This window comes from Borostomias antarcticus (genome assembly GCF_949987555.1).
Source record: "Borostomias antarcticus genome assembly, chromosome: 8".
Taxonomy (NCBI): Eukaryota; Metazoa; Chordata; class Actinopteri; order Stomiiformes; family Stomiidae; genus Borostomias; species Borostomias antarcticus.
The window spans coordinates 21927725-22070295 of NC_140241.1; the positions used below are offsets into that span (position 1 = coordinate 21927725).

Consider the following 142571-nt stretch of genomic DNA (forward strand, 5'->3'; position numbering starts at 1 on the left):
GATTCTGAAGCAGTCAGGGGAAAGTGGTGTTCGGATGCCTGGTTTTATTTTAGATGAATTACGGAGTGTACGAAACAGTGCAGCGAAATAAAATTGATGACTCAGGTCGTCGCCATGCTAGGAAAGCAGGGTTGAGGTCAGGTCTGGTCAGGCAGCGTTCCCGCCCAGACCGCCCTCAATGGAGTCTCCTATTGGCTTATTTTTTGAATTTTAATTTACAGATGTTTAGTCCTCTTTTGTCCTCATAGACCACATTTTATGTTATTGTTTTTTGTTTTTGTTTTTTTGCAATGTAGTTAAAAGTCTAAAAGTATGATTAGTTTTCTCTCCCAGAGCTCTTGGAGTGTGAGTGTGAATGCAGCGCTGACAGACTTTTGCTTTGAACAGCCTCTCTTGACGCTGACATCACGCTAGAAGCATCCATTCCGCCGGGTTAGGACAAGTGGCAACAAGATCTCGACACAGATATCAGCCGACGGAAACCCTAGATTTAACATTCGCACACAATGCACTTCTGTGGTGCCTGTCTGCTTCACCACCACCACCTCAGAGAGAGAGAGAGAGGGGGCTCGGTCCGTTCCACTGCCTGATATATCGCCAAAATGATTACATCAAAAATCATGATTTAAAGTCAAGGTAAGGAGGTCAGGTCGCTCCCGTTTCAGAACGTTCCTGTCTAAACTTGAAAGGAGAAGCAGCTTAGGGCTTGGCATGCAAGGGGACTCCCTGTTGAAACCCCCTCTGTGTTTTCCCACAGGCCTTAGATAGCTGCGTGCGGATTAGAGAGATACAGAATACCTACGACTCGTGAGAGAACATGTCTTCTGAAAGTAGGGCTGGGCGATATTGACGAAAACATACATTGCAGCGATGCAATTTTTTGCGATATATATTGTAATATATTTTGTTTGTTTAAAACAGAAATAAGCAAACTTGTAAACATACAGGACTATGTCCTATATGAGGTTAGAACTAAACAGTGATCCTCGCGTCTGCTTACACCGGTAGCCAAGTGTCTTGACTGCGTTCCAAAACGCCTACTAATAATGCGTCTCTTAGTTTTTGACAGTCATCAAAATGAAAAAGTTGAGCAAAAAGTTTGTAGCATGACATGTTTTGAGTTAACATGGCAGGGGAAAAAAGAGAAAAACATGGCAGGCCCTTGCTATGTGACTATTGCGCATGTGCACATTGCGATGGCCATGCATAAATGATATATTGTGCAGCCCTATCTGACAGTCCTTCTGTTCTCCCACAGGAGAACATGTTCTAATTGAGCCGTGGGACCGCCGAAGAGACCGTGACCCCAGCTTCTCCTCCTCCTCCTCCTCGCGACGAGCCACCGCCTCCCTCCGGAGCGACTATTGGCGCCTGCCTGTCCGCCAGGGCTACGCCTCCCCGGCCGGCCAACAAACCCCGGCTGTTCCCCGCAGCCGACGCCCTCCTCACTCCCCTGCCCCGCCCCCAGCTCCCCGCCGACATGTCCATCGCCCTCAAGCAGGTGTTCAACAAGGACAGGACCTTCCGGCCCAAGCGCAAGTTCGACCCGGGGACGCAGCGCTTCGAGCTGCACAAGAAGGCCCAGGCGTCGCTGAACTCGGGCGTGGACCTCCGTGCCGCCGTGCTGCTCCCGCACGGCGAGGACCTCAACGACTGGGTGGCGGTGCACGTGGTGGACTTCTTCAACCGCATCAACCTCATCTACGGCACCGTGTGCGAGTTCTGCACGGAGAAGAGCTGCCCCGTGATGTCGGGCGGCCCCAGGTACGAGTACCGCTGGCAGGACGACCACAAGTACAAGAAGCCCACGGCGCTGCCGGCGCCCAAGTACATGAGCCTGCTGATGGACTGGATCGAGGTCCAGATCAACAACGAGGACATCTTTCCCACCTGCGTAGGTGAGTTACAATCAGGGAGCCGGGAATCTCGGGAATTTCCACCCAATAATGTAACTAAGATAGTTATCTGTCTATCTGTCTGTCTGTCTGTCTGTCTGATGAAAGGAACGGTAATCTGTAGCAGTGTTACAACTCTCCCCTGTAGCATAGATGTATCAGAAGGAGGCCTGTGCTGTAGTATTACATTTTCATGTTCTTTTAGAACAAGGTTTCAATGTTTTGTTCCCGACGTAAAGTTCTAAAACTGCAGTTTTCATGTCCAATCTTATGGAAAACTCACGGCGATACGGTCTAAAACTAGTACCTGTTCACTACTACTGCGCACATGGGTTAATAAATACAGCACTCTACTCCGAGTCAGAGGAGGACAGTAGGACTTGTTCTCACTTCTCTGTCTCAGTGAGTCAAACAGGCTGGACCAATCAGGAAGCTCTCTTAGAGGAGCAGTGGCGGAGTCAGTGGCGGAGTCAGTGGCGGAGTCAGTGGCGGAGTCAGTGGCAGAGTCAGTGGCAGAGTCACAACAGTGGTAGAGTCTTTCATCATCAGCTGGTGAAATCTATTATTATTATTTATCTATTACAGCTCTGGTCACAAGATCACAAACCCACAAAGTTGTTTACACGCCACGCGCACGCCCGAGAGATCTGTTTACAAACAACCTGCCGCCGTGGCTTTGTTTTCCAGGCCGCTTTCGGCTGACGAAACACCACGGTGCCACCGCTGCACTAGTCCCACGGGGGAACAGGGACAAAGGCAGGATTAGATCCTCTGTTTAGCGGAGTGAGACAGAGAACCGGCTGGCGTGACGCGCCGTACGGAGGCCCTTTATGTGGCGGCGCTGATGTGCGGTGCGCTGAGGCTCCAGGGTCATCAGGTCGTGATGGGGGGGGGGGGGTCATGGCTGCATGTCACTGGATAGAAACACTATCGGCGCCCAGTCGGTGAATTATGCAGTGATACCAGATCCCTGTAGGCAACGACCGGCTTACTTTAGCCATCTCTCTCTCTCAGAGAAACCAGAGAGCAGCTGGTCTCTCTCTGAAGGAGCACCTGAGACACAGACGACCGTCAGCACTCTCCGTCTCTGTCTCTCTCTCTCTCTCTCTCTCTCTCTCTCTCTCTCTCTCTCTCTCTCTCTTGGTCTCTCTCTCTGTCTCTCTCTTTGTCTTTCTGTCCCTCTCTCTCTTGGTCTCTCTCTCTCTGTCTCTTCCTCTCTGTCTATCTCACTCTCTTGGTCTCTCTCTCTCTCTGTCTCTCTCTCTCTCTCTCTCTCTCTCTCTCTCTCTCTCTTTTAGGTTCCTGTGTGCCATCAGCTAGACATGAATTATTCATCCCTTGGCATGTCCCCCCCCCTCCTACACGTGATGTGGGAGGAGCCTATGTTTGATTGAACATCCAGGAACAATGAGCAGTCACAGGGCTAAAAGTTGAACAACGCCGTTATCATCCCCAACAGCCAGGGCATTGTCCTGGAGGCATCGTGTCGGGAGGATTACGGACCTTGAAATACCTGTTATTAAGCAGGAGACCTGCCTGTGTTCGCGTGTCAGTCCACCAGGTGTGTGTGTGTGTGTGTGTGTGTGTGTGTCAGTCTGCGTGTTTGGGTGACATCGGTCCAGGTTATTGGGTCAGTGAAGGGGAGGAGAGAGGGGGGGATTAAACCTCTTAGAATAGTCAGCAGGAAGAGATTAACATAAACCTGGATTGTTCATGGATCACTGGGGGCTTCCAGATCGTTCCTTTCCCTCCGGGATTAGGGTACCCAGGCAGATCATGCTCCGGCAGTCGCTCGCTACGTCCGCAGGTCACCCCGGTCACCCCAGGTCAACTCAGGTCACCCCAGCGGCCTGTTAAAGCAGGTGAACACATCTCTCTCGTTGACCCCTCTTTTTAACAAGGGAAGTTGACTGAGAATGTACAGTATGCTCTTCTGCAGCTACAGCCTTGGGGTGGGGGGGGGGGGCACATGGATACATATGGGGGGAGCGTCACAGGGGTAGAGGGACACACACACACACACACACACACTGTTCATACAAAGCTGGGCACAGCACAACGCTGCCACATGGTCACACAACTTCTACCACCTCCACAAAGGGAGCACAACCCCCCCCAGTGTCTGACGGGAACCTGTGTCTGGTCAGCGTTCTTTGTCTCGGTCACAGAGGAGGGTGTCAGTGTCAGATCGAGGCTAGGGGTCACCCTTGATGATGCAGGTAACCACCACCCCCGACGCTGACCTCTGCCCTCCGGGTTTAAAGGTAGTGCCTCGGGGAACGAGACATTAGGTCCCCCCCCGGCTGTGTCTGACACGAGCCAGACAGATGACGCTATCTGATCCGACAGGGACAAGGAGTTACGGATGTGTCACTTTTTGACAAACAGCCTGTCGGTGTAACTCTGACGAATCTGAATGGCTGCAGAGTCGGGCCAGTAGTTTTGTCGAGACACTTCCCTACATTTGGCGGTAACGGGATATTTTACCGGGATCTTAGATTACAGCCAGAATAATCTGGTTTTACCAGAACAGGCAGACTGACTGTGGCGTCGGGAGGGCCGAGCTCAAACAGACCAACCCAGAGATTGATCCGGCGGTTCAGCTTCTTGTGTGTGTGTGTGTCAGTCACCTGTGTGTGTGTGTGTGTGTGTGTGTGTGTGTGTGTGTCAGTCACCTGTGTGTGTGTGTGTTTGTGTTTTGTTAGAGCAAGCGCGTGAGTGTCAGCATAGCCTACCTTTCTCGGTGGACGGTACAGGGAGTACATGCTAAAGAGACCTGTCTCTCAGGGGTGTGAGGAGAACTGACTGGTCCCTGGGCCGGTTCTGGGTCAGTTCTGGGTCAGTTCTGGCTCTGCTGCCCGTAGCTGAGTGGCACTCTTGGGGTTCTGAGCTCGGCAGGACAGGCCCAGACCGGAGGCCTTCGTGCTCGCGTTGGTAAACAGGATTACAGAGGGCTCAGCCGAACACACACAAGTGTTCACCGTGCCTGTAATCTGCACTCTACCCCTCACTCGGTTCGGAACCAGCTGTAGACCTGGATTAGATCTCCTATCATCAGGATAGGCTCAGACGGAACTGGGACTAGCTGCTCCATTGGAACGGAAGCTCACAGAGCAGCAAGACGGAAACACACTGGTCCCTTCGATCCTGGAACGAATCTCCCTAGAGGATCAGTTAAACACACGGGCGGGCGCCGGGTCAAAGTTCACGCCACAGGAAAGAGCCGCGTCGCCTCAGCTCCGTCCGTGTCACACGGTCTGTGGCGGCGGGGGTATTTCCTGACCCCAGGATGTGACTTCCTGAGTCCTACCATCTGCAGTACCCCCAGGGTGACCCCTCCGTGACCCTTTAAGATCTTTGCCAGACGCGTTCGCTGTCTGCTCATCTCTTTTAAGAGGATCGGTGGCCGTCTTTAGTTTACATATCAAGAAAATAGTATTTTCGCTGTGATGCCGAAAAGCCGATACTGTAAACATGCCGTGTGGGGATATTTCACCATCTCAGACAAAGATATGCGCTATGCAACTTGTAAAACTTGTTTAAGTGACATTTCAAGAGGAGGTACTACAGCCAAGGATTTTAACACATCAGATCTTACTGGCCATTTGAAAAGCAGGCATCATTTCTTCGTTTCCCTGGCACAAAAGGGGGAATAAAAATAAAATAAAATAAACATCGGCCATCGGCATCGGCCATCGGCCAGATTGTTATTTTAAACATCGGCATCGGTATCGGCCCAGAATTTTGCAATCAGTGCATCCCTAACCGTAACCATCCGCAGAATTCAGTGAAACATACCTGACGCTTCACTCATGTCTTAATTTGTCGCCACGTTTTTTTCGCGGGTGTGTGTGTGTCCATGGAGCTGCCCTGGGCTGTGGCTAGCTCTGTTGAGATGACCCAGAGCGTCATAGCGAGCAGACATACTAGAGGCGTAGCTCCCATCAACAGGGCACCATTCAGTTGGTCAGGAAAAGCAAATATAAATCTGGCGTATCCCGCGAGGACCCCGTTCATTTTTAGCGAATTGCTGGGTTGACCAGTGAACTGGGAGAGAGGACACAGGGCTTTTCATGTCCTTCCAAAACCTCCCGGTCTCTTCACAGAAGCCGAACACAGTGAATAGACGTGCCGGTCTATTCTCTCCATCTCTCCGCTCGGACGGACCCAGCAATGGGCTAATAATGGCTACCCAGACGCTCTGGCCTCTTATTATCCAGTTAGGAACATACTCATTACCCCCGGCTGTGTGTGTGTGTGTGTGTGTTGTGTGTGTGTGTGTGTGTGTGTGTGTGTGGATGCCCTCACTCTGACAGAGGCCAGGACGTGAACCCTTGGAGCCAGCGTAGCAACAGCAGCACACTAGCCCAGAGCAGCGTTTCTCTGCTACCGTAGCTCACTGTCACAACAACAACAAAAATACTTCCTCATCAGTGGCCATTCGGAAACGTTTGCCGACTGTACATTCATTATTAACGTTTATATGTGAAAAGGCACATATTTTCCTGGCTTATAAAGAGTAGGATATCATCAGTGAAATTGTGGATTTTACAGATATCTAATGATCTTACAAAAAATGTGAGTTGAAGATTGAGTGTATTCTGTGTTGGATCCCTATATTAGATACAGGCTCAGATATCTCTGTATGACTCAGGGCTCGTCATCACGTGAAGCTGATCCCGTACAACTTCTGCCGTCACTGTCCTGTACTGGCAACCGTCACGTGATTGGCTCTCCCTGTGCTCTCCTGCCATGTGATTGGCTCTCTCTGAGCCCTTCTGGCAGCCCTCACGTGACTGGCTCTCCCCGTGCCCTTCTGGCACGTGATTGGCTGTTTCTGTGCTCTTCTGGCACATGATTGGCTCTCTCTGTGCTCTTCTGGCAGCCCTCACGTGACTGGCTCTCCCCGTGCCCTTCTGGGACGTGATTGGCTGTCTCTGTGCTCTTCTTGCACGTGACTGGCTCTCTCTGTTTTCTTCTGGCACGTGATTGGCTCCCTCTGTGCTCTTCTCGCACATGATTGGCTCTCTCTCCTGTGCTCTCCTGGAACTCCTCCTCACACGGACCATCTGTCGTGTTGCTGCCGCTCCAGACTAAGAGGATTCTCCTGCTGTCCGTCCAAGGCTGGCACACAAGCCGGGACGCGCGCCACCAAAGACGGCCAACCTCCCCTCCCTGCTTCTAACCTCAACCCGCGGTCCAGTCTGTGTTCTGTACCGCTATATTTAGAGAACCTGGTCACAGTTTTTCTGCTAGGTATCGTGCTACGTTGTCGTGGGCAGGTGGGTGGACTGGTCTCACTGGTCCTGCTGGTCCTATTCATCCTGCTGGCCTGTCGTCTTCACGCTATAGAAATGTACTGAGTTTCTCCCTAATGTGTGGCAATACATGTTCTCTTTCTCTCTCTCTCTCTCTCTCTACAACTCTCTCTGTCTCTCTCTCTACAACTCTCTCTGTCTCTCTCTCTATCTCTCTCTCTCCCTCTCTCTATCCATCTCTCTCCATCTCTCTCTGTCTCTCTCTCTCCATCTCTCTCTCTCTCTCTCTCTCTCACCTTGAGCCGGTCTGAGGTGGTGGGTCAGTATTGTATGTCAGATAACCTCTGTGCCTGCAGACAGTATGTCTCTCTCCCTCCATCTCTCTCTCTCTCTCTCTCTCTCTCTCTCTCTCCTCCCCACCACGGTGGTACTTCCTGTCCTCTCCCACGGGTCCTGTCGGGTCTCGCCCCCCGGCCCGGCCTCTTACTGATGGATCACCTACGCACACACACACACACATACACACACACACACGTAATCACACACTGATCTCCTGTACTTGGATCAGTGATCATCTTTCGGGTGAAATCAAGGTCATAGAAGGGATGTCTAGTGTAGCTCTGCTCAGAGGGGTCCTGACTGGGTTAACCAGGCTTCAGTCAGCGAGACCGAGGGAGGGTTGGCAATATCTGGACAGTCCTGTTGAACTGAATGGGATGGTAGTTGCACGCTTGATCGGCAAAAACAACAGGAGTTGGAGGGAGGAGGAGGAGAGGAAGAGAAAGGAGAATAAAGTTGGAGGAAGGGAGGAGAGATCTGGAGGAGAGGAGGACACTAACTATGAGTGGAGGGAGGAGAGGTAGGAGGAGAAGGAGGAGGGATGAGAGGAGAGAGGGTTGGGAGGGAAGGAGAGGGGGGAGAGAGGGTTGGGAGAGGAGGAGGAAGGAGAGGTGAGAGGTGGGAGGGTTGGGGGGTTGGGAGAGGAGGAGGGAGGGGAGGTGGGAGGAGCGCTAGGAGGGAGGGGAGGGGAGGGCAGCCGCAGGGTTGCAGGTCTTTCTTTCACTTTGATCCCCTCCTTTCTTCACTTCTTCACAGCTCTGCCCCCCTCCCCTTCTCTCCCCTGCTTCCTGGCTGGAAGGAAGTTCTCAGCTCCGCCTCCTCCCCCCTTCAGTACCCCTCTAGTCCCTCCCCCTCTCTCCTCCCCCCTCCATCAACACCTCCCTGCTGTCTCCCCTCTTTCTCTCTCCTCTCCACTGTCCCTCAAGCCCCTTCACATTCTTCTATCAACCCCCTCCCTCTGCTCTCCTACCCCCCCCCCAATACACACACACACACACACACACACACACACACACACACTCATATACACACTCACAATCTAACACACTCACTCATAATCTCATATACACTCTCACAATCTAACACACACTCACTCATAATCTCATATACACTCTCACAATCTAACACGCACTGCACAAGCACACACTCTCACTCACTCACAATCTCATGCCCACTCACACGCTCATGCACACACACTTGCGCACACACACACACGCACACACACCGGGGGCACGCGGATCTCGGCGTGAGGCAAGACGGCAGCTCACAGCCGAGGTCAGGAACATCCTCAGCGGCTAGGGGGGGTGGGGGGGTGGGGGGGGGGTGGCGCTCGTGCCTCATGATGTGACGCTGGCCTCGGGGGAGACTCGGACGGGGGTTACGTCAGCGCATTCATACTTTATGGGGCCGCGGTCTGCAGCAGGCTCGCGGCCACGCTCCGGAATTGTTATGGTTCTGCCACGTGTGTTATGATGACGCATCGTCCGGAGTCTGTGTATGAGGCCTTTTGTTTGGCTGGCTTGGGCCAGCTGTGCATCTGTGGGTCTGGTGGTGGCCTGATGTGGCCACAGACCATAATAATCACCCTGCTGTACCCCTGGTCTGTGTCAGTTGACCTGTAATTGGGTCGCTGATATGTTATTTCTCCACAGCCCACAACAACACAGGAGCCTGGACGATGAGGGGGTACTGAGTTGGGGCTGGCGCACACTAGACTGTTCTGTTGTATCTGGGGGGGGGGGTAGGAGACTAGGTGTGTGCTATTGTGTGTGCCCTAGCTGTCTGTCTCTGTGTGTGTCTGCATGTCTGTCTACCTGTCTGTCTACCTGTCTGTCTGCCTGTCTGTCTGTCTGCCTGTCTGCCAATTTCTCAATGGATCTACCTCAGTTATGAGTGAGTAGTATGTAGTCAGTAGTATGAGCTATTGTGTGTGCCGTAGCTGTCTGTGTGTGTGTGTGTGTGTGTGTGTGTGTGTGTGTGTGTGTGTGTGTGTGTCTGTCTACTGGTTGGTCTGCTTGTTGCTCTGTCTGCCTGCCTGTCTGCCTGTCTATCTGTCTGTCTGCCTGTCTGCCTGTCTTGTCTGCCTGTCTGTCTGTCGGCCTGTCTGCCTGCCTGTCTGTCTGTCTGTCTGCCTGTCTGTCTGTCTGTCTGTCTGCCTGCCTGCCAAACTCTCAATGGATCTACCTCAGTCATGACGAGTCTCTGCTTCAGTAGCTCCACCCCCTTCACCCAGCCTGTTAGCAGCGGAGGACGAGGACAGAGGATGAGGACAGAGGATGAGGACAGAGTGGTTTCTAATCCCCCGGGGGCCTCTGAGGCCTTCTGAGCTGCTTATCCAGTATTAGGACCGTGAGTAACGGATGGATGATGTCACGAGTGAGCGCGGTTTACCAGTGCGTCCCTAAAACCTCCCCAAACCCAACCTAGCCACGGAGGGTAGACTGGTCGGGGCATCGGTCGGGCGACACAGCTAATTGGTCGGTGGTGTAAGCGCCCGCTAGCCAGTGAGGTGGTCGAGGGTGATGGCGGCGGGCGGAGGGCGATGGCGTGGGCGGATGAGCGGTCCTGGCGGGCGGATGAGCGCTCCTGGCAGAGAGAGAGGAGAGGGTTGAGGCGCTAGAGGGAGTGGAGGAGGATCGGGGTGGATGACATCATGACAGCCTCAGCTCAGCCTGGTTCTGCCTGTATGCACACGTGAACACACACACACTCATGCCCTCACACACATATACACAAGCGCACACACACACACACACACATACACTCACACACACTCACACACACACAGACACACACACACACACCTGCAGCTGAGCTCTCTGCTGCCACCTGCCTGTCAGAAAAGGACAGGGCAGAACAAGGACTCGTAACTCTCACATCAGGAACAGAATAACCTTGATTCCAGATATACGTGGCACAATGAAAAAACTCTGACTTATTTCCAAACTACAAAGCCGCGGTGTCCGGGCTTTGCCAGGTGGGCTGTTCCGGTATGTAATGAATGTTCATGTCTCTACAGGCTGTGGGATTGGGCCACTGGGTGGTACTGTGGCCTGTTTTCCTGGTGGGGGGGGGGGGGGGGGGTGACACTGTATGTAGTGACATACAGGTGCATCCCAAAAATTTGAATATTGTGAAAATGTTCATTATTTTCCGTAATTTCATTCAAAAAGTGAAACTGTCATGTATTATAGATCCATTACACAAAGTGAAATATTTCAAGCCTTTTTTGTTTGAATCTTTATGATTGTACAGTATGTTCAGTATGTTCATTTATACACTTAATACTTGGTGAGGGCTCCTTTTGCACAAATTACTGCATCAATATGGAGCGTGGCATGGAGGCAATCAGCCTGGAAATATTTCACTACATGTGTAATGAATCTATAATATATGAAATTTGCACTTTTTGAATTAAATTAAAATAATGAACTTTTTCACAATATTCTAATTTTCTGAGATGCACCTGTATATTCCTCAGAGGTGAACGATTGCGTAGTTATAGAGTTCTGCTGAGGTAGAAGTGCAGTCTCTTGTTATGGTCACTCTTCAAGCACAACAGCGTTCGGTCACGTGATCCTCGACCCTCTACCATGAGCTGCTGTAGCCGAGCGGCGTGCGAACACGGGCGCCATCCCTCCCCACGCAGCGTGGCTGCTAAGCTCTGCGGCAGCGTTCCCAAACACGCTCCGGTACTGAGCTGCTGGTTCACACACGTGACGTCTGTCCTCTCTCGGCTGGGCGGGGACGGGAGGTTTGAGTTGTGATGATGTTCTGATGATGCAGCGATGACAGGCAGGTAGCTAGCCCGGTGGTTAGGGCGTCTGACCAAAGGTCGTCGAAAGGTCGCCGGTTCTGGACGCTAACAAGTAGCCTGAAATTCTACCACGCCGCTTCAATCGTCGCCTACCGTTGTGTGCTAAATCCCCAACGCTAGCTCAAAAACATGGTTAGTGGCTTTGGCTAAAAGCAGTAATAAGTTCTGTGACAGAAATGTTTGGATGATAATAATGTTCATTTATACACCATTTTTCATACAAAGCAACGTAACGCTGAGAACATGGGGAGGTTTGACAGCATGGAACCCAGCCTGATTCAGGCCTGAGCCTCACACACACACACACACACACACACACACACACACACACACACACACACACACACACAGATGCTCCGTGTTCCGGGCCATGCATTAGCAAGCACACTGCCCTGTGTTTGACACCAAGATGTCGGAAGACATCAGGCTATGGCCACTCACTTATCACACCGAGAGGACTGGGTCAGTGCATGGCCACTATGTCATCTGGAACCTATGGCGATTATTATTTATGAGCCAGAATTTAACCAATCTCTCTCTCTCTCTCTCTCTCTCGTTCTCTCTCCCCCACTCGTCACCTCTCTCTCTCTCTCCTTCTTTCTGCCCCTCTCTCCTTCACTCCCCCCTCTCTCTTTCTCCCCCAACGACCCCCCCCCCCTCTCTCTCTCTCTCCCTCCCTCCCTCTTTCTCCCCCAACCACTCTCCCCTCTCTCTCTCTCTCTCTCTCTCTCTCTCTCTCTCTCTCTCTCCCTCCCTCTTTCTCCCCCAACCACCCCCCCCTCTCTCTCTCTCTCTCTCTCTCCCTCCCTCTTTCTCCCCCAACCACTCGCCCCCCCCTCTCTCTCTCTCTCTCCCCCCCCATCTTTCTCTCCCACCAACCCCCTCAGGGATCCCCTTCCCCAAGAACTTCATCCAGATCTGTAAGAAGATCCTGTGTCGGCTCTTCAGGGTCTTTGTCCACGTCTACATCCATCACTTCGACCGGATCATTCTCATGGGAGCCGAGGCGCACGTCAACACCTGCTACAAGCACTTTTACTTCTTCGGCACCGAGCTCAACCTCATCGACCGCAAGGAGCTGGAGCCTCTGGTGAGTACGGGGGAACCGGTCACGGGGCCCCGGGGCCTCCCCACGCCACACTGCACCTCAGCAGAGGAGAGAGCGTCGCCACATGCCCTGTATCTGATATCACCTCCGGCGGCCATATTGCCGGGTCGTATTATATTGCAGGTGTTATTGTCAGAAGGCTGCCGGAGACGTAGGTCGCTGAAGGAGAATTTACAATTTGTGGTCGTGATGAAACGGACGGTAAAAGCTTTTCGGGTCTTCACATCTTGGAACGTGAGTCGCGAGAGGCCACGGCGCATCGGAGCAGCTTCGGAGCAGATCTGTTAGATCTGTAGTCAGCTGCCTCGGGGCTTCTGGGAGTTTATGAGTCCGCAAGTGTCACCTGTGGGTTGCTGTGAGGAAATAACGTCTTAGAGAAAAAAAAAGATAGGGGCGTAGGCACGTAGCTCCGCCCATTTAATTCTAGGGAAAGACCGGCGGGAGGAATCTGACGCTCCGGGTCCCACGTCGACGCCCGTACAACCACACCTACACACACAACCCCGTATCCCACCACCCATCTGCATAGGAATGCCCCGTTCTACGTCTCACAATGAAAATACCGCCGGTGATCACGACAGACGCGCCACAGTTAAACGCTACAGAGAGATATTCAGTCCTCCCTCCAACTCATACACACACACCCCCCCCGGCACCCCCACACACCCCCCCGCCGCGATGAACGCCACGACACAACGGGGGTTCTGTCAACGGAACAGCGGACAAACAACGCCGGTGACGAGGAAGCGCGGTAGGGGGGTGGGAGGGGGAAGAACAAGCCTGGCAAACAAGCGCGCTCACAAAGGCTCCATTCTCCGGATTATCATAAGAGATCCCCATGACCGGGCTCGGTAAATGTCACCGCCGACGCGAACCTCGCCGGGACTACCCGGGCCTCGGAGGTCCAGTGGAAGGATCGGCGTGACGCACCGACCGCGTCGGTGGAACTCTACTGTGCGTTCGCCCGGAGCGACGAAACATAAACAAAACGGGCGTTCGCCCGACGAAACACGAACAAACAAAACGTATTTCCGCCGAGGCCGTGTGAGTCGCCATCAAAGCCTGTTTTTGTTTTCCGTGACGGTGAAAGATAATTCGGAATGTACTGTAGCCTTCGTGGTGCGATTTTTGGTGTCCTTTCACTCCTTTCATGTGCCCCTCCACACTGGTCAGAACAAGGACAGACTTTAGGAACAGGTCAGAACAAGGACAGACTTTAGGAACAGGTCAGAACAAGGACAGACTTTAGGAACAGGTCAGAACAAGGACAGAGTTTAGGAATGGGTCAGAACAGACTGGCGTTGGGGCTGGATGATTATAGGCTGAGGGGATGGATGATAATAGGATGAAGACATGCATGTATGGGCTGTAGGATGAGGCTGGAGGGAGGGATGACAGCAGACAGACCCGGTCTAGTCTCTAGTCTACAGATGGACCCCGGTGGCTTCCTGCTGCCTGAGGATTTACTGAATACCACAAATACTGAATACCACAAATACTGACTCTCACTGGCTCAGTTAGGGGAGAGAGAGAGAGAGAGGGAGAGATAGAGAGTTAGAGGGATGAGGAGAGAGAGAGACGGAGAGAGAGGGATGAGGAGGAGAGAGGGATGGAGGAGGAGGAGGAGGAGAGAGATGGATGAGGAGAGAGAGAGACAGAGAGGGAGGGACGAGGAGGAGACAGAGATGGAGAGGCAAAGAGAGGAATAAGGAGGAGGAGGAGGAGAGAGACAGAGTGAGGGATGAGGAGGAGGAGAGGAGACAGAGAGATGGATGAGGAGGAGAGAGACAGAGGGATGAGGAGGAGAGAGGGAGAAGGAGGAGGAGAAAGAGAGGGATGAGGAGGTAAGAGAGATAGAGAGATGGATGAGGAGGAGATACAGAGAGAGATGGATGAGGAGGAAGAGGAGAGAAAGGGATGAGGAGGAGAGACAGAGAGAGGGGGATGAGGAGAGACAGAGAGATGGATGGATGGATGAGGAGGAGAGACAGAGAGAGGGATAAGGAGAGGAGAGAGAGACAGAGAGGGATGAGGAGGAGGAGAGAGACAGAGAGGGGATGAAGAGGAGGGTAATCTGGACAGAGTGGTTCAGTCGAGGGAAGTATGTAGCAGGATCAAGCCTCATACAGAACCCACCAGGATAGAATCTACCGGAGAAGTCACAGTGCATCGTGGGAGAAGGGGCTTGTTAATGCTATCATGGCTGTGTGACCCAGATATTGTTGATGGTGGAGGTGTTGTTGGGGTTTAGCGTTTTACTGTCCCCATTGAGCTCGATAATGGCTGAACATCTGCCCACATCTCAACAGCTGTCAGAACACCGCCCAGCTGCTAATGCACTGCTCACGTGACTCTAGAATGCAGTCCACCTCCGTCAACCGGAGTGCGTCGACACTAGCAGACTGACTCCAACACACTTGATTTATTTAGAAAATGCACCAACGCAGGTCCTACTGTATGCTTGTTAGTGGAATAAACAGTTGCTGCTTCTTCTTCTCATTCCCAAGTTCTAAACCTAAATCTCTGTCTGTCTGTGTCGCTGTCAGCCCCAGTTCTAAATGTCTGTGTCTGTGTTCCGTGTTCCAGAAAGAGATGACTTCCAAGATGTGTCACTGATCAAACACTGGAACTCGCCGAGGAGCTGACACCTTGTTTACACTCGGTTACCACGGAGACACTGATCCCCGACTAGCAGAAAAGAGGCGGGATGACATCATCAGTGTGATTCCGACAGCCCGCTGAGAACACACTGATCTGGATGACTTACATAGGACTAAATGGACCTACCAAGAACGCGAACGCATGGAGTACCTCGTGTGTCCACCAGAGGTCTCTCCAGTGTAAGAGTAAACAGAAACGTTACAGTCATAGTAATTAACCAGTTCTGTATTTTAGACTCTTGGAGCAGATTGTGCAATATGCTGCTCGAGGTTATTACACTGATGCAGTATGATGTGGACATTTACAGACGTTTATCTGGTGTTGGTTATAGTTTTATTGAATCTCCAATAATACTTGAGACACAGCGCCTGCGTGTCTGTAGTACCTGCCTTTATGGTCAGTTATGAAATGAACAGGTGAAATCACATCACGTGTTACTGTAATTGATGTACCCTTGCTTGTGATCATTTTTGACATGGAGACTGCCAAATAGTTTGGTTGATTTTATAAAGACAGTATATTTGTAGATAGTTTGAACCATAGGATTTGCAATATAACATGGATTGGACTAACAACCACCAGGCTTGGACCATTAATGTGGTGACATCTGAGGTCACTTTTTTTTTATTGCAATGATGTATATTAAATCACATTTGAATAAGTTGATTACACTTTCATCTTTGTTAACAAACTACTCTAAAGTAGAGGGAATGCGAGGAAACAATGTCACAGCTTAAATATCAAGTTTCAAGCAAACGTGACATTATGTGATACAAATGATGTGACAGGAAGTGGATGTGTTGGTGTACAGAATGTTAAGCGGAATCCCTGTGTTCTGTTTCCTCACCTGGTCCCACAATGTCTCATGCTCAGATGATCTAAGAAGTGAGTTTCTCTTACAAGATAACCGGAATACGTATTTGAATGTCTGGACCCCAGGCTACGTGAACCCAGCTGGCAACAATCCACTTCTGAAACAATCAACATACAGTCAGTCCACAGATCGGACCGTTACATCCGCCAACAAGCACACCTTCAGATGCTGAGCTGTCCATCCGAACGAGACTCCTGTGAACTAAACACTGATACTTTTCTATCACTCTTTTATTGGGAAGGGGATTCAGAACTACCTTAATCGTCCTTATATAACAAATGAGTTGTTTGTTTTTGTCGAATGATATGATACAAACTAAGATATTCAGCTGTTCATAATTTAATGTAAACATCACATGTATAGCAATAAAGTCTATTTTGATTCCTTTAATTAAAATGTCTTGTCATTTTCACAGGCTCATTTACTCCATGGTTAAGAAGGGTAGGGATCTGGATAGAGAGAGAGAGAGAGAGAGAGGGAGAGAGAGAGAGAGAGAGAGATGGGTTCGTTGAGAGAAACACATTTGATTAGTCTGAGCTCATTGTAAGTGTGCACTCTGTGTGATTAGGCTGCTTTGATAAGAAGCCACCATGCTAACCCTCCTCTCAGTCACTTTCTCCAATGAATTCTCCACTCACGCCTAATCTAATCTCTAATCTAATCTCAGATTATTTGAGTATATAAAGATTAACAGACCTCTATCTTCTAATTTATTGTGTGTTAGAGGGGCCAGCACTGTCACTCTCTTTGGCTGTGGACAAACCTACAGTAGCAGAGGAATGCGTTTGTAACCCGTCTCTCCACACGAGGAGATTCAGCATATCTAACGGAGGGGGGGAGAGAGGTTGAGAAGCCGGTCAGGGGGTTGATGGGAGTTGGAGTTCCTCTCCGCCGGCGCCATGGGAGAGAAGGAGACCAGTCCTCCAGTGTGCGTCCAGATCCTGTCCATGATCGGCCTGGTGTGTTTCGGCCTCTTCTGCATCGTCAAGGGCGTGTCCTTCGGCCTGTTCAACTGGTGGTACATCCTGGGGGGCTCCTGCATCGTGGCGGCCGGCTTCGCCGCCTTCCGCGTCTACGAGGTGTGCGTGGTCATGGCCCAGAGAGAGATCGCTGAGGGAGAGCCCTGCGGCCCGGGGCCCTGAGAAAGACAAGCTCCAGGCCTGGGGGAGAGAGACGAACACCAGGGAGAGACACCAGGGGAGGCAGGCCTCCCCCTGTAGCAAGGGCCTCTGAATACTGACCACTGACTCTGACAACCATGACACTTTGAGACAACCAACTCACCGAAACTGACTGAGAACTACAGTAGGGGATTGGTTTGTGGGACGTTTCCAACTCACTGCTTTGTTTAATGTCTTTTTCATTATTATGTAGTTAATCTACGAATATTCATGGATTGTTAGGATATCGAGCTTTAACATATAGGCTAGTCTAGCATTATTCCAGATGTGTTTGTCGTGTCATGTGAATTATCTAGGCGGACGTCTGTTCTTTGCCAGTTTAGAGAGTAATTCAGCATGTCAGAAACTGTTCAGAGGAGATTTACATGATGAGATTCTGGCTGAATCTCCACGCCATTTGGAAGAACGTCATCACAAGAACCATCCCATAACACAAGATCTATTTTCTCTACAGACGTTTTATGAGTTTACAGGTACACCTTTAAGTACTGGTTTAATACATTCATGAGGAGTATTTACATTTGAACCGGTTGTTATTATTGCAGGATTGAGACGTTAAAGGCAGTGAAAGCAGTTCTGGTTAGGGCTGGATTAAAAAAATCGATTCTGACATTTGATTCATGAATCCCAAAATCGATCTTTTATTTAATGAATGAATCAATAAATGAAGGAATGAATAGTTCATTAATTCATTCAATGATTCATTCATTTTTGGAAATCAGTATCGATACCCAGCCCTAGTATTGATGTGTTGCATAACTTGGCAGTCATGTAATTAAGGTTACAGCAACAAACAAAAAACAGGTTTTAGTAACACTAACCGAATCGATATTGAATCGAATTGAATTGTGATAATCGATTCTGAACCTTGTGAATCGGAATCGAATCGATTCTTGAAATTCGAATCGATACCCAGCCCTAGTTCTGGCAATCAGAGATGGGCTCTATGCGAACCGTCTTGTAACAGCATCGGACAATCGTCAGATCATTTGTATTATTAAACAACATTCATACATCAAGGTGAAAGTCTTGACAGTCAGTTTACGATTGTACACATGTTTTTCTGCGCGTAATAATTTGGAGTACACAATATGTGCAACATGCCAGTCTGTGAATCCCCTGATGAGGATTGCTGAAACCACTTAACGCAGTGACCCGCGTTCACAACACCATGGATGGATCTCTCCTTCCGGAACGTTCCATCCAGATCACCCTGCCTCCTCCGCAGAACAGTCGATGCCGGCGTAGGTGAACTTCTCATACAGGGTGGTGTTGACGTACGTCTACAGACAGAACCAGGGACAGAGCAGTGATTGGTGACGATTCGGGGCTGTGGACTGAGGTTGAAGATGAGGGGGAAGACGGACGGAAGATGAAAATGAAGACGAGGGAGGGGCTCACCTTCCTCTCCTCCAGCATCCTGTCCAGAGAGACCAGGATCTGGGCGAAGGAGGGTCTCTCGTAGGGCCTCTCTCTCCAGCACTGCCTCATCAGGTCATACCTGTACTCGGGGGGAGGAGGGGGGGGGGGGCGAGAAAGAGAGGGGGGGTTAGGATGTACAGCACCGCAGGCATGGTATGGTTCATAGTCACGGTACAGTTAGGAGGCGTTCTGTATTTGATACTCCCACCGACTCTGAACTAATACTGTAGGCTTTTTAAGATGAAGGTGAACGTTGAAAGGTGAAAGGTGAAGGTGAACCTTTAAGAACCTTGAGGTGAACCTTTAAGATGATCACCATCAACCACACACATCAACCACCAACACATCGCCATGTCTGCATATTCCAATATACGGATATAATCATGGCTTATAGAGGCTTGAGAGCAGCAGTGGGTGGGGAGGTGGCTCAGTGTGTGTGTGTGTGTGTAGGGGGGTCAGTGTGTGTGTGTGTGTGTGTGTGTGTGTGTAGGGGGGTCAGTGTGTGTGTGAACACTTACACCTCGTCGTCACAGTTGAGGGGTTTCTCCAGCCTGTAGCTCTGAGGAAGTTTCTCGTAGAGCTCAGCACAGGTCATCCCACAGTATGGCGTGCCACCTGCACAATTCACACACACACACACACACACACACATGTACACACTGTCATTAGAGTGGACCTACTGGCCGTGTTATTACAATAAAAACAATCTGCTATGGAGGATTTCTATCAACAACCTTTAGGAATCATAATATTTGAAATGCAGTTATGGACAACATGGTGAGCTTTAGCCTAGCCTAATAGCTTAAAGCCTCTTCTTTTATGCCTGTTTAAGGCCCAATGCCAATTCTCTGCCTAGATTAACTTGTTTACTATAAATACAGTAAAGTCCTCTTGCTTGGATACATACCTAAGCTGACAATCTCCCAGAGAAGCACACCATAGGACCACCTGTGAGAAACAGAGCATGAGCTTAAAATAATCCAGGTTATATTGGAATAAAACTTTATTGTCCTCCCAAGGATAGAAATGTGTCTTTGGCTCTCCATTACTGTACATGAAAACAGTCACATTCAGCCACACCCACCTGCTACAATCGCTGCATATTAACTGAAGTGACAAAGTATTATTAGGCTATAGGGTTTAAAGACTACTCACACATCACTGTTGGTGGTGTAGACACTGTAGTTGAGAGATTCTATGGCCATCCATCTGACCGGCAATCGTCCCTGTGGGCGGCACATAGTAAAGACACACAATGACGGACAACAACTCTGGAACAACACAACTCTGAGGCCACCGGCGACTCCGAAGCACTCTAATACGGACATGTCTCGACTCTCAGATTCACACGGCAAATTCCCCTTGTCTGCCTCAACTCCCAAAGCTTACAATACCACTCTGTAGTAGTAGGCTACACAAACACACTCACGCAGACTTACCATTGTCTTCTTCACATACACTTCCTGCCCCCTGGAAAGACCGAAGTCCGCTATTTTAGCCACAAAGTTCTCCCCCACCAGAATGTTTCTGGCTGCCAGGTCTCTGTGAATAAACTGGAGATGACAAAGTTTAAACTTATCTATTCTATTCAGTTTTGTCACACACACACACACACACACACACACACACACACACACACACACACACACACACACACACACACTCACTCACTCACGCACACACAGGTCTGAGTCTGTGCCTGTTGCATGAAATGTGCTATACCAAATAAACTTGACACGCACACACACACACACACACACACACTTTCTCTCTCAACAGGATATGGAACTGAACGGATTCTCCAGACCCCCCTCCTCCCCTCACCTGTTTCTGGCTCAGGTAATCCATGCCGCGCGCTACGTCTGCGGCAAAATGCAGTAGCTGCTGGGAGGTGAGCGTGGAGGCCGTGCTGTTAGCGATGGCGAAGGCGGGGTCTGTCTCTAGCACTCGGCTCTTCCTCAGGAAGTCCAACAGGTTGCCGTGAGGCGCGTATTCTATTGCCAAGTACAGGTAACCTGGAGACACAGGGAAGAACAGTACAGCAGGTCAACGAGGGGAACTCGTCCTTTGTTCATGAGACACTGTGAGACACCGTGAGACGTTGTTCGGTAGCCCATGGATGAAGAGATGCTAGGATGGTTGTCATGGTACCTCTGTGTTCGCAGGCCCCCAGCAGGTTGATGATGTTGGGATGTTGGCCCAGTTTACACAACACCTCCAGCTCCCCCGCAAAGTCTCTGTGGTCGTCTTTAGAGGCGTACTCTGCAGGGCACACAGATCTCAGTCACTACCGATCACAGTATGTTATCAGTTTGCAGTTTGGACAGTTGTTTACAATGTTTTTAGCTAGTGGGTTGGGTTAAGTGCCTTGCTCAAGGGCACAATGGTAGGCAATGGCAGTCAAGTGGCCTGGCCGGGTCTAGATGGTCTGGGCTACCTACCCAGCCTACCACTGGGCTACCTACCTACCACCCCAATCAGTAGGTTATCAGTAGGCCATACCAAGTCAGGCCACTAGGGCAGTATTTCAATAGCTGAACAACTTCCTGTTACTAAACAATTGTTTTGATGTCTTCCAGTCAGGATTTCGACCACACCACAGCACAGAGACTGCTCTTGTTAAGGTCTTCAATGACATCCATACAAACACAGACAATGGCAGAATTTCAGTCTTGGCATTACTGGATCTCAGCGCTGCATTCGACACGGTTGACCACAACATATTACTAGGCCGACTGGAAAACTGGTTGGGAATTTCTGGCACAGTGCTAGACTGGTTTGAATCCTACTTGAAGGACAAGGACTACTTCGTGCCTATAGGCAATTACAAATCGGAGCAGACAAAAATGACCTGTGGAGTTCACCAAGGCTCCATTCTGGGGCCTCTCCTGTTCAACATTTACATGCTTCCACTAGCTCAAATTGTGGAAAACAACAAAATATGTTACCACAGTTACGCAGACCACCCACAAATTGATATCACCATATCACCAGGGGACTATAATCCCATACAAGCGCTGGGTAAGTGCCTTGAACAAATAAACGATTGGATGTGCCAGAACCTTCTTCAACTAAACAAAAATAAAACTAAGTAATTGTCTTTGGAGCCAAAGAAGAACGATTAAAAGTCAGTGCTCAGCTCCAATCAGTAATGCTAACAACCACAAACGAAGCCATGTGTAGTCATGGACTCAGACCTGACTCTCAACAGTCACATTAAGACAATTACAAAGCCAGCCTACTATCACTTGAAGAATATATCAAGGATTAAAGGAATTATGTCTCAGCAGGATTTGTCCATGCGTTTATCTTCAGTAGACTTGACTTAACGGTGTGTTAACAGGTCTCTCTAAAAAATCGATCAGACAGCTGCAGCTGATTCAGAACGCTGCTGCTCGAGTACTCACTAAGACTGAGAAAGTCGATCACATCACTCCAGTTCTGAGGTCTTTACACTGGCTAACTGTCTGTCAAAGAATTGACTTTAAAATACTGCTGTTGATTTACAAAGCACTGAATGGTTAAGGGCCAAAATATATTTCTGATCTGCTGCTACGTTATGAACCATCCAGACCTCTCAGGTTTTTATGCTCCACATATCTGGAACAAACTTCCAGAAAACTGCAGGTCTGCTGCAACTCTCAGTTCTTTTAAATCAAGACTGAATACTTTTTTGCCGCTGCTTTTTATTAAATAAAAGAATTATTCATTCATACACTGCACTAACTTTTATTCCTGTATTTTATTTTTCCTGCATTTTGTTTTAAATGTCCTTTTTTGCATTTTGTTTTATATCACCTTTCATATGTTTCTTGCACTTTGTGTTGATGCTTTTAATATCTCATGTAAAGCACTTTTAATTGCCTTGTTGCTGAAATGTGCTCTACAAATAAACTTGCCTTGCCTTGCCTAGGGTGGACTGTGAAGTGAGACTGAGATCTGGGCATTAAGGATACAGCCTCCACTAATCCTGCGTATTTCACTGACATCATAAGAACATGTAGTAACTCTTTGTTTTGAGAGGCCCCATAGAGATGATCTGTTGACACTCATCTAATGTTGAACAATGTAATGTCAATAAACATCTGCATATTATCTGATCTTAACTATACACTCACCCTAACCCTACCCTAACCTTAACCAGGTGTTTCCTGTTGAAGTTGATAGTTTGTTGATAGCATATGTGACCGCCAATGGAGGTTTGGTCCTGATGTCTGCCAATGTCATTTCAGCTCAGTCTAATGTCTGCCAAGGTCATTTCAATCTTTCTTTTTTTTTTTTTTTTTTTTTTTTACAGATTATGAAAGTGTAAATTGTAAGCTTTCAAATGATGTGCCATGCATTGAAATCTGCAAATATTTGAAGAAGATACTGTATGCTTCTGTGAATGTTGGTACACCTGAAATAACTAAGCAGAGAAAAAGGGCTTCAAAGATTCAGAGCTGTTCACACTTCGCACAGGACATGGATTTTGACGACAAAATCTGACAAATTTAGTGAAACTAAAACTGGTGTTTGTTATATTGTGTAGGTTCTTCACAGCTTCAATTTTCGTAATATGAAAAAAAAAAGGAAAACAGGGAAATAAAATAGTATTTTGCTCTCTACCGCATTCTGAGGACTCCAGACACCAGGAGCAAACCTCCAGCTCAACCACATGTAGTGGTTGAGCATCCTTATTTTGCAGAGACTGTTTGGGGAAATCCCAAATATCGCCTCTAGACCTTGGGGAACCTTGGGGAAACCCTCTCTGGTCTGGGGGTAGATTTTTGAGTTCCACTGTTCGATCTCCACCTCGACCCACCCATTACACCTAGACTATCCAATCCAATCCAATCTAACTTTATTTATAGAGCACATTTAAAACAACAAGAGTTGACCAAAGTGCAGTTCAATCAATACAAAAAACACAGCAGACAACACAATAGGACAATAGAAGCATAATGAAAGATAATAAAAAAGAGCTACTCTGATACTTAGTATTAAAACGGCAGGGAAAACAAATGTGTTTTTAGGCGGGACTCAACAGGGGCCCTCAAGATAAAGTAAACGCAAACATTACTGACCTTTCATCCGCTTGATGGCGGCGTCCATCCTCAGACCGTCCTTCTTGATGCGAGCCTTGAGCACCTGGCCGAAGTTGCCCTCTCCGATGACGTCCTGGAACTTGATGTCGCTCCACTCCAGGGCGGGGTAGGCCAGGGTGGGCTCGGGGTTCTTCGGCTTCTTGGGCAGGTTGAGAGAGCCCGAACTGAACTGGACCACCGGCTCCTCTCTCTACCGGACATCAGAAGAGAAGCGTTACAGTTTGCTTTAGTTCAGAAGACTGGTCATTTTAAGGGCCATTGCTTCAACAAAAGCTATATTATAAGTAATGATAATGATAATAATATTAATACATTTTATTTATACAGCGCCTTTCATGATGCTCAAAGCACAAAGTAAATGCTAACGGAGGACTTATATTATGTATATTGATGTGTTTATTGTTTTGATGTGTTGCTCGTCTGTCTAACTAAAGGCTGAACGGATCATGGATGGAGAGCTGTGCCCGGGAGATGAGCCCGACCCAAACCCACCACGATGTTCTGGAAGGCCTGCACCATCCTCCTCTGAAAGGTGGCCCTCTTCAGCTGCAGCACGATGCAGAAGGCCAGCAGGATGGTGACGCAGGTCATCCCCGCCGAGCCCAGGATGGCGAAGAACAGCATGCTGCTGTCACCGCCGAACGCACTCAGCCCTGCGAAGAGCAGGGAGAGGGGAGGGAGAGGGGGGAGAGGGAGGAGAGGGAGGAGAGGGGGGGAGGGAGAGAGTCAAAGGGAGAGGAGAGAGGGAAGGAGGGATGGGAGAGAGAGGAGGAGGGAGAGAGGAGGGGAGAGGAGGGAGGGGAGACAGGAGAGAGAGAGGGAGGAGAGGGGAGGGGGAGGAGGGAGAGAGAGGGAGGAGAGGGGGGAAGGAGAGTCACAGTGAGAGGAGAGGAGAGGGAAGGAGGGGTGGGAGAGAGAGAATGAGAGAAGGGGAGAGGAGGGAGAGGAGAGGGGAGAGGGGGGAGGGAGAGAGACACAGGGAGAGGAGAGGGAAGGAGGGATGGGAGAGAGAGGAGGAGAGAGGAGGGGAGAAAGGAGAGAGAGAGGGAGGAGAGGGGAGGGGGAGGAGGGAGAGAGAGGAGGGAGAGAGAGGGAGGAGAGTCACAGGGAGAGGAGAGGGAAGGAGGGATGGGAGAGAGAGAAGGAGAGAAGGGGAGAGGACGGAGAGAGGAGGGAGAGGAGAAAGGAGAAATAGAGGGAGGGATGAAGGAGGGAGGAGAAAGAGGGAGGGGGAGGAGAGAGGCAGGGATACAGACGAAGGGATAGGAGGAACGACGGAGAGAGATTGAGGGAAGGATTAAAGAGGGAGGAGAGAGAGAGAGGGAATCGAAAAAGAGAATGTATTGGCAACTGTTTGACATGCTGGTTGTGAAATCTCCATATCCTACCATACCAGTGGTTGTGTCACATGGGGCGAGTTGTCAGCACCGGGTAGACAGAGTGATTGAATGGCTCTCCGGAGCTCAATCAGAATGTGAAACTTGTATAATCAGTGGGGGCCGGGTGGTTAAACTGCATTGCGTGATGGGTAACGTAGTCATGTTGGCTTACGAGAGCTCTCCTGCAGAGTCCTGATGGTGATCTGAGGTTTCTCTAGACCTTCTCCCACGTTGTTCCTGGACCAGACCTCCACCAGGTAGGGGGTGTCTGGACGCAGGCCCCTCAGTTGGAAGTGCATGGTCTGGGGCTGGGACTGGGCCTGGGCACGGGGTTGGGACTGGGTCTGGGCCTGGGGCTTGGGCTGCTGCTGGTCCTGCTGGACAGTGATCTCAGCTAGCTGGCTGTAGTCGGCCAGGGCTGTGTCCTGGAACCGGATCAGCACCTGAGGGACCCGGTTGTTAAATACGGTACAGTGAGCCTCCAGGACCTTTAGCGATGAAGCTTGAAGAGATTATTTACACCCGAGTCACAATGACATGAACGTTCTCATTGTTCAGAACACCCAACCACTTGGAACAGTCACAACCACAGGAATGTCGTCTCATTTATGGAAAACCTTGTAACGTATGGTAACAAGAAGAAGAAGAAGAAGAAGAAGGAGAAGAAGAAGAAGAAGAAGAAGAAGAAGAAGAAGAAGAAGAAGAAGAAGGAGAAGCTCTTAACTATAGTATATACGCATTGCAAGATGTCATGTAAAGATCCCAGATAGCAAGCGGATCTGGCCCATATACAGGCCAGATCTGGCCCTTGTGGCTTAGTTCCGGTCCATATATGGCCCAGAATTATTACACATCCGCTTGCTATCTGGGATATCCATGTGCTGTATGAATAAATGAACGAATGAGGGAGCTGACCTTGGAGATGGAGTTCCCCTCGGCCAGAGACCAGGTGATGATGGCGGACGTGTCGCTGACGTTGCAGCTCATGATGTTGGACGGCGCCGGCGGCAGCTCTGGAACGGACAGGACAGAGGAAGAGGATGAAACAGGTATGTTAGTGTGTGTGTGTGTGTGTGTGTGTGAGTGAGGAGGGGGGGGGGCATAGTGTACCAGAGCTTTGACGCCTAAATCGCTTGAGTTGTTGTTTTATGTCCAATACAGTAGTATTTTAGCTATACTACTGTGTTTTTACCTATTTTATTTTAGATTGCTACTCTTGCACTTTGCCTTCAGCACTAGATTATGCTCTTAGTCACTTGTGTTAGAAAGGAGATGCACTTGTGAGTTCTGGCAAGTAGTAGTACACTGGTTTTTCCTACGTTAAATGCAATTATTGTAAGTAGCTTTGGATAAAAGCGTCAGCTAAATGACTGTAATGTAATGTAATGTAGTATTTACAATCACATCTCATGGTGAGGTGCGTCCTCTTAAACGACCAAGGACCACATTGGAAATAAGTGTTTTTAATACTTTAATATGCTATCCTCTGGGCAATACTTGCATCGTTGATGTATGTATTCAGTTTTACCCAAAATAAAAATCAATCAATCAAATCAAGTTCTGCTCCTTCGTTTCTCTTACCGTCGCTGAGGGTCCACGCCGACACGGGAAGGCTGTGCTGGCCCACGGACATCGTCATCATCCTCACCCGGCACTCGTACTTGTGCCTGGGCCTCAGGTCGGTCAGCAGCAGGCTGCTGGAGTTGGCCGGGAGGTAGTAGGTCTTGATGTTCCCAGGCTCCGACATCTGCACGCACTTCACCTGGTAACTCCAGTCCTCTTTGGAGGGCCTCCCCACCACGTCCCAGGAGAGGTTGAGCGCGGTCCGGCTTACGGGGACCAGCCTGACCCCGGAGGGGAGGGGCAGATCTGGAGGGGGGGGGGGGGGGAGGGAGGGATGAAGTCATACGGACCCTGGGATCCTAGCAGAGGTCAGCTGATTTACCGAGGAGCCCCCAAAGGCAAACACAGCCTTTGCTCCTCTCTTGAACTCGCCCGCGTCTTTGTTCTCAGCCATGAGCCTCAGCTCCAAGCCTATCGGGTTTCCGTGCGAACCGTCCCACGCCCATTTATAATGTTAGGATCGCAAGGGGAACCTCTCTCCCCTGTCTGACTGAGTGATGGGCGGGAGGAAGGGGACCCTTACCTAGCATCTGGGTGGAGAAGACGGCCTCGGGACCCGGGTAGCCGGACCCCCCGGGGCCGCGCCGACTCAGCTCCACGAACATGGCGTACTGGGTCATGGGGGTCAGGTTCTCCAGTTTCACCACCGGACCAATCGCTGAGAAGAGACACGAACCGAGCGGAACCAAAAGACCAATCAGGGACATACGTAGAGAGGACCAAAGCACTAACAGACGCGAGGAAGGCCACATTACATCAGTCTCATGCTTACTGTACAAGTCAGCTTCACAGCGTAGTGGAGCGATGGTGACAAAATGTTTGACAGTGATGCAAACAACAGTTGACAGTTGAAAAAAATAATAATCTGGAACTAATTACAGTACATAATAGCTTCCAACGCACGATAGCAGTCGTCATGGAAATAACATAATTGTTCAGTACAGTCATAATTATTTCAAGTTAAAAAAAAAACATTTACTGAAACTGTATCTTGTTTATGGAACACATTGTATATCCCTGTACACCCTAGACTCTAGAATATGGAATATGGATTACTGTAAGAATCGGGTGTGAAGGACCAGTTTAATACCTTCAACTGTCTCCCATTCAGATGTGTTGACCTGCTTGTAGAAGACTTTGACGGCGGTCACCGGTCCGTCCCCAGTGTAAGGCTCCTGGTTCACCAGCACGGTCAGATGGTATGGACCACTCCCATTCAACATGGGGGGGCTCTGAGGCTTAGGGGGCACTGAGGGAGAGAGAGAGAAAGACTGATACAGTTATAGAAGAGGAGAGGAGAGAATAGAGGGAAGAGAGAAGAGAAGAGAGAAGAGAGGAGAAGAGAAGAGAGGAGAAGAGAGGAGAGGAGAAGAGAGGAGAGGAGAGGAGAGAAGAGGAGAGGAGAGGAGAGGAGAGGAGAGGAGAGGAGAGGAGAGGAGAGGAGAGGAGAGGAGAGGAGAGAAGAGAAGAGAAGAGAAGAGAAGAGAAGAGAAGAGAAGAGAAGAGAAGAGAAGAGAAGAGAAGAGAAGAGAAGAGAAGAGGAGTGAAGAGCAGAGAAGAGAAGAGAAGAGAAGAGAAGAGAAGAGAAGAGAAGAGAAGAGAAGAGAAGAGAAGAGAAGAGAAGAGAAGAGAAGAGAAGAGAAGAGAAGAGAAGAGAAGAGGAGTGAAGAGAAGAGCAGAGGAGAGAAGAGAAGAGAAGAGAAGAGAAGAGGAGAGAAGAGAAGAGAAGAGAAGAGAAGAGAAGAGAAGAGAAGAGAAGAGAAGAGAAGAGAAGAGAAGAGAAGAGAAGAGAAGAGAAGAGAAGAGAACTTGCTTCTCGTATTTGTCTGTGTTCACCTTTTACATTGATCATGAATTCCTTCTCTGCCTCCCCGGCCTTGGTTGTGACCTGGCAGATCCAGCGTCCAGTGTCGCGCACCGTGATCTTGTCCACCTTAAAGCTGGAGGTGGTCTGGTCTTCCCCGATCTCTGTGTCAAATGGCTGTAAAAATGCAATAAAACAAATTAGACACAAAGGCCAAAGTAATTATCTGTGACCCAAAGATGTCCACAATGCACATGACTCCTATAAACCTAGCCTGACACTTACATATATGACAGTTTTGTCCGGTTTGAGCAGACGGATCTCCCGGTGTAAAGGCGTTGGCTGGCCAGTCACGGTGCAGTTGTCAATGTACTGAATCCCAGAATTCAACTCTGTGTTGAGTAAGTTGCTGACCACCACGGGTGCCCTGTCTGCAGACAACAGCCAGTCAGTGAGGGGGAGTGAGAGAGACAGAGCCTCCAGAGTTCAGACACATTCAGCCTCTCTCTCTTTACCTTCCCTTTCACAGCGAGCGCCGTGTCGCCCCGCACACACGCAGCCCCGGAAGCGGTCACACCTTCCCTTGTCCCGACAGTCACATTTCAGCTTACACCCCGCCCCGTAGTAGTCTGGGGGACAGGCTGCACACACAAGGAGCGCAATCAATCAATCCATCAATCCATCAATCCATCAATCCATCAATCCATCAATCCATCAATCCATCAATCCATCAACCAATCAACCAATCAATTAACCAAACAACCAATCAGCCAATCAGCCAATCAACCAATCAACCAATCAATCAATCAACCAACCAATGAACCAATAAATAAATAAATCAACCAATCAACCAATCAAACAATCAAACAATCAAACAATCAAACAATCAAACAATCAAACAATAAATCAATCAAGGGACCAATTAACCAATCAACCAATCCATCAACCAATCAACCAATCAATTAACCAAACAACCAATCAGCCAATCAACCAATCAATCAGTCAACCAACCAAACAACCGATCAATCAATCAATCAATCAATCAATCAATCAATCAATCAATCAATCAATCAATCAATCAATCAATCAATCAATCAATCAATCAATCAATCAATCAATCAGAAGCAGGGAAAAGGCACCTCACCTTCACTGCAGTTGAAACCTCGCCAGCCTGTGGCGCAGGAGCAGCCGTACGGGTCTCTCTGGCAGAATACCTTCGACCGGCAGAAGCCGTCTCTACAGCGCTCTTTACACGTCCTCCCGAACTTGCCCTCACCGCACACTGGAGAACATGACGGTGTGATTAGCTTCATGGTACCACATCCCAGCATCACACTAAAAGTCCCCCTTACAAACTGTCCACGATCATACAGTATGGAGGCAGGCATTCTAAATGCAAAGATAAGTGTCCCAAGTGCTTTATAAGCAAGGATGTTTACATCATTTAACCACATTCCACATTAATATACAAATGTCTGTAATGATAAATTATCCAAAATAAAATGTATAACCTAAACATACCCTAGGGATTTCACAGTAACTTTCTAGCATAGATTTCCTGGAAAGCATTGCCCAAGCAGGCAGAATACTCAGACCATGGCAGAATGCTCTATAGTTAAAATGTGATTACGTTTATTTTAAGTCTATTCATTTTTACAGGGACAGTGTAGGATGATTAACGTTTCTGTAAAAAAAAGTGCCAGATTTAGCCAGCCGGTAAATTTCCGCCCCGTAGTCTCTGGAGAGGTCATATTCACCAGAATCACAGTTTGGGCCCATGAAGCCCGGAGCACAGATGCACTCTCCGCTGTCGTCATGACAGATCCCTCCGTTGGAGCACTGAGGACAGCGATGCTCACAGTTCGGCCCCCAAACTCCGGCTTTGCACTCTAGGATTCAAACAGAATTAAAAAAGGGATGTTTTTTTAATCATATATTATTATTATTATTATTTTATTTATTTATTTATGTTTTTTATTGTTGTTTTTTTTATTTATCCTGGCCTTTATCGTAACTGAGGCTCAAATGAAGCAGGTCTACTGACTTCTGACGATGAGCCTGGTGATGGCGGAGGTGTGCTTGGTCCCGGCGATGGACAGAGCGGTGTAGAGGCCAGCGTCGCTGGTGCTCACGCTGGCCACTGGGTACTGCAGGAGGTCGGGGATCTCGTTCTTCGGCACGGAGTGGATGAAGGACCCTGGGACACACAGAGCCTTTTGTAAACCACACGTTCCCACAACACACACTTGAGTAGTAGTAGTAGTAGTAGTAGTAGTAGTGGTAGTAGTAGTAGTAGTAGTAGTAGTAGTAGTAGTAGTAGTAGTGGTAGTAGTAGTAGTAGTAGTAGTAGTAGTAGTAGTAGTAGTAGTGGTAGTAATAGTAGTAGTAGTAGTAGTAGTGGTAGTAGTAGTAGTAGTAGTAGTAGTAGTAGTGGTAGTAGTAGTAGTAGTAGTAGTAGTAGTAGTAGTGGTAGTAATAGTAGTAGTAGTAGTAGTGGTAGTAGTAGTGGTAGTAGTAGTAGTAGTAGTAGTAGTAGTAGTAGTAGTAGTAGTAGTAGTAGTGTAACACAATGTCGTTGTGCTTGGGTTACCACATGGTTGTATGCAAATGTTACCCAAGCTTCAGTGTTCAACGTTTATTAATCAAATCAAATCAAATCAAATCAAACTTTATTTGTATAGCACATTTCATACACAGAGGCAACACAATGCGCTTTACAGAGAGCAATGGGGGAAGGTGGGCACAGCTCCCACCCCTACATATTCCAGATATGTATGATCATGATCTTGACGCAGAGCAAGGGTACAGTTAAGGTGACCATTACCATTCTTATAGATGACCGCGTCTTCAGCGAAGACCTTTCTGCGTATGAACGAGATGTTGACCACGTCACCTATGCTGACCGTGATGGTCAGAGACTCTGGGAGGAATGCGGCTGAGGGGAAGAGAGCACACACAAACACACACACACACACACACACACACACACACACAGACACACGCATACACACACACACGCACACACACACACGCACATACACACACATACACACACACACACGCACACAAATACACACACACATGCACACACACCCGCACGCACACACACACACACACACGCACACACACCCGCACACACACACACACACACACACACACACACACACACACACACACACACACACACAATAGTTAATGATTTCCTGCTAGATCTTGAGTCAGTGCTGTCTAATGTCATTTAGACACAATACATACCGTAACGAGCAGTCTCAGCAATGCTACAGACTGACACAGAGAGGAAGGCAGGGCCAAACAAACCCTTTGGACAGGAAGTCAGCTAATGTTGTGTCCCTGAGTTACCCACAGTCTGCCACACAGACTTTGTCAGTGTTTCATCAACGGCTTACAATAACAGACAAGCCTGCCGAAATGTAAACTATTGTGTTACGGTCAAATGCCATATAAGACATTTATAGTATGTATACCATTTCTGTAGGCTACAGGATCTATTGAAGATGACTTACATAGCATGACTGCATGCTACGGTACAAAGCAAGGTGGACCCCGGCTGCGGTCAGAGACTCAGAAGTGGCGCCACAACGACCGCCTCAGAAAGCTTAAAACATGATTTACCATTACCTTTAACATCTTATAAGTGTAGATTTCTCTATGAAGCATGATTTATGTAGATTTACATATGAAGCATGATTTACCCTTATTTGACATCTTGTAAGTGTAGATTTACCTATGAAGCACGATTTACCTTCATTTAGCATCTTGTAAGTGTAGATTTTGCCCCTGTCTGCATTTCTGGCCTTGCAGTAGAATTCTCCGAAGATGTCATTGCGCGTTCTCCAGGTAATCTTAGCTGCCGCGTGATAGGCCGTGTCCTGAGTGACAGTCAGGACCTGTGGTTGCGTGAGGGGGAAGTCCCGCCCCATGACCAGGGAGGTGCTGGGCGTCCAATCGCTGCTGACGCAGTGGAGGGAGGAGTCAGAGGAGGTCACCAGAGGGTTGGGGTTCACCAGCGTCAGGTCTGCTAGGTCGAGGGAGCTACCTGTGAGAGGACAGGAGAACACACACACATAAATATACACACACATGTAAATAAACACACACTAACATGCATGCAAGCGTGCACACACACACATAGATACAGACACACAAACATACACACACAGATATGGACACACACATACAGACAAACCCACAGACATACACTCACCAGAGAGAGACAAAAAGGGAAATAGAGAAGGAGGAGGGAGAGAGAGAGAGAGAAAGAGAGAGAGAGAGAGAGAGAGAGAGATTGGGATTGGGATTGAGAACGAGACAAGTGGGAAAAGCTAAATTTGCATGCGAGACATTTCACAGACGTCCAATTCTCAACGGCACGGTTTGGTTACGACATGTCGGGAACAGTTGCGGACATTCTGTCATCTACTCTGCGTCCACCTAATAAACCAGGATTGCCTGACATGCCTGTTAGCACGACAACATCTGGTTTTCCAGCTGGGGAGACCTCATGCTAGTGTGTGGCCCTCGTAGTCACGGGGAATCATGTCACATTCACAGAGAGCATATCTGATTCATGAGTGTGTTGATACGGTTTACGGCATCACCACCGTGGAACTGTTACTATGCGGTTTGTCCCGGCAGCCAGGAGAAACATGTAATGTATCTGATGCAAACACAAATACTGTCCAAAACTCAAGGAAACAGTTTGGAGATCATTAGGAAGAGATGGCCTGAACTGGGCCCCTTCTTAGAAAAAGACAAACAAAACCATCAACAATTAGACTAGCAATGCATTTCAGGACATGTTTGCACACATAGCCCTTGATTTATGATTCATAGCAGAATGTGGCCTTGCAAATATGTGCATAGTGACGTTCTGTGAGAGGGGTTCTCTCACCAACTTGAGAGTGATGCGTGGGTGTGTGTGTGTGTGTGTGCGTCTGTGTGTGTGTGTGTGCATGTGTGTGCGTGCATGTGTGTGTGTGCGCGCGTGTGTGTGCGTGTATGTGTGTGTTTGTATGTGTGTGTGCGTGCGTGCATGTGTGTGTGTGTGTGTGTATGGGGTGTGATTAGTGCCAGCACACCATACTGAAACGCTTGACTTGCGCCTACTTAAGAAGACGCGATGACATCAAACGTCTAAACGCACGTGTATAATTTCCATTGACAAACAATGGAGAGACAGACGTCTCATAGCTGTAACGTACCTGTAACGCAGACGCTGTGCACATGTTGTTTACACGAATTGCGCATCGTGTGCGTGATGGCAACACTACAGGTTAGATGCGCCTCACATATGCGACACCAACACTACACATGACAGTTTGGTAAAATCATAGATGTACGTACGTACGTACGTCTTGTAATGTGTGCAGAAATTGCATAGCGACGTGTCAAACGTGCCAGTGCCTTGCTAGCGCAGCAGACGTGTTAGCGGCCGCACGTGTAAGGTCAGTTGCCTTTAAATCATAGCTGGTTCTAATCTCGTCCTTGCCAATTGGTAATGCATTCTCAATAAATGGAATTCGCACATGTTAAGCAACTTGTTTTTAATAAAGCCTAATATCTGAATGACTCTTTCTTCGCAATTTAAAACAAATGTTCAGATACACGTGTTTCTTATCAATAGAGGGCTATCTATTTCTAAATAAAATAAATCAAATGTAGGTAAATTACCAGTTCTCGTTTTGAAGCCACATTTTATTCAAACATTGGTCCACAAAAAAACACATATAGAATAATGTAAAACTGCAAATAAAAATGAATCGAAATAAACAATAGGCCTACAGGTCTTTCTTTGGGGAGGAGGACTATGCCGTCAACTCAAGATGAGCTGGAGCGAGCGAAGACCCACTTCTGTGGTGGCGCGGGAAGGCCCAACGCTTCCCCAGACTGTAGGCTACCAGGTGACAAATCGCTACCACTGACTAATTTGTAACATTCAAAGCAATCACCTGATATTATAGAAATTATTAAATCAGTTGTGTAGTGTTCAGCTCAAATGAAACCATTTTGCAGTATCAATGCATTCATTTTTTTGCCTATAGGCCAGCCTACACCAGGCTGAACACTTTCAAATGTAGCCTCCAATTCGTTTGGCTATTTTTTTTGCACAATAGGCCTATTATTTCGATTTATTTTTATTTGCACTGTTTATATACATTATTCGTGATTCATCAATGGAAAGCATGATTGAAAATATTGCTTGTGTTTCCTCCCTCACAGAAAAAGACTGTCTCATTCTCTCTGTCTCTCAGAGCGGGTCTCCTGGCGCGCGTGGCTATGTTGCGCAATACCTGCTTTGTGTTGCGCAATACCTGCTCCGAGAGCGAGTGAGACAGATATCTCTTCTGATATTTAGGAATAGCGGAATTAATAATGATTAAGTTGAGTCTTACAAGCCTAACATTTGGTAACGAACTATAGCAATACATGTGGTTCATTGTTTTTGATTTAGGTGATTGTCATCATTTTGCACATAATTATAACACATACATTATGCTACAAATATAAATATAAATCACCCGCCTGCGACATCTGCTGACAGAAAAGAGCACTGCAGTCTAGACAGAAGGCCGAAATGTAAACATGTGATAAAAACGCTGATATCTAGGAAAAGTAATGAAAGGAGGGTCCTTGAATTTGATCGAGTGCAAACAATTATCATTTTGATTCACTTGTGTTCAAATTACCACCACTCGGTGCTTCTAGTGCCCGCAGTTAACACGTAAAGGCGTGTGCACGCGTGTTCTATGTTTTAAACGTTGGCACGGCACTTTTGACACGTCACTCCTAATATGTGCATCAAATACCTGACACCTAACACTACACCTTATAGTTTGATCAAACGAATAAGCGTGCGTATAGACACACGTTTGTGTGGTTTGCTAATATTATAGTGTGACGTGTGGAACGTGCCATGCCAACGTACGCAACAGACGTTTAAACGCCCGCACGTGTTAAGGCTGGCATGCCATGGTTTGACTCCTAAAACTGAAGCACATCTAGCATAATATTTTACAATGAAAAGCAAGGTCAATTTAGAGGCTACACAGGACGCATAATTACGCACAGCTGGGATTGATAATCATTAGGCTATGGAGCCCATCCTAGTTGATTGTAGGCTAATTAGCCTACACTCACAATCCCTTTTGCGCCATAGCCTACTGTATGTCAAAATACAAAATACATTCTTATACTATTATAGCCTACGTGTTTTGGTGCTGATCCTCAGCACCCCTGTGCTACAGCTAGTTGATGATGCGCGCTCTTATTTGAAAATGTAGCGATAGTGGAGATAAAACGACACATATCTAGGAAAAGTTATGCAAGGAGGGTCCTGGAATTTGATTGAGTGCAAATAAATATTCTTAATTTTTATTCAATATGGACAAATGAGCCCCGCTCGCAGCTTCTAGTGCCCGCTGACTTAACACGAGCGTGCAAACGTTACATGCATGTGCGCAAAAATGGCACGGCACTTTTGACACGTCACCCTCTGAGAATGCGAGCGACTCGTAACGCGTGCGTATATGCACGCCTATTAATCAGCTCGACAAAGTACCTTTATACACGCAATGCAGGCGACGAAAGCACTGAGTGTTTGTTACGCTGGCACGAATCACACCCCATAGTGTGTGCGTGCGCATGTGTGTGTGTGCGTATGCATGTGTGTGCGTGCGTGCATGTGTATGTGTGCGTGTGTGTGTGTGTGTGTGTATGTATGTGCATGTGTGTGTGTCAGGGTAAATGCACATGATGCATGAAGTGTGTGGGAGTCCTCACACGCCCGTGTCCGCGGGGGCGGCGTGGTCCGGGAGAGGCCTGGGTGGCGTGTAGCACGGCGGTGACCTCAGCACGCGGCCCGCCACGACCCCCGACCCGTCTGATCGCTTCCACATGTCCTCTCTGACTGGACCCCCGGGGCCACGCCCACGGCCTCACGGATGATAAATCACTGAGAGCCCAGATAAGACGGCCACTCCCCCAGGCAGCCAACCCTGAGTCTGGGTCCAGCTCGGTCCAACCTCCTGTCGGAATTGCTTATCATGTTGATTATGCTGGTTGTATATGAATCTTATTTTATATTATTTTTATTATTAGTTGTATTCAGTGGTTGTATTTAATTGCTTTGTTATGCGGACCCCAAGAAGAATAGTTGTCATTAAACTAGCAGTTATGGGGATCCTAATAAAACCAACAAAACAAACAAAAAAATAACCTGGGCATGGAGCTTTCTTCTTCTAAGGAATGTAATTCAGTTAAATCCAGTTGTAGTTCCAAATTAGTTTGAGATGATCCAAAGTCTCAATCGCAACGTTTCACCAACAGAGCACTTCATTGTATATGGTACCTGTATCTTGTACATACAGTACTGTTCTATATGACAAATAAATGTCAGTGATGATCAGTTTGCTGTAGATGGAATTACATCCAGCCATGCCAATATCGTGCTGCATTAGCATATTGTTTTCATATACTCAAAATGAATTTCATATGTGCAGAGTCAGCGGTATTTGGCTAGCAAATTGATTTCCTTATCTGGCTATGCAACAGCCCAAGGACATTTGGAAACAAGTCAATTGAATTCAGATGGGAAAGGTTTTGACAGATAAACATTGCATTGATAACATATTGGGAGAAGGCTGTGTGGGGGACTTTAACTGGGAGGTGCCGACATACCGTATGTTTTAGATAAATGTGCACCGTGAGCCAAAACGAGTGATGATTGGTGTGATGCTCTGAGTGATGTCTCCAGCTGCTTGTAGCTGCTGACATCATATAGATTGAACTGGTCAGGCCATACTGTACCTGTACATGTGCCATTCACACATGTATGCACACACGCACATGCCTGTGCACGCACACACACATACTACACACACACACATAGACAGACACACGCATACACACACACATAGACAAACACACGCATACACACACACACCACATACCGTACAGTACCACACACACACACACACACACACACATAGATAAACATACGCATATACACACACACCACACACACATTACATACCGTATAGTACCACACACACACACACACACACACACGGATATGAATTGACTATCAGATAAAGATGTTGCAGCAAGGTGGCAGCAACCACTAATTTGTCCACCATAACACAAAGAGAGTGCTTAGAGAAACTCTCTTTATATTTCAGGAGGGTTCATAAATAACACATCACACTTGCTGCTCCATGTTCTTCTGCGAAGCAATTGTCATGTTATTGTCAAAAATACATATTAGATAATTTCCGCATGCTGCAACGGTGAAGCAATGTTTTGTGAAACAATGCTCTTGTTAATGCCCGGTCATGAAAAAGATCCTAGTGTGCCCATGCAGCTACTGTTGTTAAAGGTTCCACATGAGCAGCCAAGTGATTGTGTAATGCTATTAGCTTCAGGGTACCCTTGGGGACCCCCGCCTTGCTATTGTTGGGGTAAGAATAGTCCTGACAATGCAGGGAGTGGGTCTATCAGGGGAAGTAGGCCTGCAAAAACAAACAGAAAATTGTTTTTGTTGAGTCAGTACCTCATCCAGGTTAAACATAAAGGTGGACATTATATATATATATATATATATATATATATATATATATATAATATGTGTGTGTTTATATATATATATATATATATATATATATGTATAATATGTGTGTGTTTATATATATATATATATATAATATGTGTGTGTTTATATATATATATATTTATATATATATATATATATAATGTGTGTGTGTGTTTATATATATATATATATATATATATATATGTGTGTGTATAGATAGATAGATAGATAGATAGATAGATAGATAGATAGATAGATAGATAGATAGATAGATAGATAGATAGATGACAACTACAAAAGGCCAGAGAGCAATGCTTTTTCCTCTCCATTTTGAATAACAGCTCAGTCTCTTGACTGGTGCTGCTTTTAATATCGAGGGAATCTCTCAACGTGCCCACGTAGCCTATAAAGGCTGAGTCTCACGTGCTGTTGTGTCCCAGCTAAGCGCGTGAAGAGATAGATGTTAGGGGTTGACGCTGTCGGTGACGCTGTCGGTGTCCCAACAGCAGTAACAGTGAAACTCTAACTGGTCTTGGCCAACGGTCTCTATGCAGACTAATTCTATTACAGCAGAGTTTTTCAGAGACAGAAACTCGAGGCTTACGTAAACACCATGAGGAGAGGTGAATGGCACCACAGTCTCTCTGGGATGTCTATGGTTGGATTCAGCCGTTTATTACCCTCTAGAGAGAGAGAGTACTCAGACCAGATTAACAGCACTGTCATTGAAAAATCTCTGTTTTGTGAGACCACTGGGTTAAGTACTGTACACGCACTGTACTGTGCTGGGTCATATATCGCACATCCCATGTGCTCACACATGGGGCTATTTAAAAAAAATAAAAATAAAATAAAAGATAGCAAACTTTTCTTGTATAAACATGGCTGGATGCTTTCCAAGCATACAAGATCATGTTTCCTTTTCTCACCAGCATATTTCATGAGAATAAGATCAATTCTCAAATTGGACTGTGTTTGTTTCATTTCTCTACAAAGCAAAGTTAACATTTATCATCCAGAGGTGGCCTATTTTAGAGCCACAGTCGTAAATCGTTGTCGTTCAAACAGACGGCACAGCCTCACGTGACTCAGCAATGACCCCAGATTATCTTTACAAAAATGAACGGCGCTACTATCAGGCAGTTGACTTGTTAGATATGTGTAGCCTATGAGACACATTCACGTTGTAATAAGGCTGTGTGGTGTTTTTTATGATATCAGTGGAAATACTGTCGACTATGCCCTTATAGCCCAGTTGTCAGGAGAGAGAGCCGTAAAAAAAAAGTGCTGATTTGTGTTGCTGTGACTCGGGGTTCCAAAACGGGGAGGATTGTTTTCCAAAAACAGATGAAAGTGAGAAGTTTATGCTAAGGAAACAGACATGGGCTCGAGTGGCAGTTGAACAACATGTACTTGAGATGGTTTTACGGTCCCCGCGGGATTCCTGGCGGAGGAGTCCGCGTGGAGGAGGGGTAAGTGGGGTTGAGATGCGGCTTATCCATCAGAGTTCGGTTCTCTCTCTGGATGGGTGAGGAATGCCAGACGGCTCAGTGTGGTTTTAAGTTTTGAGGGGCTTGTTAAGTGAAACACACCCGACGATAAGTTAAAAGCCTGCAGCTGCTTCACAAACATGCCTAAATCATGTAGTAGCCTACAAGATAGAAACCCAAGGGCGCAAAGACTACTGAAACTTTGTGTCTGAGGTAGCTACACAAATTAATTGGTTGTATTGTTTTATATAATCTTATCAAAGCAGCGAATCTAAGCTATTTTTGTGGGGCTGGTGAGATGGCGGGGTGTGGAGGCAGTGAGCTCATCTGTCTGAGGAGAATGTGGGTGTGTGCCAATATGAAGAGGAAACCGCTTGAGGTACCAACCCATCTAAATCATTATTTAATTAATTTTACTTTGTTAGGTAGGCTAACTGGAATAGCAATCAGGGGTAAGAGCACCACTCTCAAGTCCATTGTCTACAAGAATAGTTTGACCTCATTTTTGATGATTATGACCAAAGCAGATATTGTGAAATTCCACAGCTCATATGTTGAGTGTATGTGCTTTAACGTGACTGATACATCACAGTAGTAAAAAGTGCTGCTTTGTAGAACCATAAGTCGCTGTAGAGAAACGGTCTCAGATAGAACCCTTTTCAGGTCATATGTAGGCTACTCATTTACTGTTGGTTCCAAACAGCACCTTTAACATGGTTCTTTACAGAGGCAAAGTTCAATCTAGAACATAAAAGGGTTCAAACCCACCTGAAAATGGTACTATCTGGAAGGTTTATTCAGAGGGTTCCTCTACAGGGATAAATTATTCTACATACGTAGCACTCCTTTTTTCTGAGTGTATTCTTCTGCAACTATTTCAATACACTGCTGATGTCTAAATGTCACACAACACTGACACCACTATTTCTATCACTATTTACACAGCCAGTTCTCCAAAGACTGTCACTGGATTGTATATAGACAACAATTGACAGACAGCAGCTTTGCCACTGGTAACAAGACACGTGCAGACAAATGACGCCAAAGTATTACTATTAACTGGCCAGTTGACTTGATCATCAAAACCCTTGTTTGAGTTCCAGTGGGTATAGACCATGAGTATCAGAAACAAAGTACCTCTTTCTTCACCAGCTCTATCTAAAATATGCTAGTGTCACACTTCCATTAAATAGATCATTGATCAAAATGATAAATCATAAAAAGATAAAGAAACCCTCATCAAACGCCAGTTGCCCAATACAATAAACAAGATGTTACTCTATAGTGGCACGCTATCCAAAGCTGTAGACTGAGTCAGATGTTGAGGACCGGGGCTGGCCCTCGTGGTACAGCGTGTGTCAGAAGACCGGGAGGGTCCCTACCTGGAGCGAGCCAGTAGACCAGGCCCAGGGTCAACGAGAGAAGCCTCCTCATGTTCCCCCGGCGGCAGGCGGGCAGAGGCGCCGGCCGGTACGTCCACAGAGCGCGGCCGAGCAGAGAGGCGACGGAGAGATCCAGGCCCCGGAGGGTGTCAGAGAAGCCCATCGACACACATCTCTCTCCACTCAGAGGCTGAGCAGCTAATGCACTCTTCTCCCCTCCCTCCCTCTCTCCCTCCCTCCCTCCCTCTCTGTCCTTTCCCTACCCTTCTCTTCCTTCCCCTGCATTCCCGTCTCCTCCCTCTCCCTGGACCCTCCGGCCGCCACCGACGCCCCCCCCCCCTCCCTGTGTGCTGTCCAGGCATAGGGAGTTCCAGTTCCCTTTTCCTGTTTCCTCTCTGTGTGAGGATGGGAAAGGCTGGTCTGAACAATACAGGACACTAGCCCCTATAAACCCTGCAGGGAGGGTCCGTCTGGGCCAGTAGAAGACGCCTCGTCAATTAAGGAGTGCCGGTCCAACATGCGATACAACGGCTCAGCTTGTACCTGGGCTTATACGCACATTATTTAAATAGCCATGTTTTATATCACTCTCAGAAGGTATGGTTTATAATGAAGTTGTTTTCTTTTTGTTTACATTAAAGCGGTTATTAAACTATTTTGGACATTAAGCCCTATTTGTAGTATGTCTACCAGGAACCTGAAACATAGAGACCATAATTTCACTGAGCGCTCCAGTATTGAGTTAGTTACAGTTTTTATTCATGGTCTTACTGGGCTACAATGGAAGTCTGTGGGACATATGTAAATGTGTTGAAAAACTATGATGAATGTGCTTTTCTGAGACGGGAAGCACAGGGTGTAATCTTACCAGTCTCAGTATGCTCTCCTGTGAAAGGTATCACAATCCTAATATTTTTAGGTGTTTGGCCTGACTTGCACATAGTCCTCTGTGGGAGCAGTGAAAACAAGCGCCAGGGGTATGTTTATGTCCAAGCAATGCCAAACATGTAAAAATGTTTGGATACTGATACCTGTAAGATTACACTCTCTGCTTCCCATCTAAGAAAGGCACATTTATCTTAGTTTTTCAACGCCTTTACGGGTGCCCCATTGACATACATCGTAGCCCAGTGAGAGTCTACAGACTGCTCAATACTGCAACAATCAATGAAATGATGGTCTCTATCAGGTTCATGGTACAGACCAGAAATAGAGCTAAAAGTCCAGAATAGCACACTACCCCTTTAATTCCATTTGTGTGTGTGCCCTGTGATTGCTTGGCCGAGTATCCCCTGGAGCAAGTTATGTCCCTACAGTATATTCAAGTCATTACCACTGTTTACAGATGGTGATTTAATTATGTTTGATTTGCAGCTTGGTTTAATAACCAGCAAAAGTTTAATTTATCCTTTCCATTAGACCACCACATTCTAGGTCTATGTATTTGATTTAACTCACCCCAGCGCCCCAGCACTTGAAGCAAGATAATAATCCTGACATTTTGATTTGCTCCAACTGTTTCTCTAAGATTAATAACAAACTGTTGTTTTCTTCCCTCTAGACCACAGTTCCCCAGTCTAAAGATCTGTACTGTGTGTTTTCCTCCATCTTTGAGGAGCGGTCTGAGACGTGTCGCTCACGAGCCGGTTTTACTCAGGCTGTTCTCACTGTGAGACCACTACTCATAAATCCCAGGCTGTTTATGACTAAGGAAATCAGAGAACTGAACAGCGGACCTGGAGATGGATAACCTGGGGACAAGAAGAAGAACAAGTGAGTGAGAAGATTCAGAAGATGTGAGTGGTGAGAAGAAGAAGAAGAAGGAGAATAAGAAGAAATAGGAGAAGAAGAAATAGAAGAAGAAGAAGAAGAAATAAAATAAGTAGAAGAAATAATAGAAGAAGAAGAAGAAATAGAAGAAGAAGAGAAAGAGAAGCAAATCTCAGTGCTGGCTATACTGTATAATATGTGTACCGTATTAAGGGAGCAGAACATATGGACACGGGATTTCAAACTCCCCAAAATGTAAATCACACATATCTCCTAAAACAGGTGTGCATGTGTGAGTTTGTGCTCTGAGAGAAAGGGGAGGGGGGGGGGGGTGAACTCAGGAGACAGACACAGCCATGGTGTTATTCTCTCCATCTTTCACGACGGCAGATCCCAGATCCCGAGGGAGGGAGGAACGTGGTTTCTGACAAGTGAGGTAATAGGCCTGGATGGAGGGAAACCAAGCCAGGAAACGCACAGACCCTGTTCCCGTGGTGATGATGGAGGCCGCGGAGGTCTCAGGTGTCTCCTTCGCATACTTGGACACTTGCAGGGCGCGTTTAAAGGTGGCCTCCTGGCTCTCACACACCATTAATTTATTACATTAATTAGTTACACTCAGTCAGGTGGTGCTCATAGCAAACCTGTTTGTAAAAGCAGACTGTAAAGATAACATGGAACCTTTTTTTATAATAAAAAATAAAATATCTGAATCAGCTTTACTGTCAGGTACTTGTTACATGTACTATGAATTTGTTCAGGTCAGTTGGTGCATAACACTGATGGAATAGGCTACTGATAGGCCTACTACACTAATATTCACACTAATAGGCTACACTCACTCTAACATCTGATAAACCAAACTTCTGTACGTGACACAAATAATCAAAGTGTCAAGTGAATATGAACGAAGGATGGCTCGAGCGGCACTTTCACTTTGGAATCCCAATCACACACAAGCAGAAGAAGCGCTGCGGTGCCGCCCACCGTGTCTGACAGATCCGGTGAATCGCATGTGGGAAAAAATCCTGATAGCCATAGACCTTTGACTTGGGAAGGGACCCGGCTGAGGACTTTTGTTATGACAGAGGTCCGTGTTTCTTCCTCTGCCCGAGAGCAAGGAGCCTCTGCAGCAGCTGTGGAAACACCGGAGCACGGTTTAGCATAGTAGCCTAGCTGCACAGCGGTGGTAGGCCTACTCTGGCGTCCGACTGCGCCCCCACCGCTACCACGCGAGGAAGCTGATTAAAAATGTCAATTAGTCGGTGACCCTTCGAGGTGGGGTTATGACACCGCCGTGTCACTCACATAATGTTGACGTGTTCCGCTGATTTTTGTTGACACACACTGATTCGTAGAGCGGAGAGCACGGAGAGGGCAGAGAGGTATGAAAAAGAACAAGAATTAGAAATAATGAGGAAAAACCCCTGCGGCGAAGCGCCGGCGAGCCTCAACGGTCGATTAGTCTAGTTCCGTGAATGTGAGCATTAATAACATGAGATCTCTCTCATCGGCACACTAACAGGCCCTCGCGCTGTTAATAAGGGCCCCTAACTCAGTTACAACCCCACGGAGAACTAGGATATTGAGTTCCGCCCCAAAAGTGGTTCTTTGCCAGGGGGGCTGGCTGCATAAGGAATGGCTCAGGCGGGACCGTGCTTCGGGAGTGCGGCTGGCCAGAGTAGCCTACAAGACTGTACAAGGTATGCGCATGCCTCTCCACACCTCATCCAACCCCCAAGGCTGCAGGAACAACTCTAGTGTGCCAAACAGCAAATCCAGCGCCGCCTAGACGTGAGTGATCAAGCTGTAGGTCGTCACTTTTAAGAGTCTCTGTGGCGCCCAAAACCGCAGACCCTGAGCTGAGCTTGATGTCCGCGGTTCTTTGTGTGTGCAGCTGGCTTCCAGACCAAGACACAAGGGCCAATTAACCTGGTCCCTAAACATCACTGGCTTGGCAGAGGTGTTGTCCGTTTGATTGAACGGATAAGGGAGCTTTTGCAAGCAGTAAGCGGAATTCTAGGGTGTTTTTGCGATCTTAAGGCCTTCTCATAAATCGTCAAATCATGTAAAAATGTGGCGCGTTCATGATCCCGTGTCGAAGTTGTTCCCAGGGTGAACACAGACAGTGGATCTACGATTAAATTCTACAGCAAATGCCATAGATCACTTTTATGTCGCAGAAGGAACAGATCTGAAGTGTGAATCTTGGAGAGACTGAAATGTGCATGTGTGAAGTACAGTGTCTGCAGATTGAGAAATAGGTCCAGTGGTCCAGTACCCCCACACACCACACTGTTGCCATTGAGCAAGAACTTCAGCTTCCTTGCAGTGGAAATCCCCCCAGGCGTCTCTTGAGCTTAGGGTGGAATCCTGTGTGTGTGTGTGTGTGTGTGTGTGTATGTGTGTGTGTAAGTGTGCATGAGATTGTGAGTGTGTGTGTGCACGTGAGTGTGTTCAATTGTGAGTGTGTATATGAGATTGAGTGAGTGTCTGTCTGCACATGAGTGTGTGTTAGATTGTGAGTGTGTATATGAGTGTGAGTGTGTGTGTTAGATTGTGTGTGTATATGAGTGTGTATGTGTGTGCTTGTGAGAGCGTGTTAGATTGTGAGAGTGTATATGAGATTGTGAGTGAGTGTGCGTTAGACTGTGAGTGTGTATATGAGTGTGAGTGTGCATACGAGTGTGTTAGACTGTGAGTATATATATGAATGTGAGAGTGTATATGAGCGTGTGAGTGTGTTAGACCGTGAGTGTGTATATGAACGTGAGTGTGTGTATATGAGAGTGTGTATATGAGTGTGTATAGTGTGAGTGTGTTAGACCATGAGTGTGTATATGAACGTGAGTGAGTGTGTGTATACGAGTGTGTATAGTGTGAGTGTGTTAGACTGTGTGTATGTGAGCGTGCGTCCTGGCTCCCGTCCTGTTCCAGGGAGGCGCTCTTGCCCTCTTCCCTCCTCTCTCTCTCTCAGCAGGGCGGAGGGCTGAGGAACTGAGGGCAGGACCACTGTCTGACAGCGCAGGCCGGAAACCAATAGCATTAAAACAATAGTGTTATCAGGCCCTGGACTTCCTGTCTGCCATTAACCCCTCCCACCTCGACCTCAACGCCCCTCTCCTACTATAGAGAGGACTTGTATGCAGCGTATTTAACTACATCAGCTGCCTCTGTGATCTCTGGCCTACAGTCCAATGTAAACCCAGAGTCTGTTTGAATGAATGCACTATAAAATAAGAAAGTGACAAAGTTGATAGTCAAAACTTTTTTATTCAAGCGATTTACCTGAAGAATAAAAGCAATACAAAACGACAGAATAAACGCTTAAATATATAGTGTATGAGAGCGACTAAATACAAAGCGATTTAACACAGAACATCAAAGTTAATCTTGCCATTAACAGATGCATGGACTGAGATTTGGTGTGGAGATCCCCTGCCATTAGATGTGGAGTCAGGGGTTTCGGCAGAGCAGGAAGTGGATTCTCTGAGATGGCCTCCCCCAGGGGCAGGAAGCCAGGGTTCAGCTCTTTGTGCCCTGTAGGGCATCTGTGAGGATCTTATTGTACTCCGCCAGTTGCCTGGCAACGGTCTTGACCACCGGATGATAATCACTTTCCATTCCCTTTGAGGCGATGACTACAGATAAAAGCAGTCAAGGACAGATACGCCTCCAAAAAGTGATTGCATGACTGTGTGGTACAGTATGTCCACAGAGGGATTCAAACTCATGACCTTGATGTTGCAAGCACCATGCTCGACGAACCGAGCCACCGACTCTACAGACGGGGTCAACATACCGATCTACCGTTCAAAAGAGTACAGAGTAAAAAGACGCTGTTAGAATATTTGGACAAAGGATACATTCTTTCATGACAAAGTTGTTCTGTTCAAGGTGCTGCCACTTCCTCTCCAGATTGGTGAGCTGAGGAGAAAGAGAAATCGGCCATCTTGAGTGAGGTACAGTAATGCGTTTCCCGAATGTCCTCCACGGTGCCGGAGTCCCCTCACCTGTGCGTGCGTCTCATTCTCCTGCAGCTGGGTCTTCAGGGCCTCGTAGTCCTGGTTCATCTTCTGCATGACCTTCCTGAAGGTTTCCTTCCTCTGGGTCAGCGACACCTGGTCCTCCTGCAGCCTCTGTCCAGACAGCAGCAAACAGCTGTGGGGTCACTTCAAGTTCATTAATTTACGTGCTGTAAATATCAACTCGGTTCCTGTCAAAGTGAGTGTTGGTGGTGCAAATCATTATGTTCCAATACTGCATCTCGAATAGGAAGAGGGGTTCACTCTGAAGCACACCACATACCATTAAGGATTGTACATCTGGACCGAAGGTTAGGGTGAAACACGGTCTCGATTTCTCTGAGAAAGAAGCATGACTTCCTGGGGTCAAACCCGTCACAGAATCTGCATCCTGTTTTATGGGGGGGTTTTGTTTAAAGACGCTTTAAACTTCCCTTTGCTGTATGGAACACTCCCCGTGGGTAAACTCGCACACTGATAGCAATGCCACTGTTTACATTAACGGCATGCCGTTAATGCCGGCAGACACATCTGTCAGAGATGGAAACAGACTCCCCCCCCCAGGAAAAATAGACTTTCTTCCTGCAGATACCGAGGCATGGAAAGCACACTGGCAGTTAAACTTTAACTCTTCAGTTATTCTGCTATGCATCATCTTCCAGACAAATATCGTGGACCCCCCCCCCTCGTAAACAGGCAAGGTTCTTCTGAACCAGGCCGGCTTCCCAGCTGGACCCCAAACTAGAGCCCGGGCCTGGGTGAATCGGTGTCCAGCCCTCTTGAGCCAGAGCTGGGCTTGGCCAGGCTAGCTTACTGTACCTTCTTCTTCTCCTCTGCTGAGGTCTTCAGGGTGTCCAGCCTGCTGTAGGTCTCCAGGCCCTCGGTCATCTCCTGGATCTTCTCCTTCAGGCTGTCGAGCTCGCTGGTGATCTTGCTCTCCAGCTGCTGCACCTTCTGGAGGTCCTGCTGCAGACGCTGGCTCTCTGGGGCAACGCACACACACATGCGCACACACACACACGCGCACAGACAAACACACAAACAGACACACACACACGCAACTCTTTTAGAGGTGTTTTTAATCATGTAACACAGTGAGCCTGCTGCCCTGCAGATGTGGCTGCCTCACACCAGGGAGATACACCAGAGAGGTCTCACACCAGGGAGATACACCAGAGAGGTCTCACACCAGGGAGATACACCAGAGAGGTCTCACACCAGGGAGATACACCAGAGAGGTCTCACACCAGGGAGATACACCAGAGAGGTCTCACACCAGGGAAATACACCAGAGAGGTCTCACACCAGGGAGATACACCAGAGAGGTCTCACACCAGGGAGATAACACCAGAGAGGTCTCACACCAGGGAAATACACCAGAGAGGTCTCACACCAGGGAGATAACACCAGAGAGGTCTCACACCAGGGAAATACACCAGAGAGGTCTCACACCAGGGAGATAACACCAGAGAGGTCTCACACCAGGGAAATACACCAGAGAGGTCTCACACCAGGGAGATACACCAGAGAGGTCTCACACCAGGGAGAAACCCCAGAGAGACCTTACACCAGCCAGGGAGATAAACCAGCGTGACCTGATAAGAGAAGAAAGGTCCACACACAGTTTAAATAGTTCCTATAGTGATTTTAACCCTTTGAATATGACCGCGTCACCGGCAAAATGTTTAAAATATCTAAAACATTTTTTAAAACGTTCCGGCCGGCGTGGACTTCGTAAGGGGACGTATGCGGCCATTGTAGTCTTTTAATGTACCCAGCCTATCTAACATTTTCATGCATAATCAGCATGGGCTACTGTAAACTGTATGTTGTAAACATCATTCCTTTGTGTTTGCATACAATTGTGGCAGAGTATGACGAGTAGTTTGAAACCGTACCTGCTGTAAACTTTAAACTTTGACCCCACTTAGGTTCAACCCATTCCCTCTGTATACATATACACCCCCACCCCCCCCCCCGAGGGCCACGTCGGCTTTATTAAAATCACTATGGAAGCTATTTAAACAGCGTGCAGACCTTTCTTCTTATCAGTTATATTTTTGGGTTGAGCACCTGTTACTTTTCATTCTTGGGTGTGTGTGCATTTCTCTGCTGACACAAGAGAGACCTCACACCAGGGAGATACACCAGATAGAAACACCAGAGAGACCTCACACCAGGGAGATACACCAGAGAGAAACACCAGAGAGACCTCACACCGGGGAGATACACCAGGGAGATACACCAGAGAGAAACCCCATAGAGACCTCACACCAGAGAGAAACCCCATAGAGACCTCGCACCAGAGAGAAACCCCATAGAGACCTCACACCAGAGAGATACACCAGAGAGACCTCGCACCAGGGAGATGCACCAGAGAGACCTCACACCAGAGAGATGCACCAGAGAGACCTCGCACCAGGGAGATACACCAGAGAGACCTCACACCAGAGAGATACACCAGAGAGACCTCGCACCAGGGAGATGCACCAGAGAGACCTCACACCAGAGAGATGCACCAGAGAGACCTCACACCAGGGAGATACACCAGAGTGACCTAACACCAGGGAGATACACAAGACAGGCCTTCACAAGGACGAGTCGACATTAAATCACCTCATGTAATCCCTCTTATCCAACTCAAGACAAAAACAGGACACATTGTTTTTATATGAGATTAGACTGTTTTTTTCTTTATTATTATTCTTTTTTTCTGCTGACAGCAGGTCCCTGGGAGACCTGGACTGCCCTCGGAGTCACACCTAATGTCCATCTCCTCGTTAGCGAATCATCTTTAACCTACTTCCTTCTCTGGAGACCAGGCGTTCCAGGAAGTGAGGAGCAGAACAGACGCCACGCCAAGAGTCACAGAGGCCTCCGATTCACACGGAGAGATTTATCTCTGGACTGATGACTGGACACACACACAAACACACACACCGGTCCCTTCGCTGCAGTTACTGACGACCTATAAACTCCTATCACAGCCTAGGTCATAAGGTTACACAGGCAAAGCTATTTATATATAGGACATATGTAGGAGTTCCACCAACTGTATCTATGAGTGTTCTTTACAGAGAGGGTAGGCTCCTGAGCACACAGCCAGCCCCAGACAATGGGGATGGTCTAGTTGCCCTGTCCTGGTGTGCCTGGGTCTGGTTGCCCTGTCCCAGTGCCCCCCCCCCCCCCCCCCCCGTAAGGTCTCAGCAGGCCTACTACAGTAGGTGTTGCTGCCACCGCTCTAGGGGCCCGGCCTGGCGGGCAGACTGGCTGGGAGCCGGCAGGAAGAGGAAGCGGCCCGGTTCCTCCTGATAGGAGAGAAGCCCCACAGCCCGCTGTTCGGAGGAGCTGCTGTGTGCACAGAGCGCCGAAGTGCCCCGTCAGCAAGTTCTGCCAGCCCTCCTCCTCCTCCTCTCCTCTGCTGCTTCCTCCTCCCGGGGGCCCTCGGCTTCGGCCGGCTCCCCGACGCCCCCGTCGTCCCCCAGGATTCCTGCGGCCGCCCCGCGATCCAGAGGGTGGATATCTGGGCCTCCTTCAGCAACAATATTTACATAGTGTGGTTACCGACGGCCTCGGGGGCGCTGAACAAATTCCCATCTGTTTATCAATACTTAGGAGTCTGAGTACCGTTTGAGCTCCCGCATAAATAAAATGAAATAAATCATCGCATCGCCTGTGCTGTAGGCTAGTTAACGGTCAGTAATTAGTGCTTTGAGCACCTGGTAAGGTGATTTAAATACAATGTGTTATTAATACTATTATATTACATCGCCTCTGTGGTACGAGAATTTCACACATTCGATGACCGGCGAAAACGCTGACAGTTTGACAATCTTCAGAGCAAGTCTCCGACGTTTCACCACAGCTTAGCTTCCCTCCCAGCTTCCAAATGGGCTGTGAACGCTCATATAAAACATGAGCAGATAAGTGAAAATCGGGATAAAAGATCTGGGTCCGTAGTAAGTCTGATCAAGGGAAAGTTCCTGTAGCTTTCTCGCCGGCCCAGATGAGATAAGGCATATTTATGGTGAACGACGTGGACGCCTGAACACAAAGGAAGGAAACGCTTGGCCCCGAGCCAGCAGCTCATTGGATAAATTCTCTCAGTTATGAGGAAACGGCACCAGGGAGTCCATCAGTACTTCCTGTACAGAGTCTCTGGTTGGGTAAGGCTCTGTCCCAACAGTACTACACAACAGTACAGTACCACCAATCCCTCTTACGCCACGCTGAGAGTGAGCAGAAAGAGCATAGGCCCCGCGTGTAAGAACCATTAACCTGTCTCCATCATTCACTGATCTGTTAAGAGGCGCGGGAGGAGGACCGGCGAAGGTACGAGGTCTCCGGGGCCCGGGCGTGGTCGGCCGTTATCAGCGGCGTGCTTCCTGTGGGCGGCCCCGAGGACGGCGCTGGCTACCGCGGCCCGGACAGAGGAACGCGCGGCCCATGTAAGCTGACCTTGAAGGACGGAACGCCGTGTAGAATAACTATCGTGTCGATAGGCAGAAGTAGCGCCTTTCCACCCTGGAGAGTTTCTGTGCATAAATCCTTGTTAGACCCGGGTGGGGGGTTGGTTGTAACAGCTCTGTCAGTAGGCCTTGTTGTCAGCCAGAGAGAGAGGGGGGGGGGGGGTCTGTATGTTCACTGAGTGTGTGTGTGTGCGCATGACTGACCTGAGGTGAGGCCTTTGGCCGTGTTCTGGGACTTGTGCATCTCCGTCTCCTTGAAGCTCAGGTCCTCCTGCATGGACCTCAGCTCGCTGGCTGTGACCGACGAGATCTGCCTCAGACGGTTCATGTTCTGTAGGGGAGAACGTCACATGACACACACACACACACACACACACACACATACAAAAAAAACACACAACACACACATACACGCACACACATCTCTGAATAAACAGCTGCTTCACTTCACACGCACAAGCGCTCTTTGAAGTGGACTCTTTCATGTCGCTGTATCTATCTGTTATCTCGTTGCCGGCCTGTGATTGGTTACATTTAGCTCCGCGCAGATCACAAGGACGGTCCGGTGGTTTTCGTTTGTTGAGCTTGCTCATTTCGTCTGTGTTTATAAACACGCCACCACCGCGCTATGTAAATGACGGGGTTGAAACCACCTCTTGGACGAGCAAACTATAATTTTTAGTCTCCTAGAACAATGACATAATTTGTCTCGGCTGATGAGAATCAGATGATGATGATGTGAATCAGAAAATCAGTTTAACCTTTCATTCTCTTCCTACCTCATCCCCCTTTACTTCCCTCCCTCCCTCCCTCCCTCCCTCCCTCCCTCCCTCCCTCTCTCCTCCTCTGGTATTCCATTGCTATTCCATCCCTTCCTCCCTCACTCCCTAATGTTACTTTCTTCTCTTCCGGCTCCATTTGACCATCTGTACTTCATCTCTCTACCAGCCTCAGTGTGCCCTGCACTTCTCAACTACTCCCTCCCTCCCTCCCTCTATCCCTCCATCCGCCTCTCTCTTTCCCTCCCTCCCACTGGCCTGGCATACCCTGCGCTCAACTCTTCCATTCCGCTACTCCCTCCCTCTCTCCTTCCCTCCCTCTCTCACTCCCTCCCTTCCTTCCTCCCACTGGTCTGACATACCCTGCACTCCTCCGCTACTCCCTCCCTCCCCCCCCCCCCCCTCTCTCTGGCTGACAACAAGGCCTGCTGACAGAGCTGTTACAACCAACCCCCCTCCAGCCTGAGCCTACCCTGCTGGAGTGCTCCAGCAGCGCTACGATGTTGGCCTGGGTCTGCCGGCTTCGCTCCACCTCCTGAGCTCTGGTCTCCTCAAACGTGTCCAGGAACTCTGGAGAAACAACGCAGGCACAGCATAGTCAGCTTATACGTGTGTGTGTGTGTGTGTGTGTGTGTGTGTGTGAGTGAGTGAGAGAGGGGTGGATCGGATCAGAGAAAACACGGCCCGAGCAACTCACTGTCCATACTCTCCTCTCGTTTCTTCAGCTCCTTGTACTTCTGGCTGCGTTCCCCTGCAGGAAGCAAACGCGAGTCCCTTATTAACACGCGCGTTAAGTTCGCTGAGCCGGGCCGCGGTGTAATCGACCGATCGCGGTCTAGTCGACCGAGGTCTAATCGCTACGGGTTTCATGCTGGGATCAGATGGAGAGACGGTCTGAAAACAACAGGGATTGCGCAGAGGAGTTTAGCGCACTAGGGGCAGTACTGAGCAAAACAGGGCCAAGAGGAGCCGAGCCAGGGGCCCAGGAGGCCGGGCGGTCTTACCGTCTGTCCGGGGAGGAGAGGAGGAGAGGAGGGGAAGGGAGGAGGGGAGCACAGTGAGTGGAGGAGAAAGTGAGGGTGAGCACAGTGATGTGATCCAGCAGCAGCAGGTAACAACACACCGTGTTTGTTCAAGGACACGGAAAGAACAAAGGCGCCCGAGTGTTTACTTTCTCACAGCGAGAGCGGAGAATGTGTGTGCGTGTGTGTGTGTGTGTGTGTGCTATTAGTAAGTGTTGTGTTAGTGTATTAGAACGTCAAACAACTCAGGCCAGTCCGCCGCTGATAAGACATTGTTGATCTCTCCGGAGCAAAAACGTGGCTCCGACTGCGGGCGTCCTCTCAGGAAGACCAGGGGGGGGCAGGGCTGCTCTAGCAGGGGGCAGGGCTGTTCTACCAGGGGGGCAGGGCTGTTCTACCAGGGGGGGCAGGGCTGTTCTACCAGGGGGCAGGGCTGTTCTACCAGGGAGGCAGGGCTGTTCTACCAGGGGGCAGGGCTGTTCTAGTAGGGGGGCAAGGCTGTTCTAGCAGGGGGCAGGGCTGTTCTAGTAGGGGGGCAAGGCTGTTCTAGCAGGGGGGGCAGGGCTGTTCTAGCAGCCGGGCAGGGCTGTTCTAGCAGAGGGGCAGGGCTGTTCTAACCAGGGCGTTTCTGTGCTCGGGGGGCCGGAATGCTGTTATCTTCACAGTAGAAGTTTAGAGCCCTGGACTGCGTCCAGCACGTGGATTGATGGCCCATTCATTGACTGACCCTCCAAGTGCAGGACAATGCTCCCTGTCGCCCCTACATCCCCACTATCTCAATTAGCACCGCAGCCGAGACCTCCGCCCCGTTCTGACCTCCCCCGCCCGCCCTCGCGTCCCCTCCCCCCTCCTGTGCCCCCCCTCCCTCCTCCTGTGCCCCCCCCCCCCGGTTCATACCGTGGTTTTCTTCCATGTCGTTGTCAAGCTGCCGCATCTCCTCGTTGGTCTGGCCGACCTTCTCCCGTATTTCGGTCAACCTGAAGTAGGGCGGAGGAGAGGAGAGGAGAGGAAAGAAGAGGAGGAGAGGAGAGAAGAAGGGAGGGGCGTGTCTGCTACCGCCATACTGGGCTGTGACAGCGCGCCCGCCGGTTTGTCCCGAGGGAGGGGAACTACTTACTGCCTCTCCATGCTCGCTATTTCTTGATTGTCTTCCTTGACCTTTAGAATAGAAGCATGGTTTTACTTCACAATGACATTATAGGTGAGAACAGCTGCACTGCCATAACTTTTATCTTTCTCCATACTGTCGAGAGAAAGACAGGGAGAGACAGCGAGAGAAAGACAGGGAGAGACAGCGAGAGAAAGACAGGGAGAGACAGAGAGAGAAAGAGAGACAGAGTGAGAGAGAAAGAGAGAGAGAAAGAGAGACAGAGAGAAAGAGAGAGAGAAAGAGACAGGGACACACAGAGAGAAAGAGATGGCGATCGACAAAGAGAGAGGAGACAGACAGAGAGAGAAAGAGAGAGACAGAGCGAGAGAGAAAGAGAGAGAGGGGAGGGGTGTTGCCGACCTGCCGGAGCAGCCTCTCCCTCTCCTCCTGGGGGGAGCCCACGCTCTTGTCCTCCGCCACCATGGCGTCGCGGCGCAGCTCCAGCTCCTGCAGCTTCTCGTGTAGCAGCACCGCCTCCTGCTTCACCTGGGAGTGAGCCAGCTCCTGGGGTGAGGGGCGCCACACCCCGCCGGACGGACAGGAGACAGACAGCGCCAGGACAGACAGCGCCAGGACAGACAGCGCCAGGACAGACAAAGACAGGACCGGGTTAGCGCAGATGTCTGGCACCGACTCTCTGTGGGTTCACCTGGTTTTATACTTCTGCAGCCATGACAGCAGACTACAATTTGTCAGGGCAGCTGAGCGAATGTTAGTAAATTGCTTGGCTTTTAGAGTGGATGTCTGGCACCCCGCTCTCCACGGCATCACCTGCTTTACTGCGGCCGCGACACATTCTGTCATGAGTGAACGTCGGTAAACTGTTTGACTTTTCATTCTTTAACATGTAAATAATGAACACTTTGCTCTGACATGTGGCGGGTGAGAGGCGAATAGCTTCGCGGGGTAAAGGGCCCCGGAGGACTCGAACTCGCAGCTCGGGCCGTGTTCGCTTCGGAAGCCTGTTCGCTTCGGCCGTACCCACGCGGCGGGCACTGGGGGTCATGGGTGCGCTGTGATAGGGCCGGGGGGAGGGGGGGAGGGGCTTCTCGCGGTCACGGAGTTCACACTCACGGTCTCGAACGTCTCCTTCCGTGTCATCAGGCCGTCCAGTTCTTCCTGCCGGGCATCCAGCTCCTGAAACCGTAAAACAATAAAATAGGGCGTTAAACCGCATTAATCATTCACCTACCTGAAACTTGACACCCAGCGAGTTCGGTCGAAGCGTTTGTTTTTGGGCAGCTTTCGCTGTTCTAGAAAGCAAATGTGATTGTTTGGGGTTTGTCTCTGTCTGATGTGCCAGTATGGATGAGGAGGATATTGAGGTATGGAAGTGGGTGCATGTTTGAGATCGATAGCGAGTGCTCCTATTCCCCCATAAGCCCCCGGGCCCCTGACCTGTAGAAGCTCTTCGTTGGTGGTCTTCAACTGAGCGTACTCAGCTTGTTTTTCGGGGGACATCTTCTTCACGATGTCGTCTGCGGCCCGTTTCTCCCGTTCGATCTCGCCCTCCACACCTCTGATCTTGTCCTCCTTCCTAGGTGAGCCGTGAGCAGGACAGGCAATGAGCAGGGCTACTACATGACATCCACGCATCACTTATAAACAGCCTACTTCTAGGCTAGATCTTAAAACAGACCTTTTTAACATTGCTTTTACCACGTAGCGTTTCTGAGTGACGAAAAATAATATACCACAGAAAATCTTTTGTGTGTGTGTGTGTGTGTGTGTGTGTGTGTGCGTGTGTGTGGTGCACACCAGACACCATAGACTATGTCACTGAGTATTCAGACAAGGTCCAAAAAATGTTTTATAGTTGTGAAAGACACAATGTCAATCTTTATCTAGAATGTGCAGGCTGTCTTTTATGACACTGGTCAAAGGTCCTTGACGTGCTCAGTCCAAGACACAGCTTCCTCTCACTCGCTCCTCTCATGAACGACAAAGGTAAGACGTTTCAAAACTATCTACTATAGCTGCTAAAAGCAGGTTAAAATGTATTATTCATATGTGAACTAACAGTAGGATAACTTTATTCTGTATTAGCCTGCTGGAAGTGAAGTGTTTAATCCGTGAACTGTGTGTGTGTATACCTATATTATTGATAATAAATGTGGGGATACTATATTATCTAGTTAATGAATCAAATTCCTACAGTTTTAAGTCAGACCTACTGTTAATGAGCCATGGAGTCGACTAGATTCCTGATTCTCATTGACCGCTACTGCAGTTGCTCTAGATGTCGTTCACAACACGGCCAACACCCTGTCCTCACTCCATCTCACGTATAATGCGTTTACCAGACTTATCATAATCAAAACACACCGATCGGACGCACAAAGCGCCCAGCGGGCCGTGTCGAAAAACACTTCCCCCTCGTCACGGCAGCAGCGTAGACGTCAGGGAGAGCGACGTTGCGCGGAGCATGTGATGTTGATTTTTCTAAACCAGCACAGCTCTCCTACGGGGCTGCCAATTAGGCCAGTGTTTTGAACACACGGGAATGAGACGCATGCACATCTGTCCTCCACCGGCCACAGTGACGTGTGACGCCGGAGCACCGGACAGGACAGCACTTCGGTGATCACCGGTCAAGCTTGTGGACGAACGAAGCGTCTTTGTGGTAGCAGATAGCAGCCACGGCAAGGGGGAACAAGCAGCCAGCTTGCTGACAGATAACCAGCCACAGGGAGTCTGCACACGGACAAAGAGCCTCTTTGTAGGCCTACTGTATGCTTTTCACAGACACAGTGATTCCTACAGTACAAAACAACTGGTGAACTCTCGAGGCATTGATATCTGACGACGCCTTGTAATGTCACAGAGTATTTGACTCAAAGAGCCTCCTGTACTTAGGGTTCACCAAGTCAACAAGTGACGCTCATCAAGGGACTCTCTCTCACTCTTTCTCCTCTCCAACATTTGCAGTTCGCAATTGAATTTGGGGGTGTGAGGCGAAGGTTTCGGCAAGACTATCACATCGTCTTATTGTTGAAGGAAAGAACATGGCTGCGAGTGAACTACTTCTGCTGTGGCTGTCAGCGATGCTCATGACTCCAACAGCAGCTGTGACTGAAGATCAATTGGTGAGTTGAAACCGTAAAAGACAACAGATAAGTGTATAAAAAAATGTGAATTGAGGTTATCTGCTGTGCCGTCTCATGTGTGGATTCAAATCTAAATGACACTCAACAAGTGACACAACCTTTTGTTTGTTAAATCAACAGGCTGTGCACTTCTGCAACATGACACTTAACGCCATTCCTACAAGCTACCCCGGCAACATCACACAGCTGTTCCTTAGCAACAACCTCATAGCGATGTCGCCGTCTGACGAGCAGGCTCTGAGAAGATACCCAAAGCTGCAGGAGCTACATCTAAATGGCAATCTGATAACAACTCTGCCGGATAAAATCTTCGCCAGCCTGCCAGAGTTGAAGGTTCTCGGCCTGTCTGACAACAACGTGAGCGAAGTGCAGCCCGAGGCCTTCTCAGGTCTGGGGAGCCTCCGGGAGCTGGACCTCTCTCGCAACCTCCTCCGGTCCCTCCCGCCGGAGGTGTTCGGCGGCCTGCTGAGCCTCACCTCCCTCGGTCTGAAAAGGAACCGGCTGCAGGCGTTACCGGCCACCCTGGACATGAAAAGGCTCCAGAGAGTAGACCTGGAGGAAAACCCTTGGCACTGCTCCTGCTCGCTTGTCAGCCAGTTGAAACAGATGAACGATTCTGGGGTTCGAATAAGTAAGAAACTGTAACTTTTTCCCCCCGAATGATCATGGTTTAGTCATTTAGTATTGTGCTACTCAACAACCTGCCAAGGTTGGTCTTACTGACAGAACACTGACACCTACTGATGAGAACCTGTAAATGAACGTTCCTGTGTTAGAAGAGGTACAAGAGAGTGAGGTTTTTGACGATGAGACGTCGTTATGTGTGCTCCTCCTGCAGCAGGATGGCGGGCCCTTTGTGAAAGCCCCGAAGACCAAGCTGGTAAGAATATTCTGGACAGCGATGCCAAGTGCCCGTCGGGGTCATCCGCAGTGGCCGTGCCGACCACCACGCCCGTCCCAGTCCAGACAACTACAGCCCTGGTGACGCTGGCGCAGACCAAACACACCGGCATCTTCGGCAGAGGTATGAACGGATGGCTCAAACCAACGTCCGGACATTGAATAGGTAGCCTGAAGACTCAAGCTGTGTTCGGAATCGCTCCCTATTCACTATATAGTGCACTATATAGGGCGTCAGCCATTTTAGTTTGTAGTGTCCGAATTCTCCATGGAATTTTCGTTCCCTATATAGTCCACTATTTATTACCCACAATTCACCTTGATTTGCAGGGAACAGTGCATGTACCCTACATTTTCTCCGTTCCCTAGGTAGTTCACTACATGGTGAACCCTACAGGTATATAGGGAATAAGGAGTGAGGGAACGAGGGAGCGATTCTGAACACAACTTCAGTCTCGTTCACTCCACAATAACTCAACTGAATTAAATCAGTGGAAAGTAACAGTAGTGGGCGTGGAGATTTAAGGATAGGTTGCAAGCTATAAAAGCTATCAAACGCACTCTGTTCTGTGACAGTGAGTGAAATACATCAACAATACTGAATACAGCTATTGTTCAGAGCATAGGGGCATGTGAGAGGGTGACCTACAACCAGGTTCAAACCTAGTAGATGTCTGGACCGACAATGGACATACAACAAGACCGGGTTAAAACCTAGATGTCTGGACCGACAATGTGCAGACTAATACGACTGCTCGATCTCAGTGTTGAGCCAGAGATGACCGATACATTTGTCTTGGAGTTGTGTAAACCAACATCCACAATTTATTGACGGGTGTATGATAAGTATGCGATGCTGTTCTGAGTGGACAGACTCAAAACAAGTAGGCACAGTGGGTAGCCGCTAATCGGCAGAATCTGGAGACACTGGGCCTGGTGTTGTGCACGCGCCGCCATCTTGGTCATATCAAGTCACACTAGTAGGCTCGTTCCAGCTGACCAATGACGTAGCTTCATCACGTGTGCAATTTGACTAATGAGTATAACTTAATCACTCAGTCAGTTTAACTTCATCACTCAGTCAGTTAGTTTAACTTCATCACTCGGTCAGTCGGTCAGTGAGGCTGTTACGGTCCAGCCAAAAACACAGTAATAAAAAGCTATTTGTCCCCATCTGCCCACACAGACGTAGACCCGGGGGTCAGCGCGCATGTGGTGGGGAACACCTGGAAGTTCCTGGTGGGGGTGGTGATCATCGCGCTCTGCACCTCCATGCTGATCGTGTGCGCTGTGAAGTCCCCCTCCTGGTACAAGCTGCTGTTCAACTACCGCCACCAGAGGCTGCGCGAGGAGGAGGAGCCCAGGGTGTTCGCCACAGGGGGGCGCTACTCCAACTTTAGCCTGGACACGGAGCAGACGGAGACCAGCGCCTACGATCTGGACGCAAGGCTTGACGAGGAGGAGGAGGAGGAGGATGGCTACATTGAGGACCGGTACATTGACACTGGGGACTACACAGAGCCTGCTGCTGGGGAACCCTGATGATGAACTCCACACGGACCGGACAGTCGCTAGGAGCAGCCGGGGGCAGTTGTCTATGGCTGAACAGTGACTGAGAGAAGCCAGGGCAGTTGTCTATGGCTGGTCTCTCTAGTCTGTACGGGGTGCCATCACAAATCAGAGAGCTAGCTGTCCATGACCAGCTTCTGAGTGGATTATAAAAAGCACTGGGTTTGAGTTTGAGTTGATGTCTGTAGTCTGCACAGTCAAGAGAACTTGGATAAGCACAGATCTATGATAACATGCAATTTCCTGTGTATTTGTAAATATGAATAAATATAAGTTCTGATGAAAGCTTTGTTTGGACTCAATGTGACATTCCAGATGTGCCTCATTATACAACGGGTAGCTCAAATCAAGCAATCGGATTGGTTCATAACATGTATATGTATTTACCATATACCACGGCTATGACATCTAATTCCTTTGCACAATTCTGTATCACTCCGCATCTGACAAGTTGTCAAAAGCTGTTGTAATTTTGGCTCTGCAACTATAAATATGTCACTTTATGAAAGTTTTAATATTTTTTCAGGCGAGAAAGTAACCATGTATTTTCCCAATATGTGGTCAGTTTATCAAAATAAATGTAAACAGAGATTTTTCAGAGTTCGCTGGCCGGCTGGGTCTGTAACCCACCTTAATGCTGAATGAGCTCTGGCATCTGCTTGCACCATGAATTGTTTTGCACTTCTGAAACACGTAGTCTATAGTTTTTCTGCGATGACGCACACAGTATTGTTCTCTTGGCCGATTATTCTTTTCCAGATGTTATACCAGCTGCATCTAAACCACTGCCACCTACAATAGCAGCTGTCTGATTGGACTGTGTGCACCTTTGACCATAACCTTTTGATACCATCTACTGCTACTTATGATGCAATCTTCTACTGTTTTACTGCTGACGATGCACATAATGAATGCAATGCAGCACAATTAATAAATATTTGAGTGCACTTACTCTCGTCTTTCTGTGAATATGACATCCATACTTTGGGCCTCTCTGTCATTCTGTGCTTTTAGCTGTGCAGAAAACAAACACAGTGGTTGGGGGTTACGGCGGAATGAACAAATGGATGGGACTGAAATTCTAGAAGGTAAAAAGTGTGATCATATGTGTTACGTACCATGTTGAAGTCATTCATCACCTCCTCCATCTCGGTGTTTGTGTTCAACTTGTCAACAAGCTTGAGATTCAAAAAAGGAAGCCCTTACTTTAGTGTCTTGGTGTTATACACGTCTTGTGTGTTAAAGGCATATTCTGGAATTTTTTAACTAGGGCCTCATTTTTGACTTACCTATGATGTTTTTGACTGATGGAGATAATTTTCAGTTAATTCCATGGTGTAGATAGCTTTGGGTTGTTCTAGTTTCCACTGGTGGCTAACGCTAGTGCAACACAATGAAGTCACGTTAGCCTGTCCAAACACCCAAAAACAAATTAAATATGAGTTAAGTCTCTCGGGGATTCTTTTGTATCTATTTACCATCCGTTTTGAATTCAAACTATTGTGTAATCCGTTCTGGTTTCCGCAAACAAGAATGGATTACACGATAGTTTGAATTCAAAACGGATGCTAAATAGATACAAATGAATCCCCGAGAGACTTTACTCGTATTTAATTTGTTTTTGGGTGAGCTTTGGGTGTTTGGGGGGGTTTTTTGGACAGGCTAACGTGACTTCATTGTGTTGCACTAGCATTAGCCACCAGTGGAAATTGGAACGATCCAACGCTATCTACAGCATGGAATTAACTGAAAATGATCTCCATCAGTCAAAAACATCATACGTAAGTTGAAAATCAGGCCCTAGTTCTAAAAAAATCCAGAATATCACTTTAAGAGTCCAGACAGAATACTCAATCAAATACACGCACCTAGAACCCACACAATAAAGAGCCTGGATAATTTAACAGACATCATGGCATTTATCAGATGACTTGGGCACAGAATATCCGGTTTCAAGTAGGGCTCACCATATTGTAATCAGCCAGTTGACCCTGGAGATCCTTGATTTCACCAGCAAGTCCCTCTGCTCTAAAGTGGGCAAAGCACAGGACAAAAACAGGAACATTAGCAACCATCCGTGTACTCCCTGGTGTGTAGAATACCACACCAAATCATAATGTCAATTACCTTTTCTCATATGAAAGGTATACAGAGTTTTCTTGATTGAAGGTGTCAATTTCTTTTTGCAATTTGCTGGATTCTGTTGTCAGTTCAGTGATCTTGCTCCTGTTTTGGAACAAAACCCCAGAAAGTGATATGAAAGTAGGCTACATCAAAACGCGTGAGAGTAGATACTAGCTATAGTACACACGACAACTGCCGTAATGAAGATGAGATTGTCTTGTCGTTAACTTTCTTACCTGAGTAGTCCTAGGTAGTATGATTTATCCAGAATTTGCCTCTGGGGTCCTTGTGAATAGAAACACATATTATTAAAAGGCAATGACAAAAGTGCATGTACAATGAAATAAAACTTATCTCTTAAAACTTATCTTGTGAATAGAAACACATATTATTAAAAGTCAATGACAAGAGTGCATGTACAATGAAATAAAACTTATCTGTTGAAACGTATCTTGTGAATAGAAACACATATTATTAAAAGTCAATGACAAGAGTGCATGTACAATGAAATAAAACTTATCTGTTGAAACTTATCTTGTGAATAGAAACACATATTATTAAAAGTCAATGACAAGAGTGCATGTACAATTATCTGTTGCTAGTCCTATTCCACTTTGGCCTAAAGCAGGAAGATAATGTTATCTCTTACCCTTAATCCCCGTCTTCATACCACTCAGTCCCTGTTGAGTGACAGGCCTGTCAGTCACTTTGATCTGGGCAGAGAGGACGCCAGGGGTGGCTATGGACCCTCCCCTTGTACCAGGGCGGACTCCGGTCCCAGGCACCATCTACATACACATACACAAATCAGGTCAAGAATCAACAGTGGAATGGGTGGATGTGAGTGCGTTGTCTCTCTCTGTGATTTGGGACATTTTGATCTCTCATCTATTTCCTTTCATGATTAATGTTAACAGTTACACAACATCTTCAAGCAGAACGACACATTAGACATTGGTCAAATTAAGATACATAGGATCTGTATGATGACTTGTGGATAGTTTTTTGTGGGACTTTTCTTTACCCCGGTTCCGACCCTGATGGCTGTCTGTGGAGGTCTGATGGTGGTTGGAGGTCTTCCAGTACCAGGCAGAAGAGAACCACGACTCATCGGTCTACCAGAGGGTGGCCGCTGGCTAGCCATTTCTTCAGTGACAGTTACTGTTGCTTTAACTGGCTAACTAACTAGCTATAAACAATGTCCAACAATACAAACGTTAGCTTACTATCACACTGCAAACCTGTTTGCAAGCTTAGTTAGTTAACGTTAGCTGTGCTAATTGGTTGTGCTAAAGTTAGCTTAACTTAGCTAGTACGGTTAGCTAGCTGGCTAGCCACGTTAGCGACTCAAATAGCAAGCTATAGCTAGTTACTCTAGCTAACCTTAATCCTGTGCCGTTTCCTCCACTAATATATTGCTGAATAGCTAACTATTAAGTCTGCAGGGAATTCACCTGTTTTGACATCCGACAAGGAATTCTCTGAGAGAACATGTAGCTAGTAGAGGGCTAACGTTAGGTGGCTAGCTAGCTGTGTCTGATGTTGATGTTGCCCTAGCAACTATGGCCAGGATTACTCGCGAGAAAATCCCTTTGCACCGTTAGTGCTAGTAGCTGTTCTCATTCAGCCCAGTGGAGGGCAGCCGATCTCTCTATATTTGGTTTGTCAATCAGCCCTGAGCCCATGGCCTGTGCCTCTATGAGGGTGACACTGAAGAGCAGTGCGCATGTTCGTTATGTTTCGCGATCCGCTGGGATAATCGTCTTCCACGGTGGGGAAACTTGGCCTGCCTATGAACTGGATTTTATTAGAATTGTGTTTCGGTCCTCGGTATGGACTCTCAAAAAGTAAGTGCATTCGGTTTATCTCTCTCGAAGAGATATGAAATGTCATCACCGCCGTCGTCTCAAGCAGGCTTTTGGAGTTGTGCTTGAGCTTGAAATATGCACCGTTAGACGAGTCAGTTACATAGAGTTGAATGTAACGATTTAGCGCGCTACATTTCAAGAATTGCAGTAACGCAACGTTTTCATTTTTGATTTCTTTATTGTGATTAATAGTGTACTTAATTCAGATTATCTGAAACAACTTGATTGTAATGTTCCAGGGCGGAAACAATGCATTGTTCCCCCGTTGCACCTGCCTCGCCCATCAGTTCTGCCTAAATATCCTTCATGAAGCAAAATATACTGACGATCCGTTCATACAATACCTTCTAGGCTACCACTTACTATAGCCTATGTAGTGACAGCAGGTGTCAAATATCAATAATCTGCTAGTTCATGCTGCCTTCGGTTCAACACCAACTCGAGTTGTAAGGGCTTCAGTCAGTTTGTTGTGGGTTTTTTGTTGTTGTTATGGTGCTTATTAGCCTATATGTTTTGCATGAAGAACATACACCAATATCATGAAGATCACTCTCTGAGATCAGATTCTATTTTGCTGTCTTTCCAGTCTGTGCTTGGGGCCTTAGAAACCTGATCCCCTCTTCTACTGTAGCGTAGGTGTGTGTTTGTCACAGGAAAACGCTCTTCGTTTCCTTTGCAGACTTTAAGAGACAGTTACATAAGGGACTGCTCTACACATTTGCCTGTCAAAAGCTGCTAATTCTATTCACCACATCTCTGAGAGGGGCAGGGTGAGGGGTAGAGAGAGAGAGAGAGAGAGAGGGAGGTCATTCAATGGCACAAGCATATTTACTGACATCATCCTGGAAGGCAAGCCAGTGACACTGTGAAACAGTAGCTATGATATATTGGCATCTCAGACAGCAGCTTTGTGCTCCATTTCCTGGTTCATCTGAATGAATCTCTTCACTTCAAGCGTCACTTTCTAAAGGGAAATCTCAAGTATTAACCTAGAGAGTGATGACTCATACATTTTCCATGCTATAGCTTTCAAATGAAACATAGGCCTACCACAAGTTCACGTGAAACCGAGCCCCGTCACTTACGTTTATGACATTTGCACGGGTAGTGTTTTACTGTGGAGTATCTGGCTGAGCAGAATGCTACGGAAATAGATTCTAGGCCTGGAGCCCAGGCCAGCTTTGGGTGTGTGTATGCACTCTGCTTTTGTGTCTCCCGTACATCTGCTGTGATGGTTACAGTGTGGTGGTATGCAGTAGTAGGCTACTGTAGTAGCCTGCTAGCCACTGGTAAAAGTTTGTCTTTTGTCAGTTTTTGTTGTCTCATATATTTTCATTCTATTCTAGAAGTCATGAACTAGGACATAGATAATAGATATACCAACCACTAAAAAGTCTTCTGACTGACCTCTTTTTAATTAACTTAACTTATTTCATAAGTTAAACTCATGGAGCAAACGTCACGATTTGCATCCTCATCTTCTGCCTCCTCTTGAATGTTATTCAAGATAGGCTTGTGAAATGCAAACTCAAGACGCTCCCACTGTCTGGCTGTAGTAGTCTGGGGCCATTCACTTTTCTGTTTAGATCCGGTCTGAGGCGGGTCTAGGGACAGGTTGGATCCACCGGACACGCCTAGGAACCAGACAGGAAATGGAAATGGTGCTCCAAAAAAACAGTTTCTGATTCAAAACCACTGTGGTGGATTCAAAGATGTATCTGGTTCATCCCTCAAGTTTCTACAAGTACTTCTTGGAATACTTTGTGTGATATGTCCATGTTTGATATGTCCATGTTTTAATCCATCTCGTAGCGATAAACCCCATACAACCCGACACAAAACCGGATGCGTCCTGATACAAAAGCGGATCCAGTTTTGGCGTAGGCGGGCTCTGGACAGGACCTGAATGTGATAGTGAATGGAAACCTGGCCCTGCTCCCCCATGGAGAGCCTGGTGATGCCGGGTTAGGCTCTAGAGAAGCGTTGAGGCTCTGTAATTGGCTGCTGAGAATAGCACCGTAGGACTTAAGTCGTTTTAAACTCCTCCCTTCGTTGCTTACGTGTGTAAGTTGCTGGTACAACATGTATGTTACGTAACTGGTGATCTCAGAGTCGATTGCTTCCAATTAGCGTCTGGGTGGGTTTTCTGAAATGAACACTTTTGGTACAACTACGACTGCTGTCATATTTGGAGGGGAGGAGGAGTACACTTATCAGATGGTTAGCTTAGTGCATTGTTGTAGCTACTCCTTGCTTCCACTGCGGCCTAAGTGTGACTACATGCGTCATAAAACGCAAATCACACAAAGTAACATTACATTCAACGCAACCGAGAATACGGTAGCCTGTGCAATATTAACGAGTGCATCTTTGGCCAGAAAATGTTTACGTTGTCCCATTGCGGGCGGCTTAGAATAGAAGTGAAGCCTAATCCTTAAAATCTGCCTAATAATAATGTACTGGCTTTAAAACATATAGGCCTGCATCTGTCGCTGGTCACATGACGGAGTTCTACTGAGTAAAGTAGGAGTCCTGTGGTGGCTTCGTGTCCACCAAATGACACATCTCACGATCTGCTCTAGGGCCCCCAGTGACGCTGTAGCTCCATCAATAATGCACACCCACTTCAATATGAGTACATACGCTCATGGCTTGACATCTAATGAGACCAGGTGTGCCCACACCCTTATTGTAGAGGAAGCCCACCTGTGTAACAGTGGATATCCAATGGCTGCGGCTACATTGAACCTTTGAAGACTTTATGGCTTCCGCCACATATGGGGGTACTCTCCCCCAGCCAGGCTCTGCGTCTTTGTTCGCTCGGCTGGCTGTTCAAACCTTTGAGGCTGCGTTTGCTTCCAGGGTGGGCGGTCGTGTCGTAAGGGCAGCGGGGTAGTGTGAGTTTCAAATGACATGGCCATGACAATGGTGATGACATGATCGTCCGGTGGATGAAATCATCTTGGAAGAAGAATAGACCGCTGCCGTACAAACCTCTCCGTGTCTCGGAAGCTTCCGGAACAGAGAGAGAGAGAGAGAGAGAGACCATCCCCATCGTAGACACACAATACACCACGTGACATTTCGAAACCGAGCAGTTGCGAAGTTTCAGCATGACTTATTAAGTAGGCCAGCGCGCAGAGCATGACGACGCCGCGATGACGATACGGCCGGACGAGCGGACGGCGCTGAACCGATCTGTCGTTGGCTCAACCGGCGGAACACTGTGGCGCGTAGGCCGGGCTCTGTGCACCCAGAATAGCCGCGGCTGGGTCTCAAGTGGGCCTATCATAACCAGGTGTCGCGTTGCTGGCGCTGGCAGCCCCTCCGGAAACGTCGGGGGTACAAAGCCCTGTTTGTCACGGTCGGTTGTGTGGCAGTTTGCCACGGGTGGTGATTACTGCGTCTTGTCACTTACAGTATGTCTCCGTTTCTGTAAATCTGGAATCCTGGGATTGTCTTGTCACGCCTTGTTGTGATTATACGCCCCTCCACGCCAAATAGTGCCCTGGTTCACTCGTCCGCTCAGCGATGGCGGTCTAGTCTAGGGTTGATAGGCCAGCTAGGCTATTACATGTCATTAACACACTCTGAGAATAGTTACGCAGCAACTGAACAGAAATCAAATAGCAAGAGGTTTCTCAAGAGAGGCCCTGGAGGTGGAGGGGGTTTATAATTGGAACAAGGGCAGATGCAGCACATTCTAGCTTGGCTAATCATGAATGAACACAACAACACACTCGACAAGAAACCCAGGTCAAAAGTGATAGTCATGAATTATGATCAATGTTACAAAGGGGTTTCCTAACGATTTCACCCTTGTGTCTTTGTGCTATACAGGAGGCCCTACAAAGGATAATCACCACACTGGCCAATAAAAATGAGGAGCTCCACAATTTTATGGAAACACTAAGTCATTCTCTGTCAAGTCTCCAGGTAGGTATTGGTGACTTTTGGTGATTTAGGGACCGTTCAGAATTTATGGGAGGGGGTCACTGGAGGACTTAAGAGTGCTCGGGAAAAATAAAGCGTGAACTTCCCTCTGACAGTAGGCAAGGCAAGTTTATTTGTATAGCACATTTCAGCAACAAGGCAATTCAAAGTGCTTTACATGAGACATTAAAAGCATCAAGACAAAGTGCAAGAAACACATAAAAGGTCATATAAAACGAAGCACAGGTTCAAAGTGGCCCCTAGTTTTGCTTATTATACGATGATTACATAATAGGCTACATGTTACTGTAATGTCAGTAGCGAATGAAAGCAGCAGTGACCAGCAACTGCAAAATGCACTGCACTGAAAACAGACCGCATGAAAACAGACCGCATGTCGGTATCTGTTCGGCCTTCACGCGAGTTGTTAAGTCTTCCCCTTCATCGCCAGCAGAGCGCCACTGATTCGCCAACAAGGCAGCCAATCGGAAACGATACGGGGTCACACGAAACGGCTTGCTGAGTTCCAAAAAGCTGAAGAAACTATTTTATTTTGACCGATTCAAATTTGTATGACCCTCCCCTGGACTCAAATTTAAAAACAGTAACCCTTCCTTGGACTAAATTTTAAAAAGTATGACCCTCTTCTGTTTTCCTCAATTGACCCCCCCCCCCCCCAATTAATTTTGAACAGTCCCTTAATTATAGAAGCCCAGTAATACTCCTCATACTGAAACACTTTGTGACCATAATCATGCCAAATATGCCACATGGCCTAATCTGCTGTCGTCGTGGCTTCCGCAGGTCAACTCTAACCAGGTGGTTTCCGACCTGGAGGAGGAGTTTGACACGTTATTCTCCGTCCTGGACGAGATGAAGGAGAGCATGACGAACACTATCAAACAGGAAGAGGCCAGGAAGTCACATGAACTCCAGGTACGGTAGCAGGAGCTCCATGTTCGAATGGCGTGTGAGTAGGAGAGGGGGAGTGTCTGTGTGCTGGTAGCCAGGGTGATGTGGGGGTTGTTGTTGTAGAGCTTGGCCCGTTGGCCACTTGCAGCCCGGGGTGTGTGATGTCATGTTGCTGCTATGGCAGTTCCCTGGCCAACTCACTAAGTCCACTGAGCAGGAACAAAAAGTGGGGTGAAATTTAGCCCCCAGATAAGAGATTACCCATTATCTCTGAGAACCCTGCTAGTCCATCTCCCATTTCCCATAAAGCTCAGTCAGCTCGTATTCTGTGTCTGCTGCAGTTAAAACCTAGGTCAACTTTCATTTAAATAAGAGGAGTATTATTACTCAGTTACTTTGTTATTACAGTATATTAGTATCAAACAGTGTCTTCTGTTTGATGATAGTTCAGTGATTCTGAACTAAACGGAATATGTTGAGTGATTCTGTTGTACAGAAGGTTTTGAACTTGAGGCCAAAACTTGTGTGTTTTGCCCACATGGACGGTTATTATGAATTTGTTTTTAACTAAAGCATGAAAATGTCACTGTGGGGTTGTCAGCTCTACAAATGCTCTCTGTTGGCCCTTTTGTTGCTCTGTTCAACGGTCTTAACCTGAGAAGAACTTAGCGCCTAATACACTCCCAGATACACTAGATTACAATGAGACCACCTGTTGGCTCTCCCCCAGTGTCTTGTGAAAGAGTGCTCTCCCCCCCAGGAAGGACAGTCTCTCCCAGGAAGCACAGTCTCTCCCAGGAAGTACAGTTCTCTATGAAATACTGTTCTCTCCCCCAGGAAGGACAGTTCTCTATGAAAGACTGCTCTCTCCCCTGAAAGGACAGTCTCTCCCAGGAAGGACAGTGCTCTACGAAAGACTGTTCTCTCTTCCAGGAAAGACAGTACTCTATGAAAGACTGTTCTCTCTTCTTCAGGAAGGACTACTCTATGAAAGCCTGCTCTCTCCCCTGGAAGGACAGTACTCTATGAAAGACTGCTCTCTCCCCTAGAAGGACAGTGTCCTGAGAAGACTGTTCTCTCCCTCAGGAAGGACAGCATCCTGTAAAAAGCTGTTCTCTCCTCAGTCAGCCTCTCAGTGACTCAGCAGTGATGCACTGCAGGCAAACAACCAGGCCACTCCACATCCACCTAGAAAAAAACTTTATTTAGAAAGACAGAAACTGTTACAATAAGTAGGCTGGAGAAGGGTCAGGGTTTAAGATGTCCATAGTACTGCACAGCCTATAGTGCAGCGTGCTCTATGAGGTACACAGGCATTAACTGAACATCCTTCAATCCAGCCCTGTTGACGCTTGGGTCTTCCCGCGGTGCATAACGCGTCGAGATTAAACTAAGCCCGTTCTCGTCCCCCTGCAGAACCAGCTCACGCAGAGCACGAACGCGCTGGAGAGCGCAGAGGAGCTGCTGGAGTTCGCCAACAACGCTCTGCACATCAAAGACGAAGAGGAGTTCACTAAGGTAGACGCTTCTGCTCCGGAGCTGTAAAACCGGAGCGCGTCCCGGCGTCATTGGACGCCTAGCTACTCAGATAGGGCGCGGTTTGAACCTCGTATCTTTTTATTGCCGTGTGTCAGGGAGTAAAGGTCGGCGCGGGCGGGAAGTGATGGGTATGTGCAGGCAGTGATCTGATTGGCTGAGTGAGGAAGCTCATATCCTTTCCACCGAAGCGCTAAGGGTGAAATGACAGTAGTAGTATTCTACTACTTGGTAGTTCTCACTGAGACAACATGATAGAGTCGGTGTTTGAGCAGCAAGGTGAGGTTATTGTAAAATATACATTAGCATAGCTGTGCTCAAACCATTCTGACGTGATCCTAGCGGTGTACTCCTTAACTAATAGACACAGTTTTTCCTGACAATTCCTTGATTCCTTGTAATTCAATAACGGATCTGTACTAATGTATGCTTTGTCTAACCTGTCCACTTCTTCAAAATGATTCTTAAACATGCAAATCATGTTAATAATATACTTTATATAGGCCTAATTGTTACAAGGCAGGGTGCCAATGATGCTTTTTGGTTGATCACTATACTCACCCTTTCCTCTCTCCCTGTGTGTGTGTGCGTGCATGTGTGTGTGTGTGCGTGTGTATGGTTGCGTGTGTGTGTGTGGTTGCATGTGTTTGTGTGTGAGTGTGTGTGTGGTTGCGTGTGTGTATGGTTGCATGTGTTTGTGTGTTAGTGTGTGTGTGTGGTTGCGTGCGTGTGTGTGGTTGCGTGTGTGTGTGATGTCCAGCCCAGCCCAGCCGCTGAGCGGAGATGCATGTCCACCCTCACCTGCATGGCTGTCTGTACTAATGGTCCCTCTTCTTCTGTCTCTTCTCCTGCTCTCCTCTCCTCCTCCTCTCCTTCCAAAGGCTGCCAAGCAGATCAAAGATAGGTACGGTACACTTCTCACTTCCATCTGAACGCGACTAGCATGGCGCAGCAGTGCTGTGATAGGTGCAAATTTAAGTGCACGGCTCATGCTGTATCACTTTGAAAAATTGTCTCATATGTTTGTGCTTCACTGACCCTTGAACCATTGCATGGTTGTGTGTGGTGGTCGTTCCCATATTCTTCATGCTCCTGTGACAAGTCATGGCGTGCATCTCCATAACACTACGGGACAGTTCTCTTAGGGCGCTTTCACACCTAAATGTCTAGACCAAGGTCCGAACCAGAATCCCGTTTGGCGCTTTCACATTTGTTATTTTTTTATTGATTAGTTCCATAACTTTCACTTTCACACCAGCGGACCAAAGTATTTTTGGTGGCAGACCTACATTATGTCGCCATCGCTTGCATGGGGGTGCGTCTCCCTATACTTGACACTGATTGGTTTGTCGCGTCTGTTTGATCCGAAAGTGCGAACCTTTGATTTCACATTAGGCAGCAGCGAACCTTGGTTCGAGCCGAGACCACCTCTTGAGGTCGGACCAAAGACCGAGTCTTTGATCCGCGCACCGTGGTCCAGGAGGGTTCACACCTGCCAATTTGGTTCAGATCAAACTGGAAAGTCTGAAAGTCCAGACTAAACAACGTAGGTGTGAAAGGGTCCTTAGGACTCGGTCTTTGGTCCGACCTCAAGAGGTGGTCTCGGCTCGAACCAAGGTTTGCTGCTGCCTAATGTGAAATCAAAGGTTGGCACTTTCGGATCAAACAGATGCGCGTGCATCTACAAACCAATCAGTGTCAAGTATAGGGAGACGCACCCTCATGCAAGCGATGACGACATAATGTAGGTCTGCCACCAAAAATACTTTGGTCCGCTGGTGTGAAAGTGAAAGTTATGGAATTAATCAATAAAAAAATAACAAATGTGAAAGCGCCAAACGGGATTCTGGTTAGGACCTTGGTCTAGACCTTTAGGTGTGAAAGGGTCCTTAGACACAGATTCATTCAACCCAGGTGTCTAATATTCAGCCAGAATATTCAACTCTCCAGGTGCTTTCCTAGTCTAGTTAAAGCCCCGGTCCTGTGTCAGTAAGAGCTGGCAAAGAAGGGCCAGTGAAAGTGCCCTGCGTGTTTATACATAATGGGATTGGCCCTGACTTTCCTCCTGGCGGATAACCTTGTGTGTGAGAGATGTTATGGCGGATAACCTTGTGTGTGAGAGATGTTATGGCGGATAACCTTGTGTGTGAGAGATGTTATGGGGGGGGTGGTGGTGGCCTCATAGAAGGAATACGTGTATATGTGTGTGTGTGCATGTCAGGGTTTCCGTTAGCCGGTAATTACCGTTTTTTGTCCGGAAAAATCCGTTGAAGTCCGATATATTAAAATCTCTCCGGTCATAATGTCTGGACAAAATAATTCCCCCTAATTGTATTAGGCCTACAATAGGCTAAAATTAAATTTCCATATATTATGATTCCTTTTGAATATAAAAAAATTAATAGGCCAATTCATTTTGTTCCGTTAATGTGTAGGCTATTGGCTAGTAGGCCTATGCGATGAAAAAACAGCCGTAAGATAAACCTGCCTATAGGCTATCGGGCCACCATAGCAAGCGAGACCATAGTCTGATCGAGGTACGGAGCTTGAGGCGAAAATGGAAAGGCCTATTAATATCGAATGGAAATTAGCCTATGCACGTTGTAAGTTCTTACACTTTATTTAAGTAGGCTATATTTATTTTCAGAGTTTTGTTATATTTTAGCCTATCTGATAAAAGGCTGAAATTAGACTATAGGCCTAGCCTATGAATTCCAATCAGCGCAGCCGTAGGCCTTAAAATAAAATGTTACGAGAAGCCTACATGTTGCCTAACCTCTTGCACTTTTAAATAAAAATGTTATATATCTAGACATGCATTGTGGCATTTCTTTATTTAGCCCAGCCCGCCTATCAGTTGTTTCTCAACAGTTATGTCCTCCTCATCCTCATAGCCTACGATGTCCGTGGTTATAATGACGCTGTTTTATTGATAAAAAGGGTAAAACTGGAAAGAGAAATTGGTAAACACATATAAGGCTACTGTCGCGAATCCCAAACCAATTAGCCTACATCCTCAAATCCGATTCATGCAATTGAAATAAACATTCATGTTCTAGCCTACAGTCGCAATTCAAAGGTGACTATTTTTGTGGCTGTGCAATTAGCCAATATAAAGGCCTAGCGCATGGAATCATGACAGCCTATCACACATTTAATCATATGGATGCGAAATAAGACAATAAATGGCATATATAAGCTACACAACGGCCAATCACCGCGACAAACACCTATAATAGGCATATTATATTATAATGACCGGAATTTCTCCAGTTTGTCCGGAAAAGTCTAATCTTCCCGGACACATTGACCGGTACCAATTTTCTCTAACGGAAACCCTGGTGCATGTGTGTGTGCGTGTGTGTGTGTGTGTTGACTTATAATGACGCCTATGTTGCGGATGCGCGGCGCGTGACGGAGAGTCTGTACGCAAGGTCCGACTGTGCCTCTCTCGTCCGTCCCCCCCGCAGGGTCACCATGGCGCCCGCGTTCCGACTCACCATGAAGCCGAAGGCCACTGACAGCATGACCCACCTGATGGCCGACTTCACCGTGGAGAGACGGCTGCTCCAGAGCCTCCAGTTCCTCCCTGGTAACGGACGACCGCCGGTCACGTAGGGCTGGGTATCGATTTGAATTTCAAGAATCGATTCGATTCCGATTTACACGGTTCAGAATCGATTATCACGATTCAATTCGATTCGATTCAATATCGATTCGGTTAGTGTTACTAAAACCTGTGTTTTTTTTGCTGTAACCTTAATTACATGACTGACAAGTTATGCAACACATCAACAGGCCTACTACGGCTGGGTATCGATACTGATTTCCAAAAATGAATGAATAAATGAATAATTGAATTAATTAATGAACTATTCATTCCTTCATTTATTCATTCATTAAATAAAAGATTGATTTTGGGATTCATGAATCGATTCTGAATCATTTGATTCAGAATTGATTCAGAATCGATTAATCAATTTTTTTTAACCCAGCCCTACGGTCACATGTTGACTTTTCGGGGGGGGGGGACTAACAAACTATCAACTGCAACTCGCTACGCGGCGACTGATTAAGGTTAGGACTGGCGTGTAGATGAATGTTAACGATAGCTACCTCAGCTGAGCGTCTAGAGACCGCCACTAAAGGCCCGCTCGAAATAAAGCGTTACCCAAAATGCCGCAGTCCCCAGGCCACGGACGCCAACTGTAGCTCGATTGCCTGTAATCAGTAGTGGACCGGGACCAGTCCGTTCCTGTCAGATCTGCGCCTGTCCGGGGATCGGATCAGGGGTTGTTTATAGACCGGGTCCTCGATTCTGTGATCCCACGGTGACGTCATGAGGATGGAGAATTATCACGGGGTTTGGGGCGGGAGGGGGCGTGTCCTCAGGTCTGGAGGGGGCGTGTCCTCAGGTCTCTTACAGAGCAGATATAGCTCATCAGTGCTAACTTTTGAAAGTTAGAAACCCTCCATCAGACGCCCACACACCCTATCCTATCTCTCTGAAGACCCTGCCCAGCGTGTGCTGTTTTAGTGGTATTCATTCACTTTAGTCTAGAATACAGTACAGTAGGCAGGAATACAGTAGGCCTATACAGTATCAGTTTCCTTTACTGATATATACAGTATCAGTTTCCTATCGGGCTCTTCTCTTGTTCTGTTCTTTGGTTCAATGTCGTGTTGTTGTCGTCATTTTGTCTACAAACGACTCGTGTTTTTTCTCTCTTAAATTCACGCTCTAATTTCACCTCTCTGGAGTGAATCCAGCTCAGACGAGACGAGAGCAGCGTCAGGGCGCACATGCGATGGCCGTTCATGTGGAAGAGATTTCTCTCTCTCTCTCTCTCTCTCTCTCTCTCTCTCTGAGGGGTTGCTACTCCTGTGTGGTGGGGGTCTGTCAGAACGGATCAAAACCAGGGCGGTGATGACAAGCTGGGGGGGGGGTAAAGCTTCGGGATGGAGTCTTCCAACAGATTGGTGTTTTTCTCATTCCAGAGCCGCGGCCGGTGATTGTAAACGCGGGCCTGGCGTGAGCCGAACGCTCGCCGGTCAGAGCTCCAGAGATGATGTGTGCGCCTCACGAGCCAGCGTTCACTCGCAGACGGGGTTCAATTAATACATCCATGGGGTTGACACAGTTCTTCCGCTCATATGTTCATGTTGAACGAGCTGCGGCGATCTCACCGTCATAACGGTCAGATGACGCTCAAACGCTGAATATCTTTTCTCTGAGGCGGCATCTGATGTCAAACACTACTAGCCTGAGGTCGGACACGTGCTGTGTCGTCTCGTAGGTTTCCATCTCAATCATGAGCCGAAACGTCCATAGCGCAAAGCCTCAGATAGCGCGTAAAGGTGCTATAATCTAGCGCGCTGCGACTGCCCTCACCTTGGATTATTTGGGATTTCTCTTCAATTCGGGCTGAGCTGAAAAGTAGTTCCCCCTCCCCCGTTGCTGTGTCATAGAGAGTCCTGGAGCTGTCTCCTGCACAGGACCACAGACGCCTTGAGCTGGACGCTTAACACACGCTAAAAATAACCTGAAAAAGAACAAAGTCTTCAGGGAGCTGTATTGCTGTATTTAATACAGTGGTAATGATATCTGTATAATCTGCCTTATTAACCGCTGGTGTAGCTCTGCATTGTTGTACACAGAGCTTTGTGAGGAGGGGAACATCCCATCGGAGGAAGGTGTTTGTGTGTGTGTGTGTGTGTGTGTGAGAGAGAGAGAGAGAGAGAGAGAGAGAGAGAGAGAGAGAGAGAGAGAGAGAGAGAGAGAGAGAGAGAGCATGTATGATAATCTGGGTGTCTGTATGCACGTGTGTGTGTGTGTGTGTGTGTGTGTATTTCTGTGTGTGTGTCCGTGTCCTCTCTCTAGCTCAGAGTCACTGGGCATGCTCACTGGAGCGAGTGAGCTGTGCTATAGCCTCAGTCCTCTCTGAGTCCTCAGAACGCAGTCATATCTAAAGAGAAACACTAGAATAACAATCAGCCCAATAACAAACAGCCCAATAACAAACAGCCCGGCCGCTTCATCTCTGGCAGGGGAGTTCAGTCTGGAAACTCAACGCTACTTGTCAGGGTTTTCCAGGGCAACGGCCAAACAAATATAGAAACGTTCAACATAACCCTAACCTTAGTTAACCTTGTAGACTGTATATGATGGAATTGGATTACAGCTTGACTTCTGAGAAGGGTTACAGCAGAGTGTGGTTGTTTTTCACATCTGCTGGATTTGAAATTTGAGGAGCCTACATGAGTATCTACATTTAGGATTCAAGTATTTTTATTTGTTACAGACAAGACACAGATAGATAGATAGATAGATAGATAGATAGATAGATAGATAGATAGATAGATAGATAGATAGATGGATGGATGGATGTCCTCTGGCTGTCTAGCCATTCTCCAGTATTCCCGACTGCAGTGTTGGTGGTTGTGTGATGCAAGACCCCGGTCTCATCTGTTACCATCTGAAGGGACGCTGGTCCCAGGGCCTCCCTGGAGCTCTGGCGGACAATGGGGCCCCTCGGGCTTTTTATGTGCTTCACTTTGGGAAGGTTCAGGGGCTTCGTCACCTTGGCAACCGCTCCTGAAGTTGGCCTACACTTCAGAGATCGATGGTAATGTTCATTGTTTACTTTTTAAAAGCGGAAGATTGGAAGAAGGATTTGTGGGAAAGTGAAGGCTTGCTAATCCTGAGTGCTAGAGTGCGCCTAGACATGTTGAGTTGGCTATTTAATGGCAAGGCAAGTTTATTTGCAGAGCACATTTCAACAACACGGCAATTCAAAGTGCTTTACATGAGACATTAGACATGAAAGTATCAAGACAAAGTGCAAGAAACACATAAAACGTCATATAAAACAAAATGTAAAAAAGGACATTTAAAACAAAATGCAGGAAAAATAAAATACAGGAATAAAAGTTACAGTGCAGTGTATGAATGAATAATTATTTGATTTAATGAAAAGCAGCAGCAAAAAGAAAAGCCTTCAGTCTTGATTTAAAAGAACTGAGAGTTGCAGCAGACCTGCAGTTTTCTTGAAGTTTGTTCCAGATATGTGGAGCATAAAAACTGAACGCTGCTTCTCCATGTTTTGTTTTAACTCGGGACAGAAAGAAGGCCTGTGCCAGACAACCTGAGAGGTCTGGATGGTTCATAACGTAGCAGCAGATCAGAAATGGCCCTAAACCATTCAGTGCTTTGTAAATCAACAGCAGTATTTTCAAGTCAATTCTTTGACAGACAGGAAGCCAGGGTAAAGACCTCAGAACTGGAGTGAGGAGATCTTTGTCCCTCCAAGATTTATAGAGAATGCATGGCAACCAAGACAGAGAACACTGTATCCAACAAAATGGGTCAAAATAAACATATCAATCAATCAATCAAATATACAAGTTTGTCTCACTGAGAACGGGCCACTCATCCTCCATACTGTAGGTGGTAGACTACAGGTGCTGGAGCAGTGGCCGTTGCAGTGTGGTGCCTGGGTGGATCCAAGCCAGGACACCAGTCATCAGGCTAACTGCACCCCACACATAACGCTGTCTGACAGGACAAACAATGTATACCTGGCAATTTACAATGAATAGGCCATTCGGCGTAATAGTGCACTGAAAGAGGCATTCACGCTCAGAGACCCCAGTCCAGAAGGAGCTGTAGAGGGAGGGCCCAGCAAAGCCCCTTGACTCTCTGACCCCACGGTGATGTCATGAGGAGGGTGGAGACCTTTTGGGGTAAGAGGACATAACATACATTAGTAAACAATGGACCTTGACTGGAGATGTTCAGCACCAGGCCTTTTACAGGCTGTGCCCTGGTTAACGGCCAGGTTCATGTACTAGGCCCCCGGGAGGCTGCTGTTAGCAATGGTGGTTTGACCTGCAGCTTATCAACAGCTCGGCCGTTAAACTCACTACCACATCGACAACGCAGAGAGACACCTGCTCCACAGTGATGTGTCCGCCGTCATCTTTAATACAGTGATGTGTCCACCGTCATGTTTAACAGGGCGTCTGGTAGCAAGTCTATGCTCAAACAACAGGATTTGCTCGGGTTGCATCACACACATAAGAGATGTTCTTCTCGCGAATCTCAAACAAGCACACACTACAAGATTTGAAAATAACAGCTGATCACATACTACAGGATATTATCATGCCCGAGGGAGCAACAAACCACTGCCTCGCATAGCAGTGACATAATAATCTAAATATCAAACAATTTTGACATTATCAGGGCCGCGCTGGTGGGTCTTCGAGCCGATTGGGAGGTTTGAGATTGAATCTGTAAACCCCTCACATTACAAGATAATCTGGGCCGAACATCCGTACCGGCCAACATTCCAGACCAGATTTCTCCTCCGATCGTCGGGAGGGATGAACCGGGGATAAATCGGCCCAAAAATCCTGTAGTGTGAGCCCGGCATGAGGGGACGCAGAAGGGAGAGAAGCACTTGTGACTAACCCCCCCCCACCCCCCACAGCCTCGGTTCTCTCTCTCTTATCCTTGAAAAGACACAGCCGTTTCTAATCAAATCCTTCTCTCCGCGTCGGCCCAGTCCCCCGAGCTCCAGAGATGGACGTCCAGGACTGCCAGGTGTCTGACAACACCATCACGGTGGCCTGGAGGATGCCCGCGGAGGACGGCAAGATCGACCACTTCCTCCTGGAGTACAGAAAGACCGATCACGAGGGCCTGCCCCGGGTCAAGGATCAACAGTGCTGGGAGGTGGTGGACAACGTCAAGACCACCGTTTACTCATTAACAGGTAGACGGGTGATTACTGTTTTTTTGCTTCCCTCTGGAATGTAGGGGTGGGTCGTATACCCACCTCCCTTGTTCTCTGTAAAGCGCATTGTGTTGCCTCTGGGTATGAAATGCGCTATACAAATAAAGCTTTGATTGATTGATTGATTGATTGATTGATGGAATAGAATCAAATAGAATTGCATAGAATACAGCTTTTTATTGTTCATCCAAGGCTGAAAATAAAGTAGTTCTCGCAACTTCACATTTTATCATCATCATCATCATCATTATGATCATCATTAAGATCATATATATCATCATAATGATACTACATGTGAAAGCTTGTTTACAAAGTACCTCTACCCCCCCAGATATAAAGTTTGACTCCAGATATATGAATTTCCGGGTACGAGCGTGTAACAAAGCAGCTGCAGGAGATTACTCGGATACAATCACCTTGGAAACCAGAGGTAATAACAATAACGTTGTATTTGGTCTCAAAGGATCGCTACATGGATTACAACAACGCAGTTAAATCAGACATAACGCACACGGTCGTACGATAGAATGCACTCAGGATATTATCGCCTGTCTTCAAGACTATTATGTGACTATTATGTCTTCCTTCGGCAGCGTTCAACTTCGGCTTCGACTCATCCTCCGCCCACCTGAACCTGAAGGTAGACGACAGGAGTGTGGAGTGGGACCCGCAGGCCGGCAAGGGCCTGGAGAGCAAGGTCAAAGGGAAGGAGAACAAGGGCAGGTCAGCACTCTAAACACACGCCTTGGCCTCGTCTCTGGAATCAGCTGCTGCTGAGCCCTTCCTTACTGTGTGAAGATCTGTGATAGTTTGACGGAGTTTGAGTATGTTCCGAAGCCAGGGGTTGAGCTACGGCTCTTCCACTGACCAGCAGTTTAACGTTATGGGATGCAACTGGGCTGTATTTTCTCTGGTCCATCTAACCCATAGACATAACTACAACTCATAACTAGTTGGGTGGTAGTGCCACCATGTTGCTTTCTCCTGTCCAATGAACTCAGATCTTCACAGGTTTATATGGGGATCTACGGTACAGGGCTGGGGTTGGGGGAATTCTGGGATGGGGGATTCTATTGGTTAACAGACCTGTAGTGTGTGGGCTCGCTCTCTGTCATTGGTGGTTAGATAGCTCACAGGCTCATGGTTTATTGAAAGACTTCCTTCCTTCCTGAGCTTTCATGGGTATCCTCTTGCAATCATTAAGGGGCTTTCATTTCACACAAAGGCATGGAAAAATGTATATTTTTCCATATTTTCTGATGTGAATATTAATACCTGGGACTCGCACCTGATGAACATATCAATATATATTTCAGACTTTTCTGTTTTTTTTTTGCTTTGCTTACTACTGTTAATGTTCCACAGAAAGCTTGAACCCCTTGGTCTGCCTACCACAGAAATACTCTTTATTTTAACCACTTTTTTTGTTCATCAACAGTGCACATCTTACCAATCTGAAGAACATGTCAAGGTGACCCTGTGACTCCTAGCTTTAGGATGTAGTTTAAGATCTAGCCTTCTAGATATAGACATTTCCTATAGTAACTTAAACTCCAGCAGATGCTTATACTGGTACAGTCATCAAGTGGTTACCAGGTTATCATGTCAACAGCTCACAGATCTCCTCAGCAAAGTCATTGTTTTGCTCTGTATGTCTGTGACTGTATGAACTCCTGGAAATGACTTGATGTTGAGAAGTGGTGGTTGTTTGTGTGTGTGACTGATGTTAACAGTCATTAACAGATGGAACACGTATTTGATAAAGATGACTATGTTGAGATTACACACATTTTGATTCGGTCAAAAAAACAAAAATGATTAGATGAACCCGATCATATGCTGTTTTGCTGCCATTCTTGGCCAGCAAAACAGGAAATTGCATGACAAGGTTTTTCCTGGTTAAATAAAGGTTAAATACATAAATAAAGACGTTAAAAAGACGACCTCCATCTGTGAATGACCTGCTCTGTCCTAATTCTCTTTCTCTCTCTAAAAATTCAGGATTTATTAAATTTTTCCTTCTGCCCTTTCTAAGAAATGGTGACAAAAAAAGTAACCCTATTCTTAGACGAACCATCTCTGTAAATATTAGTTGTATAGCAGCATGTAATGGTTTGTTTTTTCACTAATCTTTCCACGCTTTCAAAACAATGTTCTTGGTGAGTAACAACTCAGTCAACAGAATAATAGTTAGTATGATCCATGTCTGTTCGCTTACTCATCTCATCTTGTAATTCACGTGGCTCGTTCGGAAAAGACAGCCGTATCGGCCAGCCCGAGGTCAGGAGGTCGGGAGGTCAGTAGGCATCCCGGCCTTAACCGAGAGGCGTCCATCTTTGTTCCGTAGCTGAGTTCCATGTCAGATATCTCCACAGCACCTTTTAGAACAAGGTCACATCGAGCACAACCTTTGGATCCTTTTGATTTGTTACCATTTCTTCTCCCGCTGGCTTTTCTCTCTGTCGCTCTGTTTTGCGTCCGCCACTAATTTTGAGTTCGCCTCTCGACAAACTGTTTGAATTTCTCTCCGTAGCTGCATCATTTCCCCCTGTCGCATAAAAAAAAGTCAGTAGCACCACAGGCATCCATCCCTGCTCACGTGTGTGTTGGTGTGTGTGGTCCTAACCTGGGCATCGTCAGGTGTGTGAGGATGCTCTGTGTTGGGTGCTGAACGCGTTTGTTGTGCTCTGCTGCAGAAGTGGGACTCCATCTCCCAAGAGAGCGTCAGCAACACGGTCCCCCGCTACCAGGGGGGGCAGAGACCGCTTCACTGGAGAGTCCTACACAGTACTAGGTACACACGCGCGCGCACACACACATACATACACACGCGTGCGCACACACACACACACACACATATACACACACACACACACACACATACATACATACTGGATGCAAATTTCTATTAGGTAAATATTACCAACTCCCACTCACTACACTGACTACTACCACACACACACACACATACACACACACGTACTGGATGCATAGATAGATGTCATGTGTATTAGGTAAATATTACCAACTCCCACTGAGTGCATACGCGCACACACACACACACACCGCATACTGTATGCCATCTGTATTAGATAAATATGGCCAATTCCCACAGAACAGAACACTGAATAAACAGTGTTGGATGGTCATGAGCTCATGACTAACCTGCTGCTACTGTAATCATGTACAGTGTGTGTTCTACAGAGCCTTGTCAAAGCATCGATAAGGCCACTCTCCCCCCCCCCCCCCCCCCATGTCCTAGGTGATACCAGCATGGACTGTGGCCAGCACTATTGGGAGGTCAAGGCCCTGAAAGACTGCAAGTCTTACAGCGTGGGTGTGGCCTACAGGAACCTGGGCAAGTTCGACCAGCTGGGGAAGACCAACACCACGTGGTGCGTCCACGTCAACAACTGGCTGCAGACCTCGTTAGCCGCCAAGCACAACAACAAAGCCAAGAGTCTGGATGTCCCTGTACCGGACCGCGTCGGCGTGTTCTGTGACCTGGACGGTGGTGGGTTGACTGTTATGACTAACTATTAAAACTAGACTATGGATAGAGCTAACTATTAAAAAACGGATTATAATAAGCTTACTCTCACTTTGAATTGCCTCGTTGCTGAAATGTGCTATAAAAGGCCTTGCCTTAATATTCAAACTAGATTATAGTTGCAGCTAATTGTAAAAGCTAGTCGACCGGTCCGGTAAATAACTAACTGACTTTCTGCTTGGTCCTCTGGTAGTCTGTGTTGAGCCTAGGGCTGGATATCGATTCGAATTTCAAGAATCGATTCGATTCCGATTCACAAGGTTCAGAATCGATTATCTCGATTCGATTCAAAAATCTTTTTTTTTTTTTTTAGCTGTAACCTTAATTTCATGACTGCCAAGTTATGCAACACATCAATACTAGGGCTGGGTATCGATACTGATTTCCAAAAATGAATGAATCATTGAATTAATTAATGAACTATTCATTCCTTCATTTATTCATTCATTCATTAAATAAAAGATCGATTTTGGGATTCATGAATCTATTCAGAATAATTTGATTCAGAATCGATGAATCGATTTTTTTTTAACCCATCCCTAGTTGGTGCCGTGGTGCTCAGGCTGGGGTTGAGGTGTGTTTTACAGGGAATACTATAGCCCTCAGGTGGCGGTGACCCCTGACACAAACTCAGGTCATCGGATCCCCGTGGCTATCGGATTACAGACATCTCCATCCCCCAGGAAATGTCAGGAGATGATTACAAGCCGGGCTTTTCTTTTTCTCTGCGCCCGCGGATCGAATGGCGCCCTCTTTTATCCGTTTCTTTTACTTGAGAAAAAAAAAAAAAGGCGGAGAGCCCGCGTCGGCCTAAATCCTGATCCATCAATCTCTCTCTCTCTCTGTCTCTCTCTGTCTCCACAGGACAGCTCTCTTTTTACAACGCTGAAACGAAACAGTTGGTCCACACGTTCAAGGCGAGGTTTAGTCAACCTGTTGTACCTGCCTTCATGGTAAGTATTATTTCATACATTATGCCCGAAGAGATCACTACTACTATGTTTGTTGTTTTTGCCAGATTTTGCCTACATGATATATTTTGCTGTAAGCATAGTAGCTATGCTTACAGCAAACACAACAGGTCAAGATATGATGTACAGCACTAGATAGCCCTGTAATCGCCAGGCACAGTATAGGCAGGTACAAGATAAGTGTGTTGCTGTAATCTGCTCGCCCTGGGAGACCTGGCGTTTTAATTGCTTGATGTGTTTAGGGCTCAACCCAAGGCCTTAGCTAGATCTCATATAATCAGCAGGAACAGCACACCGCTGTTTCCTCTTCAGTTCTTCATTGTTGTCCGTTCTTCTGACACCTGCTGGTGGGATGTGTGCAGTGCATTATTATTTAAATGGTAAATTTGAGTTGATGGAGAGTTTGGCATGGGGAAAAAAGAACATTGAGCCAGACATAAAAGGCACATACAAATAGTGCGTTTTAATTTTATATGATTACATTTTTTGTCACATTGGTGGTCAAGTGTGTGTGTGTGTGTGTGCGTGTGTGTTTTTTTCTCTGTACAGGTATGGTGTGGTGGGCTGAGCCTAACCACAGGCCTACAGGTCCCCAGTGCAGTCAAGAGCTTTCAGAAGACTGAGAACGGCTTGGGTGGTTCAAACAACAGCCTCAACAGCATGCCCCAATAGCCTACGGTCAATAATGGACTCGCTCCCTACTTCCTGTTTCCTGTGCAAGTGCAACTTCTTCCTGGTCGGTCTACCCGAGCTACAGCTCTGCTAGGCGCAAGAGAAACTCTGCCTTGTGAGGCTCTAGCAGTGGAATCCAGCCTCAAAGTCGCAGGTGTTTGAACAAGACTTAGGAGAACGAGCACCCTTCAAATTTTGTCAGGAATGCTAGTTGCTTTAGCCGGGAATAGATGAGTGCACTTTTCCTTCCTTGTTTTAGTTTAAATGCTGATTTTTTTTTTTTTTAATCTGTCTCTGGAGTGGGTGTGTTTTGGCATGAGGAACCCTGTCAATTACCAGCTAGCATCTGTAAAATTACTCATATATATATTAGTGTGTATGCATTTTTATGTAGCCTACGTTTGTGTATGACTGGCAGTGAGAATGGCTTATTCTCCGAGGGGTTTTGTTCGATCCTTCAATTTCAGTATGCTTCTGAATATCTCGTTGGAGCAAAACGGCAGGTTCACGCTTCATATCTGAGGTAGGGCTACTTACTGTATATCATGAAGAACTTTTGCACAGTGTATTGTATGATATGTAGTGCTTTTGTTGCGCTCCTTATAGTTTTCACATAAACTGCCTCAAACTCTGCCTGTTCGACCAGGCAAAGGCTGAGTGATCCTGTGAACCTGGATATCTGACTATTTTGGTCTGTGACTCTTGAATAGTGTGTTATCCATGTGTGCTCTGTTGATGCCCCTAAGACCTTTTAATGCATCATGAAGCAAGAAGGTACTGGTAATTACTTTAAACTAATAGGCCTAACTGTAGTGAAGTATCGCAGTTAGAATAAGCTGTCATTGATCTACCACCAAAGATTTTTTTTCTCACTGAAGGGATGAAGGGAAATTGATTAGGAGATATCTTCTGCCACCTGGTGTCCATCTAAGACAGTTGCAATAAGTTAGCAGTCTCATAAAGATTATCATTAACCTTAAGTACCAAGCAAGATGGCTGTATACCTTTTTTGGGGCATCGTTTTCATGTTTTCTAGTCTAATCAACTATTTTCCGTGTTTTGTTTGTTACATTTTCTACCATGCTGCTGTAAGTGTTGGGCCATGAAGGACAGGGTCTAATTGTTGTCTTGATAATGGGCCAATTCCTCTCACTTCTACATTTTTTGTGATCCCTCCGCGTGTGAATTTCAAGATATCTGTCCAATGAACTCCAAATAAACTTTCCATCCCTTTTTCTAGTATTATTTTCAGGGGGGGGGTTATCCACTCGACCTCAATCTATGAAACATACAGTCTTGAAGGCAGTTATTAAGTAAGTAAGTAAAACAATTTGTATAGCACTTCACAGCACGGATGCACAGAGTGCACACAGGAATTAAAAAGGCAGATTAAAAACAATATAAGAAAGCAAAGTAAAAGTGCAATGACATACAAAGTGCGATATAATACAATCTATTTGACATTAAATTGAAGTGTGAACATAATTCATTGTCTCGTTGTTTCCCACACAATTAAATAACTTGCCTAAATGCGAGTAGCCTACCTACTACCTACACACAAATGGAATTAGTCGTCTTCAGTCACCCTCCATCCTGAAGGTGGCGGTGTAATTTAGTTTTCGAAGCTAGCTGTTAGGCCAGCTAGTTACGGGGAAGAAGCTGGTTTGATCAATGCATGCACTGCAGCGGTCTGTTTTTAGCATAGCCACTCCATGGGTCTGAGAGACCTTCAAACATTCTGCCCTAAAATCTCAAGTATGTAGTTATTCTTGTCTTTTACCATTATTATGTATCCACGGTTTTACTGTCCATCGGAGCTTGTATTACGTAGCAATACCGTTATTAGACAGATAACGTTGACGTAGCTCACGATTCACTTGATTGCTGTGATTGTTCTCATTGATTAGCTGAAAGCTATAGACTTTCCGCTAACGTTATAACGTTAAGCAATAATATGTCAAATAGATCAAATACATGAACTGTTGCAATCTACACCTTTTGTCCCCTGTCAGAATTCTCATCATCAAACGAACATGGTTAGTGTTGAACCACCTGACAAGCACCAGCGTCATCAGCGTTTCTCGGACAAGAGTGACAAATGAGGAATTATGCCTCGACTGAACAAAACGCTGGTCCTTGCCCTTCTGATAGCAACCAGCACTGTATTTCTTCTCTTCCAGTTATATTATTACAGGCAATATGTGTCTAAGGTGAGTTGACATAGCTTATATATAGGCCTAAACACAGATAAAACTATTCAATTATGACGTTAATTCTTATGAGAGCATACAGCATGCTTGTATTCACCAGGCATTCAGTCTGGACATGAAGACATTCGTATTGCATAAAACAGATGCCTATTTCAGTCTTTTACAGGGAGAGCCTTCCTCTCCCAGCAAAATCAGAGCAATTTATGTACCTCACTTTCCTCTGTCTGTCTAGAGTGGGCCACATATCCTCGGTCGGAGTAGTCATCGATCAGCCATCGATGCCCAATGGGTAAGCATTACCAGAGGATTATTTTCCAATCCTTCTCTACAAATTGAGTTAAAATCAATTTGGTCCCCACAGTATGCATCAACATCTATAGTCGAATGTCAGACATGTCGGGCTGCACCTGTCGCAACGACATCATCGTGCCTTGACAATCGGCCGACCTCTGGCGCGATCGCCTCCGTCCTAACGATTACGCTCTGATTCTCCCGTCGCCGTGCGGTGTGTGGCGCGGCCACGCGGAGCGCAGCAGGCGGTGAAGAAGTTCCTTGGCCTGGTGCACCGGTACGACATGCCCGTGTTCCTGGCCGACACGGCCAGCCTGACCCTCCTCTCCCAAGACTCCATGCTGCTGAAGGACAGTCTGGTCAGGGAGCCCCACTGCACCTTCCTCTGTACGGGACGAGAGTTCACCGCCTTCGCCTTACTGAGCAACCTCTGGAAGTATGACGTAAGTATGTGTCTGTTTGTACAGCGTCGACTCAAAATGGCTGCTCTGCTTTTTTACATTTACATTACATTAGTCATTTAGCAGACGCTTTTATCCAAAGCGACTAACAATAATTACGTTTAACGTAGGAAAAGCCAATGTACTACTACTTGCCAGAACTCACAAGTGCATCTCCTTTCTAAAACAAGTGACTAAGAGCATAATCTAGTGCTGAAGGCAAAGTGCAAGAAGAGCAATCTAAAACACAATAGGTGCTTAAGAGGGAGGATTGTCTTTTCTGCTAATTGGAGTGGACGCTGCTAAACGGTCGTTGCAATGACAGATTAAAAGATCGAATCCTAATCTGTGTTCCTGTGTCCCGAGCAGGCGGGTTTGGTGGCGGCGGCGGAGGAGCGAGGCTTCGATGTGCTGGAGGTGCGAGGGAAGGACCCCCGCCTGGTCAGCATGGACGACCTTTCGGGAAACGAGGTCCCCCTCCACTTCCTGTTCCGCCTCCAGGGTCACGTGATCCAGGTGGTTGTCCTGTACGAGCGCAGCGGCAACTACCTGTGGCACGGCCTGCTGCGACTCAAGTCCGGCGCGGACAAGACGTTCGCCCCCTTCAGGAAGCTGGACTACGGCCGCCACGCCGGAGCCTATGACCGGTAGATGGCCAGTTGCAAGATACAAAAACAGATAACTTAAAAAAGTCTGTTGTCAGTTATCGTTTCTGAGGAAACGTCCCTGTCTGTCTTTTAGACCAGAGCTGGTGTTGACGGCCCTGGATGCGCTTGATGTCCGAATTCCACGGAACATCTCGCGTTTCCTGAAGGAACGCTCCCAGGCCCACTTCCTGGAGTGCAGATACAGGGAGGCGCGGGCCTTCTTTCAGGTTGACGTCTTACTTCTCGACCGGTCTCTCTGTCTCCCTATGTCTCTTTCTCTCTCGGTCTCTCTTTCTCTTCCCCACTCTTTCTGACCTACTCGCTATCTCACCCGCTTTCTCTCTCTCCCTAACTCTCTCTCTCTCTCTCAGGGTTTTTCCTGCATAGAGGATTTTTTGGCGCCCCCCAAAGAGATTTTAGCTAGAGCCAAAGGAAAATCACCAGTGGCAAAATGCTAAAAATTTTGAATAAAAATAGCAATTCAAATCCTCTCTAGTAATCAAGATAATGAATAGACAGGTTATCAGTATCTTAAACATTTTGTCTTCATATCCGTTTTGTGTCATGTCAGGAGATTTCCCACGATTGTGAAAAGTCAGCTCAGTCAGAACGACAGTGAAGAATATAGGCCTATATATGCCGGTAGGCTACTCGGCATAAAACAGGTTTCCCCAAAAATGTGTGCGCATCACCCCCCAAAGACCCATTCTGAGCCAGGAAAACCCCTGCTCTCTCTCCCTCTCGATGCCAATGTCTAACAGCTGCTGTCTTCTCTTTGACCAGCTGTACCCGGACGATACCTCTCCAGAGGCCATGGACTTCAGAATGAAGGCCAAGAGTCTCCTGCACCTGGCTGCCAGGACACTCACGGCATTGGGCGTTCCCTTCTGGCTGAGCAGCGGCACCTGCCTGGGTCAGAGAAACCTAGGGTTGCAAATTTCAAGGAATTTCATTAATCGATAACAGTTAACCTTAACGAACAATAGTCGATTAATTGATAAGAAATTCCCGTGCTGGACTGCGCTTTGCTCGCTTCATTTTTGTGTCGTCTTTCCGCGTGTCGTTGAAATTTCCCGGCATTCCAATTTAGCCTTCACTACATGGCGTGGCGCCCTCATGTGCAGTCAGACATTAAATCATGATTACATTTCACGCAACTCCTGTTGATAACGTTGAAAAAAACAAGCAATTAATCGAGTAACCAAATCTTACTTGAGTAAATTCTTATCGATAATCGATTAACTGTTAACATCCCTAGTCTGCATCCACACGAACAGAACGGAGATACCAGCGACTAGAATCATATCTGAGAGCTATATGTCGAACGATGCCTCTCCACAACATCTATCAAAAGACAGATTAGGGATATAGACGGAGAAAGCAACATTCACACACCTTTTAGATTACAAGGATTAGAATGAACGGTAGTATTTAGTGTTCAGGTACCTCTCACCTAGGTTGAAAGGAATCTCCACACCCATCGAGTCATTTCCTAAGCTTCAGTCTCCATAGCATATGCTCTGACTCACTTGCTCGAAATAAGCCAGTTGACTCGAGTGTGCTGAGCTTCGTTTGAACCCAATCTTTTCATCTCATGCACCTCATCAATGGGTTGGTGTTCAGCAGAACTTCTCTCTCTATCGGTACCTGTTACTGCCACTAGGACCCGGGGACTATCTGGTTTATCCACCTTCTGTACCACCGTGGCCTCAAACGCAGTGTTGGAAAATGGTCATTTCGGGCTTATGGATGCATATAACAAATGTGTTTTCTGCCCCCTTCAGGCTGGTTTCGGCAGTGCAGTATTATTCCTCACAGTAAAGATGTGGACCTAGGCATCCGGATCAAAGACTACAGACATGATATCACCTCTGCTTTTCAGAAGGCTGGGCTTCCATTAAAGCATAAGTTTGGAAAGGTAAAACAAAGTCCTATCAGCCCTTATTGACTGGCAAGGAGTGATGAATTTAACTGGATTGTATATTTCCGATGCTCTCTCTTTCTCTCCATCTCTCACTCAATCTCTCATTATCTCATCCTTCTACTCCTTTCCTCAACCCATCTCCTCTCGTGTCCTCCTCTTCATTTCACAGGTTGAGGACAGTCTGGAACTCTCCTTCCAGGGTCTGGATGTTAAACTGGACATCTTCTTTTTCTACGAGGAACGAGACATCCTGTGGAATGGTGGCACTCAAGCAAAGAGCGGGAAAAAGTTCAAGTAATTCACTCACCCCTTCATCCGAGATTTCTAACTTGAGATGTTTCAAGGCTTTGAGATGGTTTTGATAATGGCAGCTTTCATATTAGATTATATTCTAATCTAATATATATATATATATATATATATATATATAGTAATAGATACTAGGTATTGAACAGTTGTAGATGATGACATCATGGGCTGACACCATTTTCTACATGTAGCAATTTTGTACATTTTGTATTTTCGTGCAGACTATTGTGTTGATATTTGTTCAGTATGTGTTGGAGGCAGGGCCTTGAAAAATACATCTGTGTCTTAAACGGACACGTGTATAAATAAATTAAATGTAAATGATAACACAGCACCCCTCCCGCTTGCCAGGTACGTGTTCCCCAAGTTCAGCCTCTGTTGGACAGAGCTTATGGAGCTGAAGGTCCAGGTCCCCTGTGAGACTCTGGACTATGTAACAGCGAACTACGGGCCCGACTGGAACACACCAGTCAAGACGTGGGACTGGAAGACATCTCCGTCCAACGTGCAGGACAACGGGGTGTGGCCTGTGAGAGAGTGGGATGATGTCATCCAGGTGTACTGAGCGACACCGTACCTGGTTCCAAATACTATTTGAAATCCTCTGAATACTTTAAAATCCTTGCGTAAGCATTTGATTGGGTCTTCCTGGAGTGTACGGTAGGCGGGGGGTTGAAATCTTTGGTCCAATGTTCTAAACAATAAACCATAGATAAATTATTCAAATTATTTCAGATAGTATGGACCCGGGTGTAAGTGACACACCACAGGATTTCACTGAAAGACTACTGCACTGGAGATGACACTGAATTACACTACAAGACTTCAAAGACTATACTAGATTATGGTTAGGTTGTACAGACCAGATCAGACCACCTGGACATAAACATAGATTGGAACTACAGACAGATACATAGTATCAACTACTAATACTATGTACTATGTGTCAACAGTCTGTCAAGTTGCAGATCACCGAGGTGTTGAGCACCATGCTTGAGAGGGACATGCTCACACATTGTGTTGCATATTTATTTGGCGTGGCGTGTCTCTCTCTCCCGACCTTTGGACTAGCCCTCACTTGAAATGTTCAGATGCCAGGAATGCCATGTGACAGACCCCCGAATTCCCTCCTCAGGCATTCATACTTCCGGAAGAGCATTAGGGCCAACAACTGAGTTTATTATTATTTTTAAGCTTCTGAGTTTAAAGTCAGAATTTCTGACTTTAAAGTCAGAATTTCTGAGAAAAAAAGTTTTCTTTAAACTCAGAAGCTTAAAAAAAAACAAAAAAACTCTGCTGTTGGCCCTAATGTACGGAAGAGCCCTAATGTACTGCCAACAGCAGTTTTTTTTTTAAGCTTCTGAGTTTAAAGTCAGAAATTCTGACATTTTTTCTCAGAAGTTATTTCTGACTTTTTTTCTCAGAAATTCTGACTTTAATCTCAGAAATTCTGACTTTAATCTCAGAATCTTAAAAAAATTTATAAACTCAGTTGTTGGCCCTAATGCTCTTCCGTAGGCTACTAATGCTCTTCCGTACATACTGTATCTAAAATGCTCTGCTACCAGAACTGTGACATGAAATCTTATAACCATTGACATTGAAGCCACCACACGCATTGTTCTAAAAGGATTCACAGCAATGGAGGTTAATTTGATAGTTATTCCCAAGTACTCATTCAAACCAAGTTGGCAATTGTCTTCATTTCTTTCAGTTGTGATTTACGATTAAAATGAACAGAAAAACGCAACATTCATTTCAGACTTGTCAAAAGTTTTTAAATGATAAATTCATAATATTTTTGAAGGATGACCACTTGGATAGGATAAATAAAAATGCAGGGAACAATTTCCACTGGCGATCACTGAAGACGTGTGTGTGTTGTGTGTGCTGTGTCGCCCCTCGCTCATGTGTGTTGTGTGGCCAATAAAGACCCTCGAGGTCATGTTTTTAAGGCAGAACCAGAGGTTATGTAATCCTAAAATCTCGGTACCTAGGGGAGCCTGGTGACGCGAGAATAAGTTCTCGACCACTCTGCTAGCAATATTTGGACATGTGACCGCTGTCTTTGTAGTGGGTGCAGCTCACTTGTTGCTTTCCTCGTTTCCTCACCATGTTGGCTGGACAGGCAGCGCCTCTGCTGGGGCTGCTGCTGCTCCTACTCTGCTCCCCTCTCGGTGTGTCGGGAGGAAAGATCCTGGTCTGGCCTGGAGAACACAGCCACTGGCTCAACCTGAAGAACATCGTGGAGGAGTTGTCTCAGAGGGGACACTTGATCACGGTCATCACCCACTCGGCCTCCCCCTCCGTAGCGGACGACACCACTGCCAACTGCCGCTTCGAGGTTCTGCAGGTTCCCTTCAGCAGAGAGCGCTTTATTGAAGCCTTTGAGGAGTTCATTAGGTACTGGACTTATGACATGGCAAATGACCTGATTCAGATATTCCTGAAGATGAAGGCCATCGTCGATGCAGTCTTTTAACTCGGTGTTATATGCCGAGTTTTGTTCTCTAATACAGATCTGATGGAGAGACTGAGGAGAGAGCAGTATGACGTGATTCTGAGTGATCCCGTGTCCATGGGTTACGAACTCCTAGCAGAAAAGCTGGATGTACCTCTAGTTCTCATGTTACGATTCTCCGTGGCCAACGTCTTTCAAAGATTTTGTGGACAACAGCCTGCACCTCCATCATATGTTCTAGCTATGACTATAGGATAGTCTACACTGATCAGATGGACTTCACACAGAGGCTGAAGAACACTCTCTTCTATCTGGTTCAAGATATGATGTTCTATTTTTATTCAATGACAACATATGATCTGCTGTATATTTCTGATGCATCTTCTTCTTGTGAAACAAAACTTCAAGGAGGCCAAAAACGTTGAATCATCAATTTATTGAGCACGCCTCACAGGTCAAATCTTCGGCAATACTAAAGTTCTTTTACGAGGTGGCGAGCTTATATCTTGGCTTCAGGCCAAGTATCACATGACAAACAAATTTGCATACAAGGGATGTACATTAACACAGATCTGGTCAACTAGTCTTGTAATTGGTCAACAGGTCACTGAGCTCTGCCCCCCTCCGGACATGGGGGCCATTTTGGGTTCTTCCTGTGTGCTCCTAAGATCACGTTTCAGCTGTAGACTCCTGAGGTGTTATCTTTATTGACCCAGAGGACAAAGGAATGTTTACTCAGGACAGGGCATCTGTTGTAATCTACATGTTAAGCTGCTTATAATAACAGAGTTCTACCTAAAGTGAAGTTTATTCATTATTCTTAGTAAATTGATTACTACATGAGGGTAATACAAATGTATTGATGTAATACAGTATAAAAATATACTACAGATCCCTTCTTCACAGAGGTTATGGGTAAATATCCTTGTGAATTGATAGGGGAGAGTGGGGTCAAGTGTAACACTTTTTACTCTTTTCCAGATTACTTTGAGACTAATTCAACTAGATTAGTCATGTTTTGCTATATTATAGTTACACATGTATATTAATTTGTCATATCATGTAAAAGTCCCCATAAATTACATAAAGAGTACAATATTGATTGATTTTTAAGAAGTCAGATGCTACAGTAGGGTGGGGTCAACTGTAACACATTACAAAACAACCACAAATAAGATCATTAAAACATTGTATTAAGTTAACATCATCATTAAACATCGTTCATAGCTTAAATAATAATTTATTAGCCTCTTTAACATAGACAAACATTTAAAATGTGAAATGTAAACATGGAATTAAGCCGAACACCAAATCAAACATATACATTTGTTATTACACTGTTATTACACATTTCTGAGGTGATTTTTAGCCTAGCTACTCCATACAGTCTAAATTACCATTTACTAAAACATTGATAATGTATGGTTCATTAAAAATAAGGGCATAGGCTGAAAGCTGTGAATAGTTGAAAGCCTGTTACACTTGACCCCACGGCTGTCAGCCTTGTGCTAGCAGGAGTTAGCAATAAATATCGCTAATAGTCATATTGGCTGTTAGCTATCAAAATTATATGACCTTAGGTTAATGGGAATAAAAACTCAGGGCAGTAGTTAAAAAATACAGACATTTAAAAACTTTCTTACCTCAAAAACAGACATTTTGTCATAAAATCTGAAGATCGTCAAAAAATGAGCTGATTTATTTAAGGCAGGCAGAGGACTTAACTGAGCATGTGCAGAGTGAGTTACATAACAATAGCTTGTTTCTGACTGGGTGAAATTGAGGTGTTACATTTGACCCCGTGTTACACTTGACCCCACTCTCCCCTACTATAAGTTTGACCTCTCATCATTGAATGACCTCTCATCATCCTTTGACTTCTCATCATTGAATGTTTTCTTAATCAGAGTATTTCATTGCAAGTAACGAGGCAGGTGTTTTTATACTGTCCATATAGACTAGAGGAAAGCCTTGATTGTTGTGAGATGTCGCTGCATAGCTTGAACATGTTCTTTACGCAATGTAGTTATTTGACATAACTATAGTGCTTTGAGAGGACATGTCTCAGGCGGGTCTTCCCATTACTGAGGCATGAAGCTATATTCGCCACCTCCTTCACAGCAAAGCCCCACCTAGGGCCTAGTGACAGCATCAATATATGGCCATCAAATACCAGTTGTCAACATGCTGATCCTATAATGTCTACCATCAGGGTGTTGGACTTATAGCCTACAAGTCTCAGGCATGCTAATCACACACATGGTTTCAACCCACCTTCCCTACTGCTCTTATAGGCATATTTGTAAGCTATGTTGTTGCACTTCGTGTAACCTGGGTTGGGTATGCAGTTAGTGTAGTTGCTCAATCTCTGTGAACTTCTCACTGACCTGTAGTAGACGGGCGCTTTCAGACCAGATATCCTCCATACTTTTCCCGCGCGGGGGAAATCCCATAGAACTCTATTCCCTAGTAGTTGCACGAGAAAGAAAATAACTCATTAACTCAATCTTCTCACTGACCTGTAGTAGACTTTGACTGTGCAGATAACAGACCCTCTTTTAGCCTACTGTTTATGGGAAATTGTGAAAATCTAAACCTGTGGGTATATAACCGAGCATGTAGCCTATAGCCTATGCTCCGCCTGCCTCAAACTGTCCCCAAACTCTCCTTTCACTCCTCTGAGAATGATTTCTCTTAAGCTTTTGTTTTGTGTCCCCCTCGTCCTGCTGTGTGGGGGTCACGGAACCTATGGCGGCAGCGTGCTGGTCTTCCCGGGGGACTACAGCCACTGGATCAACATGCGTGTCGTGCTGGAGGAGCTCGTGGATCGGAACCACTCCGTCACGGTGCTGGTGAGCTCATCCTCGCCTTCCATCCAGTACACCAAGAAAGAACGATTCAACTTCGAAGTTTTCGACGTGCCTCACAGCAAAAAGGAAATGCGTGCCCTTATAGAGGACTTCACAGAGTATTGGATGTATGAGGCTCAGAATGCCTCCATGCTGGAGGTAGGACTCAAAATCAAAGAGATTATGGGGAAATCAACGAAGATGCAGTTTGAGATATGCGACTCCATGCTACGAAACGAGGTCCTTATTGATACTCTGAGGAAGTATAAATTTGATGTACTTTTTGCTGATCCAGTGATGCCTTGCAGTGACCTGATGGCAGAAGCTCTTGACCTACCGTACATTATTTCCTTGAGGTTTAGTTTTGGCTACACAGCGGAGCGGTACTGTGGTCAGATGCCAGCGCCTCCCTCTTTCGTCCCTATGCCCCCGTCAATGTACACGGATCAAATGAGCTTTTCTGAGAGACTGATCAATGTTCTAGCACTAATATTTCACTCTACGTTATTCAAACTTCATAGCTTTTTTAACATGGACAGTTACTACAGTGAAATACGAGGTAAGTTGATAACAATGTTCCAAAAAGGATCATTATCTGGATCGGTTATTTTCTTTTCATTATTTTTGTTTGGTTTTATTTTTTCATTGATTCATTCTAGAAATCATGTGTTTCTTTTATTACAGCTCCGTTCAAGATAAGATACAATCTGCTCTGCTCTGTCCTTTCCTATAGAGGGCCTCAGTGTTGTTCGAACAGTCCAGTTTGTTGTTCAAGTGCACTCCCAGGAACTTGTATAAAGGCCGTTTCAGACGGGGAGCGATATTCCGCCTGCGTTCTCGCTCGGATCAGCGGGAGACGCACGCGTCCTGCGCGCAGCGGGGAAAGCTAATTCAGAGCTCTTGTAGCGGGCGGGCGTGTGCACGAAACGAGCACGCGCGCGACAATTTCACGGGGTCGCGCCCGCTTGCCGCTCCGCCCCAGATTGTCCGCGGCTCCCAAATTGTCCGCTCGCCTCTCTCATTGAAAATGAATTACAATGCGCGGATATCGCTCCTCGTCTGAAACGGCCTTAAGTCCGCCACCTCAAGGCAACACAGTTTCAATTTCTCCCCTTCTTGTCTAACAGATCGAGTACTGCATATGCCTGTGCACTACCTCATTTCAGATTGTAGATTCACTCGGTCTACTCTTCAGTACCCCCCCCCCCCCCTCCCGGTCCCAAAACACACACATAGGCCTACACTTTTTTGCACTAGCACATATCCTACGTGCTCAGGAACGAGAAGCCAGTGGAGATGTGCTATTTAAGTGCAGAAAAGTTTTTATTTTTATTTATATATACGTATATATATAAAAGGTACTGCAAGTGAAGCCACCCTAGAGAAAAGGCTTTCATCGTTTGAAAAGTAACAATATAATAGTATCTGTAGATACTGAAGTGTAGTAGACTGAGTGACAAAAGGCAATGGCGCAATTAATGATATAGCCCCGACTACCGCCCTCAACCAGATCTAGTCCCCTGTGTGCCGTTATTTATTTGTTCCGTTTCTCAATAATTCTGTTCCTTCACATTTATCAGGAAGACCAACAGCATTCTGCGAGATGATTGGGAAGGCAGACATTTGGTTGATCCGAACCTATTGGGACTTTGAGTATCCTCGCCCTTTCCTCCCAAACTTTAAGTTTGTCGGAGGCCTTCACTGCAAACCTGCAAAGCCTCTCCCTGCTGTAAGACGTCCACTGTTGATCATGTCTACAAAACAGTGTAATAGTCAGTCATAATAACTATTGAATCACAATAAATGTGTCTTCTATTGGCTTGTTTTCTATTGTTTTTCTGAGTAGAAATCGTACGAATGAGATGCTGATGGGTGTGGTTTCAGGAAATGGAGGAATTTGTGCAGAGTTCTGGAGATGATGGCATAGTAGTGTTTTCGTTGGGCTCCATGATCAAGAATCTAACCAAGGAGAGAGCAAATACTATCGCCACTGCCTTAGGACAAATACCACAGAAGGTAAGTGGATGTCTTTTCCACAGCAGCTTAACTACTGCAATGTTATTATTTAGCACTAGATTGTCTCAGATTATTAACTGTACCATCCTGTTATCTGAAAAAAGGTGCTGTGGAGATACAGTGGAGAGAAACCAGAGACCCTTGCCCCCAACACAAGAGTATATGACTGGATACCACAAAATGACTTACTCGGTAAAAATACATAAATTAATGAATACTTATAATGTTATAAACATGTCCCTCGAGTTATTCTAATAACTCTGTGTTGTGTTGTTCAGGCCATCCAAAGACCAAAGCCTTTATTACTCATGGTGGGACTAATGGACTTTACGAAGCCATTTACCATGGCGTCCCAATGGTGGGCATCCCTCTGTTTGGTGACCAGCCTGACAACATAATGCACATGAAATTCAAGGGAGCTGCGGTTATGATGGACTTCAACAAGATGCAGTCTAAAGACTTGGTGGAGGGCCTCAATGCTGTCATTTATGACCCATCGTAAGTGATTAGATGAAGCATTAGGGTGTATGTCTGGGAAAACCATATCTCCTAGAGATCGATGAAATATACGTATTCTATTGGTTACTTACTACAGGGAGTTCATATCAACACGTTCTTTTCACCAGGTACAAAGAACACATAATGAAGCTGTCAAGAATCCATCATGACCAACCAATGACACCCCTGGAAACAGCTGCGTTTTGGATAGAATTTGTGATGCGTAACAAGGGTGCCAAACATCTCAGGGTGCAAGCTCATCACTTATCCTGGTACCAGTATCACTGCTTAGATGTGGCGGCCGCCTTGCTTGCTGTGGTGGTACTCATCCTTGTAATGTTCCTAAAAACATGCAGTTTCTGCTTTCGCAAATGCTGCAGGAAGAGCACGCCAAGAGAAAAGACAGAGTGACACACGCTTCTGTAATTATGTACAGGTATGCTGACATATGGGAAACATAACATGAGCACATGCACAACGTTTTAGGTGCCAGTGGGATTTTAAACAAATCCACCGCAAAAACAAACAACACAAATAAGTGATGTTCAGGTGGTTTTCAGTCATTAGATTCAATTTTCATCTCATTTCTTTATCATAGTCACCTTGAGTTGATTAGTGAGTTGGTCAGACACGTCGTTAGTAGAGATTTATATTGGAGGGCTAGAATGCTATAATCTGACATATTAATCATTGTAAATATGGTCACTCGGGTGGCATGTAAAGGAGCGGGGTGATTTGTGCCGGGGGGAGGGGGGGGGGGGTTCGCCATCCCTTGTTTCTAGAAAACCATAGGAGAAATCACTGACTACTGACGTGTATGACGCCTTTAGCTGTTTAATTAAAATCTTAGTTCTTTGTTCAGTAGTTGAAGTCAAATCAATAAGACACTGGTAACACTTGGATCCGATGCAACAGGCTTTATTGCATGTTCAGCAGTAACAGACAATAAGACCGGTGGGCTCTCGAGAGATGACACACAGACTGACTTGTGACAGCGTCTTATATACCTTCTCTGGGTTATCCCCGCCCTTCTAGCTTGACCACAACCCATTTTTTAAAACACACCCCTAATTTGGCACGATTATAATAGTGTATTAACATATACATTGCAAGTGCTTCCCCCTAGTGGTAAGAGTTCCCAGACAATACTTTAATGTTGTATTGAAACTGTATTGTAAGTGCTTCCCCCTGGTGGTGGGTGAGCTGATTCACAGTTTTAATTCACCATTAACTTCGTCTCTGACTTATGCCAATTTTTAAAAAACATTTATTTGTACATTCATTCTTGAATCAATGTTATCTGATGAACAGTCTCGTTTATGTGAGAACACCTGCTTTCCCACGCTATGTTGTTTTAATGTTTCTTGCCTGAATCAATGTTATCTGATGAACAGTCTCGTTTATGTGAGAACACCTGCTTTCCCACGCTATGTTGTTTTAATGTTTCTTGCCTGAATCAATGTTATCTGATTTCAATGTTTCAAATTCTCGTTTCCACGTTTCTTTTTCTCGTTCTGTGAGACCACCTGGTGTCTCACATGATTCTCCTCGTGACTCCCCCTCCCTCATGAAAACTCTCCTGATACTATTCTGCTGCTCTGGCTTGAACTCTCTTATTCAATAGACATGTATAATATCATCTTGATTAGAACAAAGGGTTGGGTCTAATTAGGGCCTAATCAAATTAATACACGACACTACCCATTTTCTTAGCATTATCCAAGTGATTTTTTTGTTCTAGGTTTTGTGATTATTGTGTATGAACAATTACAGACAAGTTTGAAAAAATCTCACACGTGTTAGTGCTTTAGGAAGCTACAATTTAAGGCTTAGTCTGGGAAGTTCCTAACCCTGAGTCAAGCTCTTTTGTAGTGTTTACTTTTGGCTATGCCTTGTTGTAGAAAATTGGTTCTTTGAAGTTGTAACATTTGTCTTTAAATAAAACCTTTAAGAAGTCATTTGGAATTGAATGGCCTTGCTTCAATATAGCATATGAGGTGAAAATGTTCCGTTTTACTTCAACATAATCAACGGCACAATTTACCCCCACTTATCCTCCCCCATGGCACAATTTACCCCTCACTGAGGGCAAGTCCATTGGAAAGTCCATTTTTTGAAAACTGTTAATTTTAGATCCAAAGTGATTATTCCCAGGAATACATCCTGGAATATATGCATATTTTAGTTGAAGACATTACTGTCATGCCCTCACAATTAAATACACTTCAAGTAAAAACACACACAACTCACCCTGCTCTCCCCTAGCTCGGAAGGTAGAGTGGCCGGCTGGGGATCGTAAGGTCCCCAGTGTGATCCCAGCTCCCGACAGTGTGCCCAAGTCTCCTTAGATAGACAGATAGATACTTTATTGAGTTCCCTAGGGGGCAATCTGGCGTTTCAGCAGTTGAAATTACAGCAGGGTGGAAAGAAAATGACACTATAAAGAGTAACGAAAAAGGCACTAGATTAGAGATACAGTAGTAGCATAAACAGAAATAACAGGCACTATATACATCCAGTAACTGTACAGTATAGAATAGAATAACATATATGTACCTACTACCTACATACATTCAGTCTGTATAAATATAAGTATATGATATTGTCTATGATAAGTCTAGGAGTACACATACAGTACAGTACTGTGTAAAAGTCTTAGGCAGCCACCAAAGAAAATCATGTTTAAAGCTGATTATCTGGCCAGTAAGTGTTTATTTGCTTGTAAAAAACAAAACAAAAAAAACACTACACTGTATATAAAACATTGGAATAAACACAAATTAACATTTTTAAAGTAATACAAATATCTTAAGAATAAAATTCAACAGTAGCTGTCCATGGTGTAGGTTGGCAGTCTGAAGAGAATCTGAGGCACTATGTGAATAAAAAAACAATCCTTTATTGAATCATGGACCAAAATATGAATTTCTTGTTTTTAAAATAAGTTGGTATTTTGTGTGGCCTCCTTTAGATCACAGAATGTGCTTACACTGCTGTCATTTTAGTAGTCCATGGTAAATGCTTCCCAAGCTACTTGCAGGATTATTTGTATTGGCTGTAATGTTATATAGTGTTTTTACAAGCAAATAAACACTGTCCTGATACAGTAAATAGCTTTTACTGTAACATTTTGTTAGGGGACCTACTTTTGCACAGTACTATACATACACACACACACACACACACACACACCCACACACACACATACATACATACATACATACATACATACATACATACATACAGGTATGTGGTTTATTTTCAGTGATTAGACTGACTGTTGACTGGCACAGCTTTAGGTGGTGATGGAGAAATGAGCTTAATGTATTGATGCTTTTTTGTGCGTGGCTGTAAGCCAGCGCACCTAGTATAGCGTTTGTCCGGTTATCACTCCCTCCCTCCCTCCCTCCGTTACTGCAGACAATGTCGGCCTGCATTTCTCTGTTGGCACCACAAGAGGCAGTAGTCCCAGCACACCAAAATCAAGAAGGACACCAAAATCAACCCGCCGATCTACACTGCACAAGTAGAGTAGTGGTGAGAGCATTGGACTCCCACCCTGGAGACTGGGGTTGAAGACCCGGTGGGGATGACTTTATGGGACTATACCCCAAACCTCCACAGGTTCATCCTTTCACTCCAACCTTTACCCCTTGCCTTATAGATCAGATCCTGTCCCAACCCAAACCCATATTCTAACCCCAACCCACACTAGGGACTGGAAGAAGGACACCAAAACCCACCCGCCGAAGTAGAGTAGTGGTGAGAGCATTGGACTCCCACCCAGGAGACCGGGGTTCCTGGTGGGGATGACTTTATGTCAAGTTACCTTTACCTCTGACTCACAGGGACGTCATCAACCACTGGGATCTCATGGTAAATGAGGTTAGTGCATCCCAAATCACTGTCTGAAAATGCAAACACATGCGAATATTTGCACAGCAATTGTCTAGCCTGTTTCGCCTGATCTTCAGTAAGACCTGGAAAGCACAGCTGAGCTATCTCCGGGGGCACCTCCCTGTCTCCTACAGATATACACTGCTCCCTAAGCATAACCTGCTCTTCTTGTGGGCCCACTCGCTCAAAACACACCGCAGCCCCCCCCCCAGCCACTACCTCTGCTGAATGCAGTGATGCGAGGCGTGTCTGAGGTCTCAACCTAACCTCCGTAGAACCTCCATATTGGTATTGGTATTTATCTTATTGGTATTGACCATTATCCAACCCATAAAAACAAACATATTTACCAAATACAAAAACAAACCCAAATACCTCAGCACCCCTCCATGCGCACCCCACACCCTGTCCAAGCAGAATGGTCTCAGACAGCCTACGCCGCGCTGAGGACAAACATATTCCGTCAGCCACCCACCACAATCATCAGGAATTACAATAATAAATCAAAATACAACACACACACCCTATAAATCACAACACATTACCAAGTAATAAGAATGAAAACAATATGATCAGACATAGCAAGGAAACAAAAATAGACAAACAATATAGCCTAAATACCTCTGCAAGTTGGCAACCTATCCTGGGCCAGGCTGCCGCATGGACTCCAACCCACAAAGAGGAAATGTGAAATGTTTGTTCAAAACGCGCGCCCTGTGGCCGGAAATAGGCTTGCAGCCCAGGGACCACGCCCCCCCAACCGATGCCACACCTACCCAGACTTCACCTGGCCACAATCAATGTAACTGCGTTAGCCACTCACCGCTACCATTAATGTTATGGTAGCTGCTGCTAGTTGTTGTGAGCCCATGAGCTAACTGGCCATCCAGCTCTTATTGTGCTGGATTAGCATTGGAAGCATTGGAACTGATGTGTCCAGGTGACAAGACCCATCTTCATTTATCAGACATTACCGTCCTACCAGTCCCGCACAGAAACAAGTCAGCCAACACACATAAGCCAGGCTGGACCTGGCCTGGGGCCTCATTTATCAAAGAGCGTGTAAATTCAGGTGTAAAAGAGGGCGTACGACGAAAACGCGGAAAATGCGGAATGTAGCGTACGACGAGAATATTTACACGCTTTTCGGATCTATCAAAAATGTCGTACGCCCTTTCCTCCACGGAAAATCCAACGGTGGCGGAGGAGAGAGCGTACGCGCACGCGCCCCGTGTTCCGCCCTCTCCACGCCCAAATTCAACCATATATGGTCAAAACTATGACAGCGCACAACGTGGATACCCCGGAAGGAACCGACATAATATAGCGTGGAGCATAGGACAGACAAAGACGTTTATGGAAAAACGCGGAAAGAAGAGAAACTTTTCGGAGACGGAGGTGCATGTGCTTGTTGGTGAGGTCCACGCGAGGAAAGAAAATCATCTTCGGAAGGTAAGCTATTTGTACGAGCCTACATTTGTCTGATTGCTCCTACAGTTTAGGTAGCCTACTGTACGTTTCGTGCATCCTGTATGTGGCGTAGGCTACACGGACATGCTGTATTATGTGGCTGTGAGGAAAGCAAACATTCCACACATTCTGTGGTAGGCTATGATTGATTCAGGACCAAAAACAGGGAACGATAACACAGATGACCACTTCATAATGTTAGACCACATTAAACATTTTCCCCTCTGGGAAATTAAGACTCTCATCTAAATCACCCGGTAAATCACACTTAAGCATTTATTTGGCTGCCAACAGAAAAACATATCAATTGAATATGGCTACACAATAAAATATTTAATGCATAATCAAGTTAACAGACAAACTCAAAGAAAATGACTGAAATTGTTTCTCCAGACTCTGACGTGGGGTGGGACTCAGAGGAGGGGGAGTCTGCAGTGGTCCTTGACCTGACGGTCGTGCCCCCGCCGGTTGCAGCCTCTACATCCAGTGCCACGACCTCCAGTGCCTCCACCTCCAGCGCACCGGCCTCCACCTCCAGTGCCATCTCCAGCGCCTCCGTCTCCACCGCCCACGCCTCCACCTCCGGCTGCCAGCGTCCCTGCCTCAAGGGTCCCTGAGGGCTGGGCTTCCTCTCAGACGCTGTGCTGGAGGCTCATGACCCTAGAGGCCCAGAGGGAAATGGCAGAAGGGATTGGGGCAGTTGTGGGGCAGTTGTGCAGTGTTCAGGAATTTACATCCAAACACCTTAAACCTTTGTCCTCTCACTCCTTTTGTAATTCATCACCTCCCCCAAATATTCACATAGCTGTGCTAACATACAAAATGGCTTCCAGAAGGCCATCTGTCTACAATAGAATAACCATCCTTTGTCCCCAATTGCCGCCCTTTTTCTCATGTCACATGTCTGTACTCTTGGCCACGCCTGCCATTTCATATGATGTACAATGCAGTAGCCAATCACATCCTGGAAGGACCTTACCTGTGTTTTGACTGCATATAAGCCACAGCAGAAGACCAAACGGGCACTTCGCTGACTAAACCACCCTTGTTGCGTTTTCAGGAAGTCCTTGCGCTCGTATGCTTTTCACAATAAACCAGACTTAACCTTTTGAACGAATCTTGGTAAATCATTTTGACTAGATCAGTTATTTTACTATCACAGCAGCAGTTGGTGGAGGTCACCACACTACACCACCAGAGCCAACAGGACATCCTCACTGCACTTCATTCCCTCACACATGCTGTCACGGACCTCACACTGTCACTCACTACCACACTCACGGACCTCACACAGTCACTCACTACCACACTCAAGGACCTCACAGTCACTCACTACCACACTCACGGACCTCACACATTCACTCACAAACGCACTCACTCACCTCACACAGTCACCCACCAACAGACAATAAAATGGTAGAAATGTGAACCTTACTTGTTTGTGTCTTCATAGCTGGCGCATGACCTCAGTGTGGGCCCTTTGGCCCCGCTGGTAAACCTCATGACGGGGAGGGGGCTGAGGGCTTGGGTCCTCATTTTGTGGTGGGGTCTTGACTGGTTCTCATTCTTATCAGCTTTGAATATACATCTTGGCAAACATAACAGAATGATGTACAAGGAGGGGACAGATAACTAGTGAAAGTACTATTGGTTGCTAGTAAAAAGACAATAATGAGGGCTTGGTATAAGGTGGAACCCCCAACCAAGGAGCAGTGGTGGGTGTTGTGGAGGAGATTTATGAGATTTATTTATGCATTGAGGATGCAGGAAGGAAAGTTTGAAGGGAGATGGGAAAAATGGATGGATTATAGAAGGAAGTGTGATGATACCACTAATATTAAAATTGTCATATTTGAGTAAGAAAAAAAAGCTGCATGGATGGAAGTACCCATAAGCTGTTATTGTAAGTTTTTATGTTTTATTGTATTGTCGTTGTATGGATGGACAATGCTAATAAAGATTAAAGTAAATAAGACAAAGAATATGTATCTTGGCTATGCACACACCAACAAGCCAGCCGTCACGCGCAGCGCCTGCCTCCAGTCTAGCCCCTACCCTGCTGTGCGCCAGGATGAATGAGTCATGCGTGGAGCCAGGCCACCGTGCCGCTACACTTGTGATGAGCATGTCACATATGATTTGGGTATTTATAGTGTGCACATTTTAGCGATTCACATAGACGTATTCATTCACTGATGGTGCCCTTATGTGGGTGCAGTCGCCATCGCCGTCACCTCTTTGGAGTTCTATCTCGGCCAGTAGGCCGAGTAGCGCCGGATTCATTTAGGCTCGCATTACGCACAGGAGGACTGTCATTTATATGCTTACCAAACAGCAAACAGGTCCACATGATCACATATTACTGACAATCTAATTGGTCAATTATTGCCGTTTGATGGAGTGCCTGCATTAGGTGTGTGACATATAGCGTGGAAAGGTTTGGGACAGCGCATAGGTTCAGTTTGGGGAACAAATCCATATCGGACCATGAATGAGCCGGTTAGAGGACACGTCTAATCTTGCATTGCGATATATGTTTGTGCTGAATTGGGCTATTAGCCTACATGATTGTGCGTTCAGAAACTGTCGCTTCTCTCCATCAAACATTGTAATTCACCGACGCACCACCTGCGTCGCCAGTTTCCCCTGTGTTCAAAAAGGGTGTAGAAAACCGTGTAAATCGGTAGGACAAGTTGAGAGGTGTCCTACAAAAGCGCGTAGAAAGGCGACTAAATTTTCGCCCTTTCGGCTTGATAAATCGCAATGTGGGGGGGGGAAATGGCGTACGCCTGAAATCGCGAAAAAGACCGTGTAAATTATGGCGTACCTCAATGATAAATGAGGCCCCTGGTTTCTCAATATATGCTGTTTAAAAATATTTTGGTTGTAAAACACAATATGATTAGAGTGAGGGACATACAATTCATATAAAAATCAAAATTTAATAGCAATCATGCATTGAAAACATATTCAAACAGTTATGCCTATGTCCTTAACAGGGTGGACATATTTCAGGTGTCACATGTTGTTAATATATCTAAATATAATATAATTTTGGCGCCTTAGCTTGACCAGTATGTTTTTCAGTAAGTTAGATATGTCCTTTATAGAATAGAACATGAAAATGTAGGTAATCAAATTTTTTTAAATCCCAAATTAAGTCCAAATGGCACCCTATAAAAAAATGACCCTGTAATTGTTTGCGGGGAAAAAACTAGAAAACTAGAAAGGGTGCTAGGTGAGCACAGACCTCTGCCCATGAATAGCTTTCATCAGTATGTGCAGTTGTTGAATGTGTAAGTGGACAAAAATTTACAGACGGTGATTGAGAGATAAGAAAGTGGCAAGGTCTCTCTCTCCCTCTCTCTTTCTCCCTGGGCTATCAGAGGTCTCTCTCTCCCTCTCTTTCTCCCTGGGCTATCAGAGCCCATTCAGTAGGCCTAGGGTACAATCAAACCTCAATAACAGATACATGTTGACACTTTTATTAAACTATGTACATAATTTACAAATGTACATCATTTACTAAATACAAAAAGTTTCAGAGGTTTCTGTTAGCAGTCTTCTGTCTTTTCCCTCTGTCTGGTCGCAGTCCCTGGTTTGCTCTGTTTTTAACCTGAGGAGGGGAGAACACAATTACTACTGTAAGTGTAAGGGTTTTGGTTTGGGACCCAGGCGCAACAGGAAAGGAGGAGGCAAGGAACGGTAAAGCCCGGAGGGGCGATTTAATAAGATCAAAAAGGGGGATGTGGTAGTCGTACAGCCGATGGTCAGGCAGGAGCGTGGTAGTCGTACAGGCGATGGTCAGGCAGGAGCGGGGTTGTCGTACAGGCGATGGTCAGGCAGGAGCGGGGTTGTCGTACAGGCGATGGTCAGGCAGGAGCGGGGGTTGTCGTACAGGCGATGTTCAGGCAGGAGCGGGGTTGTCGTACAGGCGATGGTCAGGCAGGAGCGGGGTCGTACAGGCGATGTTCAGGCAGGAGCGGGGTTGTCGTACAGGCGATGGTCAGGCAGGAACTGGAGAGATGAGGAGGGGAGGCAGGGTGAGTGAGAGTAATCGAAAACGGGGAACGGGAAAAACACTACAAAATACGGGTAAGGAGATTGTAGGCTAGGCTATACTTTACCACAAGAGTATTATGGTAAGATCTGGCGATGAGTGGAGTGTAGACCAGGTTCTTGTAGAGGTTGAAGGTGATTGCAGAACGAGGGACAGGTGTGGTGATGATAATTGGGAACCGGTGAGTAGAGCCGCGCCAGCGTCATCGTCGGAGACGAGCGCGCCGTTCTTGTCTTTGCGCACGGGCCGATGTGCTGGGCATGTCGGGATCCGATTCTTCGTCACCGGAGAGGGAGGAGACTGCCGAGTCCGCGGAGCTGGCCGGAGACGGGGAACGCCCGGCAGTGGGGGGAAACTCCGGAGAGCCAGAGCGTTGTATGCCCGGGCTGATGCGACGTGCGGTAGAGCGCGTAGGACGCCCCGAGCGCGCAGCGGGCCCAGAGGGGAGAGAGGGAGACGGTTGTGGAGGCGAGGGCATGCGAGCCGTAACAGGACCCCCCCCCCGAGGGGAGCCACCTGGCGACCGACCGGGGGCGTCAGGATGGGCCCGGTAGAAGTCCCGGAGGAGAGACGGGTCCATAATGAGCTGCCTGGAGATCCAGCTGCACTCCTCGGGGCCGTACCCCTCCCAATCCGCCAGGTATTGGAACCCCCGACCCCGGCGGCGCACCTTCAGCAGCCGCCGAACCGTCCACTGGGGATGCCCGTCGACCATCTGGGGAGGCGGAGGAGCTGGGGCAGAAGGCATGAGAGGACTCGAGGAGACAGGTTTGATCTTGGACACATGGAATACAGGGTGTACCCGCATGGAAGCAGGGAGCTTAAGACGTACCGCAGCCGGGTTCAGGACACGGTCGATCTCGAAGGGCCCAACGAAGCGCGGAGCCAGCTTCTTGGAGGGGACCTGGAGCGGAAGATCAGCAGTGGAGAGGTAGACACGTTGACCGGGCCGATACGCCGGAGCAGGAGTGCGGCGGCGGTTGGCACCGCGGCAGGAGCGCTCGTTGGAGCGGAGCAGGGCCCTGCGGACCTCCCTCCAGACACGGCGACAGCGGCTGAGGTGGGCCTGGACGGAGGGGACGGAGGCCTCCGACTCCTGGAGAGAGAACAGCGGGGGCTGGTACCCGAGGGATGACTCGAACGGAGACCTGCCAGTGGCAGCGCTGGTCAGGGCATTGAGGGAGTATTCGACCCAGGGCAGGTCCTTGCTCCAGGAGGTGGGGTGGAGAGCCGACACACAGCGGAGAGCGGACTCCAGGCTCTGGTTGGCCCGTTCGGCCTGGCCGTTGGTCTGCGGGTGGTAGCCAGAGGAGAGGCTGATGGTGGCGCCTATCTCCTTGCAGAAGGCCCTCCAGACTTGGGAGGTGAATTGAGGCCCACGGTCCGAGACAATGTCTCCGGGGAGACCGTGGAGCCGGTAGACATGCTGGACGAGGAGCTCAGCTGTCTCCGCAGAGGACGGGAGCTTGGGGAGCGCCACCAGATGGACCGCCTTGGAGAACCGGTCCACCACGGTGAGGATGACCGTGTTGCTCCTGGAGGGGGGAAGACCGGTGATGAAGTCCAGGGCGATGTGGGACCAGGGACGGCTGGGGACCGGGAGAGGACGCAGGAGGCCAGCCGGGGGCTGGTGGGACGCCTTGCTGCGGGAGCAGACGGGACAGGCGACCACAAACTCCCGGACGTCGGACCTCATGGAGGGCCACCAGAACCGTCGGCTCAGGAAGGAGAGGGTGCGGTGAACCCCGGGATGGCACGCAAACCGGCTGGCATGGCCCCACTGGAGCACCCGGGACCGGACCGAGTCCGGCACGAAGAGCCGGCGAGGAGGAACGTTGGCCGGACTGGGTTGGGCGCGTTGGGCCTGCCTCACCACCGCCTCAATGTTCATAGTGATCACCCCTACGACACGCGAGGTCGGCAGGATGGTCTCAGGCTCCGCGGGGGGCGCCTCGGGCGCGTGGAGGCGGGACAGCGCGTCGGCCTTGGCGTTGCGGGAGCCGGGCCGGAAGGTGAGGGTAAAGTCGAACCTTCCCAGGAACTGCGACCACCGCGCCTGGCGGGAGTTGAGGCGCTTGGCCGCCCGGATGAAGGTCAGGTTCTTGTGGTCCGACCAGACGAGGGTGGTGTGTTCCGCGCCCTCAAGCCAATGGCGCCACTCCTCCAAGGCCCCCACCACCGCCAACAACTCCCTGTTCCCGATGTCGTAATTCACCTCAGCCGGGGTGAACCGGCGGGAGAGGAAGGCACAGGGGTGCAACTTCTGGTCCTCCACTGACCGCTGGGACAGAACAGCACCGATGCCGGTGTCCGATGCGTCAACCTCGACCACGAACTGCCTGGAGGGGTCAGGATGGAGAAGGACCGGAGCGGTGGTGAAGCGCTCCTTGAGCGCAGAGAAGGCGGCGCTGGCAGCCGGTGTCCAGATGAACGGACGCAGGGATGAGGTGAGGTGGGTGAGGGGAGCTGCTACCCGGCTGTAGTCCCGTATGAAACGGCGGTAAAAGTTCGCGAAGCCAAGGAAGCTCTGGAGTTGCCTCCGGGTAGAGGGTTGAGGCCATTCAACCACGGTCTTGATTTTGCGGGGGTCGGGTCGCGTCAGGCCTCCCTCCACAATGAGCCCCAGGAACTCTACTGACGCGGAGTGAAAGGTGCACTTCTCCGCCTTGATGTATAGGCGGTTCTCCCGGAGACGCTGGATTACCATGCGGACGTGTTGGACGTGCTCCTCAGCGCTCCTGGAGAACACAAGGATGTCGTCCAGGTAGAGAACCACAAATACGTCCAGCATGTCCCTGAGCACGTCGTTCATCAGGGCCTGGAAGACAGCGGGGGCGTTGGTGAGGCCGAAGGGCATGACGAGGTATTCGTAGTGGCCACGGGAGGTCTTGAAGGCGGTCTTCCATTCGTCCCCCTCACGGATACGCACCAGGTGATAAGCGTTTCTGAGGTCCAACTTGGTGAAGATGGTGGCACCGGTGAGGGGTTCAAAATTGGAGCTCATGAGGGGGAGTGGGTATTTATTCTTCACCGTGATGTTGTTGAGCAGCCTGTAGTCGATGCACGGCCTCAGGTCTCCTCCCTTCTTCTTTACAAAGAAGAACCCCGCTGCCACCTGGGAACGAGATGGTCGGATGAGGCCCTCGGCCAAGCACTCGGAGATGTAGGTGTCCATGGCAGCTTTCTCCGGGAGGGAGAGGCTGTAGAGACGACTGGCTGGGAGAGGGGCGCCAGGGTGGAGCTCGATGGCGCAGTCGTAGGGTCGATGAGGGGGAAGTGTGCGGGCGCGCTCCTTACTGAAGGCCTCCCCGAGGTCGTGGTACATCAAAGGGACCGTGGAGAGGTCAGGAGGAGCGGGACGGGGCCGGTCAACCCGAGTGGAGGTCTGAGCAGCTCGGAGGCAGCGGGCGTGGCAGGTGGTGCTCCAGCTGAGGATGCGCCCCGAGCTCCAGCAGACATGAGGGGTATGGAGTTCCAGCCAGGGCCTCCCTAAGATGAACGGAGCGTCGGGAGAGTGGATGACGAAGGGGCGGACGTTCTCCACGTGGTTACCCGAGACTGTGAGAGTGAGGGGCAGGGTCCGGTGCGTGATGGGACCCATGGGATGGCCATCCAGGGCGAAAGCCGAGAGGGGCCTCTCCAGAGGGGAGATAGGGAGCGCCGCTTTGTGGGCGAACTGGACGTCCACGAAGCTCTCGTCAGCACCGGAGTCGATGAGAGCAGGGACGGAGAGCGTGTGCCCCTGCCAGGCGAGGGTAACAGTGAACCTGGCGGCACGGGTCCGGGATTGGGGATGGATGAGCCGGCTCACTCGGTATCCCCTAGCAAGTGAGCCTACTCTTTTGCTGCCCTGAGAGGTGCAGAGGGGCAGGAGCCGACGGCGTGCGCTGGGCTGGCGCAGTACATGCACAGCACATTCTGTCTCCGGTGCTCGCGCTCCGCAAGGGTCAGTCGGGCCCGGCCCAGTTGCATGGGTTCCTCCCCAGCGGTGTTTGGGGGGGCGAGGAAGGCCGGGACAGGCCGAGAGAGACCGGTAGAGGGGGGCGGAGATGGTCTGGGTGCGCTGTGGTGTTGGTGCGCCTGCTCGCGCCTGCGTTCCCGGTGGCGCTCGTCAATGGCTATGGAGAGGGAGACGAGTTGGTTCAGGGTCGCGGGTCTGTCTCTTCCAGCCAGACTGTCCTTCATGGCCTCCCCTAGGCCCCGTCGGAAAGCGCTGTACAGGGCAGACTCGTTCCAGGGGCAACGGGCAGCGAGGATGCGGAACTCCGTGGCGTAGTCCGCTACGGAACTGGGACCCTGGGTAAGGGCGGAGAGAGCAGCGTCCGCGTCCTGTCCATGGACGTCGTGGTCAAACACGGTCCTGAATTCAGCCACGAAGGCAGTGTAGTCCTGCATGTAGGCAGCTGCGCCCTCGCGACCCGCCATGACCCAACGGCGAGCCCGTCCCGTGGTTAGGTTGGCGATGTAGGCGATCCGAGCCGACGCAGTGGAGTACATGCTAGGCTGGAGATCAAACACGTACTCACACTGCATGATGAACTCCCGGCAGAGGGTGAATGTCCCGTCGTAGAGGGCCGGGGAGGCGAGATGAGGCTCCCGGTTTGGTGGAGCGGCAGGAGCGGGGACCGCGGGTGGTGCAGGGTCTTGCGGGGGAGGAGCGGGGTCCAGGAACGGAGCCAGGCGGGCAATGAGCGCGGTGACCTGGTCGGACAGGGTGCTGACCAGAGTAGCGAGTCCCGTCAGTTGCTCGCCCTGGGCTTGCTGTTGGGCGGAGACCAGCTGCAGTTGCTCAGCTTGGGTCTGTTGGAGGGTGGAGACCTGCCGGAGGTACTCGGCCTGGGACTGCTGGAGGGTGGAGACTCCCTGGAGCTCCTGGCGCATGGTTGTGACCACGTCGGAAGCCTGCGAGAGCATGCGGGAGTGTTCTGCCAGGAGCCTACCCTGGGCTTGGAGTGGTCCGGAAGGTGCAGTTCTCTCCTCCATGTTGGCTGGGTCAAAACTGGCCAGATCTTACTGTAAGGGTTTTGGTTTGGGACCCAGGCGCAACAGGAAAGGAGGAGGCAAGGAACGGTAAAGCCCGGAGGGGCGATTTAATAAGATCAAAAAGGGGGATGTGGTAGTCGTACAGCCGATGGTCAGGCAGGAGCGTGGTAGTCGTACAGGCGATGGTCAGGCAGGAGCGGGGTTGTCGTACAGGCGATGGTCAGGCAGGAGCGGGGGTTGTCGTACAGGCGATGTTCAGGCAGGAGCGGGGTTGTCGTACAGGCGATGGTCAGGCAGGAGCGGGGTCGTACAGGCGATGTTCAGGCAGGAGCGGGGTTGTCGTACAGGCGATGGTCAGGCAGGAACTGGAGAGATGAGGAGGGGAGGCAGGGTGAGTGAGAGTAATCGAAAACGGGGAACGGGAAAAACACTACAAAATACGGGTAAGGAGATTGTAGGCTAGGCTATACTTTACCACAAGAGTATTATGGTAAGATCTGGCGATGAGTGGAGTGTAGACCAGGTTCTTGTAGAGGTTGAAGGTGATTGCAGAACGAGGGACAGGTGTGGTGATGATAATTGGGAACCGGTGAGTAGAGCCGCGCCAGCGTCATCGTCGGAGACGAGCGCGCCGTTCTTGTCTTTGCGCACGGGCCGATGTGCTGGGCATGTCGGGATCCGATTCTTCGTCACCGGAGAGGGAGGAGACTGCCGAGTCCGCGGAGCTGGCCGGAGACGGGGAACGCCCGGCAGTGGGGGGAAACTCCGGAGAGCCAGAGCGTTGTATGCCCGGGCTGATGCGACGTGCGGTAGAGCGCGTAGGACGCCCCGAGCGCGCAGCGGGCCCAGAGGGGAGAGAGGGAGACGGTTGTGGAGGCGAGGGCATGCGAGCCGTAACAGGACCCCCCCCCCGAGGGGAGCCACCTGGCGACCGACCGGTGGCGTCAGGATGGGCCCGGTAGAAGTCCCGGAGGAGAGACGGGTCCATAATGAGCTGCCTGGAGATCCAGCTGCACTCCTCGGGGCCGTACCCCTCCCAATCCGCCAGGTATTGGAACCCCCGACCCCGGCGGCGCACCTTCAGCAGCCGCCGAACCGTCCACTGGGGATGCCCGTCGACCATCTGGGGAGGCGGAGGAGCTGGGGCAGAAGGCATGAGAGGACTCGAGGAGACAGGTTTGATCTTGGACACATGGAATACAGGGTGTACCCGCATGGAAGCAGGGAGCTTAAGACGTACCGCAGCCGGGTTCAGGACACGGTCGATCTCGAAGGGCCCAACGAAGCGCGGAGCCAGCTTCTTGGAGGGGACCTGGAGCGGAAGATCAGCAGTGGAGAGGTAGACACGTTGACCGGGCCGATACGCCGGAGCAGGAGTGCGGCGGCGGTTGGCACCGCGGCAGGAGCGCTCGTTGGAGCGGAGCAGGGCCCTGCGGACCTCCCTCCAGACACGGCGACAGCGGCTGAGGTGGGCCTGGACGGAGGGGACGGAGGCCTCCGACTCCTGGAGAGAGAACAGCGGGGGCTGGTACCCGAGGGATGACTCGAACGGAGACCTGCCAGTGGCAGCGCTGGTCAGGGCATTGAGGGAGTATTCGACCCAGGGCAGGTCCTTGCTCCAGGAGGTGGGGTGGAGAGCCGACACACAGCGGAGAGCGGACTCCAGGCTCTGGTTGGCCCGTTCGGCCTGGCCGTTGGTCTGCGGGTGGTAGCCAGAGGAGAGGCTGATGGTGGCGCCTATCTCCTTGCAGAAGGCCCTCCAGACTTGGGAGGTGAATTGAGGCCCACGGTCCGAGACAATGTCTCCGGGGAGACCGTGGAGCCGGTAGACATGCTGGACGAGGAGCTCAGCTGTCTCCGCAGAGGACGGGAGCTTGGGGAGCGCCACCAGATGGACCGCCTTGGAGAACCGGTCCACCACGGTGAGGATGACCGTGTTGCTCCTGGAGGGGGGAAGACCGGTGATGAAGTCCAGGGCGATGTGGGACCAGGGACGGCTGGGGACCGGGAGAGGACGCAGGAGGCCAGCCGGGGGCTGGTGGGACGCCTTGCTGCGGGAGCAGACGGGACAGGCGACCACAAACTCCCGGACGTCGGACCTCATGGAGGGCCACCAGAACCGTCGGCTCAGGAAGGAGAGGGTGCGGTGAACCCCGGGATGGCACGCAAACCGGCTGGCATGGCCCCACTGGAGCACCCGGGACCGGACCGAGTCCGGCACGAAGAGCCGGCGAGGAGGAACGTTGGCCGGACTGGGTTGGGCGCGTTGGGCCTGCCTCACCACCGCCTCAATGTTCATAGTGATCACCCCTACGACACGCGAGGTCGGCAGGATGGTCTCAGGCTCCGCGGGGGGCGCCTCGGGCGCGTGGAGGCGGGACAGCGCGTCGGCCTTGGCGTTGCGGGAGCCGGGCCGGAAGGTGAGGGTAAAGTCGAACCTTCCCAGGAACTGCGACCACCGCGCCTGGCGGGAGTTGAGGCGCTTGGCCGCCCGGATGAAGGTCAGGTTCTTGTGGTCCGACCAGACGAGGGTGGTGTGTTCCGCGCCCTCAAGCCAATGGCGCCACTCCTCCAAGGCCCCCACCACCGCCAACAACTCCCTGTTCCCGATGTCGTAATTCACCTCAGCCGGGGTGAACCGGCGGGAGAGGAAGGCACAGGGGTGCAACTTCTGGTCCTCCACTGACCGCTGGGACAGAACAGCACCGATGCCGGTGTCCGATGCGTCAACCTCGACCACGAACTGCCTGGAGGGGTCAGGATGGAGAAGGACCGGAGCGGTGGTGAAGCGCTCCTTGAGCGCAGAGAAGGCGGCGCTGGCAGCCGGTGTCCAGATGAACGGACGCAGGGATGAGGTGAGGTGGGTGAGGGGAGCTGCTACCCGGCTGTAGTCCCGTATGAAACGGCGGTAAAAGTTCACGAAGCCAAGGAAGCTCTGGAGTTGCCTCCGGGTAGAGGGTTGAGGCCATTCAACCACGGTCTTGATTTTGCGGGGGTCGGGTCGCGTCAGGCCTCCCTCCACAATGAGCCCCAGGAACTCTACTGACGCGGAGTGAAAGGTGCACTTCTCCGCCTTGATGTATAGGCGGTTCTCCCGGAGACGCTGGATTACCATGCGGACGTGTTGGACGTGCTCCTCAGCGCTCCTGGAGAACACAAGGATGTCGTCCAGGTAGAGAACCACAAATACGTCCAGCATGTCCCTGAGCACGTCGTTCATCAGGGCCTGGAAGACAGCGGGGGCGTTGGTGAGGCCGAAGGGCATGACGAGGTATTCGTAGTGGCCACGGGAGGTCTTGAAGGCGGTCTTCCATTCGTCCCCCTCACGGATACGCACCAGGTGATAAGCGTTTCTGAGGTCCAACTTGGTGAAGATGGTGGCACCGGTGAGGGGTTCAAAATTGGAGCTCATGAGGGGGAGTGGGTATTTATTCTTCACCGTGATGTTGTTGAGCAGCCTGTAGTCGATGCACGGCCTCAGGTCTCCTCCCTTCTTCTTTACAAAGAAGAACCCCGCTGCCACCTGGGAACGAGATGGTCGGATGAGGCCCTCGGCCAAGCACTCGGAGATGTAGGTGTCCATGGCAGCTTTCTCCGGGAGGGAGAGGCTGTAGAGACGACTGGCTGGGAGAGGGGCGCCAGGGTGGAGCTCGATGGCGCAGTCGTAGGGTCGATGAGGGGGAAGTGTGCGGGCGCGCTCCTTACTGAAGGCCTCCCCGAGGTCGTGGTACATCAAAGGGACCGTGGAGAGGTCAGGAGGAGCGGGACGGGGCCGGTCAACCCGAGTGGAGGTCTGAGCAGCTCGGAGGCAGCGGGCGTGGCAGGTGGTGCTCCAGCTGAGGATGCGCCCCGAGCTCCAGCAGACATGAGGGGTATGGAGTTCCAGCCAGGGCCTCCCTAAGATGAACGGAGCGTCGGGAGAGTGGATGACGAAGGGGCGGACGTTCTCCACGTGGTTACCCGAGACTGTGAGAGTGAGGGGCAGGGTCCGGTGCGTGATGGGACCCATGGGATGGCCATCCAGGGCGAAAGCCGAGAGGGGCCTCTCCAGAGGGGAGATAGGGAGCGCCGCTTTGTGGGCGAACTGGACGTCCACGAAGCTCTCGTCAGCACCGGAGTCGATGAGAGCAGGGACGGAGAGCGTGTGCCCCTGCCAGGCGAGGGTAACAGTGAACCTGGCGGCACGGGTCCGGGATTGGGGATGGATGAGCCGGCTCACTCGGTATCCCCTAGCAAGTGAGCCTACTCTTTTGCTGCCCTGAGAGGTGCAGAGGGGCAGGAGCCGACGGCGTGCGCTGGGCTGGCGCAGTACATGCACAGCACATTCTGTCTCCGGTGCTCGCGCTCCGCAAGGGTCAGTCGGGCCCGGCCCAGTTGCATGGGTTCCTCCCCAGCGGTGTTTGGGGGGGCGAGGAAGGCCGGAACAGGCCGAGAGAGACCGGTAGAGGGGGGCGGAGATGGTCTGGGTGCGCTGTGGTGTTGGTGCGCCCGCTCGCGCCTGCGTTCCCGGTGGCGCTCGTCAATGGCTATGGAGAGGGAGACGAGTTGGTTCAGGGTCGCGGGTCTGTCTCTTCCAGCCAGACTGTCCTTCATGGCCTCCCCTAGGCCCCGTCGGAAAGCGCTGTACAGGGCAGACTCGTTCCAGGGGCAACGGGCAGCGAGGATGCGGAACTCCGTGGCGTAGTCCGCTACGGAACTGGGACCCTGGGTAAGGGCGGAGAGAGCAGCGTCCGCGTCCTGTCCATGGACGTCGTGGTCAAACACGGTCCTGAATTCAGCCACGAAGGCAGTGTAGTCCTGCATGTAGGCAGCTGCGCCCTCGCGACCCGCCATGACCCAACGGCGAGCCCGTCCCGTGGTTAGGTTGGCGATGTAGGCGATCCGAGCCGACGCAGTGGAGTACATGCTAGGCTGGAGATCAAACACGTACTCACACTGCATGATGAACTCCCGGCAGAGGGTGAATGTCCCGTCGTAGAGGGCCGGGGAGGCGAGATGAGGCTCCCGGTTTGGTGGAGCGGCAGGAGCGGGGACCGCGGGTGGTGCAGGGTCTTGCGGGGGAGGAGCGGGGTCCAGGAACGGAGCCAGGCGGGCAATGAGCGCGGTGACCTGGTCGGACAGGGTGCTGACCAGAGTAGCGAGTCCCGTCAGTTGCTCGCCCTGGGCTTGCTGTTGGGCGGAGACCAGCTGCAGTTGCTCAGCTTGGGTCTGTTGGAGGGTGGAGACCTGCCGGAGGTACTCGGCCTGGGACTGCTGGAGGGTGGAGACTCCCTGGAGCTCCTGGCGCATGGTTGTGACCACGTCGGAAGCCTGCGAGAGCATGCGGGAGTGTTCTGCCAGGAGCCTACCCTGGGCTTGGAGTGGTCCGGAAGGTGCAGTTCTCTCCTCCATGTTGGCTGGGTCAAAACTGGCCAGATCTTACTGTAAGGGTTTTGGTTTGGGACCCAGGCGCAACAGGAAAGGAGGAGGCAAGGAACGGTAAAGCCCGGAGGGGCGATTTAATAAGATCAAAAAGGGGGATGTGGTAGTCGTACAGCCGATGGTCAGGCAGGAGCGTGGTAGTCGTACAGGCGATGGTCAGGCAGGAGCGGGGTTGTCGTACAGGCGATGGTCAGGCAGGAGCGGGGTTGTCGTACAGGCGATGGTCAGGCAGGAGCGGGGGTTGTCGTACAGGCGATGTTCAGGCAGGAGCGGGGTTGTCGTACAGGCGATGGTCAGGCAGGAGCGGGGTCGTACAGGCGATGTTCAGGCAGGAGCGGGGTTGTCGTACAGGCGATGGTCAGGCAGGAACTGGAGAGATGAGGAGGGGAGGCAGGGTGAGTGAGAGTAATCGAAAACGGGGAACGGGAAAAACACTACAAAATACGGGTAAGGAGATTGTAGGCTAGGCTATACTTTACCACAAGAGTATTATGGTAAGATCTGGCGATGAGTGGAGTGTAGACCAGGTTCTTGTAGAGGTTGAAGGTGATTGCAGAACGAGGGACAGGTGTGGTGATGATAATTGGGAACCGGTGAGTAGAGCCGCGCCAGCGTCATCGTCGGAGACGAGCGCGCCGTTCTTGTCTTTGCGCACGGGCCGATGTGCTGGGCATGTCGGGATCCGATTCTTCGTCACCGGAGAGGGAGGAGACTGCCGAGTCCGCGGAGCTGGCCGGAGACGGGGAACGCCCGGCAGTGGGGGGAAACTCCGGAGAGCCAGAGCGTTGTATGCCCGGGCTGATGCGACGTGCGGTAGAGCGCGTAGGACGCCCCGAGCGCGCAGCGGGCCCAGAGGGGAGAGAGGGAGACGGTTGTGGAGGCGAGGGCATGCGAGCCGTAACAGTAAGTCTTGAAACTTAAAAGAGTAGTAAAGGGAAAATGCATGTTTAGCCCTGTTTTAAGGTTACTTATGATCATATACAATGGTTCAGATCAAAACGTTGACAAAACTAGCACTTTTGAGAAAGTCTGATAATTGCACTACCACCGTTTTGGTCATACAATGGATGTGGGTGGGCACCTTGAAAAATCATTCAAAAACATGTTAAACTCTCGATTTCAAAGACAAGAAGCTCACTGAGGGGGTAATTGGTGTCCGTTGGTGTTCTGACATCAAATTCGCCGCAAAGTATTAATCCTGTAGGGTTTTATTGATCATTTTATGAAATCCATTGACTTGTATTGAAGCGACCGTTGTAGATGTGTAGATCAATCCACAGAGGGGATTCAGGAAGCGGAACTACTTACGGTAGCTTTTGTTATTGTTTATGTTGCTAGGCTACCTAGTTTGCGGAAGTCTACACACGTATGTGCTGCGACTAAATAGTTCTGCGCTAAATATTTAAAAAAGCCTTTCCAGATGAACTAGAATCTTACTTTGTGGCAAATTATATGTCAGAACGCCAACGAACGCTAGTCTGCACCCCTTGTATCCTCAGTCCCTTCCATGGTGCCCCAGTCTACCTTTAGGACTGCCTCTAATGAATTCTTCCTAGAAGGCAGAAGATTGTGGCTCCTAGGGCCATAACTCCCACAGCAAGGAGTATTTTAGCCGAGAGGTCCCAGGACTGTGTGCCACTGTCCAGAGACCTGATCCTGGTCGGTCTTTTGATCATGGGAGTGACCAGGGATACTCTGGTCCTCTGGTGGGCGTTGGATGTCTTTTTCGCTAAGGTCTTAACTAACAGGTCCCAGACCCAGAATCTGCAGATCTCCATATGGTCCCAGACCCAGAACCTGCTGGTCTCCATATAGTCCCAGACCCAGAACCTGCTGGTCTCCATCTGGTGGGCGTCGGTTGTCTCTGTCACAGTTTGAAGACCAGTGAAGGAGGCGAGGTCAAAGTCAAGTGGAAGTCGTGGGTGACGCGGTCCAGGTGGAGAGGCAGCCCACTGTTTAGGCAGTATGGAAGACATCAGGGTATCTCTGAAGGCATTGATGTCTGAAGGATCAATCTTGATCACCGCCACTAAGAGAGCAACTCCAATAACAAGCTTTAAATGCTGAAAAGCCATCAGAAAAGTCAGAAATGTTCACAGGAAATTCAATAGTGAATGCACTCCAGGGTGATGTTACTGTATAGCTGTCTTTGTTATGATGTCATAGAAGAATTGGCCTAGATGTCATAGAAGAATTTGGATCATGACAGCCCAGCATTCTAATTAGTTGTTGAGTGTTCCATCTACTGTATGGGATGCTCATCCTAATTATCTGTACATTTTTTATTAATTGTGCATGTTTGTGTGTGTGTGTGTGTGTGTGTGTGTGTGTGTGTTCTGTGTCTGCCATCATTGGCAGTCATTTCATATGGAAAAGACGCTGTTACCTATATCCATAAATAGCTTTGATCTCCCTGCTGGGACTACATTATGTGAATGTGATCTTGCACTGCGTTGTGTGACTCTTGCTACTGTTGGATTTTGATATTGATTTGTATCTTTGATTGAAAATCCAATAAAGAAATTGAAATGTATGTGGCATACGTCACACTGGGAAGATTACATGACTTCTCATGCCAAGCATTGCAGTGATGCCAATAGGAGCAGCACTTTTATTAAACTATATACATGATTTACACTATGTACATAATTTACAAAAAACTAAAACAAAACGCAATCACTATAATATACAAGAAAACTACATTATTTACATGTTGCCCTTCCCTGGGCTTGAACTCAAACTTATGGTTTGAAGGCACACACACCCTACCGAAGGAGCTAGAGTCTGTTACTCTCAGGTCTGATCTCTTCTAGACCAATAATAATAAGTTGATACATATCATGTAGATACAGATATATGTTCCTATTATTTGTGTCAACATACTTTACATCTGTGAGCAGTGGTGGTCGGTGGGAAGTAGTATTCTAACTCCACAGTGAAATTTTTACTTTTTAGCACGTTCTCTCAAGGCGGAGGTAACAACATACAGTTTGATACTGCAATCATGTCCGTATCACGAGATACCATCCAGGGCCCATGGGCTATTTTTGTGTGTTGGCTGTAAGCCAACCACCAAGAAGAGGGAATCCTATTTGTCGCTCTCTTCCTCTTTCTTGTTGTTGTTGACCTGCAGTTCTATTGTTGCTACCACAAGAGGCAGTGGTCCCAGAACATCAAAACAAAAAGAGTCCACAGATTTCCCAGGTCAGTGGTGGTCGATTGGATAGTGCGCTGTTTATATTATACCTCCATGTGCGCTGCCTATCACCGCGAAGCTTGTGAGTTCAATCCTTGGTGTGGACATACCAAGGTACCATGACATATTTTGTCACTGGATGTTATAGAAGTTATGTAACGAGCGTGGGTCATATTTGTTAATTATAGACGCTTTTACAGCCTTGTCAGCACAAGTATGCGCGCGCATTCTTGAAACAGTAGCAGAGGAACAGACGAAATCGACATTATTAAGCATACGGACTGGACTGAGGAAATCATCAGAAATGCCTGCGTTTGCGGTGCCCATTTTATATCAGGTAAGTTATTTTGACTACCTGGTTTCAATGGAATGTCTGGTTGAAATGTAGCCCTTCTCAGTCCCGTTGTCGCATTCCGCTCGCTCATACCAGACAACAGTCCTTTGCTGGTCCATTCACTTTTCCGTCAAAATAAATCGGTGTCGGCCTAGTTGGAGAGGCGCTCATATTTAGCCTACAAGTGTCAGATAAACATGAAACTTCACTTACCTAAGCAAAAGGGTCTTTTTTAACAAATGCTGGGTTGAAGCTTCAAAGCACCGCCACCACCACAGAAGAAGACTACCTCGGAAAAATAATTTCACTCGGACAGAACGCGTCTAAATAAGTTATTTATTGGTAGCCCCGAGGCTTCAAAACCCAGCATTTGTTAAAATAGAGCGTGGGTCATATATTTGTTCATTATAGACCCAGCTATGTATGCGCGGGCATTCTTGAAACAGAAGCAGGTGGAGACAGACGAGTTCAGAGCGAGCCGTATTTTAGTGCAAAGACTAGTATTTTATATACCATCAATATGTCTGGCTGTTGCGTCTACGGGTGTAGGCTACAAATCGGCACTCTAGTGACAAACTTTATTCGTTTCAAGAGGAAACCGGCCTTTTCAGAAATGGAGTCGCCTGTGGCTAAGCATAGCCTACGGACTGGACTGAGGACATAATCAGAAATGCCCACGTTTGCGGTGCCCATTTTATATCAGGTAAGTTATTTTCTTGTCCCTATAGCGCCCTAAAATACAGCTTGTCGGTGGACAGGCAACCGTATGCATTTCAGATTGATCATGTTGGCAATGTGTGTGAATTTGCTGCTATGTGAGAGATAAGGACCTGTTGTCGCATGTCGTTGACAAGCTTCCCCTTATGGTGTCAGAACGATGGCTCATGAATGCGATGTTATTATGTTAAATACAGTAGCCCAGAGATGGTTAGCACTGGCAGGGCTATTTCAGTTTGATAAAAGGCGTTGTGGTGTTTGAGCACGAGTTGTCGTAGCCTAATGGACTTCGTTTTGGTGCGGAATTATAGTTGTTTACGTTTTGATAGGAACAATTCAATTGTCCCAAGTGTTGCAAATTATTGGTACCCCTACCGGTGGCGATTGCTCCTATCAGCCAGGGTAATCCTGGCTTACCCATACAAATCCAAAGCCATCGTTCTGACACCAAAAGGGGAAGCCTGAAATCGACTTTCAGACTGTTTTTGACTTAAATGCGTCTTGTATTCTGCCATATCGCTTCATTTTCATCCGTGTTTAGCATTTTGGTAGTGCTCCGTCGTCCACTACTGTAGTCTTCATGAAAATACGGTCCACGTTACGGTCCGTTGACACCGGTCTTACTAGCTCGTTATTCACTTAACATTGTAGGCCAGATAAAATGTTTCTAGCTTACGGAAGTCAAGACCAAACCAAATCAAGACCTGGAGCAGTGGGCTAATACGCCTAGTAGCCTAGTAGGCTAGTAGCCTAAACACTGATTAGTGAAGTAGGGGAGTAGGCTATTGAGTGCTGTGTCCTAAGGGGGTGTATTTTATCGTCCTGTCATTCTCTTCGTGGTGCTTGGCCATTGTTGTCATAATGGCTCTGTAGTTTATTTAGTGTGTCCCTAAAAGCTTGGTTGTTTCGGCCTAAATATTGCCCTCTTATTCGCTCGCTCTCAAATTATTGGCCTTTGTTGATGTGTTTCAAAAAACATCAGTAGCTTAGGCTACTATAGTTTTCCTGTATGTTTTTACATATAAATGCCAATGCTCAGCGCCCTTCTGGTATTGTGAAACCCATCAGGGCATGCTTTGACAGCGCACCCCCCAAAAAAATGTGCGCGCGCTGCGCGTGAGTGCGTGCTTCGTTGGTCCTGGCTTACCCGGTTCTAGGACCCACCAGACTCCACTGACACCTACGTGCATAGTTTCTCTCCCTATCTGCGTGTGTGTACGGGGTGTGCAGGCGGGGGGGGGGGGGGGGGGGGTGGTTGGGTGGCATTGGGAGTAATAACAATGTCGGAGAAGACCCTGTGCAAGACCCCACGGTACGCTACTGCATTATAGACAGACAGTCCTCATTACAATAGAAGTAGGACACTTCAAATCCTATAGTAATTAATTTTTGTATAGGATGTGATGCACCAGTCGCTCTACGCCTATGTGGTTTATTTTCAGTGATTAGACTGACTGTTGACTGGCACAGCTTTAGGTGGTGATGGAGAAATGAGCTTAATGTATTGATGCTTTTTTGTGCGTGGCTGTAAGCCAGCGCACCTAGTATAGCGTTTGTCCGGTTATCACTCCCTCCCTCCCTCCCTCCGTTACTGCAGACAATGTCGGCCTGCATTTCTCTGTTGGCACCACAAGAGGCAGTAGTCCCAGCACACCAAAATCAAGAAGGACACCAAAATCAACCCGCCGATCTACACTGCACAAGTAGAGTAGTGGTGAGAGCATTGGACTCCCACCCTGGAGACTGGGGTTGAAGACCCGGTGGGGATGACTTTATGGGACTATACCCCAAACCTCCACAGGTTCATCCTTTCACTCCAACCTTTACCCCTTGCCTTATAGATCAGATCCTGTCCCAACCCAAACCCATATTCTAACCCCAACCCACACTAGGGACTGGAAGAAGGACACCAAAACCCACCCGCCGATCTCCACTGCACAAGTAGAGTAGTGGTGAGAGCATTGGACTCCCACCCAGGAGACCGGGGTTCCTGGTGGGGATGACTTTATGTTATCATCAGTGTAACTGCGTTAGCCACTGACCGCTACCATTAATGTTATGGAAGCTGCTGCTAGTTGTTGTGAGCCCATGAGCTAACTGGCCATCCAGCTCTTATTGTGCTGGATTAGCATTGGAAGCATTGGAACTGATGTGTCCAGGTGACAAGACCCATCTTTATTTATCAGACATTACCGTCCTACCAGTCCCGCACAGAAACAAGTCAGCCAACACACATAAGCCAGGCTGGACCTGGCCTGGTTTCTCAATATATGCTGTTTAAAAATATTTTGGTTGTAAAACACAATATGATTAGAGTGAGGGACATACAATTCATATAAAAATCACAATTTAATAGCAATCATGCATTGAAAACATATTTAAACAGTTATGCCTATGTCCTTAACAGGGTGGACATATTTCGGGTGTCACATGTTGTTAATATATCTAAATATAATATAATGTTGGCGCCTTAGCTTGACCAGTATGTTTTTCAGTAAGTTAGATATGTCCTTTATAGAATAGAACATGAAAATGTAGGTAATTCAACATTTTTTTTATCCCAAGTTATGAAGTCCAAATGGCACCCTATGAAAAAAATGACCCTGTAATTGTTTGCGGGGAAAATTGAATACTAGAAAGGGTGCTTGGAGAGCACAGACCTCTGCCCATGAATAGCTTTCATCAGTATGTGCAGTTGTTGAATGTGTAAGTGGACAAAAATTAACAGACGGTGATTGAGAGATAAGAAAGTGGCAAGGTCTCTCTCTCCCTCTCTCTTTCTCCCTGGGCTATCAGAGGTCTCTCTCTCCCTCTCTTTCTCCCTGGGCTATCAGAGCCCATTCAGTAGGCCTAGGGTACAATCAAACATCAATAACAGATACATGTTGACACTTTTATTAAACTATGTACATAATTTACAAATGTACATCATTTACTAAATTAAAAAAGTTTCAGAGGTTTCTGTTAGCAGTCTTCTGTCTTTTCCCTCTGTCTGGTCGCAGTCCCTGGTTTGCTCTGTTTTTAACCTGGGGAGGGGAGAACACAATTACTACTGTAAGTCTTGAAACTTAAAGGAGTAGTAAAGGGAAAATACATGTTTAGCCCTGTTTTAAGGTTACTTATGATCATATACAATGGTTCAGATAAAAACGTTGACAAAACTAGCACTTTTGAGAAAGTCTGATAATTGCTCTACCACCGTTTTGGTCATACAATGGATGTGGGTGGGCACCTTGAAAAATCATTCAAAAACATGTTAAACTCTCGATTTCAAAGACAAGAAGCTCACTGAGGGGGTAATTGGTGTCCGTTGGTGTTCTGACATCAAATTCGCCGCAAAATATGAATCCTGTAGGGTTTTATTGATCATTTTATGAAATCCATTGACTTGTATTGAAGCGACCGTTGTAGATGTGTAGATCAATGTTGGTCCTGGCTTACCCGGTTCTAGGACCCACCAGAATCCACTGACCCCTACGTGCGTAGTTTCTCTCCCTATCTGCGTGTGTATACGGGGTGTGCGGGCGGGGGGGTTGGGGGGCATTGGGAGTAATAACAATGTCGGAGAAGACCCTGTGCAAGACCCCACGGTACGTTACTGCATTATATACAGACAGTCCTGATTACAATAGGAGTAGGACACTTCAATTCCTATAGTAATTAATTTTTGTATAGGATGTGATGCACCAGTCGCTCTACGCCTACTGTACATACATACATACATACATACATACATACATACATACATACATACATACATACATACATACATACATACATACATACATACAAACATACATACATACATACATACATACATAGACAAGACACTGAACCCCAAAATCACTCACATGTGGCTTTTTTCTCCTGGGCCTTTCTGTGTGGAGTTTGTGTTTGTAAGGGTTTCCACCCAAAGAACCCAAGTAGGCCTACTGTCGCCTCAACAAAAAGATGTGTGGAGTTTCTGTGTGGAGTTTACATGTTCTCCCCGTGTTAGCAAGGTTTTCCTCCCCAAAAAACGAATACAAAACACATGCAGAACAACAGATGCTCATCAGTCTTCTGACCAGGACTGGACTGAGCACTTGGTTCCGGGTGCCACTGCCCCTGGAGGAGATAAATGAGAGACAGATTCCACCAGTACGCATTTGATAAATGGACTGCATTTATACTGTAGATTTTATCCAAAGATCTTTAGAGGCCTCTCATTCACTCACACCAATGGCGGCAGCTGCCATGCAATTAGAATTTGGGGTTCAGTATCTTCAAGGAGCCGGGGTTCAAACCACCAACCAACCCTACGATCATTGGACGACCTGCTCTACCTCCTGAGCTACAGCCGCCCCACCTAGCTACAGCATTTCATTGTACATTCTGTACATGGTATTTGTATCTTTTACAAATGACAAAGATATTTGATACTTGAAATGATTTTTGGAGCTTCTAGCATAGGTAATAAAGCAAAGAATTGAGATAGAACATTTTCATTTGACAATGAATAGGCTATTTTGTACTTGCATACAGTAATTGCAATTATTCAAAGTGATTGGCTAGTGGTAGCCTTAGCCTATAATCTTTGTAGAGGGCTGTCTTTCAAAGAGGTGGACGATGGATTTTGTGTATTTGTGGGACTATGTTTGTAGCCTAATGGGTGTGTGCCAATGTGCCGACATCAGCCTGCTCGGCAATGTTTTTTTGTGTGGTTTGTGACGTAACGTTTGTTGCCAGCTGCACTGTGGGTAGGCTACTGGCCTGGATCGTAGTAGCAGCTTCGCAGTCGCAATAGAGACTATCCGCCATTTCAGCTGCAGAGAGCTAGCTAACTTAGCTATAACAATAGAAATGTTTTTCAGTAAGTACTGAGACCGTATTTTGTTTAATAGGATTGAGAAAAGGCAACTTTGAGAGGAGGCAAAACGAGTCCTCTCAAAATTCACACAAAAGAGCGCAAGGGGCGAAAGATGGCTGTTGACAGACGAGACGAGAAAGGTAAATTGCATGTTGTTTAGCTAACGTTAGTTAGCTACCTTCCGCAGTGCCAGTGCAATGTGGCTAGCAAATACACTGGGCCTACCAAGCTAGCATCCATGCTAACAATTCAGTATCTCGTGGCTCTAGTCCTTTGTTGAGTCGGGTGTTGTGATCAGCTCACATTGTTGGCTTAACCAACTACCTAAATAGCAACCTAGCGATACTAGCTCGCTATATGATTCAACTCGCCATGAATCAATGCAGCTAAAACCCAACCGAACCCAACTACGACAACTAAGAAAAGCTAGCTAACGTTAGCAGAATAAAAGACAAAGCCAACGTGAGCTATAATAACGTTAGCTAGCAAGTCTAGCAAGCGTTAGCTATGTGAAATATCTGGTATAGATAGCTTAATTTAGCTATACTAACTTAACTTGGACAAGTTTACTTAGCAGCATTTAACAAGCCAGCGTTAGCTAAAAGCTAGCTTTAGTTATGATCACCTATGACATGATTCACTGATCAATCAAATAGCTCACTAGTTAACATTAGCTGACAATTAGTTATAATGCTAAACAATAATATTACGTAGTATGTAACGTTAGTTAGCTAGCTAATAATATTATGTAGTATGTAACGTTTGTTAGCTAGCTTGCCCAGGTTTAGATTGACCATTCTTCACTTGCTGATGTGATGTGATAACACGTCTGTGTATGACCTTTGCTCCATTTCTACCTTAGAAGGAGAGTTGAATGTTCTTGAGGACATACTCACAGAAGCCCCAGACCAAGACGACGAGCTGTACAATCCTGAGAGTGAACACGATGTGAACGAGAAAAAAGGTATGCTGAAGTAAAAAGGAATGCCAGCTGCAATCATACATTGAAAACTAAACATGGGTGTCTTTTTCTTTCCCAGGATCCAAAAGGAAGAACGATCGCGTTGATAACCAAGAGCTGAAGCGTCTAAGACCCTCGGGGCACGCGACTAGACAGGCGCCTAAAAGATCTACCCCGTCGTCATCTGGGGCTGTCGGCAAAAAGCCACTCAGCACAAGAGGGCGACACCCCGCCGAATACAAGAGTGGTGACTATTACGAGGAGAGGAAGAGCCATCCCGTGAGAGCCAGCATGTCGAGAGGTGACCCTGGCAAAGCACACAACGACAAGCCTGGGAGCCGCAGGAGGGAGGCGGATCGGAGGATCAAACCGCTGATGCCGGAGTTGTCGGAGGTAGGAGGAGCATAACAATAGCGTGTTTCTCAATTAAAGCATTCATCTTGGTCGCTATAGTCGTACTGCTTCCTTCCTGTACGCTCCACGTTAGAGCTGACATGTTAACGAGGACTTTGTCTGTCGTCGCTTGCTTACTGGTCGTTCAGAAGCTGAGGCGCACCAGCGAGGGCAGCGTTGGCAGAACAAGCCCCGCCTCCAAGGAAGACGCCAACTCAGACGAGTATGCCTCCGACCAGGAAAGCAGCGCGGGTTCCTCCGGAGGCCACGAATCCAACATGGAGGAAGAGGAGGTGATGGAGGAAGAGGAGGAGGAAGAAGGGGAGAAGGGCCCCGATGACGACGAGGAAGAGGAGGAGGTGGAGGAAGATGAGGAGGAGGAAGGAGAGGAGGAAGAAGACTACGAGCCTGAGGAAGGAGACCAGCGGGCAGGAAACGAGACCAATGACTATGACACCCGGAGTGAAGCCAGCGACTCCCGGTCGAACTCGGTCAGCTTCTCCGAAGGCGAGTCTGTTCGCTCCGGCTCCGGGTCTGAGGCCTCAGGTAAATCACAGCTGAACCTGCACCACTACTGCCCCATTCAACCTCTCACTACTGCCCCATTCAACCTCTCACTACTGCCCCATTCAACCTCTCACTACTGCACCATTCAACCTCTCACTACTGCCCCATTCAACCTCTCACTACTGCCCCATTCAACCTCTCACTACTGCCCCATTCAACCTCTCACTACTGCCCCATTCAACCTCTCACTACTGCCCCATTCAACCTCTCACTACTGCCCCATTCAACTTCTCACTACTGCACCATTCAACCTCTCACTACTGCCCCATTCAACCTCTCACTACTGCCCCATTCAACCTCTCACTACTGCACCATTCAACTTCTCACTACTGCCCCATTCAACCTCTCACTACTGCCCCATTCAACCTCTCACTACTGCCCCATTCAACCTCTCACTACTGCCCCATTCAACCTCTCACTACTGCCCCATTCACATCTACTTCATTCTTTAATTTAGTTGGATCATTCTAAAATATATATGCCTGAGTCAAAGTATTGCGCAATGCAAGTTGCTAACAGGATGTGCCCTGTAGGAGTGGGGCTGGGTGGTGTGACCTAAAATCAGTATCAAAGTATTATTTTAATAGGGTGCGGTAATGGTATGATATCACAATATTGTATATTTTTTTCCCTTTTTTCCATACTCTTATCTATAGCCTACATTATTCTGTAGGCTATGAAACAAGATTGAACTGAAATCATATTAAGAACATTTATTGAAGGTTGTATAAAGAAAAACACGATCTTGCATAGTATAAACAACTGTAGGTCAGGATTTTTCCCCACTGGTAATAAACTTATCACAACATCGGTCTTCCCGTCGGCTACATTTACAAGCCTCTGCTCCGTCCTGGCATGTGCATAAAAGTCTTTTTTTAAGAACATTTAAAAATTGTTTATATAAACAAACATGGCAACGAGAGCATTTGTAGGCCTAGTTACAGTCGCTTCTGTGAAGTTTAAAGTAGTTTGCAATGTTTGTGATGGAAAGTGAAATTAGGCTGACTGATGGATGATCACTCGTTGAGTGATCTGACTCCGCTGCTGTTGGAGCATGTCTGTCACTCTGCGCTATACAAATAAAGTTTGATTTGATCTGCACACACAGGGAGAGCGGGACGGACACTTTCAGTTTCTAATTGCAGCATCTGTCGTCACTAAGTATTGATAATAATACGCTTAGTGTTTTTACACTGCACACGCAGTGTTAGAACCACAGTTTGACGGTAAATCCAAAAGCTGTACCGAGCCTCAGATTTACAGCAGTATGCCACCATCAAGACTGCCCAGCCCTACGGAGGAGATTGTGGTTAAGTCAGGTTGAATCGTGTAATTTCAAATTTAAAACTAACATGAGGGCAATTTACTGCTCAGATGAGGAAAGCAAAGAGCAGAAGAACACTAGAGGAACATCTCCAGTTGTATTTCATAGAAGTGGGAGCTCCGCTTCAGAATAATTTGCAGATATTAAGTAACCCCAAGCTGTTTCGACAGTTGCTACTTTTGAGGGATTAGTGGTTCATGTTATAATAAAACATATTTCACATCTCTAGCCTTTTTTTTGTTCATTGCTTTTAAAAACGATGTAACTAACCCACCTTTGCCTACAGTTTCTTCAAAAAAGAGGAAGACATTTTGTCTACAGCATGACTGATATTTTAAATCAGTTATTTGCCTACTTCAGTGTTCTTATTCCTATCAAGTTTCCTTGGTGTTTTGCATCAGTTACTGACAAAGCCGGTCAGATTGCAATTGTATGATTCAGGGGAAAGGCTGGACACATTTACTATTTTCCGGCTTTTGAATGTTTCTTCGTTTAGAATTAAATGTCCTTTGTAACTTAACAAACTATTTTTGTTTAGCTGTGCCGATTACCGGTGCAAAGTTATATCGCCTAGCCCTAATACAAAGCAGAGAATGTTGTTGCCTTTGTAACTTTCATTGCTCAAGACAAACTACTTATCAGATTCAAGGCACTTTGGTTTATTTTTTGATTCGAAACATTGGACTTCTATCACTGCCTCCTAAGTCAGTAAATTTTGGTATAGGCTATGTTCACTTGTTTGCTGCCTGTCATAATAATGTCAAATGTTCTGTGCAAGGCTTACTGGATCGATCCCTGTTCTTCCTCCACTATAACAGTCCCTCGCATTGGCTGTAACTTTCACAATGATTGATCGTTCACTCTTTTTAACTCAGTTGTGGTGTTTTTGCATGGCAGGTTCCGAGAAGAAGCATGAGAAGCTCTCCTCGTCTGTGCGTGCCGTACGCAAGGGTATGGAGAGTAAGTACAACCCCCCTCCCCCCCCCCAAAAAAAGTTAAATGCACCACCTTTGGGCACTTTTTTTACTTAACTTTTTTTTACCTTGTCTTTTTCAGATTTGACCAGCAAACTGAAGTATGTTCTCAGAGATGCCAGGTTTTTCTTAATAAAGAGCAACAACCATGAGAATGTCTCCCTGGCCAAGGCTAAGGTATGCTCCCTCAGTCACACTCACTGTCTCTGATGACTGCTTTATTTAAGTCTGTTGTAATTTAATGTGTATTTGTGTTTTGTATTTATGTGTTTTGTATTTATGTATATATTGTGTATGCAGGGCTCCCTTGAAAAAGAGATTAAATTAAAAAATAAAAATCACCATCATGGTTTATCTCACCTAAATCTGAGAAAAAAACATCCCAGTACTGCTCCTACTAAAGTTATCACAAATCCAGTGGACCTTGTGCAAACTAGGGATGTGCATGACTGACAAATCATTTTTGAATATTCTACTGTTCTTATGACCGAATATTTGAAAGCCATTGTATTGGTATTATATAAACATGGTTGTCTTTTTGTCATTTTTGTCTTCTAGGCTACTGGTATTTTGATAGGCCTACCTCTCTCTCAGTGCATGATCAGCCTAGATACACTGTGTCTCAGGGCCAGATCAAATGAATGATTTGTAATGTTATTTGATAGTCAAATTTTTATACAAGTAATAGTCATACTGGTTTAAACAAAGAATCTGATAGTACAGGTATTTCCCAGTTTTCTGGTTGTTACTAAACCATTCAAACATTATTTTATTTTTTTTGCGACTCTGACATGAATATCGAATTTGGAGCCTGCCACGACTATTCGAAAATTAAAATATTCTAACTCATCCCTAGTGCAAACCACGACAGTGTTGCTTTATCTTTAACAGCCTGCCGCCACAAATTCGGTCTGCCCAGACCTTAGATATTTTTAAATCACAGCTAAAGACTCACCTGTTTTCACTGGCTTTCTAAGGCTAGTTAAGCCATACATCCCTGGCCCTGGTATGACTGTGTTGTTTTTAAATGGTGCACTTTTATATTCAGTATTGTTTGTATGTATTGTCTGTTTATTTTCATTATACTGTAAAGCACTTTGGTGCAACTTCGGTTGATTTGAAATGTGCTATATAAATAAAGTTGACCTTGACCTTGACCTTTATCACGGCGCGTCTCGTCTCCCAGGGTGTGTGGTCCACGCTGCCTGTGAACGAAAAGAAGCTCAACGCTGCCTTCCGCTCGGCCAGAAGCGTCATCCTCGTCTTCTCCGTGCGGGAAAGTGGAAAGTTTCAAGGTGAACCTCAAACCGCTATGAAGTGCTGTCACAAAGCAGTTTTTTTCCTCCGTATTCTTCTTCGTGCTCCATAGAAGATGTCTCATAATAATAACATATTATGTCCTTGACTCGTGTGCAGGGTTTGCCCGGCTGTCCTCCGAGTCTCACCACGGCGGTTCTCCCATCCACTGGGTTCTTCCTGCAGGAATGAATGCCAAGATGCTCGGTGGTGTTTTCAAAATCGACTGGATTTGCAGGTGAAGCTTATTAATATTTTGACTGTACCTTTTAAAGGTGCAGCTCACTCAAAATAAAACATTCGCTCTCCTCTTACTGTGATGCGACACGGGAATGTGACACTGAAACTGAAAGTTTCCCGGCTGTTTTCAGACGCGAGTTGCCGTTCACGAAAGCCGCTCACCTCGCCAACCCGTGGAACGAGCACAAACCCGTGAAGATCGGCCGGGACGGACAGGTGAACATCCCCGATAATTATTCATACCATTGATCCTGCACGTGTCACCTGTTTGACCCATGTACTAAAACACTCCCTCTCTTATTTCTCCCTCCATTCCTTCCTGGGGGCGGGGCCGGGGGGGGGTCGGGGCCTGCAGGAGATCGAGACAGAATGCGGGATGCAGCTCTGCCTGCTTTTCCCTCCGGACGAGAGCATTGACTTGTATCAGGTTATTCATAAAATGCGTCACAAGAGGAGGATGCCCTCCGAGACCCGCTCTCGAGGCCGCCCGCCACACCGAGAGCCAGCGCGCGACCTGGGAAGGTTAGAAATGTTCTTTGGACTGCTAGTGCGCTCATGCCTGGGCGTGACGTGATGGATCTGTTGGGCCCTTATCTGATCCTCCGCAGCCCCTCCTCCTCCCCCCACTCCTCTCACCCACACTCCTCCCCCAAGTGCTCTCATCACATCCGAAGAGGGGGAGCCGAAATTCCTCATAGCTGCATGGACCCAAGCGCAGCCATCCGATTGGCTGAGGATTATCGGGCCAAACCAAGCGCTAGGCTGTTTTCTATTTGCCTTTGTTGGTGGTGTGTTAATTGTTTACTTTAAGAAAACAACAACAACAACAAAGAAACTAGTTCCAGTATGAAAGAAGTAGGTGTAAGTTGAAATGGTAATAGCCCAGAAAGTATTGAATGCAATTTGAAACGATGCTAAAAGCACTTAAATTGTAGTTCAGGAAGTTGTCCTTAGCTGCTTGAATTAATTTCATTAGATGAGCTGTTTTTAAATTTGTTCCCAAAGCCTTTTCTTTCAGGAGTTTCCTGGGGATAAACCTTATCATATGTGGGACTTTTTTAAAAGGAGCCATAATTGTTAAGCAGAAGATGGCACATCGATTTGAGGGGGCAGAATGCTCGATTTAAAATCACAAATGCTTTCAAGAAGAGCATTTTACCGGACTTTTTCCATGCAGCCCACCCTCCTGGCCTCAAAGCCGGGTATTCTGTTGAATCCACATAGACGTATACCTGCTGTAATGTGTACAGCGCATAGCCGCACAGAAAGAGAGAGGGGGAGAAAAGGGAGCAAGCGTCCGCCTACGAAGCCAGGCCGCTGGAGAGTGGTTGGCCGGTTGGGGAAAAGATCCGTTGGCCGTTGTGAGAGCGCTGGGCAACGCAGCAGTCATGGGGGCGGTGGCTTGTCACACGGTGTCCTACCTCCGGCTGCGGTGCTTTTGGACTAAATTGAGCATCGCGTTGTGTGAACTCTGTCGTTTACCGCTTGGGTGAGGAGAGGAGGCAGAAGGGTGTTTTGGGGGGGAGGGCGGGGCAGGGGGGTGGTGGCGATAAACCCTTCGAGCAGATGTTTCTCTTTAATGTACCCGGTAACGTAAATGCACCCTGAGTACCCAGCAAAAGGAGATCTATTGAACTGAAATATCCTGTATTCCATTACACCACCAATCCCCCCCCCCTCCCCCCCTCGCGCTCCTCAAGAGATCATATGGCGAGATATGTTGGTTTACAGTCACTGCCCACAACGCCCCAAGGACTGAGGATGTTGTGGGGCGTGAGAGGGCCGTGGTTAAAGTTTTACCCCCCCATCTGGAATTGCATCTGGTAGTAGGTAGGGGAGCCCCAAGGAATGGTTTCCATATCCTTACCCTAAAGGACTGAAGTGAGGTAGGAGGAGACCGTGCAGATACCCCACTCTTTTTAAGGCCTCAATGGACTGAGAACCAAGGGAAGCTGTAAGACAAAGAGGGATGACCTATTGGTTCATAAAAATGGCTGAAGCGCCTGTTCTTCTTGTTTGATTGCAATGGACTGCATCACCCCTATCAGCCCCTCTTCTCTGGCCTTCCAGGCCTGCCCTTGGTAATATGTTTGTGGCTGTAGACCCTAAACCATAAGATGGACTGTATATGAACTTTTGCCATCTTAATATTTGCCAACGTTAACAGTCACAAAACTACAAGAAAGCGGTATGTTGCCATTTTAACCGGCTTTTTCTCATTTCCTGTAGACACTGTTTTTCATCTGGGTTGACAATCTGGTTGATTTTAAAATCACAATTGAAGGTTTCTTTTGTGGAAATATCCATCCAGTAAACATTAAGATATATTAGCTATTCATGTGTACTTCCTCTCTTTCTAGTAGCATGGGAATATATATCCACAACTGTAGGCTATTTACCCAAATTTAAATATGGAGCAACTGACTCCCAAGCGCCCATCTTAAACCAGTTAAACAAGGATGCATTTACAATACCCCAAACATCCTCTTCAAACTGTCGAATTGGCTTTCCTTTGGTACCATGGGATCTGAACAAGCACTTGTGAAATTGTGTAGAATCTGTAAAATTTCAATTTTGAATGTGTACTGGTTTACCTTTTTCGTACTGGGGTACCTCTCATGAAGGCAGGCAATGAAATGCATCCAGTATGTTGGGCATACATGAAATGAATTTGACAGTTACAGTACTGCTAGACTATTGCACGATGAGTGATATGAACCCTGATGTTGAATCTGTTTGATTAATTTAAACCCAGAGAAATGTGTGTTTATGTAGGATGGTCTTTATGTAGGATGGTCGGTATGTGTTTTCATGTGGGTATATTCTGTTTTATTACTGGTGAGTCGTGTCTGTCTCAATTTCTACCTTAATCCATGTAGGCGTCGGCCAGAGGAATATGACATACACAACAGGAAACGGCCACGGATTGACTATCCTCAAGAGTTTCCTCAAAGACCAGGTCACTATTACTATATGATGGTAACATTTGCAACGGAACATAAATCGTGGGAACATGCAGAGTTAAAGCTGGGTTCTCATACAACAGCCAAGAAGGTTTGAGCAGTTTTAGAATGTGACTGTTCTAGAATGTGACTAGAACTGGAGACTGGAAGGTTCTTGTCAGATCTTTAGAACTGAGAAGGAAGTTTCAAAACAATCTTCCACTCTTAAGACTGCTTAAACTTGTTCGGCTGTTTGTATGTTAATGAATTCATTTGTTTGTCAGTCATCAACATTGTGCTCTGTACACACACAATCCGAAGTAAGATGTTGAGCCCATGTAGCCTATTATGTAGTGTCTGAATTGCACTTTATGATTGAGATTCATAGTGTATGAATCTAGCTGTTTTGTGAATAACGTCATATTTGTTTGAATGCATTTTACCGTGAATGTTCAAGACTCAAATTTCTCATGGACTTATGAGTAGCTATTCATTTTCAAGGGAAACCTCATAATTATTAAGGGACATGATAATTATGCAGTCCATGCTGATCCTGTGAATGTGATTTAGTGTGATTGTACTATTCAGAGTCAATCTGCTTCTTCTATCGATGCAGGCTTCATTCCGGACCCACGGAACCCACCTGTGGACAGGTGAGTCTTTAGGAAATTAGATTAACACTACTTGAGGTGAAATAATAAAAAAATAAACATTGACTGAATTCTGACAGGCGGTTCTCTGGAGTACGAAGGGATGTCTTTCTCAACGGGGTGAGTTCATGAATTGGTACCCATATAGATAAATTATTATACGACAGGACTGGGTCAAGCTATGATACGCCAGTCTGCTGTAGTCATAATCCTTCCATTGACTAATGTATTAACATGCATGGTTTCCTTACAGTCCTACAATGATTACATGAGGGAATTCCATCACAACATTGGACCACCCCCTCCATGGCAGGGGATGGTAAGTGACATTTTATGGGATAATGTTATATATACAAAGTAGTATGGAGCAGTATTTGTTCACAATTAATACTAGCCAACAGAATAATGTGTTGCTATTTTCTTATTACTTGTCTTGCTTGTATTATTTTGTGGGAGAAGCTTTCATTTACACATTTCATTATACCTGTAACCTGACAGTAAACCTGTGTGCTTGACCTCTACTGCAGGCCCCATACCCAGGAATGGAGCAGCCACCACACCACCCGTACTACCAGCACCACCCACCCCCACCCCAGGCCCACCCCCCCTACTCCGGGCACCACCCGGTCCCCCACGACGCCCGGTTCAGAGAGAAGAGGGTAGTGCGCTCCTTTTCATCAAGCCTGGTAAGGCTCCGCCGCCACACAGACCCGACTTCACACCGTTCCCATTCCTTACTGCACCTGAGTGACATCACCATCATCTGCGCTCTTAAACCGGGCTGTTCTCTAAACGCGAGCGATTAGTCGGGATCGGTTTAAGAGTCTTGACGGACGCCATTTTGTTGCAGCACGACTACGACATGCGGGTGGACGACTTCCTGCGGCGCACGCAAGCGGTGGTGAGCGGCCGGCGAAGCCGCCCCCGCGAGCGCGACAGGCAGAGGGAGCGCGACCGGCCTCGGGACGCACGCCGGGGGGACCGGGACAGGGATCGCGGCCGCGAGCGAGACCGGGAGAGAGACCGGCTCCGGGACCGGGAGAGGGAGAAAGAGAGGGGGCGCTATAGGAGATAGTTTAACAATCAAGAGGCTCCTGTGAAGACCCCTTTTACTGTTTTATGTTGTCTTTTTTATTTTTTATTTTTGAGCTGAATTGTATCTTCACCATGTGTAGCCTAATTGTACTTTTCTATTATGTTGTCATAGGCTGATGTGTGTCATGCATGCAATGTAACTATACGGGCGGGCAACAACCAAAAATGCCTGTTTTTAGTTTTTCACCTGTTTTTGAGAAGTGGTTTGGTGTTCAACTCAATACACTGGGGTAGGGCTCATGACGCATAAGCTTGATTCCTGACTTCAAAATGTTGACAGTCTTTTTAAAATGTTGACAGTCCTGACAGTCTTATGTTTCGAATCAGAGATTGTGTGACCCTGCACTTACCACAATATCTTTGTGTTGTTCATAATTGTACATGGTTAAAATGAAGATCTAGGCTAGTTTCTTTAAGGGGTATTGAACTGTATGGATTATGGCAGTGTTGTGTGTAGACTACCTTTTTGTTGGTCTTTTCGTTTCATGCCATGTTCCCCCCCCCCCACAGTGTTTGTGCAGAAGCTAAAGCAATATTGTCATGTCTGAAACTTTCCTTCTGAAGTTATTCAAACCAAGACTCGAATCAGTGCTGTGTTGCTTTGTGTTTTGAAAACCTGCAATTTAGAGATGTTGGTCAAGGGAGAGGTCTCTATAGGTCTGTTTTGTACAAAAAATAAATAAAACAAAAACACTTAATGGCTGTTTGTTTTTGGTTGCAAAAACAGGATTATTATTTACCATATATACAACCTCATACAGTATTAATTCAGCAGATCTACCCCTGAACAAACCGATTTTTGCTGTAGATGTATGATGCCTGAACGTAGAGTGCATACGTCACACCCAATGACTCGTCATCATTTCGTGTAGCCGGAAGTCGAAATCTCTTGATGAGGCAAACCTGACTGAGATGGCTGCGCCCGAGGAGCATGGGCGATATTTTGGTCCATGGCTATGCATTCTTTTGATAAGTGGATTTTACATTCCCTCTGTCTCGGCACTAATAGAGGGACTTTATTGTGGCACTGAGATGTGCTACGACGTGCTTAGCGTTAGCAGGGAAGCGACCAAGTCGGACATAGCTCGTGCGTACAGACAGTTGGCCAGAAAGTATCACCCCGACAGATTTCGAGTTGGGGACCCAAGTCTTGCCGGCGAGACTAAAGAAACTGCACATGAGAAATTTCTACTAATTGCGACTGCATACGAGACGCTAAAGGTAATGGAAATAATGATTACGCAGAGTAATGCAATGCCGGTTTGCTGGTGCAAGCTTGATCCATCTGATCTGACGTCAACTGGCTTTGCCAATGTGGCACTTTTTTCAAACCATGGGTTGAATAGAATCTACTAACTAGTTAACGTTCGCTGGGTAGCCCGAGTGTTACGCTCAGGCTCTTGTCTTGGACTCAACACCGGCTAACACATTATGATGATGCATTTGATATCAACGTGATGTGGCCAGCCAGAAAAATAACGCAGCTGTTGGAGAACAGGCTGTTATAGGCTACTCTACTAGGTAGTAGCAAACGATGTTAGACTACACGCGATTGTCTACGCTAGCCTATGCTATTCACGCTGTTTCTCTTTTTTTAGGATGAGGAATCCCGGAAAGATTATGACTACATGCTTGACCACCCCGAGGAATACTACAGCCATTATTATGCCTACTACAGGAGAAGGTTGGCACCTAAAGTGGACGTGCGGATAGTCATTCTGGTGACTGTGTGCGCCATCTCAGTCTTCCAGGTAAGATCTCGTCCTCTCGCCAGTACGCTTGGGCGTTCATAAAGGTGAACTGTTCAGATAACTGCATAACTTGCCTGCTTAATTAACAAACGTGACCTTATTTTCCCCCTTGCAGTATTACAGTTGGCATAGCAGTTACAATGAAGCTATCAATTACCTATCGACTGTACCCAAATACCGCATCCAGGCCACAGAGCTGGCCAAGCAACAGGGTCTCTTGAACAGGACCAAAGAAAAGGGCAAGAACCGCCGGTCCAAGGAGGAGATCCGTGAGCAGGAGGAAGAGATCATCCGTGACATCATCAAGAACAAGATCGACATCAAGGGAGGCTACCAGAAGCCCAACATCTCCGACATCCTCCTGTGCAAGATCATCCTGTTCCCCTACTACCTGTGCGTCTATGTGATCTGGTACTGCTCGTGGATCTACAAGTTCACCATCTGCAGGGAGGAGTACGGGGATGAGGAGAAGCTCTACATCATCCGCAAGTACATGAAGATGTCCCAGTGTCAGTTCGACAGTCTGGAGGATGGGTTGAGAGAGACCTTCCTGAAGAGACAGCTCTGGATCAAGGAGTACTATGAGGTTTGTGGAAGTAGCCATCTTGGTTTGTACCATATGGTACATTGAGCTGTCGATGTCTCCTTCCATGCAGGTTTAAATACGAACTACTGCATTTTGTGTCCAAAAGCCCAGAAGAAGCCTCTGGAGAGATTCTGTTTTCACTGTTCTGTAGCACATATATTTATATTAAATACAGTATTGTTACCTGAACCATCACCTTGATTTCTGTCTGTTTTATCTACTGATTCCAGGTGTACAAAGCGGAGCAGGAAGAGGAAATGAAGATGAAGATGGCCCTGGATCCCAGGATGAAGAGGTACAGACGATGGATGAGGAATGAAGGACCAGGCCGGCTAACGTTTATTGATGATTGACTGCATGCACCCATGCCATTATGTACAGATCTAATGTGCACACTCTGTATATATCAACACTTCTAGTCTGCAAATATGTGTACAGATAATTGACAAATGCCTGTTTATATCAAGAATTATTTTCATACATATTATATTGGACATTAAGGGTGAAAGGTACAACTTAAAGATCTTTGTATAAGCCTTATATGACATCTGTACCACTGATATAGATACTGTATGCGAGGTCTTTTGAAATGGGGATGATGACACCAAAACCTGCCTGGAGGAACTCTTCCCATCATCAAGGTTTACATTGTGTTGTTTAGGCTGTTATACCAACTCATTTTATCTCTTAAATTTGCCATTCTTGTTAGTTTTTGTTTATTTTTTGTTTAGCCTTTATGGCTCCCCCTATTAAATTTGTCAGGAAATGTTGGAAGTAGCTTACATAATCCAACACCTGTGTCCACATTGTGTCTACACAAGGGTTTCCTCCCTTTCATTAGTAACGGTTAATTTGACACCAAAAACTAAATACTCACATTTCTGAAGTTCTAGAAATGTGAGTATAGGTCATGTAGAACTGTTGCTACAAGAAAAAAAAAAAAACGTTATGAAAAAAAACAAAAAAAAAACGTTTAGGGTTGTTTGTCCTCAAACATGCCCTCAGTCTGCAAGGTATGTTGCAGGACGGGCAACTTAAAGCAAACAACTACTGTATTGTAATAATTACAAAAGACCTCAAGCAAAAAAGAAAAGAAGCATTAAAGAAGCAGTCACACACTTTGTTCTAATAATTATATTACATGTCCATACATAGCCTACCATTGCCTGTTCACAGAAAGTGTCTAAATTACCAACTTGTCACTTTTAAGCTTTAAAATCAAAATAGACACGAAGAAAAAGTCAGTTTACGTTTCATGCTCCTTTGGAATGTTCTGTTATTTATTTTATTGAGTGCGTCATTGATCATATCATTGATAATAATCATTGTTACATCATTAATTGGTATGATTTAATGAAATCTGACCCCCATGTTGGAAGCTGGATGTGTAAGTTATGTATTTCTATGGCAATATCATTAAAGAGTAAGGTTTCTGTACAGCACTTGTGATTGTCTTTAGTACATAGCTAAGGTATTGATTTGACACAAGGGGGAGTACCAGCACTGAGTGGATGACCAAGAACACCGGCCTTCTGCCACAGTGTGCACACTCTTTCACTTGGAGTGTGTAATCAATACATGCATACTAACCTGACACTGCAAACGTGAGCATGCAAAGTCAGGATGGTCTCACGAGGCTACGTACATACACCAATCACATTGAAATCAGTGTAGTGCACAGTCCAGGGAAAAGGATGTAAATATAGTAATCTCCCTGAGCACTGGAGAATGTGGTCTACATATAGTCATCACCCTGAGCACTGGAGAATGTGGTCTACATATAGTCATCATCACCCTGAGCACTGGAGAATGTGGTCTACATATAGTCATCATCTCCCTGAGCACTGGAGAATGTGGTTTACATATAGTCATCTCCCTGAGCACTGGAGAATGTGGTCTACATATAGTCACCATCTCCCTGAGCACTGGAGAATGTGGTCTACATATAGTCATCTCCCTGAGCACTGGAGAATGTGGTCTACATATAGTCATCATCACCCTGAGCACTGGAGAATGTGGTCTACATATAGTCATCTCCCTGAGCACTGGAGAATGTGGTCTACATATAGTCATCATCTCCCTGAGCATTGGAGAATGTGGTCTACATATAGTCATCATCACCCTGAGCACTGGAGAATGTGGTCTACATATAGTCATCATCTCCCTGAGCACTGGAGAATGTGGTCTACATATGGTCATACACTGCTATATCCAAACCACCACTGGCCAACTCAGACCATAATACGGTTCACCTTATTTTCACCTACAAGTCCAGTAAGATTCCATGAAGGCAATGGTTAATATGGACTCGACCAAAAGGCCATTTACCACCACAGATGACCTTCAAAAAGCCAATGAACTGAATTACTTTTTCCTCAGATTTGAGACCCAAGACCTTTACTCAGCCTGTGACACTGTGCTAGAATCCATCTCATGTAACCCGTCCCTCAAACTAACAGTGGACCAACACAAGGTCAAATCACTGTTTCGACAGGTGTGCACAAAAAAGTCCACAGGTCCTGATGGAATTTCTGCCTATGTGCTGAAGAACTACGCTGAAGAACTGACCCCTGTGTGGTGCCCAATCTTCCAGCAGTCTTTGGACACACACACCATCCCCTCCCTTTGGAAAAAAAAGTGTCATCACTCCAGTTCCCAAAAAAGCTAGTCCATCTGAGAACAAAGACTTGAGACCAATAGCTTTAACTTCAATTGTGGTGAAATGTCTGGAAAAATATCTGGTCTCCCTCCTTAAAACTGAATTAAACCCACTCCTAGACCCCTTCCAATTTGCATATAGACACAACAAAAGCACTGATGATGCTGTAAGTAGCGTCACTCACTTAATTCTCAAGCATTTGGAAAATAACAAAGCATATGCACGCCTGCTCTTTATGGATTTTAGTTCAGCTTTTAATACACTACAGCCCTACCTCCTGCTTCAAAAAATGAAACAGTTGAGTGTAAATCCCTTCTTAATTAAATGGTACCACTCCTTTTTAACTGAACATATTCAAATTGTGAAGGTCAACAACACCCTCTCTGAGCCCAAACAAATCAGCACAGGTGCCCCTCAGGGCTGTGTGAGCTACCCAGTGCTCTTCACACTATACACCAATGAGTGTGTCAGCATCCACC

The 142571-nt window shown here is 47.5% G+C and overlaps 9 protein-coding genes across 14 annotated transcripts; 7 read left to right on the forward strand and 2 right to left on the reverse strand.

The window, feature by feature from the left end:
- Nucleotides 1-1480: 1480 nt before the first annotated feature.
- On the forward strand, nt 1481-15334 carry LOC311311874 (MOB kinase activator 3B; the record flags this gene model as incomplete). Of its 2 annotated transcripts, none has more annotated exons than XM_084441668.1 (3): nt 1481-1898; nt 12197-12403; nt 14993-15334. In XM_084441668.1, 3 exons carry the CDS (start codon nt 1481-1483, stop codon nt 15031-15033), a joined length of 666 nt encoding a protein of 221 aa, XP_084297794.1. In that variant the 3' UTR covers nt 15034-15334. The 2 variants fall into 2 exon arrangements, with proteins under 2 accessions (XP_084297794.1, XP_084297793.1); XM_084441667.1 differs by having other exon boundaries at nt 12197-12399; nt 15004-15334.
- A 2992-nt stretch (nt 15335-18326) lies between these two features.
- tek (TEK tyrosine kinase, endothelial) lies at nt 18327-41090 on the reverse strand (the record flags this gene model as incomplete). The annotated part of the gene is made up of 24 exons (XM_084442526.1): nt 18327-18416; nt 18535-18634; nt 19074-19170; nt 19463-19503; nt 19711-19781; nt 19995-20108; nt 20380-20570; nt 20707-20817; nt 23622-23832; nt 24135-24295; nt 25194-25464; nt 25937-26034; nt 26603-26890; nt 27168-27302; nt 27735-27893; nt 28481-28625; nt 28734-28879; nt 28964-29089; nt 29593-29730; nt 30206-30337; nt 30493-30645; nt 31273-31383; nt 32212-32505; nt 40928-41090. 24 exons carry the CDS (start codon nt 41088-41090, stop codon nt 18342-18344), a joined length of 3531 nt encoding a protein of 1176 aa, XP_084298652.1. The 3' UTR covers nt 18327-18341.
- A 4925-nt stretch (nt 41091-46015) lies between these two features.
- On the reverse strand, nt 46016-62986 carry ift74 (intraflagellar transport 74; the record flags this gene model as incomplete). Its single annotated transcript, XM_084441727.1, has 19 exons — nt 46016-46338; nt 46564-46624; nt 46711-46836; nt 47542-47705; nt 51396-51522; nt 52443-52540; nt 52668-52721; nt 53890-53969; nt 54110-54150; nt 54503-54646; nt 55217-55279; nt 55541-55679; nt 60671-60732; nt 60837-60896; nt 61686-61746; nt 61846-61944; nt 62079-62127; nt 62492-62630; nt 62867-62986. The coding sequence occupies 19 exons, from the start codon at nt 62984-62986 to the stop codon at nt 46223-46225; spliced, it is 1803 nt and encodes a 600-aa protein (XP_084297853.1). The 3' UTR covers nt 46016-46222.
- Nucleotides 57388-59691, forward strand: LOC311312091 (leucine-rich repeat-containing protein 19-like; the record flags this gene model as incomplete). Its single annotated transcript, XM_084441960.1, has 3 exons — nt 57388-57880; nt 58088-58273; nt 59336-59691. 3 exons carry the CDS (start codon nt 57388-57390, stop codon nt 59689-59691), a joined length of 1035 nt encoding a protein of 344 aa, XP_084298086.1.
- Nucleotides 62987-63580: 594 nt separating the features above from the next.
- Nucleotides 63581-85276, forward strand: fsd1l (fibronectin type III and SPRY domain containing 1-like). 3 transcript variants are annotated; one of them, XM_084442649.1, is made up of 14 exons: nt 63581-63689; nt 67551-67646; nt 68448-68579; nt 69972-70073; nt 70973-70995; nt 73562-73683; nt 78659-78868; nt 79221-79319; nt 79483-79612; nt 80328-80360; nt 81586-81683; nt 82152-82403; nt 83304-83392; nt 83960-85276. In XM_084442649.1, the coding sequence occupies exons 1-14, from the start codon at nt 63675-63677 to the stop codon at nt 84080-84082; spliced, it is 1524 nt and encodes a 507-aa protein (XP_084298775.1). In that variant the 5' UTR covers nt 63581-63674; the 3' UTR covers nt 84083-85276. The 3 variants fall into 3 exon arrangements, with proteins under 3 accessions (XP_084298775.1, XP_084298776.1, XP_084298777.1); XM_084442650.1 differs by lacking the exon at nt 80328-80360; XM_084442651.1 differs by lacking the exons at nt 63581-63689; nt 67551-67646; nt 70973-70995 and having other exon boundaries at nt 68451-68579.
- Nucleotides 85277-85774: 498 nt separating this feature from the next.
- fktn (fukutin) lies at nt 85775-91063 on the forward strand. 2 transcript variants are annotated; one of them, XM_084442745.1, is made up of 10 exons: nt 85775-85837; nt 86095-86292; nt 86525-86581; nt 86826-87026; nt 87393-87670; nt 87765-87897; nt 88454-88583; nt 89455-89588; nt 89764-89888; nt 90255-91063. In XM_084442745.1, the coding sequence occupies exons 2-10, from the start codon at nt 86191-86193 to the stop codon at nt 90466-90468; spliced, it is 1374 nt and encodes a 457-aa protein (XP_084298871.1). In that variant the 5' UTR covers nt 85775-85837; nt 86095-86190; the 3' UTR covers nt 90469-91063. The 2 variants fall into 2 exon arrangements, with proteins under 2 accessions (XP_084298871.1, XP_084298872.1); XM_084442746.1 differs by having other exon boundaries at nt 86829-87026.
- A 3623-nt stretch (nt 91064-94686) lies between these two features.
- Nucleotides 94687-98459, forward strand: ugt2a5 (UDP glucuronosyltransferase 2 family, polypeptide A5). Of its 2 annotated transcripts, none has more exons than XM_084441787.1 (6): nt 94687-95772; nt 96794-96942; nt 97098-97229; nt 97334-97421; nt 97508-97727; nt 97856-98459. In XM_084441787.1, exons 1-6 carry the CDS (start codon nt 95049-95051, stop codon nt 98136-98138), a joined length of 1596 nt encoding a protein of 531 aa, XP_084297913.1. In that variant the 5' UTR covers nt 94687-95048; the 3' UTR covers nt 98139-98459. The 2 variants fall into 2 exon arrangements, with proteins under 2 accessions (XP_084297913.1, XP_084297914.1); XM_084441788.1 differs by having other exon boundaries at nt 95155-95216; nt 97856-98457.
- A 28137-nt stretch (nt 98460-126596) lies between these two features.
- ythdc1 (YTH N6-methyladenosine RNA binding protein C1) lies at nt 126597-137759 on the forward strand. The gene is made up of 16 exons (XM_084442219.1): nt 126597-126794; nt 127517-127618; nt 127695-128008; nt 128158-128554; nt 130797-130859; nt 130956-131050; nt 132060-132168; nt 132290-132407; nt 132541-132625; nt 132765-132931; nt 135289-135368; nt 135968-136004; nt 136082-136121; nt 136255-136320; nt 136529-136687; nt 136852-137759. Exons 1-16 carry the CDS (start codon nt 126767-126769, stop codon nt 137074-137076), a joined length of 2085 nt encoding a protein of 694 aa, XP_084298345.1. The 5' UTR covers nt 126597-126766; the 3' UTR covers nt 137077-137759.
- A 249-nt stretch (nt 137760-138008) lies between these two features.
- dnajc25 (DnaJ (Hsp40) homolog, subfamily C, member 25) lies at nt 138009-140792 on the forward strand (the record flags this gene model as incomplete). The annotated part of the gene is made up of 4 exons (XM_084441868.1): nt 138009-138317; nt 138695-138847; nt 138963-139433; nt 139664-140792. 4 exons carry the CDS (start codon nt 138009-138011, stop codon nt 139784-139786), a joined length of 1056 nt encoding a protein of 351 aa, XP_084297994.1. The 3' UTR covers nt 139787-140792.
- Nucleotides 140793-142571: the final 1779 nt, after the last annotated feature.

Excerpts from the sequence above, each read along its gene's own strand:
- ythdc1 (XM_084442219.1), top strand. The coding sequence starts at position 126,767 with ATGGCTGTTGACAGACGAGACGAGAAAG. Across the intron at positions 135,369-135,967 it reads AGAGTTTCCTCAAAGACCAG|GCTTCATTCCGGACCCACGG; the intron begins GTCACTATTACT and ends CTATCGATGCAG. Across the intron at positions 136,321-136,528 it reads CCCCTCCATGGCAGGGGATG|GCCCCATACCCAGGAATGGA; the intron begins GTAAGTGACATT and ends CCTCTACTGCAG.
- ugt2a5 (XM_084441787.1), top strand. The coding sequence starts at position 95,049 with ATGATTTCTCTTAAGCTTTTGTTTTGTGTCCCCCTCGTCCTGCTGTGT. Across the intron at positions 95,773-96,793 it reads TTACTACAGTGAAATACGAG|GAAGACCAACAGCATTCTGC; the intron begins GTAAGTTGATAA and ends CACATTTATCAG. Across the intron at positions 97,422-97,507 it reads ACCACAAAATGACTTACTCG|GCCATCCAAAGACCAAAGCC; the intron begins GTAAAAATACAT and ends TGTGTTGTTCAG.
- fsd1l (XM_084442649.1), top strand. Across the intron at positions 70,996-73,561 it reads GCCAAGCAGATCAAAGATAG|GGTCACCATGGCGCCCGCGT; the intron begins GTACGGTACACT and ends TCCCCCCCGCAG. Across the intron at positions 79,320-79,482 it reads AATCACCTTGGAAACCAGAG|CGTTCAACTTCGGCTTCGAC; the intron begins GTAATAACAATA and ends TTCCTTCGGCAG.
- fktn (XM_084442745.1), top strand. The coding sequence starts at position 86,191 with ATGCCTCGACTGAACAAAACGCTGGTCCTTGCCCTTCTGATAGCAACC. Across the intron at positions 86,582-86,825 it reads CAGCCATCGATGCCCAATGG|CAGGCGGTGAAGAAGTTCCT; the intron begins GTAAGCATTACC and ends CGCGGAGCGCAG. Across the intron at positions 87,027-87,392 it reads GCAACCTCTGGAAGTATGAC|GCGGGTTTGGTGGCGGCGGC; the intron begins GTAAGTATGTGT and ends TGTCCCGAGCAG.